This window comes from Leucopleurus acutus (assembly GCF_964270905.1).
Source record: "Leucopleurus acutus genome assembly, chromosome: 18".
Lineage (NCBI taxonomy): Eukaryota > Metazoa > Chordata > Mammalia > Artiodactyla > Delphinidae > Leucopleurus > Leucopleurus acutus.
In genome coordinates, this window is record NC_139160.1 from 12064950 (window position 1) to 12189569 (window position 124620).

The following is a 124620-nucleotide window of genomic DNA, read 5'->3' on the forward strand; positions in this document are numbered from 1 at the left end:
TTTTTCTTTACATCATTTTTCTAATGTTATACAGCATATGTATTTGTTTTTATTTGTCTTTTCTCCCCTCTCTAGAAGAGAAAATTTGTCTGTATTATCCACTACTACCACCTTGGCCTAGAAAAGTGCCTGGCTTCGTAGCAGGCACTAAAATATTTGAATGAATGAATGAAAGTCATTTCAGTAGCTGATTGGTGTATGCAGATTTGGGATTCTGGTCTTTCTGCCTCCAAGTCTACATCCTGTCCTTTATTTCATAATGCCACTCATTTCATCATGGAAAGAAAAAGAGAAGGTCTGGAGGAAAGGAAAAAATATTGCAGGCACCAAAATGACAAGCTTGGTATCTCAGAGTTGGAATAGTGTCCATTATGTTGGGGGGGGCACAGGAAAGATGGAAAGGTCGGTTTTAATCTCATCCCTTCCCCATTTAACGTGTGCAAGGCTCCTCTGCTTATCAAATTAAGTTCTCATTCCTCAGTGTGGCAGTAGGGCCCACATTATCTTGCCCTTATCTGGCTTTCTAGGTTCAGCTTTTAATCAAGTCAACTAGATTGAACTAGATCAAGTCAACAAGATTCCCGGATAGTGTCCTGGCATTCTCCCCAGTGTAAGATCCCCCCAAACAGACAGAGTAACCTCTTTCTTGAGACTATAGTGCTGAAGGGATGAACCACCTGAAGCCTGGAGAAGCCCTGAACTACCTTCAAAGGATAAGACAGCATTGGCCAGCTACCCCCTGTGAGCACAGTTCACTAATTTGGGAACTGCCCCAGATATTTCCTCTGATCCTCCCCATCTGCTAACTCATTTATCCCTTGGTCTTCTTTGGTTCCAATTTCAACCTAAAAACGTTCCCTGTTATCCCTGTATCAAAGAGGCTAGGACCCCTCCTGTTCACATGCCTCCTTTCTGATTCCGGGTCAGTTCTCCTAAGCTGAACATTCAGCTCTGGTGACTGCATGGTGTAAGGTTTAGCACACTCACCCCTGAACATTCTCCTTCATCCTGGCTTGGGGTCTCTCACACACTACCCTCCGACATGCACTTTCCTTTTGTGGTTAATTTGAGAAGACAACAGGAAAATTCCCAAGGCATTCCCAACTCCATCTCACATCTCTGCTTCAACAATTAGAATTCATTTTAAGTAGCGTGATAAGGCAGGGATTATTTTACTACACCTTGTATCCTAGTAGCCAGGACATAGAGGGTGATCAGTAAATATATGTTTTCCCAGTGAGTTAGGAACCATTGCCCTTAGGCAGTGATGAAGGTCAAAGAATAGTACCAACTTCTAATGATGCCCTGCAGCCGATTACACTAAGATGCGACAGTTTTCTCATCATCCAATATACCAATTCACTTTCAACAGGGTTTAGTTCTACTGAATTAAGATGAGGCAGATCCTCCTCATTTTAACCAAAAGTCTTTACTAGGAAATGTGGAGGTAAACCAAAGTGACTTTATAACTATGGATGAGGGAGGCTGTGTCACTCAAGGTCCAGAGCGAGGGTAGACACTGCCACGTTGATTAATTTTCTAGGCATCCTCCCAGGTAACCACACAACAGAACCATTAGAAGCAGCTCCCATGAAGTCATTGGTTACTACTGCTCTATTGCTTGAGGAGATCAGTAGTTACAAAGTCACTCATTCTCCTTTAGCCACAAAGACTGCTGACTTGAAGTCCTGTGGAATTTCTACATCACAAACAAGCCAGACAATCTTAAAGGAGAGAAGTCTGTGGTATGTGAAGGTGGGGATGAGGTGAAGGAGAAAAAATGATGTTCACACTTGCCTTGTAAATGCTTACATGTATACTAACATGATTTAAAGTCAGCTGGAGGAATTTTTATTTTTTTATTATGAAAGATTTCATACATACCCAAGAGTACATATATGAAAGATGTACAATATAAAGTATGAGTGTATATGTACCTATCACCCAGCCTAAGACACTATCAATAATTCTGAAATATTTTCCGCTCCCATTCCCAGTCTCCTTTCTCTTTCAAAGTATAAAGATTATTTATCCTTTTCTTTTAACTGCTGAACCTGAATGGATTGTATTGTGAGAGAGAATAAACCTCTGTGTGAAGCCTCTGAGGTCTGTTGTTTCTTACAGTTGTTTCTTATAGTCATAATGCAGATATTGATAACCTGAATTTAGGTGCTGCATTAACAAAATACTAAAACAAGTGGCATGGTGTTAACTTAGCAGGTCTGCAGTGGGAGGCAGGGACACAATGTGACAGTGGAAACCTGGAAGTCCCTATTATGTCACAGCAGAACAAGTGCTTAATAATAATAATGATGATGATGAAGATGATGTGTGCTTGATGTTACTGGCTGCCTTTGACAAGGCAGAAGAAAAAAATGAGCTTGGGATATAATCAGCCACTTTGTAAGGAAAAGGGAATAGAGAGAGTCTCAGGGAGAATCTAGAAATTTGGGGCATCAAAGGGCATAAGGGGCTGGAAAGGCCAACAACTCTGAGAGCCAAAAAGCAAGAGATAAGACCGAGAAGGGTTTTGAGCAACAAGAGGCCACTAAGACAGCCGGTGGCAAAGATCAGATTATGGGTGTTAACTTTACATCCTAATCTATTATTTCAAATAGCTGCAAGGCAGCTGCCATTAGGTAGAGAGAGAGGCCAAAGAAACAAATCATGCTCTAAAATTATCATTATTATACATGGAATTGACTACGATTTTGATGGAGCTATATTATCCAAGAAACCATAAACTTAGACTGAAAAGCTTTTGACTCCTTGAACTATGATGCCACCACCCATGGGAACCCAAGTTTGTTCTAACAGAAAATGAGCTCTAAAAGCTGTGCATCTCTAAATGAGGGTCTAACCTCCACTGCCTACTTCAAATATGAACCAGAAGACTGAAATGAAAGAAACTCCCAAGGAGTAGAGTTAGAGGTCATTAAGAAAAATGGAGAAGAACATTCCTACCAGGAAGCAGAATCAGGGCCTGATCAAGGAACCCACCCAATTCCCAGGGAAGAGGGCTTTCACCATGTCTGCCCAACAGGATTCCATAAATTCTATGGATCAGTGATGCTGTGCATGCTTCCTTTTCTGAGTGAAAGTGATTAAGGGTATCTTCCCCTCAGACATGGATTGATACATTACACGGTTTGGGCCCAGCCTCTGTTTGGCTTAGACTGTGCAGCATTTGTACAAGGCTTTAAAGAGCAGTATCCTAGAAACAAATTGATGAAAGAGCAAGAGATTCTGTTTAGTAAAAAAAAAAAAAAAAAAAATTATTCTGGTTATGTTCAGCAGACTGGAAAATACACTGAGTTAGAATCACTTTAAAAATATCAATTGAAATTCTAGATTCTGACTCAATGACGCAGGCAGGCCAGGGGCCATCACTATCAATGAATGGCTGAATTTATCTCTATGTAGTTGCAAAGAAAGATACCATTATCTACTGAAAACAATATCCAAAGACTTGTAAGTCTTACTAAAAATATTGTTTGATACTATATTAGTGAGCATAGGCTGCTTCAACAAGTAAAATCCAGATCTCAGTAACTTAACACACACACACACACACTCACTCACTCACAAAAAGGATTTACTTTTCACATACACCACGATCAAATGAGGGCTGGCCAGGTAAGAGAAATGGATTTGCTATATGTGATTTTAGTACTTATTTTTTATCACATTGAGATATCAGAATTGAAAACAAACTTATGGCTACCAGGGGGTAAGGGCGGAGAGGGATAAACTGGGAGTAGATTAGGATTGACATATACACACTACTGTATAAAAAATAGATAACTAAAAAGGACCTACTGTATAGCACAGGGAACTCTACTCAACACTCTGTAATGACCTATGTGGGAAAAGAATCTAAAAAAGAGTGTATATATGTGTATGTATAACTGATTCACTTTGCTGTACACCTGAAACTAACACAACGTTGTAAATTAACTGTACTCCAACAAAAATTTTAAAAAAATAAAGCAAATAAACTTTTTTTTAAAAAAAGATATCAGAATTGTTTCAAATAAAAGGGTTTTCCAGCCCCCTCCCCTTCCCTATCACATACACATAAAGGTACCTTTGAAATCAATTAGTTCTATCTTCATTCTACAGAGTAGAAACTTAAGACAGGAAAGTTAAGTAAACACCCCTAAGTTAATTAGCTTGTTAAAACATGTTCCCTTCTAGTACTCCACAAGTTTCCTCTCTCCCTCTCCACCTATCTCTGAATAACCACTTGGAGCCTACCTCATCTTCCCCTGTAGAGCTGGACAGGAAATTTGTGTAACAGAACACATTTTTGGCACTATCAGTAGACTGAAGCCCTCTTTTCGTAGCCTCTCCTATATTTTTAAATCGTTAAAATCATATTTTATGTGTGACATTGTACATTGTGTTAACATTCTAACATTAAGTCCTCCCACGATCCTATAAACTCTTTTGCAAACATCCATTTAAGTTAAACAAAATGTATTAAGTGCCTGTCCTATGCTAGGTACTAAACTAGCTGGTGACAAATGATGAATAAGAGTGTTCATTACATTAAACTGCTGGAGATAAATTACACTGAAGTACTTCAGAACACAAGAAATACATGAGAAGAAAGAATTTTAGTATAAGATAGCAAATGCTAACTGCTGCATAATATTTAACCATGTGGATGAATCACAGTCTGCTTAAGCATCTCCCTATAATTGTGCATCGAGAGAGTATCCATTTTGGGGTATTACAAATAATACTGATAAAGTGATTGTCCTTGTATGTTTTCTATATGCAGGATTTTTCATTAGAATAGATTACTAGAAGTACAAATATTAAGTCAACATATTAACATTAAGGCTATTCAAGAATATAATAAAATTGTCTTCCAAAAGAATTATATGAATTTGTACTCCCACCTGCAGTATATTAGAACTTCTTAACTTCAGATCTATTAGCACTGAAAATTATCTTTTTGAAAACCACTGTTTATTTTATAGGTGAAAAATGGTACCTAATTTCATTTTACATTTAACAAATGGACATTGATACTATTATACCTGATTTTGTTAGTTTTGGCTAGTGGTAAAGCAGCCCAGTTTTGAAAGTTCATATTTACAGCCTATACATACACAGCCCATATGATGCAACCAACATATATTTTAGGGAGTTATTTTTGGCTCTAGTTTCCCTATCGGATAAATGGGCAGGGAATCACAGTGTCTTAGCATCAGAAGGGATATTGGCAGTCATTGAATCCAACTTCCACCCACTGCAGGAGTCCTTTCTATAACATCCCTGACAAAGGGACACCTAGCCACTGCTTGAACAGTTCCAGTGATGATAATCTCACTGTTGGGTAGTTCTCTGGATGATAATACTCTCTCTGTAACTGAGATAGAAATATGAAATTGCTTTATAAAGTTAAAAGGATGCTCTAAAAATTCAAGATTTTTCTAATTCATAGGTCAGATTAATCTGATGTTAACTTGTTTTGAAAATAGTGCCCTACTGTCAAAATCATATGATCTTGGGCTTCCCTGGTGGCGCAGTGGTTGAGAGTCCGCCTGCCGATGCAGGGGACACGGGTTCGTGCCCCGGTCCAGGAGGATCCCACATGTGGTGCAGCGGCTGGGCCCGTGAGCCATGGCTGCTGAGCCTGCGCGTCCGGAGACTGTACTCCGCAACGGGAGAGGCCACAACAGTGAGAGGGCCGTGTACCGCAAAAAAAAAAAAAAAAAAAAAAAGATATGATCTTGCATTTAAATAGTGCTTTATTATTTTAAAGATACTTTCATACCTCAGTCACATTTAGTGATTTAATAGCAATTTTTAGTATTCTGGTATGCTTACCTCTCTTTAAATGCCAAAAATCCTAGCATCACTGTTGTCATAATTCTGTTTTTCTGGTATTAAAAAAATAAAAAATCTAAATTATTTACATCTTGAAATAACTATAATTCAATTACTCAATTTACTTTAAAAATTCACATATAATATGTGGTCTAGACAGGCTCCCACTTGGGCACACAGCAAAAAGAAACAAATTATTGCAAGAAATAATTCTTAGTCCAAAATAAAGTTTCTGGTCCAGTAGAATATGACTTTCAAAGTACTAAAATTGATATAAGTAACTCTGCACTGTAATCTCCAGCTATACATGATAAAACTAATGAAGATGATGAAAACTAGAAAAATTTTTTGAAACAAAAACTATATAGCTCTCTATAAATTAGAAAAAAAACCCTAATCCCATCAAAAGTCAAAAGGTGCTTTATAAATATCTCTACAAGGTTATTAAACAAGAAATGGGATTATTCAAAAGAAGTCAAGGAAATACTGGGAAGTAGCATATAAGCTTCATTGTTCTTTTGACTAGCGTAGTATCTGAAACAGCTTCTTAGGTGGAAAATTATGCTAATAATATACTCTTGACTCAACAATGGCACTAACGACAATGCATTTTGATGTTTAAGATCATATTTTCTAAGATCAAATAATATTCCATTAAAATTTATCTGCGGGCTTCCCTGGCGGCGCAGTGGTTGGGAGTCTGCCTGCCGATGCAGGGGACGTGGGTTTGTGCCCCGGTCCAGGAGGATCCCACGTGCCGCAGAGCAGCTGGGCCCGTGGGCCATGGCTGCTGGGCCTGCACGTCCGGAGCCTGTGCTCCGCGACGGGAGAGGCCACAGCGGTGAGAGGTCCACGTACCACAAAAAAAAAAAAAAAAAAAAAAAATTATCTTCTAGTTTATATTAAAAGGTTAACATATGTTTAACATTTTTTATAACAGCTTTATTGAGGTATAAATCATATAACATGCAATTAACCCATGTAAGGTGCTTTCCATGCTTTTTGGTTCATTCATGAAGTTGTACAACTATCACCATGATTAATTTTAGAACATTTTCATCACCCCCCCCAAGAAACCCTATACACATTAGCAGTCATTCTCCATCACCCACCCTTCCCCCAGCCCTGCCAGCCTTCAGCTACTACTATTAACCTATTTTCCGTCCATATGGATTTGTCTATTCTCGACATTTCATATAAATGGAATCATACAATATGTGATCTGTTGTGACTGGCTTCTTTCACTCAGGATAATGTTTTCAAGGTCCATCCATGTTGTAGCATATGTCAGTCCTTCATTCCTTTTTACTGCTGAATAATATTCCACTGTTTGGATATACCACAATTTGTTTACCCATTCATCGGTTGATGGACATTTGGGTTGTTTCCACTTTTTAGCTATTATGAATAATGTTGCTCTAAACATTTGTGCACACATTTTTATGTGCACATAAGTTTTCATTTGTTAGGGCTGTACACAGAGGAGTGGAATTGCTGGGTCACATGGTAACTCTATGTTTAACCTTTTGAGGAACCAACAGACTGTTTTCAGAGTGATGGTGCTATTTTACAGCCCCACCAGCAGTGTAAGAGGGTTCCAATTTCTCCACATCATCATTATTATTCATTAATATCTGTCTTTTTTATTATCACAACATCTGTTTTTATAAATGGTACTTTTTAATATTTTATAATAATTTAAACATTAAAATTGTTTTAATATATTAAATATTGTTTACTGATATTTTGCTTTATGAATTCTGAACTCTTCAGATACTGATATTAATATATATTTCAGTATTAAACAAAACAGAGACCCCAAACTATCATTTTTGCACTGATTATTTCAATAAATAATTGCAAGTCCTCATAAAGCTTTACATGACAAATTACCTTCAGAGCTTAGTATTAGGTACAGCTTTTTCTCCACTTGTATATTTCCTTATACAAAAAAATGAGAGCTGTGTAACTCACTCTTTCTTTGTGCTGATTACTAGAAAGCTTAAAGATAGAGCTTTTTCTTAGTTGGGAATCTTGCAAAACTTTAACTTTTATTTTTATCTTTTATCTTATGAGTCTTGTTTTTATATCTCTGTATTTAGTAAAAGGTAACACAATCCTTTTTAGAGAGAAAATAGGGTATAAAAAAGTAAACAAATACATATGTAGTATCTAGTAATTATTTAATAAAATGAGTCATGGTACCTGATATCTATAGTTAGCTTAAGAATGGGGGAGAGGGAGCTTCCCTGGTGGCGCAGTGGTTGAGAGTCCGCCTGCTGATGCAGGGGACACGGGTTCATGCCCTGGTCCGAGAAGATCCCACATGCCGCGGAGTGGCTGGGCCCGTGAGCCATGGCCGCTGAGCCTGCGTGTCCAAAGCCTGTGCTCCGCAACGGGAGAGGCCACAACAGTGAGAGGCCCGCGTACCGCAAAAAAAAAAAAAAAAAAAGAATGGGGGAGAGGGGCTTCCCCGGTGGTGCAGTAGGTAAGACTCCACGCCCCCAATGCAGGGGGCCTGGGTTCGATCCCTGGTTGGGAAACTAGATCCCGCATGCATGCTGCAACCAGGAAGTCCACATGCTGCAACTAAATATCCCGCACACCGCAACGAAGGTCCTGCATGCTGCAACTAAGACCTGGCGCAGCCAAACTAAATAAATAAGTAAATATTAAAAAAAAAAAAAATAGAAAGTTACTTTATATTTCTCTGCATTACTTTTTAAAGTCATATAAAAGAATTATTTGTCTATATGAAATTCATGCATTCTTCCTTAAAGAAAAAAAGTATCTATAAGTAGTTATAGAAATACATTTGGCATCCATTACTGGTGATACTGAATAGAATTTAGGTTTTTGGTGCCAGAAACTGTACTTACCTCTGAGTGATTTCTGTAAAGTTAAAAGTCCAATAATTTCACTTATTAAGTTAGGGGAAAAAATCATATGTACCTTCCAGACCTAGGTGACAGTAACAAAACAATCTAAACCAAATAGGAGAATTGAATAAAATTTTTAATACCTTATAAGAACACTTCTTAGGCTTCCCTGGTGGCGCAGTGGTTGAGAGTCCGCCTGCCGATGCAGGGGACACGGGTTCATGCCCCGGTCCGGGAAGATCCCACATGTCGCGGAGCGGCTGGGCCCGTGAGCCATGGCCAGTGAGCCTGAGCGTCCGGAGCCTGTGCTCTGCAACGGGAGAGGCCACAACAGTGAGAGGCCTGCGTACCGCAAAAAAAAAAAAAAAAGAACACTTCTTGTACCCTCATTCTATTTCCACTCTATACTTGAGTATCATGAACACTTGGCAAAGTTTGGTCAAAAGGGCCATCACTATAAATTAATAAACATGAAGTTTGGTCAAAAGGGCCATCACTATAAATTAATAAACATAAAGTTCGGTCCAAAGGGCCATCGCTATAAATTAATAAACATCACTAGGCCATCACTATAAATTAATAAACATCATAAAATGACTTAAATTACCATGTGCTAAGTGGCAGGACCTTGCAGTTGAGTAAGTATTAATTTTCCAGAATAGTAGGAAACCTTAGCAATTGTATAGTTTGCCTCAGTCATTTTACAGATGTGGGAAATGAAGATGAGGTGAAAGAACTTGCCCCAAATGTCCTAAGTTCACAGCAGGGTGGGAACTATACCCAAGCTGATTCCTGTTTCCACAATACCATGATAGTTCAAATCAAAGTTTAAAATGCATCTGATTTGCAGCTTTGTTTAAACCTTGAGTTTTAAAGAGCTGAACATGATATAGCGTAAAATAGCAAAAAGTTTTGATGAACGCATATTTTTAGCTAACAGCCAACTAGAATCCAAATGAAATAACAATGTTACTATCAGAGCAGATCATGGGCATATTATTAAAAGCAAGTGTAATGATGTCAACCTTAACGCTTTCTAGGATATTTTTAAAATCATAAGAATGCTATTAGATGGTATAGGGTCACTTGAAAAAATTACTTTCATACAGGCAAAGGAACAAACTTCTGGAAGAAGAGCTAAAGAGAAGTTCGATAGCTCTTTCTTATCTATTCCAATCCCTGAAAAGTGTGTGGAACACTAACTTCAGAAGTTGAAGATTACAGATGAAAAAAGGGAAGAAATAGTAAACCACACAGTTCTGGAACCACAGATTGAGTTTTGGAAGATGGTTTGATCTTAAAATCTTTTTTACTGGTCCTCTCATGGCATTCATTGTCTTCTGATTAACTGAATTACATCTTCCCCTGAAATAAAATAAGTGTTAATCGTGACTTTTCATTCGTCGTTGTGTACAACAAAACGACATTGTATGGCACGTGGGGAGGACTGTATGTTTCACCTAGCTGACCCAGCTCACAGTCCTTCATAAAGAAATTTCCCTATGCAGATTTTCTGCTTACTGTATAATCCTAAACAGCAATATGTTACACCATATCATCTTGTCAAGCTAGAGCGGCAACTAGCTCAACAGCAGATAATCCAAAGGCTTGGAAGCAGCCCAGGAGGCGGCCTAATGTGGAGAGCTTTGTCCAAAGAGGGATGAGATCCCCAAGAGGGATGATACTTGCCTCTGGAAACGTAAATTAAAGCTAGGAAAATACATAGAGAGAGGCCATGAAGTAGAGCAGGGACAAGGTGGAAATAAGGATCCATGAGTAAACCAAAGATATGTGACCTAAAATTACAATAAAATTGAAACTCTGATATATACCAAGGTCTATGATATAAAAGTGATATAGAAAATGAAGATAGCAGTTGGTAATGAGAAGAAAAATGAAGTGGAGAATAAACTAGGGGTCTATTATACTACAAATAGTAATAACACCATTTTTATAGCAGATAATCTGTGTCAGGGACTGTTCTAAATTTTATTTATTTATTTACTCGTATCAACTTCACAAAATCCCTATGGTGTAGACACTATCATTAGCCCTGTTAGATAGAAGAAAGAAACAAAGTTATATAGTTAGTAAGTAGATCTGTAATTTGAATTCAGGAAGTCAGAGTTCAAAGTCTGTGCCTTTAATTTCCATTCTATATGGCAAATCACTAAGGTGATGATCCATGAACATCTGCTAAGGTCTTTAAAGCTTCCCTGAATTCTAATTCTAATATCTGTGGGCCCAGTTATATTGGAATTCCTGTTCTTAGATTTCCATGGGATCACCTTTCCCTTACTGACTTATATATCTTTATAAAGCCAACTTCCCCATATGCTCACTTGATGTAGTAAGAGCCAGCTTCAATTCCCTGCAAGGTGCTTTAAAAAATATTTTTCTCAGTGAGTGATGTCAGCAAAAATGAGGGAATAGAGACCTCCAAAACTTATTTCCTCCATAAAAGCAATGAGAAAATCGGCAAAAATGGTCAGAAGCAACTTTTTCAGAAGTCTAAAAATTAACCAAAGGCTTGCAGCAATCCTGGAGAACTTAATACACACACACACACACACACACACACACACACACACACACACACACACACACACACAACTGAAACTCTGCAAGAACACTGAGCGTTGTAATATTTTAACTTGCCCTACCCTGCTTTCCTCAGCTCTGTGGTATTGCTGTGAAGAAATTGACAAACTAATCCTAAAATTCATATGGAAAATAAAGGGACTCCGAACAACCAAAACAATCTTGAAAAAGAAGAATAAATTTGAAGGACTCAGACTCACTGATTTCAAAACTTTCTGAAAAGCTAGAGTCATCAAGACAGCATGGTACTGGCATAAGGACAGACTTATAGACCAATGGAATAGAACTGAGAGTCTAGAAATAAACATATGTTTATGGTTAATTTTTTAAAAGGGTGCCAAGGCAATTCAACTGAGGAAGAATAGTCTTTTCAGCAAATGGTGTTAGGACAACTGAATAGACACATGCAAAAGACTGAAATTGGACCCTTATTTCACACCATATATAAAAATTAACTCAAAGTGGATCAAAAAGGAGCTGAAATTATCAAACTCTTGGAAGGAAACCTGTATAAATCCTTATGTTCTTGAATTAGGCAATGATTTCTTAGATATGATACCTAAAGCACAAGCAACCACTAAAGTGATCCTAGGAAGCCAATATCAATTGGACTTCATCAACATCAAAACTTTCAGTCTTCAAAGAACATCATCAAGAAAGAAAATAAACCCCAAAGTTGGAGAAATTATTTGCAAATCATATATCTGATAAGGTCTAGTAACCAGAATATATAAAGGACTCTTACAACACAACAAAATTAAGACAAACAACTTATCAGTAACTGAAAAATGCGCAAAGGACTTGAACAGATATTTCTCCAAAGATAATATACAAATGGCCAGCAAATGCATGGGCACTAAGTATCTAACGAGGGTCCCTGGAATACAAAACTTTACATGTTGTCACAACTCATTGCTGGAGGAACTAAGTCTGCTCCTATATGATTCCACTGGGGGACTTTTAGACGCTTGTGCCTGGTTTCCTCCAGACTTCACCTCATACACCCTTTTCCTTTGATGATTTTGCTTTGTACCCTTTTGCTGTAATAAATCTTGGCTGCGTGGGCACATAGATGCTGAGTCCTGTGAGTTGTTCTAGCGAATCATGCACGGGAGTGGTCTTGGGGCCCTCCCAACACAGAAGTATAGTAGTTTCCAGAGGGAAGTCCTTTTCCAGAATTTACTTTAATGTTTTAACTACACTGTATTTCCACTGATGAAAATGTACAAAGATAATGAATTATAATTTAAAGTATTTATGACTACTCAAGGAAGAATACTTATCAATCTAGCCAAATATCGAACAAAATGTTGCTTTCCCATGAATTTTCACCAAAGAAACTTGCTATATTGCATGCATCTAGAATGCCTGTATTTGAAAAGGATTCTGATCTATAGCTAATTTATATCTTCATTTACAATTTTTATATTGTTAAGTTATATATGAAAATCTTCCCTATGTGAGGTAAGGTTATAAAAGACAAGGATTGCCTGAGTAATTCTTCTGTACTTAGTACAGGACCAGGAAAATCCATGTGTAGATATAACCTCCTAAACTCATAAAGTATTCCTCTGTTCTTTATTCATTCTTAATTGTTTTTGTTCACATAGGGAAACACAGTTTATACTGTACTGGCATCTACATTTATTTCAGTGTCCATATTTCCTCACTACAAAGGTTAAGGCTGATAATTTAATTGGATTTATATCGTTGTTAATGGTGTATTTGTATGCTCTACTTGGGAACAGTATTATTCTAGCTTGGAAAACAAGATCTTATCATGTTTGAGGACGAAAAGCATTCCTGGAACCTACAAAATATATATAAATAGTGAATGGAGAGAACAAACTTCTTTAAGTTCTCTTATCATCTGCTATTTTACATTGTTGCTATAAAATCTGGACGTTCAACATACAATGGACACCTGTTTTGTGAGTACCATTCACACGTGAATATAATTAATTAGAAAGGAAATATATAGTTAGACTTAAGTTTTCACTAGATTCTCTTTCATTCTAGGCAGTTGATCCATCTGTTGCCTTTTATTTATTTATTTTTTAAAGGGATTAAAAAGAATTTAATTGAAGTATAGTCTACAAACACAAAAGTACACATATAATAAATGTATAGCTTGTTAAATTTTCATAAACTCAACACTTCCATGTAAGTAGCATCCAGATTAAGAAGTAGTACATTATCAATACCCCAGGGACGCCTTATTGTTTTTTTTTTAACATCTTTATTGGAGTATAATTGCTTTACAATGGTGTGTTAGCTTCTGCTGTATAACAAAGTGAATCAGCTCTACATATACATCTATCCCCATATCTCCTCCCTCTTGCGTCTCATCTGTTGCCTTTTAGAAACTTGGTAGGAGCCAGAGACCTGAAATACAAATAGTTGAGCATTTATCCTCTTATTTCATGATTGCTTTCAGAGATAAGAGGAATGGTCAATTCCCAATTAACTCTTTCCTAGCCAGGTCCTTTTGTAGCATGACTAAGAGAAGCTGAAGAATAATGGGAAATTCTGGGCTTCTCCTGTATTATCAGGCTTCTAAAGATTCTGGAAACCCCTCTATCTGAACCCCATAGTCCATGCAATTTTTTAAATAAATATAGAGTAAATTATGAAAATCATATCATCCATTTGGTAAAGACCATTAAAAGTTTTTACAGACACTAAATATAAATCATATATGTACTCTGCCGTTAGGGTTGATAAGACAGTAGGAGCTGTAGGTATCTTGAAATGGAAAGACAAGATCAGATTTTCATTTATTGTCTATTTTTAAATTCCTCCAGGATACAAAAGTGGACACACCTTGTGGGTGGTGTAAATATAATTTGCAATTCAGGAAAAATTGAGGCTGATGACCTTAGAGATGGTAACTGAAGCCATGAGTAAATGAGATCGTTTGTTAAGAGCACACAGAGAGGTAAGAGAGTCGGTGATATACACTTGGAAAAGCAACTTTTCAGGGATAGGAGAATCACTAAAGATAGGGCCACCATTTAAACAACAGGAAAACCCAGGAAAATATACTGGCATGGAAGTCAAGGGGGGTGGGTGATAGTTTTAAAAAGTGAGCACAGTTAGCAGTATGAAATGCCTCAGACATGTCTGCTACCAGGAGGCTTGATAAGGAGTCATTGTATTGTATTTGGCTATTAAGAGATAAACTGTGTCAGAACTCAGTGGTGGGGGCAGAAGGCAGCTGAAAGAGGTCGAGGAGTGAATAGCAAAGGCAGTGAGTGTATCCACTCTTTCATGAAGTTTAGCTGAGAAAAAGAAAGCTAAGGTAGTAGTTTTATGAGGATAGGGCAAAATAGAAGTTTGTTTTTGCTGTATTTTGGTGGAAGAGATGAGCATGCTGCAGACAAAGGACACACCACAGTCAGTGGAAGAGAGATTGGAAATATGAGAAAATAATTAGGAAATGAGTCCTAGAGGCAGCAGATAGACTTTGGAAGAAGTATGGGATCCTTTTACTTTAAGGCAGAAGGAGGAACGGGAAAGATGGATAAAGATGTGCATACATTTGAAGGCAAAAGGGAAGGCAGTTGGATTTCACACCTGAGGAACTCTTTGCTTTGTGAAGCAAAAATATTAACTAATTTTCTAAAAGTGACAACTTTGGACCAGAAGATGGAATTCATCCATTTATTCACTCAGCAGATGTTATTGAGCATCTTCTATGTGCCACCACTACATTAGGCACTGGGGTACAAGGACAAATTGTGGTTCTTACAATCTATTGGGGAAACAGCAAAATAAATAGATTGTACAATTAGCTGCCTTAGCAGAGGTTTGCATAGGTGCTTTGTAAGCATACAACAGATGCAACTAATTCTGGCTTTAGGGGGATCCACATGGAATAGTAGCCAATTAAGAACTAGGGAAAGGACATTCCAGACAGAGGGAGCAGCACAGGCGTCAAGGTATAAAGCAGATGATAGACACAGGGATCACATATATCATTGGTCTGGCTGCAGTACAGGGCGTAAGTAAGGACATAGCTGGAGAGGCAGGCACTGCGTGTCAGACAGGACCTTGTAAAACACACTGAGCAGCTTTGCTGAGATCCTTTGGACAATGCAAAGTCACTGAAATTTTATACACTGAAGTGTTCTTCACCTGTATTGCAGAATGATTGCTCAGAGAGCAGAGAAGAAAAATGAGTATGGTGAGGACAAGACTAACAGCTATGCTGTTGAGATTATATCTCAAGTCTACATTTAAACCTGGGAGCTCTATTTTCAAATGAACAATAACAAGATAGAGTTGTTGAAAAAGGCAACGAAACAGCTGGATAGTCTAGAACCTATGTCATGAGGAATGGCTAATGTAACTTAATATTTTAGCTTAGGGGGTAAAAAAAGCTATGAGAAGATGGAGAGCTGTTTTCAAATCTGAAAAGCTGTCGTATAGAAAGAGTGTAGACTTCCTCTTCAGAGGATGGAACTAAAAGCAATGGGTTTTAAGGAAGTCTCAAAGAAAAAGAAGAAGGAACAGAAGTTTCAAGGAAGAAAAATAAGGAGTTGATGCTTTAACAAGCCTAAAAATTAGAATTGCCTTACAATCAAACAGAGCTGCCTCAGGTGCCTTATCTGGAAACCAAAGCATTATATTCAACAACTCTCAGATGCATTGCTAGAATTCTCTGTTTGTGGGAATAGAAGTTAAGTTTATTGTGTGTTTCAACAAGTTCTAGTCAGTCTTTCTGCCTGACTGTGAAGTATACAGTGCACTGTACAGGCATACCTTGCTTTACTGCACCTTGCTTTATTGCACTTTGCAAATAAATCTGTAGAAATTTTTCTACAAATTCGAGGTTTTGTGGCAACCCAAAACTGAGCAAGTCTATCTGCACCATTTTTCCAATAGCACTTGCTCACTTCATGTCTCTGTGTCACATTTTGGTAATTCTTGAAAAATGTTTCAAACTTCTCCATTATTATTATTATATAATCTGAGAAAAGATTCCTTTCAAAATATTACTGCTCATTGACAATGCACCTGGTCACCTCAGAGCTCCAATGGAGATAGACAACAATTGGTTTTCGTGTCTAACACAACCCCCATTCTGCAGCCTATGGAGCAAGGAGTTATTTTGACTTTCAACTCTTACTACTTAAGAAATGCATTTCGTAAGGCTATGGGCTGCCATAGTGATTCCTTTCATGGATTTCGGCAAAGTAAATGGAAAACCTTCCGGAAAGGATTCACCATTTAGATACCATTAAGAACATTCATGATTCATGGGAAGAGGTCAAAATATCAACATTAAGAGGAGTTTGGAAGAAGCTAATTCCAATCCTCGTGCATGACTTTGACAGGTTCAAGACTTCAGTAAAGGAAGTAACTTCCATCTGATGGAAGTAATGAGAGAACTAGAATTAGAAATGGAGCCTGAACATGTGACTGAATTGCTACAATCTCATGATAAAACTTTCACGGATAAGGAGTTGCTTCATGTAGATGAGCAAAGAGAAGTGGTTTCTTGAGATAGCATCTACCCCTGATGAAGACTGCTGAAATGACAACAAAGGATTTAGAATAGTACATAGATTTAGTTGATAACAGTGTCAGGGACTGAGAGGATTGAGTCCAATTTTGAAAGAGGTTTTACTGTGGGTAAAATGCTATCAAACACCATTGCATTCCACGAGAAATCATTCGTGAAAGGCAGCGTCAATCCCTGTGGCAAACTTCACTGTGGTCGTATTTCAAGAAACTGTCACAGCCGCCCCACCTTCAGCACCCACCACCCTGATCAGTCAGCAGCCATCAACGTCGAGAACAGACCCTCCACCAGCAAAACGATTCTGACCTGCTGGAGGCTCAGATGACGGTTAGCATTTTTTTAGCAATAAAGTATTTTAAAATTAAGGTACGGATATTGTTTTTTAGACATAATGCTCTTGCACTACAGTATAGTGTAAACATAAATTTAATATGCACTGGAAACCAAAAAATTCCCGTGACTTGCTTTACTGTAATATTTGTTTTATAGTGGTGGTCTGGAATCAAACCTGCAATATCTCTGAGGTATGCCTGTATATCCTTTTTTTAATCTTTCATTTTAAAAAACTGAAATATAATTGATGTACAATATTCTGTAAGTTACAGGCATATAATATAGAGATTGACAATTTTTAAAGGTTATACTCCATTTATAGTTATTATAAAATATTGGCTATATTGCTTGTATATTCTTAAAAAGCAATGTCTTATACACGGTGTAACTTAGAAGAATCCTGATATGTGGAAACTCAGTTTCAGTCAAAACAGTGAAGCCAGCAGAAATATAAACAGCAGACTCAGCAAAAAGCTCTAGTTATCTACTAAAGAATCAATTATTTATGTATTCAGCATGGGAAGAACTGCAAATCATTCATTGACCTTTCCAGTCACCATAGTATCCACATGGTCAGAACCATTTTGACTATAAAGATTAACAATTCACTCTAGAGTGAAAATCCTTATTAACATTTACACAGGGAAACAGGATTAACATCTTCCTGGGAAGCTGTTAAAATAGGCTTTGATTGTATGTTCAGTGATCCTGTATAATCAAACTAGGAACTATTCCATCCAAATGATTTTTTCAGATAAACAAAGCTAAAGGAGGATGGCTAAGGCAAGTCCCTGTCGCAGAGAGAGGGGCTAGGAAGATCGGGAAAGAAACACAGGAAAATAATATTCACCATTTACTGGAATTTAGAACCAATTATGTGCCAAGCATTTCACTCAGCACTTTACTTACATTATCTCTCTAAACCCTCACAAATCCCCTGCAAGATAACTACAGTACCACTGCTTCCCTTCTACAGAGGAAGAAAGAAATTGAGGCCCCAAAAGATTGAACCACAGTTAGGCACAAATGTGGTATTCAAATCCAAATTTGCAGTGACTCCAGAGTCTGTGGTCTTTCATCGTATCACGGCCTCATAAGGGAGGTGGTATTTTGCTACACCTTGAAGGAGGCAGAACTAGAGTGTAAGAGAAACAATGTACTCCGAGTAGAGAACATGGTCTGAGGAAAGGAATGTGGGTGCCAGTGCTGCAGGGCTTCCAGCCAAGCACCCAGAACCATAAAGTTTGAAGTGATTGTCCATTTTCTGGATAAGAGACTACTGTGAGCGATGCTATTTTGTCTCAATTTCCTGCTTACCTTCATTGGCACTAGAAGTCCAAGCCTCCCTTTATCCCCTATTGCCCTGACTCTCATTCTCAAGTTGTTCTATGCATCCCCTTGTCGGCTCCAATCCCCAGTGCTAACTCCCTTCCTCTCAGTCCTTTCATTGAACCTCTGGAGACTCCAGATCAGTGATTAGCCAATTACCTTTATGGCAAAACCAGCCCTCAAGGTCCTCTACCTCCTCGCCTCATGTGGCTATGTCCTGACAACTCCAGCCCTCTTTCTGGCTCTTCTTCCCTTGACTATCGCTGTTGAAACTCTTCAGAGCTATATCTTAGACTATCTCTTCTTTTCACCCTGTGTATTCTCCCTGATGCATTTCATTCATTCACATGGTGTCATTTACCATCTCTGTGCTAATAAGTTCTAAATCCATATCTTCAATCCTGATCTTTTTTTTTTTTTTCTGAGATTCATATATCCAATTGCTCTTTGGACACTTCCATTTGGATAATGCACACTGAAAATTGAATTTATATCCTAAACTTAAAACATATACCAAAATAAAGTTAATAAACATTAGATATTTAAATGTCAAATATTAAGCCATGTAAGTACTAAAGAGACGTGATGAATGTTATGAAACACTGAGGTGAAGACAGTCTTTTAAACTATGACATAAGAAGCCATAAATAAAAGATAGGTCTGACAACATCAAAATAAACTCTATATACCAACATCATAAATAAAATGAAAAACCAAATGAAAAACTGGAAAATATGTGCAATGTCTTTCATAATTCACTGATCACTTTCCTGTCCTGTCATTTATAAGTATACACTTTCTAGCAATAGCAATGCTGGGTCTATCTTAGACTTCACCATGCATAACTATGAGGTAAAATGCCTTAAGTTTCATGACAGCAGAGGGATAACCACTTATTTGTTTGAATTCTAGCAATTACAAATCAAACTAAAAGAACAACTAAGGAAGCAAATATGCAAAATACGCTCTTAATATGGGAAACTTATATCTCATTTTTACCTTTTTATTAAAGTTATATGTTTTCCTTTTCACCCTCCATATACAGAAACTTGGTACCTTTGTTTCCCATAATTCCAACAGCTGTTTCCCTACCAAGCCAAACCAGTCAGAAACCTAGAAAAGTGAATAACATAATTTACAGTAAGAGGAAACTCTTAGAACTTGGAAGTAAAAAAAACAAAAGTTACCTGAGACCTTTCGGCAAGGTATGTACAGCGCTCACGGCTGGTCTTGTGGTAACCCTAGGTGAAAGATACAGAAGTAAAGAATCCAGCATCAGAGAAGATTTACAATACTAGCGAAACTACTGCTAAGTTAAGTTTATGTCGCTATGCTTTTTTAAAGTAATGTACAAAATAGTTTTGTAAGTATATTGTGAGAATTATATAGTAGGTTTGTAGATAACATACTAAAAATCATGGCAGTTCCAAAGGGACGTCTTAGTATAGAATAAAAACAAACCTTTGACTCTTGTTCCAGTCTCAGTGCAGTCTTTTACTTGATTTTCAAGACTCCTTTTTTCTTTCTCTAGTTGTTTAAGCAATGTATTTAAGGCTTCCTGAAAGTATAAACAGTAAATTTTTACATGTGCTCACATTCTAAATAACAATAAATATGACCACCAATTTCTTCATTGACAAATTCCCTCTCCTCTGTATCAGTCTGTGATTTCAGAAGTCTTTAATATGTACCTTTTCAGTAATAGTAATAATTACAATATTCATTGAACCCTAGCAATATGCCATGTGCTAAGTGCTTTCCATAGATTATTTCATTTAATTCTTATTATAGCCATGGAGATGGCTAATATATTTATTTCCATTTCATTGTTGAGAAAACTGCTAGAGGTTAAATAACTTGCCCAAAGGCACAGAACTAATAAATGGTAGAGCTTGAATTAGAATCCAGGTAATCTGACTCCGAAGACAACACACACTAACAATTATTGTATGTGTATTCATAAGATTGTTACCAGGGTAACAAAAGCAGAGTGTTAGAGCAGGCGATAAGGTTGATAATGAGGGGAATTGTGAAAATATTGTAGAGTAGGACAGTTCTGGAATCTAAGACATCAATCCATCACAAATACCCCTCATCACAAATAGCTGAAGCCGAGTAGAGAAGAAGGTCAGCCAAGTGCCGGAGCAATAATGCACTACACTGATTTGGTTTAAAATTTTAGTTCCTAAACTAATAACTGATCTTTTCCAGTAACTCCAATTATTTCCCATATTCTTACATATTAGATTTTAAAATCGCCAAGTCAAATTCTACACAACTCCTGTTGGTCATGATCTAGGTCACCGAATTTATTTAAAAGACACATTCAAATAAAAATGGAAGCTGCCGATTTAAATCTCCACAGAGCAAACTGCAAGCTATTTTAGAGCGCATACCCTTCTCCTGAAACACAGCTCATTCTTGAAAAAAATTTGCTTATTCTCTCTTAGATACTTGTTAATAACTATTAGAAGTGTAAAAATTGTATTAATAGGAATAATTAGGTCAGCTGAAACAGGACAATTTCTAGTCTCTAAAAATAACAGCAGTGATAAAACAAAAATCCTTTGGAAGTGACAATTCTCCACTATGCATATGTGCATCCCTGTTAAAACATGATCAGTGATCTTTCTCAGGCAGGCATTATTTGTCTTCAAAAATTATGCACTGGTGTCCTGAATGGTTTTCAATCCCCCTCCCCCAAATACAAACTTGCTCCAGAAGAAAATCAATGAAAGCCCTGTAAATACAAGAGGATAAGCCGACTGAGTTCGCTATAAAAATCAAACCCTTATGAAATAAACCAATGCTCAAGGATGACATTTTTTGAAGGGACAATCAGGGAGTGATGGATATAGTTCAAAATTTTGCTGCATAGACCCTTTCTCCAAGGATTCCAAGCTTAGCCTTCCATAGTAATATGCTTCACTTACATCATTTGTTAAATACATTTTTAGAGATGTACAATAGGATCTAATCATTTTTAATATTGAGTCAATGGGAAAATGCACTCCAAATTCTAAAAGGAATTAATTTACAAATAAACAACTGGAATAAAATTATTTTTATATTAATGAGATATGGTCCAAAACTGAAGGAGATATGGTCCAAAACTCTAGAAGCTCATACAAGATAGGAAAGACATAAATTCAAGAGCTGAAGCAAAGTATTTGAGCAATAAATAAGAGGCAAGGTAAGATCACTAGGGAAGGCCTTGGTTAGCGAAGGCTTGGTGTATGCCAGTTTCGGGAGTCTACACGCTGGGAGCTATTGAAAGTTATTAAAGAAGTGACATGATGAAAGCAGAGGTTTAGGAATATTAATCGAGTGGAAGTTTCTATGACAAAAGGATGATTTCTGTTACTTGTTGGTGTGGATTTGCAGTTTTAACCCTTGAGGTTTAAGCATTTTTAATATGCTTTCTCTGTGTTAGAATATATCTTGCTGCTATTCCCATGCAGACTGGATTCCTTGTCTTGTCTCCTAATTTTACAATTCATTTATTTATTAAAAAATTTTCATCAAGCACCTCCTGTGTGTCAGGCATTGTGGTAGGGATACCATAGTGAGAATTACAAACCTAGGCCCTATCGGCATGAAGCTCAGAGTCTAATAGGGTGCCTATTAAACCACCAACGTGGTTTACATTGGTGAATGTTACACGTAAGCTTGAGAAGAATCTGTATCCTGCTGTTGTTGGATGGAATATTCTATAACTGTCAATAGACTGAGTTGATTGATAGTGATGTTCAGCTCAGCTATATCTTCATTGATTTTTCTGCCTTCTTGATTTATCAGTTGCTGACAGGAGGTGTTACGTTTCCAACTTTAATAATGGATTTGCCTGTTCTTCCTCCAGTAATTCATCACATTTACCATATAAGTGTTCCTATCAGTTTGTTAAGCAGATCTCGGTGACTGTCTGGATTTGTCTATTCATACAGATTTGTGGGGGGGGAATTTTTCCTGCAAATTCAGATTTCTAAGGAGTCAAGAAGAGTCATTGATTTTCAGGTTATCCACCTTTTTCTGTTATGACATGATTGATGATTCCCAAGCACTATACATATTGGAGCCAAAACCAGAAGTCACAAACTTCTTGAACCTCTTTTCTAATTGGAATGGAAAGAGTGCATTCTCCAAATCAGTGGCTGCATACCCTTATGTTGAAGACTTGTTAGTCTGCTCTAGCAGTGATACCACATCTGGCAAAACAGTTGGTGCTACTAATTGGTTAAGTCTGCAGTAGCCTACAGTCTTTCTCCAAGATACACCTAGTTTATACAGGGGTCAGACTGGCAAATTAAACAGAGCTATGTTAGGCCCTCTTCCTTGGGATAACAAATTGTTCTTGTTTTACAATTTTGGCCCTGGGTGGGGAAGGCACAATTTCTCACATTTCCATTAGGTTTTCTGCACCATGATAGCTTTTACTTCAGAGATGAGGGCCCAATGGAGGGTTAACTTCAACTGCCAAGTATATCTACTTCAATTACTTAGGGACTGGAAAAATTATCACTGTGGGAGTAGGGGAGTCCGTGGGCACATTGGGTCCAGTGTGATTTGGACTTCTAGCACAGATTGCCATTCTGGGGATCAATGTCAACTCAGACCTCAAAATGTCTGGTTATTTCCTTTCCCACAGTGTACAGTCACCTGTAAAAGTGGTCAGAGGTCTGTTCAGGGGAAGACTGGAGATATTGTCATGATATGTACTTGGACTGATGTTGTGGGGTCCTTCCTTTTAGGAACCCAGCCACTTCTTTGGTCTATGATTTCTGGATCTGATTGGTTCAGGTCTGGGAAATGAGCAAACAACTATGTCTTCTATTGGGTTAACTGTCCTCAGCCTCTCCTCCTCCATTTTTAATTTTTTTTTAATTATAGCTGTTGAACAGCACCATCATGAATTGGTTTGGCAGCCAGGATTGGAGGTGGGGCAGCTCCTGAGGCTGGGGGGAACTGGTTGCCTTGCTGGAGAGAGGCCTGTCGAGCAGCTTCCAGGACAGTGAGTGCTCTAGCCCTTACTAGAGCTAGAGGTGGGCCACCTCTGCCCATCCAGAGGATCCAGGTGGAGTTGTAGAGCTGACATCATCACGAGCATCCATCCAGCTGTCCTGTCACAGTTTTAGGATCCCTGGTTATCCCCATCAGGGCCCTGCCCTTCACATAACAGGCCTGCTTGGACTGGGTATTCAAATGCCTCTGGAGCTCTGCAGCCCTCACAATCGGGTCTTCAGCCTCGCTGTTCTATTGTGGCTGCCCTTTCACTACTGGTACAGATGGCCTCTTTAGAAGCTACCACACAGGCTCTCTGCTTTTCACTCTTAGATATTAAGTGCTTGCTAACTATTCTCAGCCTCTCATTATCCTTATGAAGGATGACAATACAACTGGGCAATAATCCCATATTTTCCAAATGCCTGCATCATGGCTTCTTCCACAGTATTTCCCTACATGAGAACATTTTCCAAGGTCACCATCAGTGAAATCTTTAGCAAGTCAACAGCCACACTGAGCCAGGACCTACTGGTGCCACATCTACTAATCAGGACAGCCCCTACTGCCTGCTACATAGTGAGCCAGTGCCTAACCTCCTGTTTTCTCATATCACTCCCAGTACCTCTAGTTGTAGATGTGGTCTTCTGAGAAGCAGATGACAAGATGGGGTTAAATGTGAAAAGATTCTATTATTAGAAATGTCTGTGTGAAAGGAAACAGGGAAGGAACAGGAGAGGGCTGGGAAAGTAGTCAACTGTAATGCAAGTCTGACCCCCAGTGAAGGGGAGAGGGAGAGAAGGTCCTGGAAGTGGAAGCATCCCAGGCAGGCATGCAGCCTAAGAAAGGTCTGGCAAAGCCAGCAGGGAATCCTTAAGCCAAAGTCACTGACAGTGGGGTCCCATATTTCCTAGGAATAGGTCTGCCTTGGTATCCCCACTGCACCTGATCATGGGCCTGGAACAGCCTGTGGGAGGTGAGGTCTTGATGAAAAGCAGGGATGGATTTCGAGCCCAACACCAAGGGTCCTCAGTCAGTTAACCTTCCTGTCCTGGGAAGTCTGTGAGGTGCATTCTCTGAGTGGACAGACTGACTGCTTTTCGTAAGGGCATTTCAGTTTTTCAAATGAAGAATCCTCCAATCTCCTACTCTTTGAGGGTTAATCCTAGTTGCTGGTTTTCTGGGAGTAGGGCAAGTTGGAGAGAGCTGAGAGTTCCATTATCCAGATCACATATTTTCATTTAATTATATCATTTTAGACCTGTATCTCACTCTCACCCTCATCTGTGCCTGAAGGCTCAAAGTCCAAAGCTACTGCAGCTTATTTTTTTTCCAGAACATAGACGACTGACTCTAGGACAGTATCCTGGCACATGGGGTGGCAGAGGGGTCCCAGTAACTAACTGCTCCATGTACGTATATATGTTCAATTAATCTCTCAGTTTCCAGCTCCATCCTCACCTCCACCTTCTTCAGTACCTGGTGCTGCCAAGTTCTAAGGCACTAAGTGGGTCTGAAGAGTGACTGCTCTAATTTCACTGATATTCCTCTCGGCAGGCACTTTGCTGTTTCTTCCTCAACTCTAAGTCAATGACTATTCCTCCAACTGAGGGTCTTCCAAAATTTGTTAATACATTTGTCCAAACGCATAGAATGTACAACACCAAAAGTAAACCCTAGGGTAAACTATGGACTTCGGGTGATTATGATGGGTCAATTTAGGTTCATTTTGATGCGTGATGTTGATAAGGGGAACAGCCATGCATGTGTGGGGTAGAGGGTATACAGGAAATCTCCATACCTTCCTCCCAATTTTGTTGTGAACCTAAAACTGCTCTAAAAAATAAAGTGTCATGCAAGTAAATAATTTTAAAAATTGCCTAGGGAGAAAATGAGAACACATTTTGGATTTTGCAAAACTACATTAGTCATTAAGTACCTTGGACCATTAAAAGCAATACATTTGTGATTCCAATTATAAAATTATTATACACATCAGAAATCCTTTAAAAATTATAAAACCATACTATAATAACCTTAAGGTTCATTCTAGAGTTTGATTCTTTATTTTACTTACTTCAAAATAAACTAGTATTTAAAAATGATTTTATCATAGGCACATAGTCTCTCATCCCATCACTTCCAGTTCATTAGAAGACCCACAACTTAAAGTTCTTGGTCTTCCCAAGGAGTTAGTTTTATCTGATTATATAATCAGTCATCATGTACTAGAAAGCTGCCTAAAAAGATATCCTAAAGCTACAGCTAAATTGAAGACACCACTAGAAACTACCCAGCCCACTCCAAATCACGCACACACAAAATTAATTCTTACTATCATGGAAAAGCTGTTCTATTTTGTTTTTGAAACTAAACAGATCTTAGCATTCCAAACAGTATCATACTTCACCTATATTCATGTCTTAATTTGCTTGTAAAAAGTCACCTTTCAACAAAAGATTGAAACAACAGAGAAAGAATAAGAAATTTCAGGATACTATTCACATACCTGAAATCAAATATACTTAGATTTTTTTAAAGTCCCTTTCATCTATACCAAGTGGAAAAGAACCTCTATTAGCCACTTATTTTTTTTTTAAAACAATCGCAATTACTATACTGAGGAACACGTAAAAACTACAAGCTTAAAAAATCACTCTACTGAATGCTTACAAGAGAAAAACCTGAGAATACAATTAATCACAACTCCTAGATATGCTGTACCTCTTAGTGAAAGCAATTGCAACAATGAATGAGCACGGCGTTCTGCATGCTTAAATGACAAGCGCCCCCTGGTGGACAACATTGTTATTAGATTTATATATAAAATCTGTAACTTTTCTCTGATTTGAGGCTACTCGTGTCTCCAAATTAACCATTCTGATCTTTGAGGAGAACACGAATCTGGCGATGCCTATAACATAATACCTCATATTGATTCTACAGACTTAGTTTTTAGCTAATTGAACCTTTCTTTAAATGCCTTAAGCTTATATTTATGAGGATGTAGTAAGGATTTGAATTTCAGCAGATTGGCTTTCTAGCAATTGATTCTCTACAAATTGACCAAGAGTCCTGCAGAGAACATCTGAGGTGAGACTAAATATCTTCCCTCCCTTGTGCCTCCCTCCACCAGGCCGTCTTGTTGGCTTTAGGAGCGGGATCTCCTGTGCTCTAACCATCTGATTGACAGAGCATGTGTGCTGGTAAGAGGTTTCCTTGAAGGGTCCAAGTTGTCTGGATGTAGTGGAAAACAAAGGAGAGTACACTGATGGAAAAATTAGAAGCAGAGAGAAATAGGGGTGCTATGGTCTGAATGTTTGTGCCCCCCCCAAATTCACATATTAAAATCCCAACGCCTGATGTGATGGTATCATGGGAGATGCTTAGGTTATGAGGTTTGAGCCCTCATGAATAGGATTAATGTTCTTATAAAATAGATCCCCCAGAGCTCCCTTACCCTTTCCACCATGTGAAGACACAGCAAGAAGGCGTTGTCTATGAACCAGAAAGCGAGCCCTTACCAAGCACTGAATCTGCTGGTGTCTTAATCCCAGACTTCTCAGCCTCCAGAACTGTGACAAATAAATTTCTGTTGCTTATAAACCACCCAGTCTGTAGTATTTTTTTTTAACAGCCCAAACAGACTGAGATAAGGTGTCATTGATTTTGATTCCAGATGAGTCAAGGACCAAGACTCCCGCTGTCATAGAGTTGACCACAGGGAAATGGTGGAAGTTGGTGATAAAGACTTTATAGTAACTCTTGTCGCAAGACATGCTGTCTTGCACATCTTTCTCTGAGGGATATAAATTCCTTAAATTGGTTTGTTTCTTTTTCCCAGATTGTGCTCTGTAATAGAACCTATTGAAATGCCTGCTAAAAGACCAATGTTCAGGGCTTACCCTAGACCTACGAAATGAGGATCTCTGGGAGTAATGCCCAGAATGTATACTTTCAATAAATTATCCATGTGATTCTTATAGAGTTTGAAAATTAAAGAACCATTACTCGAAAGACTGACCAGCAGCTAAGGATGCAGCAGTGCTGGGCAGTAAAGGGAAGTTGGGAAGCAGAGGAGCCAACCCTCTTTCCTGTTTGTGGCACAGTATCAGAGGTACTAAGCTTGACTTGGCCTGAACAAGCTAATCTAGGAAACAAGACATGCACTGCCAAATGTAGTAGTGACAGTAAAGCACTGAAAGATTACTCAATTTATTGCTGGGGAACCCTCTGCAGGGCTGCACGGTGCGAGCCATCAAGCTCTGATAAAGAGCACAGTGCATCCTTAGCTCTGTAACCTAACTACCTAACTAGAGATTAATGAAGAGGCCTGGAGGGCCAAGGTCAGAACCTGAGAAATAGCTATTGCTCATCAGAGGTGAAACAGCCGGATTAGCCTTAACTTTTAGTTATTTGGTATGCTTAAAACAGATTCTAGCCTTCCAGAAAGGCTACAGATCTTTGCAGGACACACCTGGAAATTCCTGAAACATTAGGGAGGCTCTACATTCTTTTTCTGGTGGACACAAACAGAAGGGGCTAGAAAATGTACACCCAGCTAGCCCAAGAGAAGTAAAGGTTCTGTGCTTTTTATTAGAAGCTTTAACTCCCTGCAGAAGCCCCTGCTTTCTGGGCAGGTACAAAGAACCACAAAATTCTGCGAGAGCTTTAAGAAGGTACCAGAAGATTCACAACTGTGTAACAGCAGAGCTAAATAAGTCAAACAGATTGCACATCTCTGGGCCTTACCCTTGCCCTTATTCCTTCCAAATAGATTAAGGTTAATCTCACAACAGACTTGTTTTAATGAAATTTTACTTCTCCTTTATCAAGAGAAGGAAGGAAGAGGACTAACACGCTGCTCACTCTGTCAGCTTTTGGCTTGACATATCTCTAGTAGTCTGCATGACAACCTTGCAAGAGAGTTTAACTAACTCTATTTTACAGATGAGGAAATTAAGCCTCAGAGAGATGAACTAACTTCCTTAATGTCCCATAGTTTGAATTTGAACCAGAACAGTTTAATTCCAGAAGCCATGTTTCCATGGCTTACACTCACTCCATTTTCTCACCCCTACTTTCCTCTGCACCACTTTTTTCCCCCAATATCCTCTCTTCTGGTTAGCACTTGCTTACATCCTTCGCCTCTGAATAATTTGCCCAAACTATGGACCATGAGCTCTATCCTACCCTGCACCAGAAGTTTCCTGAAGAACATCCTTCTGCTGATCATTCATAAACCTTCTCCTCCCTTGGCTTCTGGGATGCCACTCTTGCCCACTTCTCCCCCTCATCCTTTTTCAATATTTTTCCTTCTCATTGATCTTCACTGAATTACCTTAAATGTTAGTATTTCCCAGGGTTCAATTCTCAATCCTATTTGTCAGACTATATATTTTTGCCTGAGCAATCTTTAAACTTTCATGACTTCAAGTGACACTGATGACTCCATGGCCTCTATTTCCAGAGAGACAACGTTCTGCAGTCTAAAACTATTTCCAGTTGCTGACTGACCACTGGTATCTGTGTAATACATACAAACCTAAGTCATTTCCTATTATCCCCACTAGTTCTGATTTCTAGAGCCCTGCTCATTTTAATCCACAAAGTTATTCAAGCTTAACCATCCTCAAATCCTCTCCCACTCTCACCCGAGTATCTAGATACTTATAAAATCCACATTCCTCAACATCTCTTCAATCTGTCACCTCTGCTCCATCCCCATATACTACTGTCCAAGCTGAAAAACACCTTCCCTTACTTAGATTATTACAAGAGCATCCTAACTGGTTTTCCTGCTTCAAGTCTCACCCATCCCTGGGGAATCCTGGGGGATGGGGTAGGAGATGACTTTAAAACTGTATACAAAATACTTCAGTAGCTTCCCATCACATATAAAAAGTTCACACTCCCTAACATGGATACAAAATCCTTTATTATGTAGTCCTTGTATGTATTTCCAAGCTCATCTCCCATCACCTCTCTTATTTATTCCTGACATACTGAGCTAACTGTAGACCTGGGGTGTCTTTAGATAGATCCATCCAGAGTGACGTTTTCTTTATTTGAATATGTGCATATCTCATGATCTAAAAACTCCGCTATAAGTGTGCTAGAGCAGCGGTTCTCAAACTTTTGTGTGTATTCGAGTTAGCTGGAGAACTAATAAAGACTGCAGAGGTAGCAAGCTGGATAAAGAATGGGGCTGAACTTTATATTTTTATGAAGTTCTCCAGTTGATTCTGTTACTATGGAAGTTTGAGGACCACTGCCCTAAAGCAAGAGCCAGCGAATTACAGCCTGGGCACCAAATCTGGCTGCCGCCTGTTTTTGTAAAGGAAGATGTGTTAGAACACAGCAGTGAAAATGTGTAGTTGCAAGGGAGATGGGGTGACCTATAAAGCTGAAAATATTTACTCTCTAGCCTTTGCAGAAAAGTTAGCAAAGTCCAGAGGAACACTCTGTACTCAGAGACATTTATAAGGATGTTCACCTTGGCAATGTTTGTCATAGTGAGATTTTGAAAAGTCGTCAATGTACTGAAATAGAGGAATACATAAATTAGGATATATACATCTAGTGGAATACTATACAGCAGATAAAATTTACTAGATCTGTATGTATTAACATGGATAGAATAAAAAAATTAGAAGAATGCCACATACAGCATGATTTTTTTATATGAATGTTTAGACACAATATATGTAGAAAGGTATTTTATTTTTTTGTGTGTGTGGTATGCGGGCCTCTCACTGTTGTGGCTTCTCCCGTTGCGGAGCACAGGCTCCAGACGCGCAGGCTCAGCGGCCATGGCTCACGGGTCCAGGTGCTCCGCGGCATGTGGGATCTTCCCGGACTGGGGCACGAACCTGCGTCCCCTGCATCGGCAAGAGGACTCTCAACCACTGCGCCACCAGGGAAGCCCTAGAAAGGTATTTTAAAATAAACTGGAATGGCATATACTAAATCCAAGATCATCTTGCCTCGACTCTATAAAGTATCTTCATTAAAAAAGCTGAGGTCAAAAAGTGACAAAAATCCAAAGATTTGCAAATACTACAATATATTTTTTGCCATATTGTCCTCTGTGGGTTTTGTTGTATTTAAAATTGAAACCAGAAATACCCTAAACTATTGAACTATAGGGGAAAGTAATTGAACATTAATAATCCAATGCAATGGAATATAATGTAGCCCTTAAAAATGTACATGAAGAAAACATAAGAAATAATTGATTTAATTGTCCATGGTGAACATACCAATAGAATACAAAATTGTCCATGAAGTAAGGTTACAATTACATTTTTTTTTTAAAGTGCAGTCCTTTTTTTTATTCCTTTTTTCCCCTTTTGGTTGTCTTATCTATTGAGTTGTTCCTTTTAATCAATATATATACATACCAAAAATTACTAAGAAGACAACAGTAGATGTGTTTAACTTAATACTTTTATTCTCTTTTATTTTCCAAATAATATTAAATAAATACATATTACCTTAAAATGAAATGTGGTGATAGAGCTTGTGCGTGGCAGATGGAACTGACTGCACATCCAATGTCCATCTTCCCCTTCGTCCTACTTTGCTCAGTTAAAACACCACAAATCTCAGCCTTCCTTGCAAACATGGGTGGCCAGGTGATAAAGTTCTAACCAATGAGATGTACAGGGAAACTGCTGGGTGCAGCTCGTTAAGAGGAAGCTGACTTGACTAGCTTTCACCTTTCCCTTTTCCCTTCTCCTACTTCTTTCCTTGAATGAGACTGTGAAGCAAGTGAGAAGCCATCTTGTGAGCATGGGGACAAAGCCACTCATTAAAGGACAGCAGAGTGGAAAGTCAGGGGGAGTCTGGATTCCTGAAGGCATTATAGAGCCACTGCACCAACCCTGGACTGCATACCTTCCACCTTTCCTGTTACATGAGGAAAAGCTCCAAAATACCTTACTTGTTTAAGCCTTTCTCCTATATGCAGCCAAACATAACCCTTAACTGAGACATCTTGCTAAAATTAAAGTTTAACAAATTATACCACTGTAAGGCACTTTAAAGTTTATCTAAGCATACTGCCTTCAGATGAGAAAAGCAATCTTCAGAAAGGTTGAAGGCTTGAAGCCCATCTGTATCCAAACAAGGACTAGAACCCCACTCTCACTTAAGTAAATACTTTTTTCTAAAATATTAAAATCAAGTCCACTTTAGTGGTCCAGGTTGAAAATAACTTATTGGACGTTTCATATTTCTTTTTCTAATGAGAACATTTAAAGAAATTAGACATGCACAGGTCAAAAACCAGTGCTCATCCTTCTGTTGCTCATAAGCAAAGCTGTACTTTGAAGTTACTCAAAATCAGTATTCAAACTAACTGACATCAGTTTCTTAAGTATGTGGGTTCAGGTTACTCCTAAAGACTAAGCAATCTACAACAAGGATAGAGAGTCAGTAAATTTACAAATAGCATTTGAAGTCATACTCTGTCCCACAAAACAACTAATTTAGGCCCTTTTCTCTGATTATCAACCTAACAGAAAACCAAAAATGTTTGTATTACACAAATGGTACATGTCTGAATCTCACAAATATTGTTTCTGATATAAAGAATAAGACTATTGCTTTTGCCCTCGGAAAAGAGAGATTTCTTTCCTATCCTGGATATAGGATTTTGGGATCCCCAATGCTTTTTGCTCAGTAGTTGGCTACTTCCATCACCAACTCCCTGGTTAGATTCCTAATCCCTGCTCTTCAGACAAACGGCCCCTGGATTCCACTGTGTAAGAAAACCCAGGTACTCAGGGCATCTGCCCAGAGAATAGAGAGGACCAGCTCCTTAAGAGCCTGAACTTTCCTTCTCTCTCCTTTCTGCTTAGTATGTGGCCCCACTCTTGGTTCTTCTAACATTTCTTTTGTTATTTACTGAAGAGAAATGTAATTTTCTGCCTCCAGATCTAAACCTCTTAGAGAAAGACATTTTCTTCAAGAATAACACAAATTCATCAAGGGAAATAAGTGTATTTTTGTGAACATGAATAAATTACAGAGTCTGAGGTAGCAATGAGAAAACTGATTAAATGCTTCTTAGATATGCTACAGAGTCTTCTCCCATGTCACACCAGCACTTGTTGCTACCCTCCAGGAGGCTAGATACCCTGTTTCTTGAGCTATGACTGGGGGTAGGCTGTCAAGAAGCAGGACGCCAGAATATATTATATTCTGTAGGTAGAACTTGATATTTTATATTCTGTAGGTAGTAATAAAATTCTACCTACAGTTAAGAAACACTAAGCTTAAAAGAGCCCTTGCAGCAATTTCTAAATACCACAAGATGGAGCTATGACTCCATGGCAGAGGAAAAAACTTCACCACTTTTCCAACAACAAAAAAACACACGTTATTTTCCTGACTTTCCAACACACAGACATAAGGGTATTTCTGGGTTGTAAATAACAGAGAGGTCTGCAAAAAAGTTAATTTCTCCCTCAATTCATTAACAAAAATACAAGATTTTTCTATGTCTTTCACTAAAGGTTTGCAGTTATTCAAAGAGCGCTCTCCATAAATGCCCAGGGCTTCTGTGAATACAGCAGGCAGCTTAGTGCTCTACCTACAGCTACTGAGAAACACATTATTTCTGATCAGCAGTATCAAAGGGCTGTTGGTATAGCAGAGTTAAATGGCAGAGGTTTAAGAGGGAGAGACTCTGACTCCACATTTCCAGACTGTGTGAAACTGAGGAAATCATTCAATCTCTTTAAGCTTAGAATCACATGTATTAAAATAACAATATAAAATTGTATGTCATGGGGTTTGTTGCAAGACTGAAATAATGTATATAAGTTAATTTGCATATTACATATGTTTAATTTAGGACAAGTTATTATAATTATTAGTGTAATATTAAGTCCTGCCAATTTGGCTGAGTATTGTATTTTCATTTTCATGCAAAGTACCCTTGGTTTATTTACGAGATTTCCATGTTTTTCTGAGTATTCTTGAAATAAAAATTCAGCAAGAGTTCAACATAAGTCATGCTTTGGGCCTCCTCTACATTAAAAAAAATATTAACAAATATTTGAATGAATGAAAAACAAACGAATACTCTTTGTAAAGTAGAAAACATAAATTCATTTATCGGAGATTTAAATTACCTCTCAAAAGACGAAAGATGTCACTAGGGCAACCAAAAGAAAAAGTAGGTGAAGCAGCCCAGTGCGGTTACAGGGTAATTTATGGGTTCTAGGAACTAGAATGGAACTGTTTTAGATGGGTATGAGAGAGGTATTTCTGAGTTAAACAGGCTCTTTCAGGTTGTAAGGAATAGACACTCAGGTTTCCCCCCAGTCTGACCACTGAGATCCTTTCACTTCCATTTTGTTTGTACCTGCAACAGAATCCCTGCCCAGCTTTTTACAGGAGAGACCAAGCTGAAGGCCTTGTTTATAGGATTCTTTACATCACAGGAAAGCTCCACTGAATAAGATATTTTATTTGGACCTTGTCACAGTCTTTAAACTTTTGTTTGAAATCTGTCTGGGGAAAAGTACACATAATTTCCTTCAATTATTCCTTTTGTTCCAACATCTTTTACTCACCACTGGCATCCATTCATAGACACGAATAGAAGACAGTCTGTCTACAATAAAGCAAATATGAGCAACTGATGTTTTATCAATTTTAACTCCACTTATAAAACATATATATAGGCGCTTCTGTACCTGAAGGATTTCCACAGATTTTTTCCATTTTCTCTTTGAGAGAAACAATCTGCTTTTCTAGTTGGTCATTCAATTCAAGTTGTGTCTCATAACGGGTTTTCCATTCACCACATGAGTGAAGAGGTGGGGATGGTCAAGCTCACCTCACTACCTCTCATTTATTCATTAAAACATTAATTAGGGCTTCCCTGGTGGCGCAGTGGTTGGGAGCCTGCCTGCCAATGCAGGGGACACGGGTTCGTACCCCAGTCCGGGAAGATCCCACATGCCGCGGAGCGGCTAGGCCTGTGAGCCATGGCCGCTGAGCCTGTGCGTCCGGAGCCTGTGCTCTGCAACCGGAGAGGCCACAACAGTGAGAGGCCCGCGTACCGCAAAAAAAAAAAAAAAAAAACATTAATTAGCTCAGTCCTACCCCATTACTATACTGGACTTTATTAGTAACACAGATGCACTGGAGGGAACTCATGTCTAAGCGTGCGTTCTCCGTTACACAGGATCTGTGCAGACACCAGACTCACCTATTCCCACCCAGCCGGCTGCACTGTCACTATTGTGATTCCTGGTCTTCTTACTCGCCACCCGCTTTTGTCTTTAGTTCCTTGTGTATCCTTATAAGGAATTCTATTAGCGGAAATATCAGGAACATATTTCTTTCCTTGGAACTTGAAATATCCATATATTACAGCCTAAGGAGTACTAGCCTCCCGTCCAATGTCATATTCATTTTTTTCCTTTGCAAAAGAATTCTGAAGTCTGTTCAACAACTACCAATTATGTGTTTGCTGTGTTAAAAGTACACAATACCTTACACATATAAACTAATTTAATCCTCATTTATAAAAACTTACCCATTTTACAGATGAGAAAAACAAGGTTCAGAGATGTCAAATAACAGTATTAAGATGACAAAGTAATAAATGGGAAACTGGGGTTTCAACCAATTTGTTCTGACTTGAAAGTGTGTCCTCTTAACCGCTATGCTATGGTAACACTCTTTACCTTCGGCTACCTATTCAGGTATCTTCTCTTATCCGTAAGCAGTTTTCTTTCACTAAATCCCTTTGGCTACTGAGGCCAAAACATTTGTCTTCTTGCTCTGGGAGGAGGAGGAGGATGCAGCCTAGAATTAAAACCTCCTTTTCGGCTCCAAGGCCCAAAGCTAATTTTTTTTTTTTTTTTGAGTCTTGAAAGTCACACTTTGTAGAGAGAAAAAATGGTGTTTCTAAACTTTAAATGCTCTTTGCATATATGGGGCAACTTCTGCTACATAATGGCTGATGGAGGAGTCTAAGCAGAAAGACTTACTAGCTCACACCACTGCCAACCTCCACAACCTTAACACAACCCTGCCCTCACTCTCATTTCTAATCAGATGTGGTCTACCAAAGAGAGGGGCAGGAATGCCCTTCCAAACCGAAGTCCAAAGTCATTAATCCAAATGCTTAACAAGTGGATGGAGACCCACAAAACTGGAGATTGATAAAATTTTTGCTTTCTTTTCACATACCAGCATTGCCCCCCCACCCACAAATTTGGTCAGCTTCCTGCTGTCAACTGTTTTCTTTTTCTGAAAAAGGACCACACTGAGTTTGACTTTCCCTGCCACACTTTGTTCTGTGATAAGCCAGAAGTACTGATTTCATACTGAGGTTTGTAATTTTTACAAAATTTTTGAGAAATAGTTTTTCATCTGTCTTTAAAATGCAGTAATGTTTAAATTATGCTTTCAAGTGGGAATAAGATTAGCAATTCAAAATAGCAAGTTTCTGGAATAATCTTGATACTAAGGAATGTTCAGAGCCATCTAAAACCAGCCCAGGTAAGAGATGTGGTGCTCTCATTAGATGGTCACAATAAATGTGACCCTAAAAAAGATGATCCTTGACCTTGAGCACCACAGCAGCCAACCTATCTTGGCCTAAGATGTACTTAATTATCAAAATACAGATTGTGAGGATAAAAATTTAGCAGAAACATTTGTGTCTCTTGGGAGAAAAAATACCCTGAGCAGTAACTCCATGAAACCACTGCTTTTGCAGTAATTCTAAAAACAAACAAAAAACAAGCACTGTACCTTTGAAGGGAAAAATTAAATTGCTTTGCAGTCTCAAAGAGGGATCTTGGCTAGAATCACTACAGTGAAAAACAAAATCAAACCAAAAATTGAAAAATCCTAGAAATATGCTTCATGGTCAAAATTGACCTTAAAAGAGGAAGTTCATAAAGCAAGAGAATATTAGGTGGAGGCTTATCTTTCAGATATGGACATTTTTTCCCAAAGAGAGAAAGCACGTTAACAAAAACAAAACAAACAAAGCCCAACTAAACAACAATGCCAAATAATTATTTTTAAATTGTTAAGAAGAACACAGTTGAACTGATTGAAACTTGACCCTACATGGACATTCATGTTTGTGTTGTTCACTATATTTATGATTACAGTGATGGAGTTATATTAACTTGAAAAGACTTTGTAAAATAAGAAAATGTTAACAAGGAAAGGAAAGAGCCTACTATGTGGCACTGTACGAGGCACTAGGGATTCAAAAATAAAATAGACACAATTCCTGCCGTCAATCAGCAGTAGGAGAAGTTGGGAGGGGTGGGGAGTACAGAAACATAACCAGAACATTTAAGAAATTTTTGGTTAATTGGTTGTAATGGTACACAAAGAAAGATATCCAATCTGGAAGGTGACAGAAGGGAATCAGAAATGGGGAGGTCAAGACTGAAGAGGGACAGAAAATGCTTCTTGGAGGGAATGACACCTGTTCTAAGCCAGAGAGGGTAAAAAAGAATATTCAAACAGCAAGAACTGCATGAACAAAAATGCCAACATGTACAAAAAGGGGGCACGGTGCAAAGACTATCTCTTTGAGTAAAGTTGCCCCCCAGCAAATTTTCAGAAGACTCCATGAGGAAAAACATCCCCAAAGTAGGACTAGTGGGTTTAAGCCATGTCTCCACCAGTTTATTTCTGTGATCCTGAGCAAGTTACATTTCCTGTGCCTCAATTTCTCAACTGTAAAATAAGGATAATTAAAGTTCCTACACTATAGGATATTGACAGGATTAATTAAAACATGTGAAGGCTTAAAGCAGTGCAGGGCACACAGAAATTGCTATAAAACTTAGTTGTTTTTGTTATTATCATTTTTATCATCATAAGAAATTTACTGCAAAAATTTTTCCCCAAAGGGTAGTACTACACTGCTATCAGTAATGTATAAAGTTCCTATTTCACTTATAAAAAAATCTCTACTTCTTTTATAGGCAACAAATTTCTTTGACTTAAAAACAAGTTGGATATTTTCCCATATTCACGAGTTGTCTATGTGTCCTACTCATATTTATCTACTGGGAACTTAGTGTTTTCTAACTGAATTGCAGAGGACATAGGTGTGGTGAAAATATAAACCTTTTGTCCATCATTTTGGCTACCAATGTCTTTCCCAGATTACTGTTTGACTTCTCATATTGGTCTTTTTTCCTTTAAATCAAGGGAAGCTATTTTCACAAGGGAAGTCAAACCTAAACATGTTTTCCTCAGTGATTTATTGCTCTTTAAGAAAGGCCTTCTTTATCCATAAACAAATATATATTCATCTATATTTTCTTGGTTCATTTAAAATATTTAAATCTTTAAATTTTAAATATTTAATAATTTTAAATATTAAATCCATCTGGAAGGTTTTATTTTAGAGTAATTTTTTATTTATTTGGCTGCCCCAGGTCATAGTTGCGGCATGCGAACTCTTAGCTGTGGCATGTGGGCTCTGGTTCCCTGACCAGGGATGGAACCCGGGCCCCATGCATTAGGAGCACAGAGTCTTAGCCACTGGACCACCAGGGAAGTCCCCCCAGAAGTTTTGAGAATTAAGTATACAGTGAAGATCTAAAGGGATTATTTTTCTAAATATTATACCAATTTTCCAAATGGAATTTATTGAATAATTCATCACTTTAAAAGAAGCTCATGTTTTTTTTCTTTTTTTTGGCAGTGCCATGCAGCATGCGGAATCCAAGTTCCCTGACCAGGGATCAAACCCATGCCCCCTGCATTGGAAGCACGGAGTCTCAACCACTGGATGGCCAAGGAAGTCCCTCTTTTAGCTCTTTTAAAGCTCTGTGTGGTGACACAGATTCCAATAAAACATTACTGGTAATTGGCTCTTTGGTTCCAGTTCTCTGCCCAGAAGCCCTTTCCCAAACTTGGGCAGGCAGGCTAAAGTTGTTCTTTCTTGATGGTGGGAAGGGGAAGACAGTAATTAGAAAGTGATAGCTTCATGAATTTTATGGAATGTTTGTGTCCCTCTAAAATTCATATGTTGAAGCCCTAACCCCATGTGACTTTAGTTGGAGGTGGGGTCTGTGAGAAAGTGATAAAAGTTAAATGAGATCATAAGGGTGGGGCCATAATCCAATAGGGCTGCTGCCCTTATAAAAAAAGGAAGAGGCACCATAGCTTGTTCTGCCTGCCATGTGAGAACACAATGAGAAGGTGGTCATCTGCAAGGCAGGAAATGGGTCCGCACTAGAGACCAAATCAGCTGGCACCTTGATCTTGGACTTCCAGGATCTAGAACTATAAGAAAATAAATTTCTGTTGTTTAAGCCACGCAGTCTTACAGTACTTTGTTATGACAGCCCAAGCAGACTAAAACAATGATCATTTGGTACTTTTCCTATTTCAATGTCTGGTGCAGTTTTTGTAATAATCTATTTCCCACAAGTCTCATAAATGAAAATGGTTTTCTCCTTTTTTTCATAGATAACTGAAAACAATTTTTTAATTAACTTAGTAACCTGGCCCTGAATTTCACACTAGTACAACATTTTAATAAATTAGAATCTCTTTCTGTTATGGACTGAACTGTGTCTGCTTCCTCCCCCCCAAATTCATACGTTGAAGTCCTACGCTCCCAGTACTCAGATGTGACTGTATTTAGAGATAGGACATTTAAAAAGCTCATTAAGGTTAAATGAGATCATATGCTTAGACCTAATCCAATATGACTGATTTCATTATAAGAAGAAATTAGGACACAAACAGGTACAGAGGGAAGACCATGTGAAGGCACAGAAAGAAAGCCCTCAGAAGAAACCAACCCTGTGAACATCACACCCTTGGACTTGCAGTCTCCAGAACTGTGAGAAAATAAGTTTCTGTGGTTCAACTCAGCCTGTCTGTGGTACATTGCTATGGAAGCTCTAGCAAACTAATATACTACCTATTTTGTTTTATTGATTTGTTTTCAGTTTTAATGACTTTAGCTTTATTATATATTGTAGGAGTCCCGTCAACTCCCCAAAATTTCTTTTCAGTTATCCCTGTCTATTTATTCATCTCATTAACTTTAGAGTCAGTTATTGAAGTTAAGAAAAAACAGCTCTGTGTTTTAATAAGAATTACATATCAATAAATTAATTTGAAAAGAATGAGCATATTTATAACACTCAATTCTCCTATATAGGAAAAGTCTACGTCCCCATTATAAAACCTTAATAATAAATTTCCCAATTTCATTTCACTTTAGGGTTTCTCTCCAGTATGAAATCCCTTATGTTGAACAAGGTGAGAATTCCGTTTTTTTTTTTTTAAACATCTTTATTGGAGTATAATTGCTTTACAGTGGTGTGTTAGTTTCTGTTTTATAACAAAGTGAATCACTTATACATACACATATATCCCCATATCTCTTCCTCCTTGTGTCTCCCTCCCTCCCACCCTCCCTATCCCACCCCTCTAGGTGGTCACAAAGCACTGAGCTGATCTCCCTGTGCTATGTGGCTGCTTCCCACTAGCTATCTATTTTACATTTGGTAGTGTATATATGTCCATCCAACTCTCTCACTTTGTCCCAGCTTACCTTTCCCCCCCCTGTATCCTCAAGTACATTCTCTTGTAGGTCTGTGTCTTTATTCCCATCTTGCTCCTAGGTTACTCATGACCATTTTTTTTTTTAGATTCCATATATATGTGTTAGCATACGGTACTGGTTTTTCTCTTTCTGACTTACTTCACTCTGTATGACAGACTCTAGGTCCATCCACCTCACTACAAATAACTCAATTTCATTTCTTTTTATGACTAAGAAATATTCCATTGCATATATGTGCCACATCTTCTTTATCCACTCATCTGTCGATGGACACTTAGGTTGCTTCCACATCCTGGCTATTGTAAATAGAGCTGCAGGGAACATTGTGGTACATGATTCTTTTTGAATTATGGATTTCTCAGGGTATATGCCCAGTAGTGGGATTGCTGGGTCGTATCGTAGTTCTATTTTTAGTATTTTAAGGAACCTCCATACTGTTCTCCATAGTGGCTGTATCAATTTACATTCCCACCAACAGTGCAAGAGGGTTCCCTTTTCTCCACACCCTCTCCAGCATTTATTGTTTGTAGATTTTTTGATGATGGACATTCTGACCGGTGTGAGATGATATGTCATTGTAGTTTTGATTTGCATTTCTCTAATGATTAATGATGGTGAGCATTCTTTCATGTGTTTGTTGGCAGTCTGTATATCTTCTTTGGAGAAATGTCTATTTAGGTCTTCTGCCCATTTTTGGATTGGGTTGTTTGTTTTTTTTTGATATTGAGCTGCATGAGCTGCTTGTAAATTTCGGAGATTAATCCTTTGTCAGTTGCTTCATTTGCAAATAATTTCTCCCATTCTGAGGGTTGTCTTTTCGTCTTGTTTATGGTTTCCTTTGCTGTGCAAAAGCTTTTAAGTTTAATTAGGTCCCATTTGTTTATTTTTGTTTTTATTTCTGTTTCTCTAGGAGATGGGTCACAAAGGATCTTGCTGTGATTTATGTCATAGAGTGCTCTGCCTATGTTTTCCTCTAAGAGTTTGATAGTGTCTGGCCTTACATTTAGGTCTTTAATCCATTTTGAGCTTATTTTTGTGTATGGTGTTAGGGAGTGTTCTAATTTCATTCTTTTACATGTAGTTGTCCAGTTTTCCCAGCACCACTTATTGAAGAGGCTGTCTTTTCTCCACTGTATATTCTTACCTACTTTATCAAAGATAAGGTGACCTTATGTGCATGGGTTTATCTCTGGGCTTTCTATCCTGTTCCATTGATCTATATTTCTGTTTCTGTGCCAGTACCATACTGTCTTGATTACTGTAGCTTTGTAGTATAGCCTGAAGTCAGGGAGCCTGATTCCTCCAGCTCCGTTTTTCCTTCTCCAGATTGCTTTGGCTATTCGGGGTCTTTTGTGTTTCCATATATATTGTGAAATTTTTTGTTCTAGTTCTGTGAAAAATGCCAGTGGTAGCTTGATAGGGATTGCACTGAGTCTGTAGATTGCTTTGGGTAGTACAGTCATTTTCACAGTGTTGATTCTCCCAATCCAAGAACATGGTATATCTCTCCATTTATTTGTATCATTAATTTATTTCATCAGTGTCTTATAATTTCCTGCATACAGGTCTTTTGTCTCCTTAGGTAGGTTTATTCCTAGGTATTTTATTTGTTTTGATGCAATGGTAAATGGGAGTGTTTCCTTAATTTCTCTTCCAGATTTTTCATTATTAGTGTATAAGAATGCAAAAGATTTCTGTGCATTAATTTTGTATACTGCTACTTTACCAAATTCATTGATTAGCTCTAGTAGTTTTCTGGTAGCATCTTTAGGATACTCTATGTATAGTATCATGTCATCTGCAAACAGTGACAGTTTACTTCTCCTTTTCCAATTTAGATTCCTTTTACTTCTTTTTCTTCTCTTATTGCTATGCCTAAAACTTCCAAAACTATGTTGAATAAGAGAGGTGAGAGTGGCCAACCTTGTCTTGTTCCTGATCTTAGTGGTCATGGTTTCAGTTTTTCACCATTGAGGACAATGTTGGCTGTGGGTTTTTCATATATGGCCTTTATTGTGTTGAGGTAAGTTCCCTCTATGCCTTCTTTCTGGAGGGTTTTTATCATAAATGGGTGTTGAATTTTGTCGAAAGCTTTCTCTGCATCTATTGAGATGATCATATGGTTTTTCTCCTTCAGTTTGTTAATATGGTATCACATTGATTGATTTGCATATATTGAAGAATCCTTGCATTCCTGGGATAAACCCCCCTTGATCATGGTGTATGATCCTTTTAATGTGCTGTTGGATTCTGTTTCCTAGTATTTTGTTGAGGATTTTTGCATCTATGTTCATCAGTGATATTGGCCTGTAGTTTTCTTTCTTTGTGACATCTTTGTCTGGTTTTGGTATCAGGGTGAAGGCGGCCTTGTAGAATGAGTTTGGGAGTGTTCCTCCCTCTGCTATATTTTGGAAGAGTTTGAGAAGGATAGCTGTTAGCTCTTCTCTAAATGTTTGATAGAATTCGCCTGTGAAGCACCATCTGGTCCTGGACTTTTGTTTGTTGGAAGATTTTTAATCAGTTTCAATTTCAGTGCTTGTGATTGGTCTGTTCATATTTTCTACTTCTTCCTGGTTCGGTCTCATAAGGTTGTGCAATTCTAAGAATTTGTCCATTTCTTCCAGGTTGTCCACTTTACAGGCATATAGTCACTTGTAGTAATCTCTCATGATCCTTTGTATTTCTGCAGTGTCAGTTGTTACTTCTCCTTTTTCATTTCTAATTCTACTGATTTGAGTCTTCTCCCTTTTTTTCTTGATGAGTCTGGCTAATGGTTTATCAATTTTGTTTATCTTCTCAAAGAACCAGCTTGTAGTTTTATTGATCTTTGCTGTCATGTCCTTCATTTCTTTTTCATTTATTTCTAATCTGATCTTTATGATTTCTTTCCTTCTGCTAATTTTGGAGGGTTTTTGTTCTTCTTTCTCTAATTGCTTTAGGTGTAAGGTTAGGTTGTTTATTTGAGATGTTTATTCTTTCTTAAGGTAGGATTGTATTGCTATAAACTTCTCTCTTAGAACTGCTTTTGCTGCATCCCATAGGTTTTGGGTCATTGTGTTTTCATTGTCATTTGTTTCTAGGTATTTTTTGATTTCCTCTTTGATTTCTTCAGTGATCTCTTGGTTATTTAGTAAAGTATTGTTTAGCCTCCATGTGTTTGTATTTTTTTACAGTCTTTTTCCTGTAATTGATATATAGTCTCATAGTGTTGTGGTTGGAAAAGATACTTCATATGATTTAAGTTTTCTTAAATTTACCAAGGCTTGATTTGTGACCCAAGATATGCTCTATCCTGGAGAATGTTCCATGAGCACTTGAGAAGAATGTGTATTTGGTTGTTTTTGGATGGAATGTCCTATAAATATCAATTAAGTCCATCTCGTTTAATGTATCATTTAAAGCTTGTGTTTCCTTATTTATTTTCATTTTGCATGATCTGTCCATTGGTGAAAATGGGTTGTTAAAGTCCCCTACTATGATTGTGTTACTGCCGATCTCCCCTTTTATGGCTGTTAGTATTTACCTTATGTATTGAGGTGCTCCTATGTTGGGTGCATAAATATTTACAATTGTTATATCTTCTTCTTGGACTGATGCCTTGATCATAATGTAGTGTCCTTCTTTGTCTCTTCTAATAGTCCTTGTTTTGAAGTCTATTGTGTCTGATATGAGAATTGCTACTCCAGCTTTCTTTTGATTTCCATGGAATATCTTTTTCCATCCCCTCACTTTCAGTCTGTATGTGTCCATAGGTCTGAAGTGGGTCTCTTGTAGACAGCATATATACGGGTCTTGTTTTTGTATCCATTCAGCCAGTCTTGTCTTTTGGCTGGAGCATTTAATCCATTTACATTTAAGGTAATTATCGATATGTATGTTCCTATTACCATTTTCTTAACTGTTTTGGGTTTGTTATTGTAGGTCTTTTCCTTCTCTTTTGTTTCCTGCCTAGAGAAGTTCCTTTAGCATTTGTTGTAAAATTGGTTTGGTAGTGCTGAATTCTCTTAGCTTCTGCTTGTCTGTAAAGGTTTTAATTTCTCCATCAAATCTGAATGAGATCCTTGCTGGGTAGAGTAATCTTGGTTGTAGGTTTTTCTCCTTCATCACTTTAAATATGTCCTGCCACTCCCTTCTGGCTTGCAGAGTTTCTGCTGAAAGATCAGCTCTTAACCTTATGGGGATTCCCTTGTGTGTTATTTGTCGTTTTTCCCTTGTTGCGTTTAATATTTTTTCTTTGTATTTAATTTTTGATAGTTTGATTAATGTGTCTTGGTGTGTTTCTCCTTGGATTTATCCTGTATGGGACTCTCTGTGCTTCCTGGGCTTGATTAACTATTTCCTTTCCCATATTAGGGAAGTTTTCAACTATAATCTCTTCAAATATTTTCTCAGTCCCTTTTTCTCTTCTTCTTCTGGGACCCCTATAATTTGACTGTTGGCACGTTTAATGTTGTCCCAGAGGTCTCTGAGACTGTCCTCAATTCTTTTCATTCTTTTTTCTTTATTGTGCTCTGCAGTAGTTATTTCCACTATTTTAACTTCCAGGTCACTTATCCATTCTTCTGCCTTATTCTGCTATTGATACCTTCCAGAGAATTTTTAATTTCATTTATTGTGTTGTTCATCACTGTGTTTGCTCTTTAGTTCTTCTAGGTACTTGTTAAATGTTTCTTGTATTTTCTCCATTCTATTTCCAAGATTTTGGATCATCTTTACTATCATTATTGTGAATTCTTTTTCAGGTAGACTGCCTATTTCCTCTTCATTTATTAGGTCTGGTGGGTTTTTACCTTGCTCCTTCATCTGCTGTGTGTTTTTCTGTCTTCTCATTTTGCTTAACTTACTGTGTTTGGGGTATCCTTTTCACAGGCTGCAGGTTTGTAGTTCCCATTGTTTTTGGTGTCTGCTCCAACTGGCTAAGGTTGGTTCAGTGGGTTGTGTAGGCTTCCTGGTGGAGGGGACTAGTGCCTGTGTTCTGGTGGATGAGGCTGGATCTTGTCTTTCTGGTGGGCAGGTCCACATCTGGTGGTGTGTTTTGGGGTGTCTGTGGCCTTATTATGATTTTAGGCAGCCTCTCTGCTAATGGGTAGGGTTGGGTTCCTTTCTTGCTGGTTGTTTGGCATAGGGTGTCCAGCACTGTAGCTTGCTGGTTGTTGAGTGGAGCTGAGTCTTGGCATTGAGATGGAGATCTCCGGGAGATTTTTGCTGGTTGGTATTACGTGAAGCTGGGAGGTCTCTTGTGGACCAATGTCCTGAACTTGGCTCTCCCACCTCAGAGGCAAACCCCTGACGCCTGGCTGGAGCACCAAGAGCCTGTCATCCACATGGCTCAGAATAAAAGGGATGAAGAAGAAAGAAAGAAAGAAAGAAGAAGATATAATTAAATTAAATTTAAAAGTTATTAAAATAAAAAATAATTATTAAAAAAAATTTAAAATAAAAAAAAAGAAAGAGCAGCCAAACCAAAAAACATATCCACCAATGATAACAAGTGCTAAAAACTATACTAAAAAAACAAAACAAAAAAAAACCCGGATAGACCAAACCCTAGGACAAATGGTAAAAGCAAAGCTATACAGACAAAATCACACACAGAAGTATACACATACACACTCACCAAAAGAGAAAAAGGGGAAAAAATATATATATTGTTGTTCCCAAAGTCCACATCCTCAATTTGGGATGATTCATTGTCTATTCAGGTATCCCACAGATGCAGCGTACATCAAGTTGATTGCGGACAAGGATGAGAATTCTTGCTGAATGGTTATTATTCCATTACAGTCATAGTCTTCTGCTATCTCTTCATATAAGTCCTGAATATTTCTTATCAAGGGTATTGTCAGACATTTTATGGTTCAGGCTGGAATTGTTGTGCAATCATTAAAAAAACCCCTATTTTCTAACTGGTTATTGCTAGTGTCTTGGGTTTTTTTAATAAAAATTTCTTTCACTTCTGTATCCAACCATTTTCTAATTTTTTAGTATATTATATATAATATATATATATAAACTAATATATAATATATTATATAATATACATATATAAGCTTATATAGTAGTTTTTCAGTTGATCCTCTGGAAAGTTCTGGATATCAAATTATAAAAGTTAAAAATTATAATAATTTTATATCTTCCTAATAGCTATAATGCTTATTTCTGTTTCATATTTTATTGCTTGACTGGACCCTTCAAAACAATATTAAATTTTAATGGTGGCTGGAGGCATCTTTGCTTTTTTCCAGGAATGATAATGCCTCTAATGTTTCATCATTAAGTGTTATTCCAGTTCAAGATAAATAGAAATATATTTTTTTAATAAGACAAATTGAATTTTATCAAAACCTTTTTTAGCATTTACTGAGACGAGTTTTAAAAAACTATTTGATCTACTAATACATTACTTAATAGCCAAAGAGTTTTTAACTAGAAACCAGCCTATAAATGAAGACTCAAAGGGAGCTTAAAGGAAAGGTCTGGGATGGAGATGTAAATCTGTATGTTATCAGTATACAGATGGCATTTCATACCATATGACCAGAGGGGATCTCCTAAGTAGTGGGTACATGTATCAAAGAAAAGTCAGAGGACTGAGCCCTGAAGCACTCCAAGTTTTTAGAACTCATGAAGATGAAGAGAAGTGAGGAGTGGCCAGTAGATATGAAGAAAACCAAGACAGTGTGGTGTCCCAGAAGCCAAGTGAGCAACGGGTTTCAATGATGAAGGTGATCAGTTCTGGCAGTGCTGCTAATGTCAAGATGAGTAGTGAGAGATGACACTGGATTTTGCAAATTGAAAGTCACTGGTGACCTTGATAAGAGCAGTTTCAGTTGATCAGAGGCAAAACTTCTGATTGGAGTGAGTCCAAGAGAGAATAAGACAATCATGCTTGTGCTGGGCAAATCCAGCCTAGATGAGCAATGTCCCAGAACCTCAGTAAATCAAGGCTCTCTTCTCCAGATGAAAAAACTTTAGAAGCAAACTTAAGAAACTTAAGTGGAAAGAAATAGAGGCTGAGTTTGGGATCTGACGGCAAAATGCCTGGATCCCAATTCCAGATCTATCCCTCCCCACCTCTATAGCCTTGAGAAAGACATTCAGAATCCCTGAATCTCAGTTTTTCATCTATAAAATGAGGTGATACTGTTTTCAAAGGGTAGTGGTGAGGTTTCAATTTTTTGAAATGCACTTAAACCCCTACACCAATACTGACTATTCTCACTTTTTTAGGTCTCCTGGACATTTTCTTTCCTGTTCTTTGTCTTGTGGCCAAGCTTTAAGATGGTAAAATTCAGATTTACTTAAAACATAAACCACTCGTTTTGAATATAGTTTCCTATGAATCCTAAAGGGCTTCAAAAGGCCACTATGCATATATGAAGCCCTTTGAAGTTTGTTCTGCTTGCTGCTTTGCCTAAAAATTAATCCTGTTACAAAACAGGTAGATTAAATATGAATAAACAGGTAAGAGTGCAAATAAAAAAAACGATTCTATTGAAATATTTTGCTGTACACAGAGCAGTGAAAGGTGAAAGGGGATAATGGTAGAAGGGGAAACATGGGGCCAAAGAAGGGTTGCTATCTGTTTTTTAGATAAAATAAACTCAGCATGTTTGTGTGCTGTTGGAGATGATTCAGTGGAGCAGGGAAAACAGTGCAGCAAAGAGAGAGGACAATCAATTGCTGGAGTGATATCCTGGAGGAGGTGAGAGTAATGGCCTCTGTTGTACAAGTGGAGAGATTGACATTAAATAAGAGTAACACAGAATATGCAGAGGAACAAGAGGGAAGTAAGGATGTGCAAAGATGCACGTATGTAGGTGGGTATCTTTCTTGGTAGAAACATGTGGAAATCCTCTTCTGATTGCTTCTTGGTTCTCCTTGAAAGAGGAAGGTAAGCTCATTCACTGAGAGTGAGAATGGAGAGAGGGGTAGCGAAATTTGAGTAGAGAGTGGAAAGTGTGAAAGAATTACCTAAACAGATGTATTCATGGTTATCACCTGTGCATTTATTTCTTTTATAATGTTAAACAATAATAAATTTATTTTAAAAACTCCTTTAATATTACCCCATTGCCTTCAGGATAAATACAAATTCATCAGAATCATATTAAAGACTATTCTTCGTCTTCTTCATAAACTTTTATCTCATCTCCTGTCACATTCTCGTTACAATCTATGTTCCACCCTTATCAGTTACTTAAGAGTTCTCCTCAAGAGGCATTATTATGTTTAATACTCCCTGTGGCAGACTATTTGCCAAAGATGACTGCAAGAATCCACCCCATTCCACATGTTCTTCTGCAATGTGACCTTGACAAGATTTTCTCCATTCCCTGAAATATGTGACTGGTTTTTGTTTGTTTGTTTGTTTGTTTGTTTTGCGGTACACGGGCCTCTCACTGTTGTGGCCCCTCCTGTTGTGGAGCACAGGTTCCGGACGCACAGGCCCAGCGGCCATGGCTCATGGGCCCAGCCGCTCCGTGGCACGTGGGATCTTCCTGGACCAGGACACGAACCCATGTCCCCTGCATCGGCAGGTGGACTCTCAACCACTGTGCCACCAGGGAAGCCCATCTGTGACTGTTTTGACCAACAGAATATAATGGAAATGACGCTGCCAGTTCTGGGAGTAGCCCTTAACTGGACTGGCAGTTTCTGTCACGGTGCCTTTTGGAATGCTTGCTCTTGGGATACAGCCTCTTGGAACCCAGGCACCATGCTGTGAGAAGCAAAAGCTACAAAGCCATGTGTAGGTACTTCTGATGGGTGGTCCCAGCTGGGCTCCCAGCCAATACCCAAGATGAGTTACCAGCCATGTGGGTGAGTCATCTTGAAATGTCCAGCCCAGCTGAACCTTCAGATGACTGAGCGCCAGACTACATCTGACTGCAATCACATGAGAGACCCCAATTAAGAACTTCCCAGATGAACCCAGTCAATCCACAGACTTGTGAGAGACAAATGTTATTTAGAACCCTAAACGATAGGCTGGTTGGCTATGCAGCAGTAGATAACCAGAACTACTGAGTGCCGATGTGGGGAGACAGCAGTTGTCATGGTAGTAGTGGTGGTGGGAGACAGGTGATTTAGGCTAAAATCATGGCTCTGCCACCCCCTGGCTCTGTGATCTTAGCAAGTTACTTAAATTCCTGAACTTCATTTTTCCATAAATGGGAATAATAATAACCACCTCACCTGACACAGTTCCTGGAGTTAGTTGATTCTGAAGAAGGGATAAAGGTTTCTGCCCTTCACCTTAGGTTTTAGCTTGGCCCACTGAGGAAAAACTTTCTCGCCTGCCATTTTACCTTATCTCTTTATACCCATATTCCAGCTCCTCCCCATGAGAACAGCTGTTGATAATACGACTTGCTGGGCTTACATTTTACTTGTGGGCATAGTTACTGCATTGTGTGTGTATCTGAGCATGACGTGTTTCGTCTGTAGTTAGATGGATGAGGAAATTCCAGCCAGCCTTGCCAGTGCAACTACTTGGTAAGTGTACTCACAGTCTGCCTCCACAGAGCCAGTTTATTAAGGATACAGACATGGAGACGTAGGAAGCTACTTCAGCCTTGGGACAAAGCAGTGTTCTCTAAGCAAGCTTTAACATAGCTTTGGGTATTATGAAAAGTAGCATTATATTTGTCATATGGCTACTAATCCATTTTGTTCATGGCTTCCCCAATAGAAGAAAAGTATGAATGGGTTTAAGAAGCAAAGCCCACCCCCATAACCCTAATAAACTCCTACTGTTCTTTAGTAGTCAGTTCAACACTGCCTCCTCTGCCCTCATGCAAGGTGTGTTGGGTTCTGCTTACCTGAGTTGCCATTTCTCCTCATGCAGAACTTATATTACTTCTGCTCATATTTTAGTTTGACACTTCCTCCCAATAGTCAGTGAAACTCTTTAGAAAAGGGAAAAGAAGGGTCTTCCATTCAAAGTGTTGACATGTGGCAGGATCTCAATCAATATTTGTGTAATAAATTAACATCTTACAGACATTATAAACTTTAAGGATATATGGATATGTTCCTGTGTGTAGGTGTGTGTGATGAGTGTGTGTGTGCAACACTCGCCTGCCCCTCCCCCATTCTTTCAACACAAACAAATAGCCAAAACCTAGATAGGGATTTTAAGGTTATATCCCAAATCTAGCAGTTAAGATATAAAGGTTACTAATTGAGTTATATAGAAAACGTGTGATATTTTATTACTAAGGAAATAATGTATTTATCTCACGTAACGAAGGTTTTGCTAATTGAAGAATGAACATTCTGAACTCGTAAGTAGACAAATAATTATAAAGTAACAGGTTTGACACTCTGAAATATGTTTTTAAAGCCTCTATATTAAATTATTATTAATGCTGCCAAAAAGCAATACGGAAATCTTGACACTATTATTCCAAATATGTAATTTAATGTACTATAGGTATCTTGGTAAAATGAACAATAGCTATACAGGAGTCATAAATAAAAATATTTACTTATATACCTTCATCGTCAGTATTGAGTTTGGCTTCCAGTTCCGCTATCTTGTGTCTTATTTCAAGCACTGAGCGTTGCACTGTATCCCTATTATTAAACACATTTTGTTAATTATGATTCAATTAAAAATAACATGAGAAAAATAATACACAGTAACCTACCACTACTTCAGGAACAACCTATTATGAAACATCACTTAGTGAAGGCCTGGTTGAGAATTAGTAATCAGGCGAACACAGGCTTCCGATTACCTGGGTCCAGAGGGACACCAAAATGCACTAAAGCTCAAAGGTCCCCATGTAACCACTTAAAACCCTTTATTCTTAAAGTTGGCCTCAAGAAGTCTGACAATTTTGGTTACCTGGTTTCTCAAAGCCCAGCAAAGGAGCTGCAAATTACTATAGACAGGAACAGCTAGGGCAACAGGTAACAACTGACAACCTGAAATAAAAAGGAAAAAAAAAGAAACACTAATAAAAAAAAAACCACATACACACACATAGCATTCCAGAGATTATCTATTTAGGACATCAGCAAGTGGCATAGTAGTTATCAAAATATGATGACAGAATCATTTATATTTCTGAATGCCTATTATGTTAAAGGCATTGTGCTAAGTACTGAAGATACTATGGTAAGTGAACAGAACAGTAATTGCAGCAGCTAACTTCCACTGAATGTTTATTACAAGCCAACGCTAAGTGCTTTACATACATTTCAGTCCTGGTACCAACCACATGACGTGTGAGATACTGATTTCTACGCCAGTCTTAGACTTGAGAAAACTGAGGCTTCAGAGGTTCATTAACTTGCGCAAGATCATGTACTTGCTGAGTAAGTGATAAGAGCTGGGATTTGAATTTGTGCAGGATTCCTCTAAAGGACTGGCTCCTACACTCTACTGCTTCAGGAAATACAGAACCTGTCCTCAGAGTGCTTACAGCTTAGTACCAGACCAAGAAATAACTGAGCAATTTAAAAAGTGTGGTTGGAGCTACGACAGAGGAAAGCACAGGAAGCTACAGGGTGACCCAAGAGAGCCTAGCCCTCCTGTGGCCTGCGGGTGGGGGTGGGGGTAGGGTATCTAAAAAGATACTTAAAATGTTCCAAAGACTTAGTAAGAAGTACTGATATTGAGTACTTTAAGAAGTATATATAGTAGGGGCTTCATTTTTACCAAGTGTCACCAATTCTTAAGCTCTTCTAAAGGGGTGAAAGAGAAGCATAACTATACGAAACCTTTGGAATTTGAAACAGAAACCCTGAACTTAGTGGAACATCACAAGCAAACACATGTTTCAGAATTATAGTCTGTGCACACAGTACACTCCACCGGACTCGCTCCTGAAGGCAGAACCTCAAAACCTGCCTATTTATAATACCAAACGCAAGAGCTAAATGAATCTCTCCTATAAAACACTGTTTTCAGATGTCACCAGTTCTGCCCGGGGATTAATGACACTGCAGGTGTCACCTCGGCCTCAGGGGCTTCGGCCTTGAGCCGCGGGGCTCACACAGGCGCAGGCCCTCGGCTTGGCGGCGCCGACGTGAACCCCACACACGGCGGGGCGCGCGCCGCCCTCCGACTCACTTCAGGTGCCTTTCTTCCAGTAACTCCAGTTTAAGGCGGTCGGTGTTCATATCGTCGAAGGTGTCGCCTCTTCCTTCCTCCACCGTGTCAGATCAGAGGCCACCCACGCCCTTCCCTCACACGGCTTAGAACGCGAGACCTGAGGGGACCCCCTGCAGCCGGGAGTGGTCAGGTTCTGTCAGCCGTAGTGGGGGCGAACTGCCTCACGATCGCTGCCTGGCGCCGTCCGGTGACGTCACAGGGCGGCGCCCGGGGGCGGGGCCAGGCTGGGATGCCCAGGGCCGCTCACAGAGAAAGAGGGCTCTGTGCTGGGAAGTTTGGAATTGAATTAACTAGAAAGTAATGTAGTATCACGTTAGACCGACAGACTAATGTCCAAAAGAACCACCCAAATTTGTGGGCAAGAGATGATGTGAAGCATTTTGAGGAATAAGTTCAATTAATAGTAATCGAGGGTTTATTTTATACAGAGTGATATGTAACAGATGCTAAGTACGTTCACTGCTTTCAGAGAACCTACGGTTTAACTGAAAAGTGAAGATCTCTTGCCAGTGTGTCAGTAGTCACGTGGTGTGGCAAATCTTGTACTCCCAACTTTTGTGCCCAGCCTGAGGCAAGCTGTGGGGAGCAAGGTGCTGGTCACCTCTTAGACACTCACCGGTGTCTATTCTGTCTTGGTGGCTCCCTTCCTTCGTCCTCAGCGCGCGTTCTTAATTCTCTGATTGGGGAGGTGGGGATGAGAGGGACCTGCGTGGCAGAGAGATAGTCATGCATTTTATATTCTCCCAAATCTTTCTGGTTCACACCTAAACCATAGCTTTTGAAATATCAAAAGCTAAGAACTGATGGTTTTGTTCTCTAGTTTCTCTGTAGAACCCCTGCTCCTTTAGGTCAGGAGGGTCAGGAATCCTCTCCACCTCTAATGCTGCTTCCAGGATCTCTACTCTTCCGTCCTCCTGTAAAAACTCACTCCTTATTTCATCTGGGTGTGACACCATCTACTTCTCCTTGCTTCACCCAGAGACTTAATAGTCACAACCTGTCTACTGACTTGGACAAAAAAAGTAGTTTTTCCACCATAGGTCTTGTCTACAACCTCGCCCTTCAATATGCAACTCTCATCACTTTATCTCCACTCCACATCCACAGCTATATGCTGAACCCTGTCATCAGTGTGGCTTTAGTTCAAAAGCCTTAAATTAAAAAACTGCTGTATACCAAAGCCCCTTTTTCTGCTCCCAGCTCAGTTACTCCCTAAATAGCAACGTTTTAACTAGAGACATTATCTGTGGGGCTTCTTGAACATGCAAATGCTGGGATCCTATCCCTTATCTCAGTAATCTTGCTTCTTGGTAGCACTCTAGCAAGTTGCTTTTCAGCTGGCTAACTGAATTTGAACAGAACAGATTGGGTGGGATGCCGGGGGAGAGAGAACACTTTCCCCCACCCACTAGTCATTTTTTCCTCCAATGAATAGCCTCCAGGTTGATCAAACTGTTTCTTCACATATGACAACTTTTTGCATAGAATACATTTAAAGACATTATTTTGGGTTCCTATCTTTCATCTGACCTGTGTTCTTAAAAAAAATTTTTTTTATTCATCTTTCTGGATCTTTAAAATATACTGTAAATAGAAAATGTGTCTTTGAAGAAAAGCTATTCAGAAATCAACAAAATATTCACTTTTAAGCAATTCTGTTGCTAAAGTAAACACAAAATAGCAAAATCCATTAGGAAGTCTGTTTAAAAATACCTAGTCTTAATTCTGGCAAGAACAGACCAGAGAACTAATTTATTTGAGCACAGTATTATAGACTTAACTGATATGTCTGGCTTTTCTTAGCTTACCCTACAATACCTATGAAGGCAGAGAAAAAGACTCACACTATCAGGTAGGTAGTGATGATCTATTTTGCTAATCTAGGGCTGATGATCTATTTTGCTAACATCTCAAGAAATTTTCTACCAACTATTAAGCCAATAGAATTATAACAAAAAATTAATTTGATAAGCAGCTGCAATCAGAGGAAATAAGACCATTTGTCTTTCCCCATCTACCTCTGTTTAAGAAAGACAAGATGCCCAGCCTAACAGGCCCTCCTTTTTGAAGCATGTATGTGACCTCTTCTTTCATACTGTTCCCTTACATCTTGGGAGGAAGGTTACTTCACCTCTCTATACCTCAGTGTCCTATTCTGTAAAATGAAGACTGTAATGGTATAACCTCATAAGAATATTGTGAGGTTAAAATGAGTTAGTCTGTGTAACAGCACTTAGAACATTTTAACACTACCTAAACATTAGCTATCATTATTTTTATAGCTAGTAGGTTCCTAGAGGCAACGCCAGAAAACTACCCAGTACAGCATAGGGGAATGACAGTCTGTAGAGGCAAAGTGAGGAAAAACCCTGGTAGCAGTAGATACTGAGAACTGTTTGTCAGACACTAGATCTGTTGCATCTCAAAAAGCCAAGAAAACCTAGGAGAAAGACCTCTAGAAAATAAAAACCAGGCTAAGAAGCTGTGATGGTTAATTTTATTGTCAGCTTAACTGGGCAACGGGGTGTCCAGACATTTGGCCACATATCATTCGGGGTGTGTCTGTGAGGGTGTTTCTGGGTGAGATTAACATTTCAGTCAGTAGACTGGGTAAAGCAGATTGCCCTCCTTAAAAGATGGGTGGACATCACCCAATCAGCTGAAGACCTGAATAAAACAAAAGGGCTGAATAAGAGGGAACTCTTCCCGTTTGACTGCTTTCATTGGTATATTGGTCTTTTCTGGCCTTCAGACTCAGACTGAAACATAAGCACTTTGGGGTCTCAGGCCTGCCTACCAGCTTTCAGACTGGAATATACATCATTGGTGCTCCTGATTCTCAGGCTTTCAGACCTGGACTGATACAGCACATCAACTCTCCTGGGTACCCAGCTCACTGACTGCAGATCTGGGGCTTCTCAGCCTCCATAATTGCACGAGCCAATTCCTTATAATACATATTGGTTCTGTTTCTCTGGAGAACTGGAATATGGAAGCTATACTTACCAAAATTTTGTCTAGCTGTTGATCTGAAAAAGCAACCCACAAACAAGTGAACAGAGTAGAATGAAGTGAAATGGACAACTAGGTTCCCGTTGACAAGTCCAATTTTGCTGACCTCTGCTCTAAGGTAATTTTTTAAACTTTAGGCTCCACTATGTGTCATTCCATTTCTTAAACTTAAATAAGGCAGAGACCGACTGGAAGCTATTTACCAATTCAATTTTATTTCCATTTTAACTAGTACATTATCCTTGGCCCTAGGGAAAGGCTCCACCAATTCTGTGTCCCTGAAAAACCCATGAATACATTTGAGGCCAAGTAAATCAGACAGTTTATTCACAAAGTGCATTCTTTATATAGTTTCAAATAAAGCATAATAAACTAAATAGCAATTGGAGTTTCAGAAATATTAAAATGGACTATACTAAGAAAACCAATACCAATCTTTTAAAATCATTAAATAAAAATAAAATGCCACTAGCTATTTTACTTACATATTTGTAGCTTATAGGTCTGTGAATATCCTCTCTTCTGCCAAAGTAGACACTGTTATGCCTAGCCACCATGGATTAAAGCCTAAAATCTTCACATTCTTTACCTTAATTATGAGTAAAACCTTTCTAATAATTTAATTTATTGGCTTTTTAATATATAAAATTCCAATGACTGAATCCCAAAATAAAAATTATTTATCATACATAAACTCAACTGTTTATATTTTAGTTTTTACTAAATTTCAGCCTTTTGGCAAAACTTACAGAAGTAGACACGGTAAAGTGATGACATTTTTGTCCAATTAAGCTGATAATAATCACTCTGAATTTTGATACAATACCAACCATACCCCCAAATTTCCCAGGCTTCTAACAGATCAATAACAGGCTAAATCTAGAAGACTTAAAAATCTATTTGTATTCATTTAAAATCAGAAAGACCATTCCATTTCCTAACAAAGAGATAAGCTACCAAATGATTTTATAGAACCTCATTTTATTTTTCATGATTAGTCTACTCCTTGTTTTGAAAAAGTCTTTTAAATGTTATACAAGAATTCTTTTCATTTAGGGTTACAGTTTTTGTTTAGCTTACACACTGAAAATTCTCACAAGCACCTAAAAAAAAAATCCACAATTAGTGCAAAAAGAGGAAACAATGTTTAAAGCATTCATTCCCAGTACAAACATAACTAAGGTTACTAAATGCCAAATTTTAGGTAAATATATAATTTCCTACTTTGCTTTCTGAAAGACAGCAAATACAAAAATAGTTTAACGTTAGGTTTAATGAGATTTATAGCACATCTATTATTAGTCTTATTTTAACTGCAAAAATATTTTAGCCACATTTAGAAAAAAATCAACTCACAGAGAATGTAACTGTATTTCTGAAGGCCAGATGCAAGAATACTGATTCTTTTCCTTAGAAGTAGAATACATGACATAAAGCTTATGAAATAGTCACTTTGTAGGAATGAATACATTTTAAAAATCCTGGTTAATCTGTAGGGAATTCCACATTTGCCATTTAACAAAATTGCATCCATCTGTAAGGCTTTGGTATAGACAATTCATAGCACTTCCATCATTTATCTTTCTTCTTTGCCCCGTCCTTCTCTAGTGCCTCTCTCTGTTCATCTTTCGCCTCTTTCATGTTTACACTTGCTCCTCCTCCTTGATTTTCCCCCTTAGAATTATCAACAATTTTATAGTCCTCAAGCAGCGTGTGTCCCGTTTGTTTTGCAGTTTTCTTCACCATTGCTTTGATGCCAACGTTGTCAATATTATAGGCAGTTACACCAACATTGATGGCAGAATCTACTGCATTGTGTGTAGCTTCTCCTGCGGTATGCCCGTATCTTTAAAAGAAAGATTAGAGAAAATACAATGAAATTACAAATATAAATTAAGATCTTCTGAATTAGTATTAAATAGGTCACATGATTAGCATGTTATCCGAAAGCAAAATCAGAAGTTAGGTTTCAATTTAATTAATAACTTAAAACACAGTAAAGAATAAAATCACACTGTGCCAAGGCTGTTATTTTCTCCTTTAGCAAAAACACTGTGAAAATAAACTGAGGCTGAGATTAATGTAATAAAGACTGTTTATGCTGAAGAATAAAATGTAAATTATAATAAAGGTTGTTAATCAGTCAATATTTCCTTTTTTATCTTCTTCTGAAAATATAAGAGAATTCTAACTGAAACAACTATAGGTCACTATAAATGGTATGAGTTCTACCTTAACTAGACTTTGGTTAAGTCTTTCAAACTACTGGAATCTGAGTTTGTCTCTAAGCAGAGATTCTACAACACTCTTCCTCACTCCACTCCACCCCACTGCAGACTCACTGGCCTTCTTGCTGTTCTTTGAACCCACCAAGCACACATGCGCTGCCCTATGACTTTCGTACTGGCTGGTATCTGCCTAGACTACTCTCACCCCAGGTATGCATGTGGCTAACTGCCTCACCTTCTTCAAGTCAGCTATTATCCTCTCAGTATTTAACCTATTTTAATTGCCTTATCTCACATGTCCTACCCCACTGCCAATCAATCCCCCCCTTAAACTTCTCTTTCTTCTATAACTTAGTCTGCTACATACTATAGAACTTTTTTACACCCATTGTTTTTGTTTTGCTTATTGTTCATCTCACTAGAATATTTTTTGTTTGGCTTATTGTTTGTCTCACTAGAATATAAACCCCATTAGAGAAAGATCTCTTTACTTTGTTCATTAATGTATCTTAAGTACTTAGAACAGTGCCTGACATCTAATATTTGTTGAATGAATTAAATGAGGAAGTCCTGCCCTATCCATCTAAGAGTTTCTTGAGTTCATATGTATAGCAAAGGGCTTGGGAAATTACAAAGAATTACACAAAAGTAGCTATTCCTGACCGTAATCAATACCGCTGATGGTGTTTAATACCATTTCCATAAGAAAATAATACAACTTGAGGTCTTAAGCAAGGACACTAAAACTTATCCTACTTCTTGTTTTACTCTTTACCTTTTTTTTAAGTACCAGGCTTTTAAAGCTTTTCTTGTCCATACACTTCCCCAAGTAGAGGATTGCTTAAACAACATACAAGAACAAAGAGGCAAAATTTTACAATTTTCTCCAGGACACACTGAAGTTTCCTAGATGCATTGAGACCCAATATCTGGACATTTTTTCTAACACCGGATCTGTCCTCTGAATTAACAAGTACTCTATTACTATTAGCCTGGCCTAAAACAGTGGCTTGTGAGCCTATTGGCTTATTGATGCTTGTCTTTTTTTTCAACTTCAGTGTAGAAATATGAAATAATCTTATTATGCTTCTGAATGATATCTCATTCTGTCCTTTGCCTAATGTTAATCAGAGCCAGGGCACAGCAGAGCCTACAATCTGTCAAACCTTATGTCTATACCACTCTTGATTGGGGCTATTTCAACAGTTACCCAACAGAAAAGCTTCTGACTGCTTTCTGCCTGTCCGGTTGCTTTGCAACCCCCACAGCACTCCATAGGATTGCTGATGTTGCAGAAGACATTGGGCCTTCTCAGTCAACCAAGTCAACCAAGCCCCAGTCACAAAAGCTATTGTCAGGTGGAATGCTCAGGCTCAATGAGGAGAAAGGGGCGGCAGCAGTTTCAGCAATGGAAGTGTGCCCGTAACTCCTGGTTGAGCAGGTTTCTCTCAGGGCTTCTCTCTCCAGGCCTGTGTTAGCTACAATGAAGTGACAACGATAACTTAAGAATGTGGCCGTATTAGTGTTTTCGAGCACAGTAAATCCTCCAGACTCATAAACTTCCACTTCTGAGTATTTTGCATGTTCCCTATTCTACTGATGCAGTTTGATACCTCAAATTCCACTTATGATATTTCTATATGCAATACAATTCTAAAGACTACATTTAAAAAAAAAATAATATACTGAAAAAGAAGTCTGTGTTGGTCCCCTGATGATTTTTCTTGTTCTTCCATGCTGTCTCCACCTTAGCAGCAACTCCTGTTAATCTGGAGGGAAGTACCAAACTGGGAGCCAGAAAACTAGATTCTAATACCGACCATGCCAACAACCAGCTGCATGACCCTGGTGAAGTCTCAGCCTCTTTGCATCTCATCAATTTCCTCTCCTTTATCTTATAAAATGAGATGTATATGTTAAAGCACTTTGAAAATTCCATAGTACTAAACATACAGTTATCTTCAAAGACCCTATACAATAGTTTTTCAGCAGTTGTGTTTATTTTTTAAGTATATCCTCACTTATTACCTCTGCTTCCCAATATGCCCTAAAACCAGGATTCCTGGCAGGCACCTACTCTCTTCTCTTGCTTGATAAATAACTGTTCAGTTCTTTTCTTTATTCAGATTCAAACTACACAGTTAAAGACTCCTAGAAAGCCTATCTCTAGCAAACATTTAAAAAAAATAAAGCTTAATTTTTATTCTTACTTTTTAAAAAGTTAACTATAATTAGAGCTTATTAAATTACATTTTATATACTGAGTAACACTACCAATTGAAGAATAAAAATGAATATAAAGAATGCTCTAAATAAGTCAATGGGATTCAATTTTCAATTTGAGTAAGACTTTTCTGAAATTTCTCCAGTGCATTCAGTAATGTATAGCAAAACAGCATACTGGCAGTGATTCCAGATTTCACTAATTATAGCAAAATTTCAGTCACAACTTTCTAATAAATCTGCCTAAAATTCAATTTACATGCAACCTTCAAAACTATTCTTAGAAATATTAACCTTAAATATTTAAAATAGACATAGCTTCTTATTAGTCTATCCATCAAAGGCAGATGGGTTTTGAAGGACCTTGCAGGTGAAGCTAAGGAGTTTAAACTTTATCTTGAAATCAATGGGAATGGCATGACCAAATTTATGTTTTAGAAAGATCTAATACAGGTTGCACTGTGAACTGTAAGGGTTTAAGACTGAGGAACAAGTTAGGAAACAAGTTGTGAGCTGGATGAAAAACGAAGAAAATCTATTCTAAGGTAGTGCTGATGAGGCTGAAGCAAAAGGGATGAATATATAGAACAACAAGACCCAGGGACTGAATGGCTGTAGTGGTATGTAGTTGGGATGTATGAGCCTGAAGATTAAAAGTTAAGAGGAAACATAGATTTGAGAGTTGCTGAAATACAGGTGGTAACTGTAGCCACAGATATAGATGATATCCACAAAGAGCAGAAAAGGGAGTATAGAGTAACTCCTTAGACAGAACCAATATTGAATGAATGGGTGTGGAAGACAACCACGCTAAGAAGTATCTAATAAGACAAAACTGAAAGATGAGAAATGACAATACTGTTAGGAGATTTGTAGACAGCTGACCCACCAATCTCACTAAGCATTAGATCTTGGAGAAAGATCAGTCAGGAGGAAAGGCTACAGTAAGCATGTGAATAGATTTTATCCACAAAAAATTGTGGAAAATATCTAAGATGTAAAGAAGACATGTCTTTCAAATCTACAGGTAACACAAAATGGAAGGCTAATATGACATACATCAAAATCTGAAGCGAAAATTATAGATTTAATGATGGGTCAAAATCAACAAAGTGCAATTAAGCAAGAATAAATGTAAACTTTTTATTTAGGTACAAATATCAGTTGTCCAAAAATAAGACAAAGGTCCAGATTTTAAATAAAAGTTTCATTTTTTTAAAAACCCAAGTTTGGACAGAGGTCCTGAACCAATATGGCAGAGTAGAAGGACATGCTCTCACTCCCTCTTGTGAGAACACCAGAATTACAACTAGCTGCTGGACAATCATCAACAGGAAGACACTGGAACTCACCAAAAAAGATACCTCACATCCAAAGACAAAGGAGAAGCCACAATGATATGGTAGGGGGGGGCGCAATCACAGCAAAATCAAATCCCATAACTGCTGGGTGGGTGACTCACAGACTGGAGAACAATTATACCACAGAAGTCCACCCACTGGAGTGAAGGTTCTGAGCCCCACGTCAGGTTCCCAACCTGGGGGTCCGACTATGGGAGGAGGAATTCCTAGAGAATCAGACTTTGAAGGCTAGTGGGATTTGATTGCAGGACTTCGACCGGACTGGGGGAAACAGAGACTCCACCCTTGGAGGGCACACACAAAGTAGTGTGCGTGTCGGGACACAGGGGAAGGAGCAGTGACCTCAGGGGAGACTGAACCAGACCTACCTGCTAGTGTTGGAGGGTCTCCTGCAGAGGCGGGGGCTGGCTCTGTTTCACTGTGGGGACAAGGACACTGGCAGCAGAAGTTATGGGAAGTACTCCTTGGCGTGAGCCCTCCCAGAGTATGCCATTAGCCTCACCAAAGAGCCCAGGTATGTTCCAGTGCTGGGTTGCCTCAGGCCAAACAACCAACAGGGAGGGAATCCAGCCCCACACATCAGCAGTCAAGCAGATTAAAGTTTTACTGAGCTCTGCCCACCAGAACAACAGTCAGCTCTACCCACCACCAGTCCCTCCCATCAGGAAACTTGCACAAGCCCCTTAGATAGCCTCATCCACCAGAGGGCAGACAGGAGAAACCAGAAGAACTACAATCCTGCAGCCTGTGGAACAAAAACCACATTCACAGAAAGACAGACAAGATGAAAAGGCAGAGGGCTATGTACCAGATGAAGGAACAAGATAAAACCCCAGAAAAAAAACTAAATGAAGTGGAGATAGGCAACCTTCCAAAAAAAGAACTCAGAACATTGATAGTGAAGATGATCCAGGACCTCGGAAAAAGAATGGAGGCAAAGATTGAGAAGATGTAAGAAATGTTTAACAAAGACCTAGAAGAATTAAAGAACAAACAAACAGAGATGAACAATACAATAACTGAAACAAAAAACTAGACTAGAAGGAATCAATAGCAGAATAACTGAGGCAGAAGAACGGATAAGTGACCTGGAAGACAGAATGATGGAATTCACTGCTGCGGAACAGAATAAAGAAAAAAGAATGAAAAGAAATGAAGACAGCCGAAGAGACCTCTGGGACAACATTAAACACAACAACATTCGCATTATAGGGGTCCCAGAAGGAGAAGAGAGAAAGGACCCAAGAAAATATTTGAAGAGATTATAGTCGAAAACTTCCCTAACATGGGAAAGGAAATAGCCACCCAAGTGCAGGAAACACAGAGTCCCATACAGGACAAACCCAAGGAGAAACATGCCGAGACACATAGCAATCAAATTGGCAAAAATTAAAGACAAAGAAAAATTATTGAAAGCAGCAAGGGAAAAATGACAAATAATATACAAAGGAACTCCCATAAGGTTAACAGCTGATTTCTCAGCAGAAACTCTATAAGCCAGAAGGGAGTGGCATGATATAAATAAACTGATGAAAGGGAAGAACCTACAACCAAGATTACTCTACCCAGCAAGGATCTCATTCAGATTTGATGGAGAAATCAAAAGCTTTACAGAAAAGAAAAGCTAAGAGGATTCAGCACCACCAAACCAGCTCTACAACAAATGCTAAAGGAACTTCTCTAAGTGGGAAACACAAGAGAAGAAAAGGACCTACAAAAACAAACCCAAAACAATTAATAAAATGGTCATAGGAACATACATATTGATATTACCTAAACATGAATGGATTAAATGCTCCAACCAAAAGACACAGGCTTGCTGAATGGATACAAAAACAAGACCCAGGGGAAGCTTCCCTGGTGGCGCAGTGGTTGAGAGTCCGCCTGCCAATGCAGGAGACACGGGTTTGTGCCCCAGTCCGGGAAGATCCCACATGCCACGGAGCGGCTAGGCCCATAAGCCACGGCCGCTGAGCCTGTGCGTCCGGAGCCTGTGCGCAATGGGAGAGGCCACAACAGTGAGAGGCCTGCGTACTGCAAAAAAAACAACAACAAAAAAACGAAGACCCATATACATGCTGTCTACAAGAGACCCACTTCAGACCTAGGGAAACATACAGACTGAAAGTGAGGGGATGGAAAAAGATATTCCATGCAAATGGAAATCAAAAGAAAGCTGGAGTAGCAATACTCATATCAGATGAAATAGACTTTAAAATAAAGAATGTTACAAGAGACAAGGAGGGACACTACATAATGACCAAGGGATCAATCCAAGAAGAAGATATAACAATTATAAATAGATATGCACCCAACATAGGAGCACCTCAATACATAAGGCAACTGCTAACAGCTATAAAAGAGGCAATCGACAGTGACACAATAGTGGGAGACTTTAACACCTCAGTTACACCAATGGACAGATAATCCAAAATGAAAATAAATAAGGAAACAGAAGCTTTAAATGACACAACAGACGAGATAGATTTAATTCGTATTTATAGGACATTCCATCCAGAAACAGCAGATTACACTTTCTTCTCAAGGGTGCATGGTGAATATTCTCCAGGATAGATCACACCTTGGGTCACAAATCAAGCCTCAGTAAATTTAAGAAAACTGAAATTATATCAAGCATCTTTTCTGACCACAACACTATGAGATTAGAAATGAATTACAGGGAAAAAAAACATAAAAAACACAAACACATGAAGGCTAAACAATACATTGCTAAATAACCAAGAGATCATAGAAGAAATCAAAGAGGAAATCAAAAAATACCTAGAGACAAATGACAATGAAAACATGATGATCCAAAACCTACAGGATGCAGCAAAAGCAGTTCTAAGAGAGAAGTTTATAGCTATACAAGCCTACTTCAAGAAACAAGAAAAATCTCAAATAAACCACCTAAAGGAACTAGAGGAAGAAGAACAAACAAAACCCAAAGATAGAAGAAGGAAAGAAATCATAAAGATCAGAGCAGAAATAAATGAAATAGAAACAAAGAAAACAAGAGCAAAGATCAGTAACACTAAAAGCTGGTTCTTTGAGAAGATAACAAAATTGGCAAACCATTAGCCAGACTCATCAAGAAAAAGAGGGAGAGGACTCAAATCAATAAAATTAGAAATGAAAAAGGAGAAGACAAAACAGACACTGCAGAAATACAAAGCATCCTAAGAGACTACTACAAGGAACTCTATGCCAATAAAATGGACAACCTGGAAGAAATGGACAAATTCTTAGAAAGGTATAACCTTCTAAGACTGAACCAGGAAGAAACAGAAAATATGAACAGACCAATCACAAGTAATGAAATAGAAACTGTGATTAAAAATCTTCCAACAAACAAAAGTCCAGGACCAGATGGCTTCACAGGTGAATTCTATCAAACATTCAGAGAAGAGCTAACACCCATCGTTCTCAAACTCTTCCAAAAAATTGCAGAGGAAGGAACACTCCCTAACTCATTCTATGAGGCCACCATCACCCTGATACCAAAAGCAGCCAAAGATACTACAAAAAAAGAAAATTACAGACCAATATCACTGATGAATATAGATGCAAAAATCCTCAACAAAATACTAGCAAACAGAATCCAACAACATATTAAAAGGATCATACACCATGATCAAGCGGGATTTATCCCAGGGATGCAAGGATTCTTCAATATATGCAAATCAATCAATGTGATATACCATATTAACAAATTGAAGAATAAAAACCATATGATCACCTCAACAGATGTAGAAAAAACTTTTGACAAAATTCAACACCCATTTATGATAAAAACTCTCCAGAAAGTGGGCATAGAGGGAAGCTACCTCACCATAATAAAGGCCATATACGACAAACACACAGCAAACATCATTCTCAATGGTAAAAAACTGAAAGCATTTCTTCTAAGATCAGGAACAAGACAAGGATGCCCACTCTCACCACTCTTATTCAACATAGTTTTGGAAGTTTTAGCCACAGCAATCAGAGAAGAAAAGGAAATAAAAGGAATCCAAACTGGAAAAGAAGAAGTAAAACTGTCACTGTTTGCAGATGACATGATACTATACATAGAGAATCCTAAACATGCCACCAGAAAACTATTAGAGCTAATCAATGAATCTGGTAAAGTTGCAGGATACAAAATTAATGCACAGAAATCTCTTGCATTCCTATACACTAATGATGAAAAATCTGAAAGAGAAATTAAGGAAACACTCCCATTTACCACTGCAACAAAAAGAATAAAATACCTAGGAATAAACCGACCTAAGGAGACAAAAGACCTGTATGCAGAAAACTGTAAGACACTGATGAAAGAAATTAAAGATGATAAAAACAGAGGGAGAGATATACCATGTTCTTGTATTGGAAGAATCAATATTGTGAAAATGACTGTACTACCCAAAGCAATCTACAGATTCCATGATATCCCTATCAAACTATCACTGGCATTTTTCACAAAACTAGAACAAAAAATCTTAAAATTTGTATGGAGACATAAAAGACCCCGAATAGACAAAGCAGTTTTGAGGGAAAAAAACGGAGCTGGAGAAATCAGACTCCCTGACTTCAGACTATACTACAAACCTACAGTATCAAGACAATATGGTATGGCACAAAAACAGAAATACAGATCAATGGAACAGGATAGAAAGCCCAGAGATAAACTCATGCACCTATGGTCAACTAACCTATGACAAAGGAGGCAAGGATATACAATGGAGAAGAGACAGTCTCTTCACTAAGTGGTGCTGGAAAAACTGGATAGCTACATGTAAAAGAATGAAATTAGAACACTCCCTAACACCAGACATAAAAATAAACTCAAAATGGATTAAAGACCTAATAAAGACCAGACACTATAAAACTCTTAGAGGAAAACATAGGAAGAACACTCTTTGACATAAATCACAGCAAGATCTTTTTTGATCCACCTCCTAGAGTAATGGAATAAAAACAAAATTAACAAATGGGACCTAATGAAACTTCAAAGCCTTTTCACAGCAAAGGAAACCATAAACAACACGAAAAGACAACCCTCAGAATGGGAGAAAATATTTGCAAACAAGTCAACGGACAAAGGATTAATCTCCAAAATATATAAACAGCTCAAGCAGCTCAATATCTAAAAAAACAAACAACCCAATCCAAAACTAGGCAGAAGACCTAAATAGACATTTCTGCAAAGAAGACATACAGATGCCCAAGAAGCACATGAAAGCTGCTCAACATCACTAATTATTAGAGAAATGCAAATCAAAACTACAATGAGGTATCACCTCACACAAGTCAGAATGGGCATCATCAGAAAATCTACAAACAACAAATGCTGGAGAGGGTGTGGAGAAAAGGGAACCCTCTTGCACTGTTGGTGGGAATATAAATTGATACAGCCACTATGGAGAACAGTATGGAGGTTCCTTAAAAAACTAAAAATAGAATTACCATATGACCCAGAAATCCCACTACTGGGAATATACCCAGAGAAAACCATAATTCAAAAAGACACATGCACCCCAATGTTCACTGCAGCACTATTTACAATAGCCAGGTCATGGAAGCAACCTAAATGTCCACAGACAGATGAATGGATAAAGAAAATGTGGTAAATATATACAATGGAATATTACTCAGCCATAAAAAGGAACAAAATTGGGTCATTCTTTGAGACGTGGATGGATCTAGAGACTGTCATACAGAGCGAAGTAAGTCAGAAAGAGAAAAACAAATATTGTATATTAACGCATATATGTGGAACCTAGAAAAATGGTACAGATGAACCGGTTTACAGGGCAGAAATTGAGACACAGATGTAGAGAACAAACGTATGGACACCAAGGGGGGAAAGCCGCAGGTGGGTGGTGGTGGTGGGGGTGGTGTGATGAATTGGGCGATTGGGATTGACATGTATACACTAATATGTATAAAATGGATAACTAATAAGAACCTGCTGTATAAAAATAAATAAAATAAAAGTGAAAAAAAAACACCCCATGTTTGATATGGGCCAATAAAGTAACAGCTACTATAAAGATATACTCTTTGTTTTCTGTGCCACGTTTATCACACGCTAAATATGACCAAAACAAGAGAGGCAACCCTACTGTATTTAATCTGGTCACAAGACCTTTGGAATATTAGATTCAATTCTGGGTTCCATATTTTGAGAACAACACTGATGAAGGAAGGATCTGGAATTCAAACTATATATGGAATTGTTAAACTGGGAGTATTTAGTAAAGAAAAAATAAGTTAAGATATAATGATTGTGTTTAAATATTTGTATAGTTACCATATTGAAAAGAGAAGACTGATCCTATATAACTCCTGAGTAGATGTTATATAGAATTCATTTTGGGTAATATGACATCTGCCAAAGGAGATACCCTCAAATGGATTTGAATTTGCCCCTTCACCCAGTGCAAATTTAAGGGGAATTTTAATTAAAATTCATTAAATAAACCAATAAAATACTATACCTTATAAGAGTAAATTCTTATAGGAAAATATTTTTACTAAGCTTATTCTTCACAAATGTGTTCTAAGATAAAATATTACTGAGGGGAAACGAAAAATGCACCTAACTTGCTGAAGTTATATTATTTTCCTCTAAACAATTTAAAGTGGAAAAAAAGGAGCTTAAAGGTGAACTTTAGAAGCTACGTAGAAGAGTGATGAATTATTTAATAGATACTATACTGCAATTAAATATAGCAGGTTTAAAGTTACTTAATTGCTTTTCATTGTTCCTGTAGCTCTTCATGTTCCTAAATCTAAAATAGGACAAAAGTATTAATGTAACCGAAAAAATAAAGTCTTAATAAATATTTCTTATACATTTACCTTAAAAATTTAGGAGAGTAATTAATTATATAGATCTTTAGGTAAATCATTCATAATCAATGAACACAGTCCTGAATCATAATCAAAACCATAAAAGGCATGGAGAATATACTTCTCTAATACAAACTGCCTTTAAATAGCCTAGATTAAAAAAATAATCCTCTGCATTGGCTTATACTACCAGAAATCAGATAAAGAAATTTATATAATACTGTGTTGGCCAAAAAGTTCGTTTGAGTTTTTCCATAAAATGTTACATGACTACTTGGGGAAATAATTTCTCACAGACAATAAGAATACACATTTTCCAAAAATAATAAGTTTTCTTTACTATACAACCATCAGTTGGATGAGAGCAGAAAAGCACAAATGCTCACTCTATCAGATAATTTTCACAGTGTAAATAAATGTAAACTCATAAATGTAAATTTATGTAAATTATTGAGAACTAAATTAAATGAAAGAACAACTAGCTTTTCCAATTCTTGAGTGATAAATATCACTGAGTTATTACTGGTTTAATACTTGTAGTTTCTTCCCCTAAAAAGCAATTTCTACTCCTGAGCCAGATTATTCATAAGTGAGAAAACAGTATTACTTGGACAAAACCTGTTATTCCCCACTGTCCCTCCCATCTTTCCAAGTTTTCTAATTAAGTTACTGCTAAGACTAAAGTACCCTTATAACTGGAAATACAAACCTACTTAACTAAATTCTCACCTGCTTTTTTTCACTCCATGAATCTTTGGAGGAAAGGATAAAACTAGCAATGTACACCATAACAGAAATAAATTAGCTCAGAACCACTGTTAAAATACCCTATTTATCATATTAAGTTCTCCTCACTAAGGACAAGAAATACAAAATCTACACCAAAACCTGTACTTCCTCATTATGTGAATCTCAAACCTTTTAACAGGGCTCCACTTAATTGTACTTAGGTAAGCATTTTTTTTTTTCATTAAAGTAGGAAATGGGCAAACCCAATAAAGCACTTCCTACTTAATCATATGACTGCCTATTTATCTGTGCTAACATATGATAATCTGAAAATAACCCACTTTTGGTCTAAAAGACACTCTGACTTTCTCCTACTCTTGCAACAAAAGAAGAAACCATTTTCCTAATTATGACTTGTCCATCAAAGTAACCTGAAAGGCATAACAAAAAGGGTGTTAGAGGTCAATGCCACAAGTAGCAGGAAGTGAGCTGGGAGACTTGAGTTTTACATCTCCACCAAAATTTCAGATCTACTCTGCATTTTCTTTTCCAAATCCTTTGGTAAAATCGGCACTCCAAGATGATATGGCTGTGTTGCTTTGATTCTAAGGTATGCATGCCCCAGACTGAGCAGATAAAATCAACTCAGGCTGGAAATTAAGTTAGTATTTCCTAAACCAAAGGTAATTTATTGTGGTGGGAGGGAGTCTAAACACATGCTAGGTAGTGTTAGAAAATAACTCTAGATACTAAACTCGCACAGATATCCCATTAAGGGCAGTGTTGGCCCAGCACTGTTCTCTGATACTGCATGACAGGGGGACCTGGCTTACATCCTAGCTCTACCACTTACTAGGGGGGTACAATTCTTAACAAGTATTTAAGGCTCAAAAGCATTTGGTTTCTTCATCTGTAAAATGGAGATAATAGTGTTAAAGATTAAATAATACACGTAGAAAGCACTGAACACAATGTCTGATATATAAGTATTAACTCAAATGCTGTCAGTGAGTAAATAATTAACACAAATAACCAAGAGTTGAGAACACCATTATTTTTTTTCTTCGAAATAAAATTAAATATTAAGATCTAAACTAATTCAAAGCTAAGAAAGCAACTCAGGTCCTTCATACTAAATTTAAGTTTAGCCCTCTAGTACTTATAAAGACAGAATAAAGAGCTAAAATCAGAAAATCCTGTTCTTAAGTCTTATCTTTAATACCACTTATCGGATAAGCTTGAATAAATCATTCATTTCTATGTTTGTCTATTTCTTAATGGTAGGTCTTCTCATACCATCTGTCTATTCCAATACAGATGCACAGTGGTAGATTCATAAGGTGTGAAAATTTAACATTCTTTGTATATAGAAGTGGCTAGTATTAACAAAGTATAACAGTTTAATTATAATTCAAGTTTTCCCCATCAAAACTATAGGCAAACATCACCCATCAAGAACATGCAGTTAATAAGGCATACAGAAATTCCAGGCATTAAAAAAAAAACTTAAACCTATTCTTTCCATTAATGATGAACAAGTATTTATAATAGCAATATAAAGGCAAAGTCATAGTAATACTATTAATTTGCTAAAACTTTATTTTTCTCCCTACTTAAAAATAGCAAGTGAAAAAAACTGTTTTATCAGATACTTAATAAAAATAACTACACAATCATTTTAACTGTCCTAGAGTTTTACAAATGCTACAAGAGATTTCATTAAAATGATAAAATTCAACTTACTTGTATCTGACAGTTTGTACAGTTTCTACTGAAACATTATTAACAATGCATTTAGCTGCACATTCCAATCCTTGCCAGACAGTTGAAAATCCTGCAAATACATTTAAAAGTAAGTAAAACCAGCCCTCAGCAAAAAGATCTTCCTAAAGTTTTAGACCTTTATGTTACCTTGAACACTGCTTGCTGCTACAACCATAGCACCATCCAGGGTAGACTTCCCATTTTTGTCTTTTTTAAGAGATTCTGGAACAAGTTTGCTTCCATGCTTCTTGACATGTGGAGCTAATTCCTTTCCAACACAATTTGCTACAGTACAAACTCCGTCAACTAATATAACCATAAAAAAACAAAAACAAAAAAACTTAGCAAAAAATGTATTCTTCCCTTGATTTTATCACTCTCACTTAGCAAAAGTCTTCCATGAGCATCTAAAGTTGTTTTACTGTATAATGTTACCATTCCTATTTAAAAAAGAATGAAAACAGGGCTGGTTACTTTTTAAACAAAGGCTATTGCTTAGTTTAAGGATGTGTTTGCAGAGATTATTGACTCTTAAATATAATGTTCTTCTTGGCAATTTGCTTAGAAGAGAACCATCCACCTTTTCTATCTGCAATGCAAGACTGGTAGGTCCAACTTTCATGTTTTCCAGCTAAGCGTATTCATACTTTTTCTCCCTATCAGCAAATACTCACTGAAATAGTAATAAAGTATTTAAGTCTATGTAAAAGTAAACAAACCAAAAATCTGACTCCAAAGAATACCAAATACCAAAAAGATAATCTTACTAAATTTTATGACAATCCTCTAAGGAGCTATCTGACCATCTTAAAATACCAAACTTTAGAGCTGTGATCCTCAAAGGAGAGGGGTTTAGAGGCATATTACTAGGGAAGGCTGACACCAGAATCACTAAGTCAGCTTTATTCAAGACAATACATCCCTCACTCTTGACTCTCAACTGCTTATGCAGTGAGTTGTCCTTAAAAGAATGTGTCATATTCAAGGATAGCAAATACATTCCTTTTCAAATGCACACACACTCCCCTCTCCAACACAACAAAACCACCCCTAACCAGTGTTTCTCAGACTTTAATATGCAAATAAGAATCACCTAGAGATCTTATAAAAATGGAGATATTGAATCAGTAGGTGTGTCAAGTGCCTGAAATATTTCTAAGGCTCTCAGGTTGATGTTGCTGGATTACTGATTCTACCCTGAGTAGAAAGGCAAAACTGCTTTGTCCTAATTCTTTACTCTTAAATTTAAAACATCTAAATGAGATTTAGATTAACCTGGACTAAGAGATTATTTTTATTTAACTGAAAAAAAGTAAAGGAATCTAAAGTTACTTTACCCAGGAACTGACTGACTTTCGCTGCTCCTCCGGTAGCCTGTTTTGCTATATAAAGTCCCTTGGTCACAGTTGGACTAACTTCCACTGGTTTTTCTTCTGGTTGAATCCGTTCTCGGAGTTTAGAAGCGCCTTTCTGGATGGCTTTGCCAGTAAACTCAGCACCTTTGACCAAACCCCAACTCACCCAGGAAGCACCTTTTTAAAGGAAATTTTTGAATTGCACAAAATTAGGACCGATTATACCTTTGAGCCCTTTAACAAATAACTGATCAACAGGAAAAAAAAAACCAAGGAGTTGAATATTCAAATCCCAAACATGCCATAAATTTTCAAGCCAACTTTGTACTTGTAGTGTTCTGCCTGTAATATATATCTTTTCTAAGTAAATTTGTCTTTCAATACTTAGGTCATATATCACTCAACAACAGTTCTGTATTACTCTATGCTGTCACTACAACTTGTAGGCATCTCTATATATTACTTACCACAGTATACTACTGTTAGGGACCAATTTGGGGTCTTGGTGCCATTACGATGGTATTTGGCTAGAAGACCCAGTATCCTTGTTCTTTTTGCCTTAGTCCAGGCACCACTTTTCCCCCACAAAGCCTTGAAGCTGACAGATACACCAACAACCTGTATCTCAAACACCAAGGCAGAACTTTTGCTTGTTTGCTTTGGGCTAAAGACATAAGGCAGGGGGTTCTGCTCCTTCCTCAATCCCAAATCCCCTGATCTCAGCACCTTTTAATTTGCACTTTAAACCGAACGACAAAGACATGAGAACTCCCAAAAAATTCAGGAGAAGAAAAACTCTAAAAGAAAAGAAGATTGAGCTATTTCTAGCTATTTCTCATGAGACTAGGCCCTAGCCTTTTGCTTTGCTCATGCTTCTTGCAGCAAGAATGAAAGAAGCAGAGATTGTCAGAGAGAAAGCAGGGTGACAGAGACTTCTCTAGTGAAAAGAAAACGCCTTGAGCTAGACAGCATGTGGGAAGAGGAGAAGTGGGAAGGAGATGGGAGAACCAAGAAAACAAACACAAGGGGAACAGTTTTCCCTAAGAGGGGGGAGGAAAGTGTTACCCTCCCCTGGGGAGAGTTACAATTTTAAATATCTCCTTTTTGGCTATACCCTGAAACAATGAGCTTTTAAAAATACTTAAGTATGTTTTCCAAGATCTGTGCCATGGTTTTTACATAATTACTTCAGCCCATTAGTAAGCAGGCATCCAATGATGTGAAAATCATACCCATTTAAAAATGTGAATGAAAAGTACCAAGTAGTAACTGACTGGAAAAATTGATGTGTTTCTCTTCCTGTTTCAGACAACATGTCCACCTCCGGCTCCAACCCTATCCCCACTGTCCTACCCTTGGCAGAGGATCAGGGCTCAAACCCAGGCAAACAGGTTCCAGCCAGGAGTTCACACAACAATAAAGGGACTGAAGATGTCTAGTCAAGAAAAAAATTATATGTTTTTAGAGTTAACTGATAGATTGAAAAGTATTAGGTGAAAAACAGCTGAACTTGAAGTTAAGGAAAACTAATAAATCATAAAATGACAATGAACAAAGGAGAGCTCAAGTAGACTATAATCCTACAAAGAAACTATATCAAACAAGGGGGATGGAGTCCATCGATGACTTTCAGAAAAATAAGTGGAAGTGAGATAAATGAAAAGTCACAGGACTAATAAAGAGAAAAACTAGATGTTAATTATAAACAAGATATCACCATGGAAGAGATAATTAAAACTGTAGAGGCTGCAATAGAAGATACAGAAATACAGTATTTCATTGGTAGCTATTAAGATCTTTTAAATGGCATGTGTAATGCCAGATATAGATTTATTCTACCCATGTCTGCATCCTACACACCCAGTTAATGCTGAGAGATAGCAGGCAATGAATGAATGTTGAATAAATGAGAGGTTGGCAGATGACATAAAATGACCTAATTCAAACCTAACCCAATGGGGGCTCTATTCAGCCTACTGCCACCAAGCTTCTACCTCCTCCCAAATTAGCTTATTAGACTCTACTCCATCTAAAGTGTTTGGCAGCTGCCTTCTTAAAGTGTAATGTAAGTCTAAGCTTCTCACACCAATTTTCTACATGTGTAAATTTTAAGCATTGTTTTTTCACCTCTTACATTCATAAAGTATAAGACTATAGCTTTTACTGATCTTTACTCATCATTGGGCTAAGGTGAATGAGCTCAATTTAGATCCCTGGTTACTCATCTTTGTACAGAACCTACATGAGTCAGGTAGAAATAGTTTCTTGACAGATCAGATAATTTTTTCTGGAGTAAATTTTGCATATTTCTTACACCTTTCTCTGTAACTCGTACCTTAAGTATTCAGTGAGCTAGTTGTTTTTCATGCTATTAAAAAGTATATAAGGAGACAGGTATTCTGATTGGCAGTTAAATAGTTTTAATGTCATTATTAGGGCTATTGCTAAAACTCTAGTCCTGAGGATACAGGATGAAAAGGAAGAGAGTTACAAGCCTGAAGACTAAAGTCCCAAGTAGTAAAGAAGGTCTCTAAGTGTTACTAGAAGGTAGTTTTGGCTCATTTTCAAATGATGCACTGCTATCAGTTCTTTTGAAATCTATGAAGAGATCTCTCCTCAGCATTAGCTGGCTCTCAGGATGATCTACTCCTTCGAATAGAACCAGTGTGTGGAATCTGTATGGTACCTAGGAGTCCTAAGATTTTGTGGCCCATGGTATTTTCCAAAGATGGTCAAAAACAGTATCTCCTGTTCCACATGTTCTTTCAACATGACCTTGACATTCTTCCCATTGAGAAGTGGGGTCTATGTCACATTCCCTTGAATCTGGGCAGGCTTGTTACTTGCTTATAACTAATGATGCTGGAAATTTCCAAGAGTATGTCAGAAATGGTAATGCAGCTTCTGCCTATTTGGTGGACCATTCACACTTGAACCCTGAGCTACTACGCAGATGCCAGATGAGCTTAAGGCTGCCCTGCTGTGAGGAAGTCAAGAGGCATGGAGAGGTCATGTGTAGGCAGTCCTAGATCTTGAGCTCTCCTAACCCAGATGCCAACTTCAGTGTGACTGAAGGAGCCTTCAAATGATTCTAGCCCCCAGCTACTGAGTCACTAGTCGGCCTTTGAGTCTTCCTAGCTGAGGCCCTGACATTATGAAGCAGATACAAGCCATCCCTGATATGACCTTTTGGAATACCTGGCCCACAGAATTCCTAAGCGTAAACAAATTGTTGTTTCACATCATTAAGTTTGGCATGGTTTGTTACACATGGATACTATACAGTCTTATAGCAGTATAAACTCAAAAACTTAATTACCTTTGAATTTAGTTATCTACATATGTGTGGATAAGGGCTAATTTTCTGAACACTGACCTAATTAACAACTTAGCAGCCTGTAAAGTTTAGGGTGCAAGGTAGTAAGAGTGAAGGTTTTTCTTTACAACTTTTGTTTTTTTGATGTGCACCATTTTTAAAGTCTTTATTGAATTTGTTACAATATTGCTTCTGTTTTACATTTTTATTTTTTTGGCCGGGAGCCATGTGGGATCTTTGCTCTCCAACCAGGGATTGAACTTGCACCCCATGCATTGGAAGGCAAAGTCTTAACCACTGGACCACCAGGGAAGTCCCTTTACAACTTCTTTAAAAATCTCTTTCAAGGATAAATTTTAACTGTTACACATATATTTGAAAATTTGGCTTTATCTTTTCTACTTGTCTCAAGCAGCTCTTTGACATTGGGCAAAATATTTTGTTTGCTCCTAGCTACTTAATCATTTTTCACTTATTTTAGTTTGTTGGTTTTTCATGTTAAAGACTTCCTCTGCTTTAGACACCTCCATTATTTTAATGAGTTTAAACCTATAAACCAGAGATGGAAACCTATATTGATAGTCTATTAAATAACCAGTCAAGATCCCCTTACTGGGTCATGAATTTGACTTACTGAATAATAATGACTGGCAATGTTTTTTAAAAAACAAAATATAAGGTCTCAATCTGAGAGCTACTGCAGTTAAACTGTTAACCAATTAAAGTACAAACACATGTGTCAGTAATAATTATTTTGTTTTTAAAATAAATGATCTGAAGCCCTTTCTATCCATAATTAAACAGTAGGGTCTACTTCCCAAACAGCTAGGCTATAATTCTCAGGTCTCCTCATGCCTGTATTGCCATAAAGTTAGGCGAGTGCTACTTTGCTTCCAAAGACGGATGAATGTCATTTTTTTGGTGGAGAAGGAGGAAGGAGAGGGGAGAAAAAAAGATTAAGGGGGAATTTCAAAGGGGAAAGGAAAATAACTAATTTTATGTTCAGAGCTATTCTGAAAGTTTGGAGATTCTTGAAGCTTTCCACTACCAATTTTCCCAAGAGTAAAACAGAGAATAATATATCAAGAAGAACTTATACCAATATGACAATACGTGACATTAAAAGAGACTAGTTCCTTCTATTTTTAAATATTTATAAACTGATCATTTAAAACCAAAACATAAAATAGTATCTTTCCAAGTATTCTCTAATGGGATTCAAAGGTTTCACATTATGCAGGCAAAAAAGTTAACATTACTATAATACCTGACAAAATGTTTTGAGCCACTTTCTCACTCCATTCAGGTAATTCCTTTGCTTTTTCTTCTGAAACTGGCTCATAAGGTACAATGTGACTCAGATTAACTTCTTCACTTGAAGTACCTTTGGTCTAAACAGTAAAAATATTTCAAAATGTGAAATAAATACTAAGAGGAGGAAAAATCATAAGCATTTTGTAATAAAATATTAAGCCAACAAATACTAATTAATGAAAATATTTCCAGGCAACCTAGTTATAAGTACATTTTATTACATAAAGTGCAATACCATAACCACCGTGAAGGTGAAAACTGTTCTGGTCTTATGTTAGGTACCAATGGTAAGTAAGATTTAAATACCAACATACCTCCAATACAGCATTTATCAAATTATATTTAAATTGATTAATTTTTTTCTTTCTTTGACCACTCTGAGTTCCTTCATAGAGCTATCACCCCCTAGATATTGGTATGTATGCATACAGTACTCAGTAAGGTTAAAAGATTTCTGTTAAATGACTCAGTCAGTAAGGAAGAATGTATCCAAATAAACTGGTTTTGACAGAAATCAAGTAAAAGTAAATAAAAGTATATAAACACAGAATCTACCATTCCATTTGAATGGAAATGGGAAACAGAAATACTTGTACTTTGCTAATTTAACAGCTAGGGCCAACATTCAAAATCTCAAAGCTAAATTTGTTTTCATTCTAAAAACTTAGGAGTAGGCTAACTCAGACCTCATTATAATTTGCAACTTGTATCTTTGACAATGTGCCAATGTCCCTAATATATAAAGAGCTCCTAGAAATTGTGAAGAAAAGGACTAACAACCCAGTAATAAAAATGGACAAAGAACATAACTAGACATCACACAGAAAACAAAATTCAAGTTACCCTTATGCATTTGCTCAACTCACTCATAATAAAATCGATGCAAATTAATATATTCCAATATATTTCTCTCATCATCGGATTGCCAAAAAATAGACCACCCACTCTGTTGAGCAGGCTGTGGGGAGACAGGTATGCTCCAACAGCTACTGGTGCAGTGCTGAATAGTATACTCCTTAGGGAGAGCAATGTAGCAAAATCTATCAGAATTACAAATGCATTTACCTGTTGACACAGTAACCCCATCTCTAAGAATTTATTTGATGAATTACCTGCAGATGTATGAATCAATGGCTCTACAAAGTCATTCATTGAAGCACTGCTTGTAATACCAAACAATCACACCAAACACCCCTCAATAAGAGACTGATTAAAGAAACTATGATATATTCATACAATGAAATATAAGGTAAAAAAGACTGAGGAAGTTCTCTATTTACCCCAGACTTTATTATCAAAAAAAAATATATATAGGACACTCTATATGATGTTCCCTTATGTATAAGAAAGGGAGAGAAATAATTACAGATTTTGTTTGCTTTTATCTGCCTCAAAAAACCCAGGAAAGAAACACAAGATCCTAATAAAAGTAATTACCGACAGTGGCAGGAGGAATGGTGTAGACAGGGACAAAGGTGGGAGTAAAGGTTTCCAAAAGTATATATATATTTTAATATAATTGGATTTTTTTTAAACCAAGGAATTAAATTTTTAAAAATGAAGTTCTAACTTCCATTTTGGACTCCCAATGTCCTCATAAAGCTGGTCTAAGATGCTCAACATAACCCACAGTGACGGTTGGCAAGTAAAAGTAGAATATTCATGTGATATTCATTAATTCCAAAGACAATTACTGAGCACTTATAATATGGAATACAACAAAGAACAGTACGAAACTGTTTACAATTCAATACTCACACAGCGTTACTTTCTTTCACCATAGGTTTGCTTATTTCACCTTCGGGACTCATCTTAGCCATAGTGCCTTCCAGGAGGAGCCTCCTTAACTGCTTCCCACACCACTCATCTATGTGGAAGGTATAACCTAGCGTTCTAGACGACTTATGTACTTTCATCTAATGATCACATTGGGTAGAAATTATCTCTTTGCTAATCTGTCCTCCCCACTAGATGGGAAATATTTTGAGATGAGAAATTAAAAAATTTTCCCACTATGCTCATCTTTCTAGCACTCAATAAATATTTCTTAAACTCTAATCCAAATTTACCATTTGGAACATATCACAAAATCTAAGAAATGAAAGAAGAAACTACTAAGTGTATTTTTTTAAAAGCCCATTTTCTCTGTTCTGTTGACTATTAATGAAGAAATAAGGAACTGAATACAAATGGTAGTGTAAGGAAATGCATACCTAGCCCCAAGATCTTGGTGTATATAGGAAGGTGGAGAATAACACAAAACAAAAAAGCATACACGTCATTAACGTAATTATAAAAATCTTTCAAATAGTTGCAAAAAACTATCCCCCCAAACATAGATTACCTTTTAAAACAGTTTAAATAACAAATACTTGGAAAGGGAGATATTAAAGCTGATTATAATTATTTTACCAGTGATAACTTTGTGAATCTGCAAGTTGCTCTGCTTCAGTAAATGGGGATCTTATAAATAATTTAAACTGGTGAAAGCTACCATTAGAATAGAACACACACTCATACCTTGTTGATCTTTCACTTACTCTACTAACCTTTCTCCCCCGTTTTCCCTTATGACGCACATCCTTACTGCCTGGGTCCAACTGTCTCACATCAGTGCCACTGGCTTCCTTCAATTGGTTAGAGGGGTATCTTGATCTTCCAGGGATTTGGAATTCATTTTCTCCTTCTGCCCGGTCCCAGTTGGCCTAGGGAGTAAAGGCCTAAGCTTAGCTCAAATTCAAATTTCCTCTAAGCTACAGTACACCATGCTCCAATAATATACCTATTCAAATGACAGTGTTTTACAACTACTTTTACTAGTTTTTCTCTATACTTTTATCTCATCACCAAACCTCAAACGTTTGAGTTCTTTGGCTCACAGGATATGGCCTAAAGCAAATTTCAAAAAAACAAAGTACAAGAGATAAACTTATAGCAGTAGTTGGTACAAGTGATCGTTAAATCAGATGCAGCTACATTTGAATTTAGTTAAACAATTATAAGTTTTAGAAAACACATACAAGACTAAATGAGTTTAAAGGCAATTAACAATTGGGAGATTGGGATTGACATATATATACTAATATGTATAAAATGGATAACTAATAAGAACCTAATGTATAAAAAAGTAAATTAAATTCAAAATTTCAAAAATAAATAAATAAAGGCAATTAACAAACCTCATGTCCAGTTTAACTACTCTGCACTGTTGGAAGGCTGATTTTGTTTTTCCATTTTTGCACTCAACACTAAAGATAATCTGCTTGCGTACACTTTGCTGAATGAATGCTTAAGAGTAAAGGCAAATCAAAAGTATAGCTAGTAACTAGCTTTTGTTTACTGTTGGAGTTCTAGGACAATACAGAAAACTAAAAATAACATTCAACCAAAAAAATAAAACTGAACAGAGGAAGTAAATATATAACCTAAAGGTCAGTTTAATTTCTTTCCTAGAGTCCAGTAATACAGGCCAAATGAATGTAGGGGTAAAGGGAGAAACAGCTCCATAAAAGGTCTGGAATACTTAAGGAATGTCACTTCATTCAGCTAGTAAACAGCAAAGCTTATTAGACTTAAACCCATATCCATTTGACCATGTTGCTGCTTTTGTAAACTCCTCTCCTAAGCACATCGAGGCTACACAGACTTCTGTATGGGGGTCATGGGTTTTGTTAACGCAGCTTAAATATCTAGTATTTAAGAACATGTTGATCACCAGGTCATTCTCATATATAGTTCTTACAACGTAATGCTGAGATGACTCTCCGACCTTTCACTTAGCTGGTGATCTGCTCCCACCACCTCTGATCTTAAATTTTTAATACAGGTATGGATTAAAAGTGTATTCTATTTCCTCAGAAAAAAGGAACCAATCTTTCATGACTGAACTCAAAGGAAACTATTTTGTGAAATCCTCCCAGACCTCCTTTCACTTTTATTTCCATCACCTCTCATACTGTACTGTGGTTATTCAACAGACCGTAAGGTGCTCAAGAATAAGAGCTGTTATATATGTATCTTTATAGCCTCCTCTGTTCTTTCTTCCCACCCCATCATTTAACATAGAACCAGGTTAAATAATGAATTCTAAGTATCTGCTGACTGAAAGAGAAAATAAAAGATTACACTACCATGCTGTCAATTTCCTTCAACCTCAGATAACTGTCAGTATTCACAATCAAACATATTTTCCCCCTCTTGTCCTACATTAGGATGGGCAAGAACACTTAAAGAAAATATCTCCATTATACTCTATTTCAACTCCCTATAACAGATCAGCATGTGGGCAGAGGAAATGGGCTAAATAAGGCAAGTTCACAGGATGACCAACCGTATTTTAAATCACATTTTATTTTGCCTTTGTTCATCATGAGAACAAAGACAATTCCCTCAAACAAAACCTGTTCCTCAAGTCATACCCCTAAAATGTCCAATATTACCCAGATACTAATGCTGAAATTACCGTCACTTCACCATTTAGTCCCATTGGCCCACTTTCCCAACTGAGAAGTAAGACAGTGTTCATAACAAAAGCAAATATTCACAGAACATTACTACTTGCTAGCACTGATGTAAGTGTCTTAATGTATTAACTTTTAATCTTCATCACAGCCCAATGAAGTGGATGTTACCATTATCCTGACTTCATGATAAAGAAACTAAACTATAGAGAAGATCAACAGCTTGAGTTAAACAGCTATTAAGCGGAAGAGTTCAAATTCAAACAGAGGCAATCTGACTCCAGAGACCACAATCTTAATCACTATTTACAGCCAATTCCCAACTTGTATTTGTGAATACGCAAGCAAATTATATACTTTCAGTTTCCTAACTCTGATCACATTAGAGCTTATTACAGTTTCTTTAAAAGCAGAAGTGCTTACGTTACAGTAGGTTTACATCCTGAAGGTGATCGCACAAGTTACCTGGAGCCGAAGGTCAGACATTTGTCTTAATAGATCCTCAAAGAGTTCTCTGTCATCTTCTGGTAATTCAGAAGACAAGACGACCCCCACAAAGCATCCTGATGCTTGTAACATTGTATCAGGAAACATGTAGGCTCCTATAGTACATTTAAGAACTGGAGATCTATCAGGAACTAGAGGATACAACCAGTCACAAACCTGAAAAGGTTAATTTAAAACAAATCAATTAATAGAACTACGTTTTCACTGAGGTTTTAAATATTGTTATATTAGCAAACACACATTTTAAAGTTTGAAATGCATTTTACAAGGCTTTCTAGAACCATTAGCATCGACAAACCCCCAATAAAAATCAGCCATTTGCTAGTCTGATCTCCCTGCAAAACACTCACAGGAACTGTGCTAAAAATGTTATTGCTCCACTAATTATACAGTCTTAAAACTGGTGCCCTTAAACAGCCCACTGTTAACCAATAATGAGTCTAGCTTTAAATAAATGGTCAAAGTAAATTAAGATTTTTTTATTATTCAAATTAGACATCCCTTTGTGGAAAAAAATAAAATCAAACTGTTTCCAAGTACTCCAAATGTATTTACTGATTTAATCATCTTGGTTAGTGTTGTCATTTTAACTACAAGAAAACTGAGGCACAGAGAGGTTAAGTTGCTCAGAGTCAACAACCAAAAAGTGGGGCTAGGGTTTAAGCACATGCTCTCTGCCATGGGAGAAACTAAACAATTATTTTAATTAGAAACCCAGCATTCAAAATGTTGAATTTTCTTTTAACTAAACCCAATCTGATCTGACAGAGCAAGAAGATTAAGTTACATTTATGGGTTCACTATCTATTGTGAAGTTAAATCAAAATGGCACAAAGCTGCCCTGCAACGTCATCTGGTGACGTCAGATTATCACAATAAGACTTAATTAAGCTCACCTTCTAGAGATCTAAATTCAGAAGAAACTAAGTTTAAATCAGAATACCCAAATTATTTATTTCCATTATTCTTTGAGTGACCAGAATATAACTTCACCCCTCACCCAGGACACTCTCTTCCTAATATTAAGAAACTTGGGAGAACAATAGATTATCAAAATACTGTGCAATAAACATGAGTCAATGGGATTAAATATTTCATATAAACGATGGAAAATCCTGGTATACTATCATCATCTCTGACCAACAGAATACGAATGTGCAGGGATCAAGCACTCAAGTCTGACTTTTTCCTAGAAAGTGCTTAACAAACATTTTCAAATTCTTTTTTTTTTAATGGATTCTCTCTTTTTTTAGTCATCTCAAAAGCCACTCTACACCTTTTATAAAAGTCAAACTTCAGACAAGTTACAATAAAACTGATTACTGTATTTTCCAAAGTATGATATATAACCATCTGTGGTATACAAAATGACTTCAAGTAATGTACAAACTAAAGTTGAGTAGCAACATATTTTAAAATGTATTAGGGAAAAATACGGTATCTTTCCCTCAATTTCACAGTTGTTATTGTTTAGGAAAAAATTAACAAATGAGACATTTAAATAAAAATATGAATAACAAGCGTTGGATTTAACAAAAAAAAATCATAATGGTTATACTTAAATGACTAAAGATTGGGAAAGGTTTCTTTTACTATGCCATGATTTCTCTAAGATTAACTACAATTCTGGTCACCTTGACTGAAATGGAGTATCCTCAAATCTTCTCAAATAAAACTTTATAGACCTTTCTCAGGGTAGATTATTACAGATTGGTGAGCTCATCCACCATAGGCTGACTTCTCCCAGTTTCACTTTCAGAGGGCAATCTCATGTCCAAGTTCCCTATGAACTGACTATAAATTTAACAGGTTTAAAAAGTATATTAAAACTAAAGTCAAGAGAAAAATAGTTTTTAGAAGCCACAGAATTCTAGTCTGCCTATTTAAAACCAAATTAATTTCTAATTTCCTAAATAAAGCAATAGTGATTTTTTTGCAGCATAAAAAATTACATCTAGGGCTTCCCTGGTGGTGCAGTGGTTGAGAGTCCGCCTGCCGATGCAGGGCACACGGGTTCGTGCCCCGGTCTGGGAAGATCCCATATGCCGCGGAGCGGCTGGGCCGGTGAGCCATGGCCGCTGAGCCTGCCCGTCCGGAGCCTGTGCTCCGCAACCGGAGAGGCCACAACAGTGAAAGGTCCGCGTACCGCAAACAAAAACAAAAACAAAAAACAACAACAACAAAAAAATTACATCTAACTTCTAATACTTAGCTGTTTCAATGTTTGTTTTTTAGAACAAAAAAATTCAGTAAACACCTGGTTACTCTCTTTAAGGACACTGCTACAAATATCCGAATACATGTAAATGAGAGCCCCTTAAAAAGACTCAAACTTTGGGTACAATTTTACGTTTTATTTAGGACTCAAAATAGGAGATGTTAGAAAGGTTAAAAACAAAATTAAAAGAAGAATAAATTTTTACTAGAGAACAAGTCATTTTAATGGTTGAGCTCATGAGCTCATTCTACATGTAGTAGAATGTTTCTGATGTTCATTCCCCGCACCTCCAGTAGCCCAGGCCCCAAAGGTTTTTTAAATTCCACTTTTACTCTATTACCAGATCAGCAGAAAGTATTATATCTTTTATCAGCCCCCTCCCAATGCCAGTCAAAAAGCCTACTCTTTTTAACCTCAAGGCTTCTTTTTTAAAATAACTTATGGGATTCACACTATTCTTCCTGTCCATTAATGAAGTTTTCCTTTCAACAATGCCCCAAAATATCTCCTTCATACATCCCTAGTAAGTCTCCAACTATCTTTAAACAACCTTCAAGTTGACTCCATGTATAAGCTGCGTAAGAACTGAAAATAGAATATACCAAGAGAGAAAATAAATCTGGATAACTAGTACTGTAACTAAACCACATCATCTGAACTCTGGATAAAAGCACCAGCCTTGCTCAAATAGTCATCTCCCTTACATGCAAACCCTTTTGTTATACCCAATGTATACTGAGTCCTTATTTCTAGAACCCCATCTCCCTGTGCCAATGTCCACTCTTTTAAAAACAGATTGATATTGGACCATCACCTTCAGAATACCTTACAAATTCCACAAGTTTCCTAACAACAACTTTTACTTAGCACCAGTCTTTGTTCTTGGACCAAGGGCATCCTGGTAAATTTATGTGCTTGGAAAGTTAGAACTGCATCTTAGATGATCGTCACAGTCTCTACTTGTAGACCAGGGTTTCTCAACCTTGGCATGACTGAAATATTCAGTTAATTTTTTTATTGATGAGAGCGATCCTGTTTAGATGTTTAGCAGTACACCTGGCCTCTACCCACCATATATGCCAGTAGCAATAGCACACTCCCCAGTCCCAGTTGTGACGACCAAAAATGTCCCCAACTACTGCCGAAATATCCCATGATGGGGTGACTGGGGGTGGCGGGTATTCCTACTAGTTGAGAACCATTATTCCAGACACTGGATCTAGCCCAGTTCAGCCCCTCAGCTGGGGCTTGACATGTATAGAAATTTACAGTTATACATTCACACATGAGTTACATAAATCCCTTTTGAAATCAAAGTTATTACGTTTCTTCTTCAGATAAAAAATTACAAGTTAAGGATGAATATTCTGATTTCCCTCAGGTCCTGTATTCACAAATTCAGTACTAAAACAAGAGTTTACATCTAAAGAAAAGGAAAAAGAAAGGCTACCAAACACAAACATAGATGCTCAAGGCTCATAAATTTCATGAAATATATTTAAAAAGGAACTAGAATTTATAATAATCTTTTTGCACTTACTGTCTTGGACACATTATAAATATTTACAAATAAAAATAATATATTCTACACATATTTCAAATTATGTTTACATTTTTCTTTGGCTTACCTGAAGAAACCCAGGAGGACGGTTTAGAACTGTATCAAGAGAATTATCCAAGAACCTCACGATTCGAAGGTACCCAGGATATGAAGGTGCACTAACCTCCCCTGCAGGATTTACAAAAAAAATCTGTACTCCATTTGGTATCAAAATCAACTCATCTGCATCTAGCCCTAAGGTCTCAAGAGGAGGTGGCTGAGAATGATTCCTATAAAAGTTTTCCCCAACTGATGAGAACTCCCCAGATTCTGTTCCATAGGATACAGTGTAGTGACCCTCAGCAGCCTGAGGAGTATAAGCAGGAGGTGCTTCTGATGGATGACTTTGAGATGGTGAGGAAAAAGTACTAGGTGTAGAAACTGATTCTGTACTTGTAGTTGAAGTGTTTCCATTTACTTCATTGTGCCGAGGAAGTGAATTACAGGACTGAGGCTCCAGTGACTTTTCGGACATATCTTTAGGCGGAAATTCTGGATATAACTTGGGCACCTCCTGAAGATCATTCCGTAGAGAAGTGGCAAGACCCTTCTCTAGAATTTCCAACCTGGTACGTACATTCTGTAGTGTTTCTTTCATTTTCTGTTGCATCTGTCTAGCAGATTCCCACCCAGGACCTATGTGTTCGGGATCTGCTGATGAAATGCTGATTCCTCTGAGCAAGTGCCCTATTCCTTGCTTATAGTAGTTCTTTGCTTCTTCTTTCTGACCTAATTCATCTGTATTCAGTCCTTTATTAACAAATAAAAAGGCTTTCTTGTATGCTTCCTTGATGATCTTAATTTCAGCAGGTTCTCCGTCTTGTGGCTCTTGTTCCATTTCTGCAAAACAGGAAATACATCTTTAATTACCTCATTTAGCTCTTTGTTTACTTATTATCAGTTTCTCCTGCCCGAATATATTTCAGAGGATTGGAGCCTTGCTTGTCTGTCCTGTTCACTGATGTATTCCCTAAGCCTATTATTAGATCTGACAATAGAGAAAGCACTCAATATGTATTTGTTGAATGGATAAATAAATAATACTCTTGGTCCTAAATATCTTTTTTTTTAACATCTTTATTGGAGTATAACTGTTTTACAATGGTGTGTTAGTTTCTGATAAATATCTTTTTAATTAAAAAACATAAGAGAATAAGCCAGAACACATCTGTTGAATAATTTTCTTGTTCTAGTTTCTTACAAGAAAATAAAAGTTCCCTGTACCTTTAAGGTCAGAACAAAAAAGTCTTACTCTAAAATTCATTATAATTCCAGATTATAGTAGCTAATTAAAAATGAGGTTGAATCGTACATTGGAGAGGACAGAAATGAGAAAAAAAAATGAAGCTTTAAAGTACCCAACTTCCACTTAAAGGCGGCAGGTTACTCACATGCAGTTAGCCCTGTTCCCTCCCAAAACTCCATTAAAATGACTTACAAGGTTATGAAAAAAGCATAACCATTCTTTTCAATGAGAAAAAGGCATGAACAGGTACTTCACAAAAGAGGATATTTAAATGACATGTGAAAAGGTGTTCAACACATGATTCCCTCAGGGAAATGAAACTAAAATCCATAATATGACTACAGCTGACCCTTGAACAGTAGGGGATCCACTTATACAAGGATTTTTTCAGTAAATACAGTACTGTATTTTCATTTTACAGCTCTTTAAATTACCTAAGTATGGGGGAAAGTGTGTTTGATTAGAGATCACATTACATGGAATCAAAAGAACTGGGGTCTGCGTCCTGCTTCTATCCAAACTGTTTCAGCTTCCTGCCCTTGGATGAGTCATGTATCGATTCCTTTGTGTTTGAGGCAGAGACAGCAGCAGAGGGACTGCTGATCGTGTGGGGACTGGTGCCCCTTATCCCCTGTTGTTCAAGGGTCAGCTATATATACTTATCAGGAAGCTGCAACTGAAGACTGACGAGCGTTAGAGAAGATGGCAGCTGCAACTCTCATATACTTTGCTGGTGGAAGTGAAAAATGCTACAGCCACTATGGAAATTTGGCATTTCTACCAAAGCTACATTTCCCCACTCTATGACCCAGCAATTCCGTTTAGAGGTATATAACCAAGAGAAATGAATGAATATACACACCAAAAACATGTACAATCATATTCACAGCAGCTTTATTCACAAAAGCCAAAAAATCGAAACAACCCAAATGCCCACCCACAGGAGAAGGGATAAATAGTGGCATATTTATATTATGCGGTAATACGTAGGATTTTTTTTTAAATTGATGCCTGTAACACTGATGAATCTCACCAACTGCACAAAAGAAGCCACATACAAAAGACTTCATATTGAGACTACTATACTATACTATATGATTTTACAGGTAAAGTTGAGGAACAAGCAAAACTAGTCTATTATGATAGAAACAAAAATAATGATTACAGGTGTTGGTATAGACTTGGAAGGGACACGAGGGGACCTTACAGCATATGAAAATGCTCTCTATCTTGATCTGAGTGATTACATGGGTGTATACATACATAAAAAAATCTGTAAATCTAAGATTAGTGCACTATATTGCAACTTATTATATTCTTTTATAAAACAAATAACAATGCCGTAACTCACAAAGAGGGAGGATGAAGAGTCAACAGGGCTTTGTTTCTGAAAAAGCAGGAAGACAAGTAGTAACTCACAAAACAGATCTGAGAAAGCTGAAGCATACACTGTCAATCGGGAAACCAGAGAAACAGCCCCATTTATATCTCATCACAGAACCTCCGAAAGGCACAGGAACTGATGGGATTCAATCTTCCTCTGGAAGAGGGAGTAGAGGTAGAGCTGAAAAAAGGACTGATTCAAAGCTAATTTACAAAGTAGACCTTTACATCTCTCCTATATCAAGCACCCCAAAACACTATTTCTCTTCAGCCCTGAAAGAAGACTGGATATTTTAATTCAAAAGAGCATAAAATAAAATGTCTCAGGACAGGAACTATCAGACATGATTAAGGGTAAGTATCAAAAGCAGGACGATGAAAAATTAGATACTGAATACTGAGACCTTCAACCTTTTCTCCCCAACTTGGGTCTTAGAGTTCAGGCAGATAGGTACCACTCCAGAAAAAAGATTATAGTGTCTTCTCTGAGAAATCTGACCACCACCAAGAGGAAAAACCTAAAGAAAGTGACACTGAGAGTTCCCCCAGGAACTGTCCAAGCAACTAACTCTTCAGAGAAGCCATGGTTGATAGGCTCTACCCCAGAGTCTCCAATTAACATTTTAGTGCCCCAATCTTATACATAAGCAGAGAGCTAAGAATCAGAAAACTGGTGAGGAAAACATCTAATATGAAAGAAAAGAAAAATAAGAACAATGCAATTTGGTTGAAATGGATAATATGCAGGGAGAAGAACACTTCCAAAAACCTTTGTATCAACATAAAGAAAAAGAAAATACTGCATCCATGAAATAAAAACAGGATATACACATACAAAAAAGGACAAAGAACTAAAGGAGCTTTTAAAAATTGTATACAAAATAGCTGGAAAGAAAAACTCAGTAGAGGGATGAGAATATAAGGTTAAAAAATTATAGAAAATTTCTGCAAAGCAGAGCAAAAAGACAGATGAAAAATAGGAAAGAACAGACAAGAAAATTAGAGAGAACTCAGTCTAGAAGGTCTGACATCTGAATAACAAAATTTCCAGAAATAGAGAATAGATAAAAAAAAATATCAGGGATAGAAGAGCTGAAGAAACAATTCAAGGAATTTCCCAGAACTGGAAAGCACAAAATCCCAGATTAAAAAGACCCATGAACAAAGGATGAAAAAAACCCCACAACCATGAAATTTCAGAACATTAGGCTCAAAGGTACCATCTTAAAAGGGCTTATCCATAAAAATAAATAAATAAATAGAGAAATAAGATTGCTAAGGAACTTCTTAAACCCAACAGAAGTTAGAAGAAAATAGTATAATTAATTCATGACTCTGAGTGAAAATAACTTCCAAACCCAGCCAAGTGATTGCTCAGATATTACGCCTTCTTTTTCTTGGATTCTCTGTTTGATGAAAGGAATCACAAGTCTGATGACAGCAGTTCACAGATGACAATTACGCAACCAGTTCTTACTGGAGTAGAAGACAGAACTCCAGAGATGTCTTCAAGCAACTAAAATTGATAGAATACCTAATGTGTTCTTAAGTTTTGAGAAGAGATCTATTAGGCTGGCCAAAAATGCCTCTGGTTTTTAAGTAAAAATAAAACACACATTTTTCATTTTCACCAAGAACTTTATTGAACAACATATTCACCCTTTTGTTCCACTACCTTCTGCCATTTTTCAGGCAACTTCGTAATTACATCTTCCCAAAACTTTTTATCCTTTTGAGCAAAGAACTGTTCCAGGTGTCTTTTACAGTCTTTCAGGGAACTGAAGTTTTTTCCATTATGAGATAAAGACAGAAATGAATGGAAATCCGAAGGTGCAACGTCTGGTGAATATGGTAGATGAATCAGAACTTCCCAGCCAAGCTGTGACAGTTTTTGCCTGGTCATCAAAGAAACATGTGGTCTTGTGTTATCCTGATAGAAGATTATGTGTTTTCTGTTGACTAATGCTGGACACTTTTCTTTGAGTGCTGCTTTCAGTTGGTCTAATTAGGAGCGGTACTTGTTGGAATTAATCATTTGGTTTTCCAGAAGGAGCTCATAATAGAGGGCTCCCTTCCAATCCCACCATATACACAACATCACCTTCTTTGGGTGAAGACCAGCCTTTGGTGTGGGTGGTGGTGGTTCGTTTTGTCTGCCCCATGATCTCTTCCTTTCCACATTATTGTACAGTATCCGCTTTTCATCACCTGTCACAATTTGTTTTTTAAAAAGGAATGTTTTCATTACGTTTAAGTAGAGAATCTCATGCGGAAATACGATCAAGAAGGTTTTTTTCGCTTAACTTATGTGGAACCCAAACATCAAAATGATGCACGTAACCAAGCTGGTGCAAATGATTTTCAATGCTTGATTTGGATATTTTGAGTATGTCAGCTATCTCCTGCGTGGTATAACGTTGATTGTTCTCCATTAATGTCTCGATTTGATCGTTATGAACTTCAACTGGTCTACCCAACTGTGGAGCGTTGTCCAGCGAGAAATCTCCAGCACGAAACTTCGCAAACCACTGTTGACACGTTCGATCAGTCACAGCACCTTCTCCATACACTGCACAAATCTTTTTGTGTGTTTCCATTGCGTTTTTACCTTTCTTAAAATAATAACCATAATATGCCAAAAATGTTGCTTTTTTTCTCCCATCTTCAATATTAAAATTCACCAATTTTGATAAGTCTTTTTTAAAATGCACGCTGATATGACAGCTGTCACATACAATCTAACAAAATTGTTTTGAATGAAGTTAAAGACAACTAAGTGCTACTAGAGCCATCTTACTGAAAAAACCAAACTAACCTTTTGGCCAACCCAATAAATAACTGTGGGAGGACTCAGGGTTTAATCAGTGATAAGTACATGGTAAACTAAGGAAATAAAAATCAAGACAATTATTAACTCCAGGGAAAACAAGATGCTGAGCTAGAAAGAAAAGTAATCATGTACAGCATGTTTCAGTTTTGATTAATGTCATAATAATGTAAATAATGAATCTTGATACAAGCAAAATTATAATACAACCATATTGAGAAGATGGGAAGATGGATGGATAGAAAGTTTCTGTGCCTGTGGTACAGGATGGAAGACCTGACATTTCATCTTTCCTACTAGGAAATTAATGGACAATGCCTAAAACTGAAAAATAAAATAAAGTAGCAATATAAGCATCCTGTTTACAGATTTAGACAGAAAGACCAAAAGAATTGGTAAGAAAATTGAAACATGCTACCTTTGGGAGTAAGGGATGAGGCTGGGAGGGTGGGACCTCTGATTTTCACTGCAAGTCTTGTAAAAATATCTAATTCTTAATAATATGTACAGGATAAAAAATTAATTACTAATTTTTAAAAAGTAAACTGAAGATTTAGAGCAGATTGTCTAACAGAATTATAATGTTAACTGCATATGTAATTTAAAATATTCTAATAGCCACATTTAAAAAGTAAAAAGAAATCTCAGTGATGCTATTTATTTATCCAAATACAGCCAAAATATTATTCCAACATATACCCAATATGCAAATTAATGAGATAGTTTACCTTATTTTTTGACATTAAGTCTTTGAAACTTAGTGTGTATTTTATGCTTGAAGCAGATCTCAATTCCAGGTACCTTCATCTCAAGCGCTCAATACCCACATGTGCCTACTGTGGATACTGCAGTTTTAGAGACTGTCTTCCTGTGATCTCATTAAAAATTATAATAACAGAATAAGGCTGTTTTTGCAACAATTTACATTATAAAGGCATCACCAAAACTGGCCTAACCATACTTTCTAACCTGAAAAAGAAACAAACCATTGGTTAGCTTTATCATGCAGTGACTTCATAGTAGTCGAGAGAATATATATATACAGTCTCCAATTTAGAAAACATCATATACAATTGACCATAATCAGACCTCACTTGCCCTACCTTGAATCCCCTATCAAAATCAAATTTCCTTTCCCTGGAATTCCGTCTTTAGAATAGAATGTCAGTAGATCTTCCCTTAGAAACCAGGGGACAGGAATTCTGCACTCCACGTCCCTTAGGGTACAAGGAGGCTCAGAGTTCAGAAAGCAAGACAGCAGAGGTTAAACAGGCTTTTGTGAGCTGATCTGGGAATTTAACCAGCATTTTTAAGTTTGTCAAATTGACTTGAATAGGGTCTTGAACAACACTGTGACCTGGCACCCACTTTTTTGCTACTTGCTACAGGATACCACTACCACCAATGCACAATTTACGGAGCATTTAATGTGTGCTGGAGACTATGCTAGATGTTTATCTCATTTAATCCTTACAAACAACTCCTGAGGCATTGTTACTATCACTAGTACTTTGCAGAGGGAAAAAAATTGAGGTTTGAAGACAGTAACTGCCTTAGATCACATGTTACTGAAAGACCTTGGAGCTAATAATTATATTCACATTTTTAAAGGGTTATAAAAACAAGGATATGCAACAGAGATCATACGTGTCCTACAAACCTAAAATATTTTACTATCTACTGTCTGGCACTTTCCAAAAATGTTTACTAACCCACTGCCCTAGGTTATAGAGTTAAATAGTCTGATTCCAAAACTAATCCTCTAAACCAGGGCTTCTCAACCTCGGTTTGATTGACATTTTGGGCTGGAAAATTCTTTGTTATGGGAAGCTGTCCTGATCACTGTAGGATGTTTAATCACACTCTGATCTCTATCTACTAGCTGCCAGAAGCAGCACACCCTCCACCCGCCATGTGACAGATCAAAAATGTGTCCAGACATTGCCAAATGTACCCTGGCAGCAAAATCATCCCCTGTTGATAACCACTGCTCAAATGGTCTTTAAATTAGGGAATGTGTACCCCTAGGGCACGTGAAGATTTGTCAAGGAACATGTTGCAACAACATATATAATCCTAAGAAAAAGGCTTCCAGATCCCTGTACTTCCATTTAGTACTCCTCACTAAAACTGACCTCCCTGGGAATATGCCTGCAGTTCAGCTATCATACTGTTGTTTTTCCTCTTCCAAGCTCCTTTCAATCTTCCCACTTTACAAAACTTTACCAAAAATACCTCTCACTCATTCCTATTTTTACTATGGTGTATTCCCCAGAATGGAAAGGCATGGTACTATGAAACAGCCCAAAAAAGTAAGAGGTGTCAATTTCAACTGAGGCACCACTCCAACTATCAATCTCGTTAAGATATAAATTTCCACTAAACTTCCATTTTTCATATTTATTCTTTGTCAAAATCCATCAGGTATTACACTGTTCTGACCAACTATTACTACTTGTAATAATTCACTCCAGAAGAAAAATAACTCCTAGAGTTACAGTTAAAGGAAATTTTTAAAACGTAATTTCAACTTACACAAATATTTTCATTAAAGACATGTATGACAGAATAAAAAGCTGTTAGGCATAAATAAATTACATTAAGATAATATCCAGTGGGGGTGGGTAAAAATCAAAGTACAATTTCACGAAAAAGGAACTGTGTAAAATACCACGTATTGGGCTTCCCTGGTGGCGCAGTGGTTGAGAGTCCACCTGCCGATGCAGGGGACACGGGTTCGTTCCCCGGTCTGGGAAGATTCCACATGCCGCGGAGCGGCTGGGCCCGTGAGCCATGGCCGCTGAGCCTGCGCGCCCGGAGCCTGTGCTCCGCAACGGGAGAGGCCACAGCAGTGAGAGGCCCGCGTACAGGGAAAAAAAAAAACAAAAAAAAAACCATGTATTTTTAAAACTGATGGTGATGGCTATAAAAGTGCAATATGATACTCCTTGAGATACAGTTGAGTGATGTATCAATTTTATATTAAAATGTCAGTATCTATACCACGTGGGAAACTGCATCCTTTCCAACTACCTGAAAGTATGATGTAAAACATAAAACAACCTATCGTGTGCAAGGGGGATAGTTTTACAAAAATTATTTTGGGGGTTCGCAAGCAAATTAAAAACACTGTTCTAAAGCCACTCACTATTATATTGCAAACACAAAATACACATGGTCTGTGGCGCTTAGAAGCACCGTAATTCACTACCTCTTATTAAGCTCTTTGGATGTGCTTGGCACTGTTCTACGCTCCATTTACTCCTCATATCCTTGGAGGTTTGATCTGATTTAGAAAATCTTTTACAAATATTGAGCAGCTTGCTCAAGAACTAGTAAATGAACTAGTAAATGGAAGAGACAGATTCAAAGAGACAGGCTCAATAGATATTTGTCAAGAAAATGAAATGAAATGTCTGATTCCAAAGCTAAACCTCCTGCTATGCTTACAAGTTAGCAGAGTCAGGGAGGTGTGAAAGGTCCTTGGAGTGTTTCATGGTAGACTTAGGTCTTAAGCCTTAAAAAACCAGATAACATTTAAAGGCAGAAAGAAGGCACAATAAAGGAACCCTATGTAGAAGCAATATGACCTTGCATATATCTTTATTTCAAAGCTTATTTCACATAGTGTGCTGAAAGATTTCCTAAATAATGTGTCACTGAAGGAAATGGGAGAGCTATTCAAAGGGAAGGCAGGCATGTGTGTGCACACCCGTGTGTGCATGGGGGTGGGGGTGTGTGATTCCATGGGTCAGCTGCTGCTGAACAGCCTTCCTTGCTGGGCATCTCTACTCTGAAGAGAAAAAAATTTAGCAGGGAGAAGAGCCTGTGTATCTTTCCCGTGAAATGCAGTTGGGAATCTCAACACAGAAAGAAAAAAGTCTGTACTAAAATATTATATTTTTATTTTGTCGTTGTTCTGGGATTTGCTTTATTATCACTAGCCTCTGAGAAAATGCATTTCACTGGAATAGGACTATACGATGGTGACTTTAGAAAAAAACAATGTCTATCATATCCTTAACCATAGTTAAGTGTTTATCAAGTGTCTTGAAAAGATAAAAGCTATTATTACATGATTTGACGCTTGAATTTTGAAAGTTGGGGACAGAAAAAGTCTTTGAAATGTCAATCTGAAGTATTAAATAAAACAGTACCTACACCACTATAACCATCTTCAATCACAACCAAAAGCTGTCTCCAAATACCAATGCACATTTAAGTTATTTTTTAAACGTTCTAATAAAAGAAGTAAAATATATTTGTTTCAAATATAACCGTGTGTGCGCGCGCGCTTTAAAAAAAATACTGAGGAGCAAAGGTTAAATTCTGAACCAAATCCTTGGACTTAGTTCAATCCCATAAACACTGAAAGTAATAACAATCATGTTAACGGTCAACATCACTAGTAGTCTTTAATAATACAGCTACTCATCTCCCTAGAAGGAGCATCAGAAGTTGCTCTAATGCCCGCCCATCTGGCCCTTTACAAAACAAAACAAAAAAAAAAGGAGTGGGAATTTCTTCCAAAGACCTGTCTGTAACTGCCTCCTGTAGCATCCCACCCTACTCTGGCTTGCTAGAGGAACTACACACAATGACGTTTCAGAAAGCCCCACAGGTTAAGAGACGACACACATAAAAGCTTCCTATTTCAAACACGTTTCATATAAAGTCACCAAATGAGGTCCTTTAATGTGAACGAGAGCGAATAAAAAAATAGTTCCATTTATAATGGGGGGGCTTTCTTATATTACCTTTTTTTGACTTGCTTTTGGAAATTTCAAAGAAAACTGCTGAATCCCTATATATTTAAGGCAACGTAATTTCACAGGCAACAACAATCTTGAAGGCAAATCCGTTAAATTACAATACACTAAGGCAAATCTCGAGCATTCTCAAGAGTCAGAGTAAAGCAATTCATTACAATTAGAGACTGCAGAACTGTGCCAGGCCTACGGGAACGCAATAATGCCGTGTCACGAACCTGCGCATTCCAAGAGAAACTTCTTCCAGACACAGAAATGAAGTCGGAGGGACCTGCTGCAGTGCTCAATCCCTAATAAACACGAACAATCGTATTCGAAGGAGTAAAATCGCGAGCTATCCGTTCCTAATGTTGACCTTTGTGGAAAGAAAGACTATCGAACTTTCACGAAGCTGTAAGCGCTGGGTGAGGGTGGATAATCGATTCTCAGAGCCAACATAAACACCGGGGGTGGGGCAGCAAAAACTGATCAATAGAGATGCGTCGGGAGGGCTGCGACCGAAGCGAGAAAGGCGGCGCTCTGCGACAAAACAGTAAATAGAGGAGAGGAAATAGGGAGCGCGAAGGTTCCATAAACCTATGCGATGGGGGCTAAGAACAACTTCTCAGACTATTCTCTCCCAAAACTGCTCCCTTCCCGTAAAGTTTCATCTCCCAGACTTGGATTGGGGGCCGCGGCCTTCTCGCCCGGCCAGCCCGCGGACTCGGGACGCTCGCACAAACCCGCCCGCCTTGGGGGCCCGCGCAGGGGCGACTCCCTCTCGCCGGCCGCAGCCCCACCTGTGCCTTCCAGACCTCGGGCGCTTCGGCACCGGCCGAAGAGCTCCCCGGCCGCAGCCCAGCGCCCGCTCCCTCAGACGCGGCGCAGCCGCCGCCGAGCGCTCAGCCGGGACCAGCCCGCCGTTCCGCGGTTCCCTGCGCCCCGCACACTGGCGCCCGCACGCCGGAACTGACAAAGCCTCGGGAGCCGCGCGCCACGTCACGCTGCCGCGCCGCCCGGCCCGCCAGCCCGGCTCCCGCGTGACCCGAGCGCGAGCGCGCAGCCCGCGCAACTCGGCTTTCACGGGAGGCCCACTCGGGCTTTTGCCCGGGGGACTCGTCCCCGCCTGCCCAGCCTAAATTCTGTCCACTCTGACCTTCTCAGTGGTCTCTGGGGAGACGTCAGTCCACTTCGAACCCCTGAGTCCCGTAAAACTCTAGGGCGAGAAAAGGCTGGAGGGCGGAAGGCCCGGAGAGAACCACTTGAGCCAGCGGCTCAGCGCGGACCCCCAACCATGGTCTCCCGGCCACGTCGACGGCCCCGCGCTTGCGCAGTCTCTTGCTCTCCGCGGACCCCAGGCGGCTGGGGGGAGTGGGCGAGAGCGGTGGGCCGTGAGCGCTCTGACGGCTAGGGGGAGCCGTGTGCGCCGGAAGTCTGTAGCAGCACGGCAAAAAATGTTAAATTCCTGATTCCTAAGGTTAAATAGCAAGTGTGCCGATACCATTTATGATTATGGAAAGCTAACAGGGGAAGATCAGAGTAAACATACTCTACTTTTCTTCAGAAGTTCTTTAAAATTAGTAAGATAGCATAGCTGTGTGGACAGGGAATGCTACCTGCTTTTCCGGTCCTACAAGGATCAAGCCAAAGCAACAGCCCCTGCCCCCGCCCATAAGCCCTGAGGGGAGTTTAGGATGGAGAAAAATCGAAAGCGGTCTATGCTTTGGATACTGGCCCTAGATAGTAAAGATGCATATCTATGGAATTATGAGCCCAGACTCTTGCATCTTCCCATATAGAGAGAAGCACTAAGATCATGAACTTTAGACGTCTGTTCTTTGTGATTAGCGGTAATCTTTTGATGTTCTATCACATTTTTAAAGCAAAAAAAAAAAAAAAAAAAAAAAAAACAAAACCAAAACCAGAAAGCCCCACAGAACTCCTACATATCCTGGTTCCTCCCTTATCTCTTCAGAGCAGTTCCTCAGAGTTATCTGAGAGGCTGTGTCCCAGGCAACTGTCCTTAGTAAGAGCCCTGAATAAAACTTAATCTTGAAACTTTTAGGTTGTATGTTTTTCTTCAGTCAAAAGATGTCAGATTTTATACTCTTGAATAGACCTGCCTTAAAAAACTATATACATATGTATACATACATATATATAATGTGCCCTGAGCTCTTAAGACTAAGTGACTTTTTTAAGGATGGCAGAGACTTAATTCCAGATGAATTGTTACTCCCCTCAATCAAAATTAATTAATGATGGGGAATATTGGATGACTACTGGAGGGGAGGCTTTTAAATTTAAAATCTGGTAGTGCCACTTGGTAGTTCTCTGGAGTCTCAGAAAGATAACAGCCAGCCATCCCAAAGAGAAAAACCTCTAAGGGTTGTATACATTAACACAGTGGTTTTAGATGATTTTGCTCTTACACACCTTAAAAAGAATTCTGAAAAACTGTGACTCTGTACCTTCTCCCTCATTTTTAGATGGAGCATCAAAATTTTTCATCTCACTTAGAGAGTTGCAAGGGATGCAAATTGTTTTATTGTAAATTGACATTCTAAAATGAAACAGTTACGTAACTTTGAATTGTAGCCAGTGGAACCTAAATACCAGATAATTTTATATCCATCATCAGTTTTTAAAACTATATTAACAAGCTTTTCTTTAATAGGAGGAAATTTTACATCATTCCTTTTCTTCTTAAACTCATATCTCCATATCACTTGATGAAATTTTATCCCAATATTTATTTATTCTGGTTAGATATGGCCCCCCAAAATATAATCAATAAAAGAAAAAAAAATGGTAAATTGTACATCATCAGAATTAAAACCATTTGCTCTTCAAAAGACACCATCAAGAAATTGAAAATACAACCTATAAACTATGAGAATATATTTTCAAATCATCATATTTTACATGTATTTCAAACATACAAAGAACACTTATAACCTAATAATTAACAAGATAAGTAATATAATTTTAAGTGGGCAAAAGATTTGAATAGGCAATTCTCTGAAGACATACAAATATCCAGAAAGCACATGAAAAGATTCTCAGTGTCATTAGTCTTTAGGGAAATGCAAATCAAAAACACAGTGAGATGTCATTACTTACCCACTAGAATGTTTGTAATAAACAAGATAGATACTAACTGGTGTTGTACAAAGATGTGGAGAAATTCAAACCCTCATGCATTACTGGTAGCAATGTAAAATGATGCAGTCACTTTTTGATAAACAATTTGTTTCTTGAAAAGTTATACATAGACTTGCTATATGACCTAGCAACTCCTCTCATAGGTGGGACTGTGTAGACATATGTTTTCATTTTACTTGGTTCAAAACATCAAGTGATGATGCTGTTATAAAACTCTTTTCACTCCTATTTATTTAGTTTGTTTAGGTGGATAGAGTTTCTCAGTTTTCACATCTATAAATATTAAAATTGAAATAGAATGGATGCTGAATTCTGTCTTGTTCTGGAAATAGAGTACATATAATACAAACAATAATACAAATACTTGTATACACAAAGTGCACGAGTGTACTTGATAGAGATGTTCATAGCAACATCATTTAAAACAGGCAAAAAGTGAAAATAATCCAAATATCAATCAACCAATGAAAGGATCTTTGAAAATGTGGTATGTCCATACAATGGAATATTGCTCTATCCCCAAAATGAATGAAATAGTGATATATACCACAACATGGATGAACCTCAAAAACACTATGCTCGGTGAAAGAAGCCAGACAAAGACATATATTTCTGTTTCAATGATTTTTTTTTTAAAGAGACAGAAAGTAGATTATTGGTTGCCTAGGTCTGGAGTTAGTAATGGAATCGACTGTAAATGGGCACAAGGTTTTCTTTTTAGGGTGATGAAAATGTTCTAAAATTAGATTGTGATGATGGTTGTACAGCTCTGTAAGTATAATAAAATTCATTGAATTGCACACTTAAAATGAGTGAATTTTATGATATATAAATTATATTTTAAACAGTTTAAAAAATATCTCCTGCATTGACTATGATAATTATTTATATTATATGTATTCTACATTTGGATAAATATTTATTGAAGAAAGAGTATATATTTATTGGAAATATATCTTGATGAGGTGAAAGCAACTCTTTTTCTCAATTCATCTATTTGCAGATGATTACCATTTATTTCTAGAATGGGACAGAATTCAGCATCAATTCTATTCTACTTTTAATATTTAAAAATGTAAAGCCTGAGGAACTCTGTCCACATTAAAAAAAAAAACAGAAGTAACAGAAGGAATTTTATAAGTGCATTGTCACTCAATTCTTCGAACTACTTCCAAATCATATGCCCTGAATCACTTTACAATATATCATTCAAATTTGTTTTTTAATCCAATAGATCCTTCTTCCATTCTTTTTTAAATTAAAGAATTGGAAATCACTTGATTGCAAAAATATCTGTCACCAAGTGGGTATAGTTATTTACTTCCTCAGTTTCTGGGAAGAACACCAAAAAGACTTTACTAAGATTGACCATCTGGTACCACTGAGGCCCCAGCATCCTTAGTGGTGCCACACTCAAGGTAGTGACTGCATCCCGCTAGTGGTGGCTGGGCACAAGAAGGGAGCCTCCACCTCTCTGCCACACACCCAGAACTTAGCTTCAGCAATAGGTCACTGGAGGCAGGAGGAGATATGCTGGTGCCCTGCCCCTCCCAGGCAAACAGCCCTCCCACTGCTAGCTGTGGCACAAGGGAGCCCTGTACTCTGTGCTGTACCAGTCTGGAGAGGAGTTTCTGCCTCGCTGAGCTGGGAGGGTAGAGGGAGGGAATGGCTCCTGATAATACCACAGACTCTCACTGTTCTTATGGAGTTTCAGATCTTTTGAGGAGTGGTCTGCAGAGCGCGTCATGCTGTTATGCCAGAATTGGAATTCTCAATAAGCTGTTTTAATCGTCTTACTGAAAATGCACAAAAATCTAAAATCATGTTGAAGTTTTCATCTCTGTGTTTTATCCTCTATAACTTGATTAATTTGGCACCCCCTGGAAAACATTACCCCTGTATTTTAAATGATCACCATAATGTGTGTCACTTGGTTAATTGTCAGGCTCCTTTACTTGCGTAGGCTCCTTCCAAGGCAGCCCTTGAAATGTGCTCACTTATATGTTTCACTAAAACTCACAGAAAGAAAAAAGATTTTATCAACAATCAGTTAAGACTGCTGACTCTTTCACTTGAATTCCCTTCCTGTCCTTGGTGTTGACATGGCTGTAGCACTTCTGGGATGTGGGTAAGGAGAAGTTGAGTTGGTTGTACATATAATTATGAGATATGTTTATAGTCAATTCTGTGTATGATTAAGTTATCGCTAGCCATCCTGTTGTAGTACTGACTTCCAGGAAAATTCCTGCTCTGCTGGCTTACCTGTTGCCCTAACATAAAGATGCCAGCTCAGGGTCATATTGCTCTGTGAATGTATCCTACAGCGCACTGCATCAAAAGACAGGTGGAGGAGAAACAACGTTTGAAATACATGGGGCCAGAAGCTAATCTATTTAAAATTATTCCAGTCATCAGACTTATAAAAGTATAAGCAAATAATTTCGGTCTCATCAATGACTAGTCAGAAACCTATATTAGTAGCTCTTATAAACTTGACAACTGTAAAAAATTATGACAGTATCAATATTGAATTGTGAAGATGAAATAAACTTTCCTTTACTATATTTTTAAAACTTATCCTAATAAACCATGCCCGAGGAAAAAAATGAATTCTCTATTTTTTTTATGGAACGTATTACAAAATCATTTTCATATGAAGAAGTAATGAGTATAGAGCCAAGAAAAGAAAAAAAGAATCACGAGATATGTTAAATACTTAATAAAAGATTTATATTATTTTTCCGGATTTTGTGATGTCTGGACAATTTGTCAGCTTTTTCGAATTTGTAATTTTGGTGTAAAATTTGTAATTTTGGTGATTTATTTTTCATATTCTTAATAAATACTCACTTTTGTTCCTAATTTTGTTTTTTCTTACAGAAGTCCACCCAAATTATAAAAACAGCAAACATCACATAACTGGATCTTCCCCTGCTCCTAAGGCTGAAGAGGTACTTGAGATTAGCAGAAAATAATTGTTTTTATTTTATTATATCTTGCTGAGATAAAAATAAAAAGGGTCAGAGAGTCAAAACAGACTGATGAGAATCAGAGCTTTTATCTAGTATTAAACTTTACTATTATAATAATTTAAAAGAATACAAGTGACTATGAGACACAAGCAAATAATGGAGATTTCCGAAACCACCAACCCAGTCCCCCGGGTTTTCCCACATCACCTAGGAACACACCCCGGGGTCCAGATCTACCCTTTGAGATCACCAAGTAAGGTATGCCAGGTATCACATAAAGGGAACTATTTCCGTTGTGAACTATCTCCAGTTTATACTTAGATAATTATATGGCTGACACTGACATTGCCCAGTGGGCCATTCCATGGACAGCCATAAATTCCAGGTTTACTTACCTTAAACCATCTGCACGTACCATTTCATAGACGGGACTTTCCACTGTCTTTGCACCACTGTATACCTTGGCCTAATTAGCATGTTTGCATGATTTGATTTGGTCATTTTCACCTGGGCATCCAAAGTTAGCAACAATTGGTTGTAGACCAGCTGCTAATACATAGCTTCCAATTGATTTCCCCTGTCTTTTGTTCTCACCAGATGCTTCTCAAAAGTCATGCATTCTCAGGGGATTTCCCTGGTGGTGCAGTGGTTAAGACTGCATGTTCCTGATGCAGGGGGCCTGGGTTGGATTCCTGGTCAGGGAACTAGATCCCACATGCACGCTACAGCCGAGCGTTCTCATGCCGCAACTAACAGTTTGCATGCCGCAACTAAGGAGCCCACCTGTCACAACTAAGACCCAGCACAACCAAAATAAATAAATAAATGTTAAAAAAAAAAAAGTCATTCATTCTCTAACAATAGTGAAGAATTGGAAGAGGCAGGTGAGGTCTTTAAATGAAACTACCATTTTTTTCACACACTCTACACTATACCTGATTTAATAACATCCCCCCCGCACCCGCCAAATACTCCTCCTTTTCTAAGGCCTTTACCTGAAATATGGATGTCTAAGACAGGGAAAGATGGGAAGCCCTAAGGTTGGTTTAGGATGGTTTAAAGGCGATTTCTCCTCAAAGAGTATTTTGACTTGTCCTTTTATTTGGCATTCTTGAGATTTTTACACCCTGGGCAATGCCAGAATAAGATTTGGGGAGGTGAGAGCTGTGTGTTTTTTTATGCAAAGTAGGAGGAGTTTGTTTTGTTTTGTTGAGAAGTTCTAATATGAAAGTTTGATATGAAAGTAGGAAAAGAGATGTTAGGAAATAACACATAAGAAATTAAAATCTGGAAATTGATTATCTGGAGACTCCTTTATCCTTGTAAAGTCTTTGTGTGCCTCGAGTGGTGTGCCTGCCCCACTTTAAAGATATTGATACATATCATGTACTTGTAGCTGAGTGCCTAGGACCACTAGTTCTGGAATCCATTGTGTTTTGTTTTTGTTTAATTTTGGCTAGAAATTTTGGAAAAAGCCTCAGTATGTCTTGCTTACATGGTCCAGAAGAAGACAAATATGCGAATGACGCTGAACTGAACTAAATTAGGGAAAGCAAAGGCTCAGAAACAGGGTGTCCTTAAGACTGTAACCCCTTGGGAATGTCTGGACATTTGGATGAGAGCATCAGATTCTCTACAAGAGGTGGAGATGGAGACTCAAAGAAAATGGCAATGCCCTTCAGTCAAAGACTAGCAAGAATACACCTGAAATCTGAACTTCTGTTTCAACACTGCTTGACTTTTTGTAGGAGAAACCTGTAAGTGGAATGTGAAAGAACCCCTTGATAAAACAGCAAAGCAGTTTCATTTTCTGCATTATTAAAATGGTGATTATATTTACGTATCCCATGTATACTTGTAAAGGTTTTCCAAGTTCTGTGTAATTAGGGATTACAAGCATCAAGGGAAGAGAATATCTTTAGTGCTGGTTGGCTAGTTAGACGTGGCTCCCTTCCCCTTCTTGAGTATATCACCTATGGGGAAGCTAAGAAGAAAAATATGTGATGAATTGCTGGTAAAAACCACTGAACACCAGGAATTCATTGTTGGACAGCCTCGATTGTCTTGGGGGGATTCCCCTTCCAGAACAGCTAATTCTTTTCTGGCATATTCAGGCAATTTGGATAGAAAGATCTAGGTCCAGAAATTCCATTCTCAGCACTCTCCGTACTTGGGGCTGACGCATCCCAGCCTGATGGTCCCCAAAACTGATGTTACAGCAGATGACACAATACTTGACACAGATCTGAATGCATCAGTTCATAGAGAGTTCAGAAGCAGAGATGCTATTCATGGGGAAAAAAAAGAAAAGTCTACTATTTTATGAAACTTTGCAAAAATACACCAAGGGTTACATTTTACAGTTAAAAATTTCAAACAATTCTCTCCAGAAATTCTTTCTTTGTTGTTCGGTCATATTTATTTCCTGAACAGTCTGTGTTTCTTAGTCTTTTTTGCATGTTTGGATTGCTAACTGATGATGTTGCTTTAAAAATAAAGTCTCTTTTCCTAAAGTAATACAAACTTTAAGCAATATTATTTTCCTAATAGAGCTGCAAATACTTGGTGCCATAACTAATATATGAAGATGAGAAATCTAATAAATTTGAATTTATTTTTTTCTAGAGTCCCAGTTTGTCTGGAACACTTAAGTATTGTTATTACCAACAAAAAAAGTTATTGGCTATTAAAAAAATCACATTCAGGACAGAAGTAGATCTTGAGAATGCCTATTTCTTTTAAAAGAGCCAGTTCTGCCATCCAAAAAATTTATTTATTTTAATTTACATATAGACAAGTCCCGTGGTGTCAGAACACAGCATAACTAAGCATCACTGAACTTTATTTAGTCGCAAGGCTTGATTGTAACAGTGGGGTGCTTCTTATGCAGTTCTGAAGTGACAGAAATTAAAATGCTAACAAAATCAAGTTTAAAACAGCCCACAGAAAACTGTGTATATATTAAGCCTACTCTCAGAGTCTCTAAATTACTCCATCAGAGTAAGTTAAGTAAGGACTTTTGGAATTTGTTTAATTCTTTTAGATAAAAACAGTTTGTATTAAATTTTTTGAAAAAATAAATTTGGGGCGATAGTTATAAATAGCATTTTTGTGAAGTCCAACTCTGTGGAAGGTCCTCTGCTGGCCATTTTATTTCAACCCCACCTCCCCAACAATGAATCAACAAGGAGGCAATTGTCAGATGAAGAAATGAAAGCTCAGAAGGTTTATGTAATGTATTCTAAACCACACAGCAAGTATCTGACAAAGTCAAGATTCCCAAAGATTTTCAGAATTATTTTGTTGAAATTAACATTTTGCTGAATAACTACTACTGTATGTCCAGTATGAGTAGTTTCCATGTAATATCTTTGAATTCCTCCAAAAGCCATATGGAATGAGGTTTATTTACAATCAGTAACATGATCAAAATCTCATGGCTAGTAAGTGGTAGAGCTATAATTTTTTTTTTCTTTCTTTTTTTTTTTTTGCAGTACGCGGGCCTCTCACTGTTGTGGCCTCTCCCGTTGTGGAGCACAGGCTCAGCGGCCATGGCTTACGGGTCCAGCCGCTCTGCAGCATGTGGGATCTTCCCGGACCGGGGCACGAACCCGCGTCCCCTGCATCGGCAGGTGGACTCTCAACCACTGCGCCACCAGAGAAGCCTTAGACCTATAATTTAAACTGGAATCTTTGACTTTAAAACGTCAGCATTTCCTACTATAACACAGCGTCCTGTTGGTTATCTAGTTCTCAAGAGGTGACATCCTTTGGAAGAATCTGAAACATCCTACTAAAGAAAATTTTACCAAGACTAGAAATTTGGTGGTTTCTTCGATTTAGTTCCAAAAATAAACATATACTTGAATCATGAACTCTCAAAAAGGCTCATGTTAGAATCCTTACCACTATTACCTACTACCTACATAAACTTGGGCAATTTACCCACAAAGCTTCAGTCCTCACCTTTATATAATTGGGATAACAATAACTACTTTGGAGGACTGTGCTAGCCATTAAATAACATAATGTACGCAACACTCTGTACCCTACAAAGAGGCAGCAGTTTGGAGTGGTTAAGAGCAGAGACCCTAAAACCAGCTGCCTGAGTTCAAGTTCTGAGTCTGTCATGTCGGCTCTGTGATCTTAGGCAAATTTACTTTACCCATCTGTATCACCATTTCCTCACTGGTAAAACGAGGTAATGATAATAACTGCTTCATGGGTTAGTATGTGTAAAGTGCTTAGGAAAAATTGTTCCATTAAATTAAATGTGCCTGGCATACTGTAAGCACTATTTAAGACGCTGTTAAATTTTAAAAATACTTTGAACATAGTAGATGCTGAATATGTAGGTGCACAGTAGCTACTTTGCAGTTACTTGGGTGATTTGGATATTATATATATATATAAAATATTATAATGGGACTTCCCTGATGGTCCAGTGGTTAAGAATCTGCCTTCTAATGCAGGGGACTAGGGTTCGATCCTTGCTCGGGGAACTAAGATCCCACATGCTGCAGGGCAACTAAGCCCGTGTGCCACAACTACTGAGCATGTGCAGCTAGAGAGAGAAGCCCGCACACCGCAATGAAAGATCCTGCACGCCACGACAAAGATCCCGCGTGCCCCAACTGAGACCCAATGCAGCCAAAAATAAATAAATAAATAAATATTAGAAAAAACAAATTTTAAAATGTTACAATATATAATACATATTATAAAATTACATATATATTATAATATTACATATATTATATATTTAATATATATATTAAACTGGAATTAACATTTTTGATCTTTGGAGAAGACTCCTTTATTGCTATTAAAGGAACATGTAAAACTAAACCAGCAGCCCCAGAATGATTAGTCTTGTAGCTACCTTAATAAGTTCACTGGAGTTGGGGAGTGGGGAAGTGAGGTGGAGAGGAAGGGGTTAAGCATATTTTTCAGATTTGGGGGTTAAGCTACTGATTGTGCCTCTAAGTGCTATTTACTGAGATGGGAGACACTGGAGAAGGACTGCACACAAGAGAACGAACAACTGTTTAGTGTCTCCCAGGTTCCGAGCATTGTGCTAGGCACTTTGTATACATATTGCATCATTTCACTCTCAGCATCACCCTATGGGTATTACTCTCTCCATTTTATAGATCTGTGAAAATCTTTGAAGAAGTGAGTTGTGCCATATAGGCAAGTGAATCAACTTGTCAAATAAAAGAGTTTTTTACGTGAAGTGGTAAGAATCCCCCACCCCACCCCCCAACCTCCTCCCCTGCCCTTAAGTTCTGAAATTTACATTTATATTTATTTTGTTGTGTTGGAATAGTCACTGCTGAAACCCAAAGAGACCCTTTCCTATTATCCCTGTAGTCCTTTATTTAATACCTCCATAGACAAAGAAACTTTTGAGATGTGATGCAGGCTATAAAACTTCAGTAATAACTTGGAAATCTGTAGTTAGATTACTCTGCCCAGAAATGTCATGGGAGTTGCTGTATTTCTCTAATACTTGCTTTAGGCACAGACATACTAACATGGAGCTAAAATTCACCGTGTAATAATATTGCACATTCACTTAGTAATGTTACCTGTATCAATTTCAACATTAATATAATGTAATTGGTTGCAGCTGAAAGCAAATCAAAGTATATGTTTCTACTCCAATCTTCTGAATAATGCATGCCATCTGCATTACCTCAAACATTTGGGAACAAAATGCATTAAAGTAAGCAGAACCTCAAATGGTCAAAAGAATTTGTCTTTCTAAGGGTGATACTTCTTAACTTTCTAACAAAAAAGACATCCTGAATCAGAACCCTTGATGTTTTCAAACAAAAGCACCACTAGAGGAAATTGTCCTTCGTTTTAAAAATTTACTATAGTGCAAATATTAGGTAGAACCACACGAAGCACTGATACAAGCACTTTCATATGGTTCCACCTAATAGATCATAAAGAGTATAGTTCATAAATCTCAGGGAACATTAACTACCATAGTTATTTTTTAAATCCTTGCATCCTTCAAAAGTCCTCTTTCATTCTGATGGAAAACCAAAACTGAAAGCTTTCTAAACTTTACTAAGTATTTATTGCTACTAATTACTTTTTAAATTATATTACAATATTCTTATAATCAAGCTATACTGATTACAATAGATATATTTACAATCAATATATTTGTTCTTTGATTTTAAGATCAATTCTTGATATCATGAATATCAATAATAACTATATTTTATGCTGTGTGATGCTCCACGGTGTCAGCATGCTTGGGCAGATATCACCTTGTGCGGTCCCTACGACCCTTCATTTTAGGTGGCTGTTATTATCACTCCAGCCCTCACAGCAGACGTGTGGCAAATACTACCCACATCTTATGGAAGAGGAAACAGAGGCTCAGTGAGGTGACCTGCCATGAAGGGGCTTGGCTAACCCAGATCTCAGGAGTCATAGCTCCTGAGTGCAATATATTTGCTACTTCTCTGGTAAACAACCTGTCCAGCAGTGACTCAGTTATTGGGGGAAAAAAATGGATTCCAACACCACAGTCTGAAGGAGGCACTGCTGTCAGACAGGACACATCCCAGGATGTAGAATCCCTGACTCCTCTCTCCCCTCTGGGCTCTTTCTGTGCTCCAGCCCCCTTCAGGCAGCTTCCCCACCAAAGTCAAGAGGAAGCTCATGGCCATGGCCAGGTGGAAGCTGCAGGGGCCATAGGGGGAGCCCTTCCCTTGCCCACAGGGGTTGCCTGGTGCCTGACAAAGCTCCAGAGCCTGCTGCCTCGCAGCTGCTAACCCAAAATCAGCAGCAGGAAAGCAGACGATAATGTGGAAGAGGAAGACTTTTTTTGAAAATGTGATTTTGTTCCTGGGGAATTTAAAAATTAATTTTATTCCCGCTGCTCTTTTTGTGTATGGGAGGTTATTTTCCCATGTGCTGGCACGAAGTGACCTCTTTATTAATTTTCTGTTGATGATTATGAAGGTGGTAGAAGGGCAGGATTGGCTGGACCAGGGCTCTGCATTCTTCAATGTGCATACACGTCCTCTGAAGGCTTTAAAAAACAGATTCAGATTCCATAGGTCTGGGGTGGGGCCTGAGATTCTGCATTTCTGGCAAGCCCCCAGGGAATGCCAGTGGTTCTGGTCCACAGACCACATTTTGAGTAGCACGGCACTAAATCACTTCAAACGATCCTTATATCCTGAAGGATCTATGAGAATAGGCTACATCTAAAGATTATTAATGATTTTTATGTTTTCTGGAAGCAACAACAACCAAAAAGAAAAACTAGCTGATTTTACTTTTCCTTTGTTAATTTTTCTATGGAAGTGTCTGAATGCAATAGAATTCTTTTTCCTAGTGTCTGGGAATAAACCAGGTGTTGGGTCGAACAGGTGTTTCTCTCTTAGATACCCAGAGCCACAGAGAAATGCAGGGGCTACTTCCTCTTGTTTCACCCCCTCCTAGAATTTTCCCTTCTAGTCTTCTCTGCCTCTGCCTGATTCTTTTCTTTGTTCCTGTAAAGATTTAGGGTTGTTATTGGCTGGAGACCGACTGTAGCAGGAATGTCACAGTTGTTTTAGCTTGTGCAGTTGGTTGCATTCTTTTGAAATTAGCCTGAAATTAGATCGCTGCTCAAGAGAAGCATGAAATATCAGCACACAATATCTTACTCCAAGTTATCCAGCAACTTTGGATCAGCCCTGTCTAAATGGGCATGTCCAAGGCTATCCACAGTGATTCTGCTGCAGCCTCGTTTTTAAAAAATAAAAAAACTTTTTTATTTTGAAATAAAGACAAAGATGCAAAAATACTGGTTTGTGGACTCTTCACCCAGCTTTCCCCCAAAATAACATCTTACATAACCATAGTACTTTATCAAAAATGAAATATATACCAGTACAGTACTATGAACTCAACTACAGACCTTACTTGGATTTCACCAGTTTTTACATGCACTCTTATGGGGGGAGGGGCAGTGTACAGTACTATGAAATTATATAGATTCATGTAACCACCATCACAATCTGACTCATTGTTAAATATTGGTATCCCCCAGAATTTTGTTCCGAGCCCTTTCCAGTTTTCATTTTTCACATGCTCCCTGGACCTTCTTATCCATAATTGTGACGTTAACTGTCTTTTGTATTTGGATAATTTTCAAATTGATAACCCTAACCTCTCTCTTGAGCTCTCTACCTAACCATTTCATGGCCTACTTCTGGACTCTCACTCAATATTTTATCTGCACTTTAAACTTCACCATATCCAAAACTGAACCAGTATTCCTTCATTTTAAAATGAAATAGTCCCTATATGGGCAGATAGCACCCTGTAGCCCAAGCCAGAATACCCAGGGATCAGGCTAGATGCACCCATCACCCATGTTCCACCTCCACATAATAAAAGCAGTTGACACTCCTATGGCAGGTACCAACCAAAACTGATGAGCTTATTTCATCCTGAGAGCGATCCTAAGCCTTGTCGGAAATGGCTCCAAGCTTCCTGAGGCCTGAAACTTGTACGGTTTTAGGGGTTCTTGTAAAGTAAAAGGACAAAAAAGTGTAAGCGTCAAGAAACCCTGCAATATGGTACAACATGGATGAACCCTGAAGAAAGACATTATTATGCTAAGTGGAATGAGCCAGTCACAGAAGGACAAATACTGCATGATTCCACTGATATGAGATATCTGAGATAGTCAAACTCATAGAATCAGAGAGTAGAATGACGGTTACAAGGGGCTGGCAGGAGGCGGAAATGGGGAGGTGCTAATCAACAGGTATAAAGTTTCAATTATGCAAGATGAGTAAATTCTAAAGATCTGCTGTAGAACATTGTGCCTATATGGTTAACAGTACTGTATTGTACACTTAAAATTTTGTTAAGAGGATAGATCTCATGTTAAGTGTTCTTACCACAAGAAAATGAAATTTAAAAAAAAGAAAGAAAATTACAAATACCAAAATTAGTACTTACAAAGTAAATACTTGGACTGGTGCAAGTGAGGGGTCCTGAAACCTGACCTTCATTAGTTGTTTCATGATGAATCCCCCTTTGAGGCAGTTGCTATTATTATTTGCACTTTACAGACAAAAGCTGAGGCACAGAAAGGCTGCACACTTAACTTGACCAGGGTCCTCATGTCGTGGGAAGTCTCATCACCTCTTGGCCTCCTACGTGATCTCCCAGCCACTAACCAAGCCCCTTCAGTGCATTTTCCATGCTGACCCTAAGTGGACCTGTGCATGGTCCAGGTCTCTCTCCTGACTGGAAGCTGTACCTAGTTCCCTATTACCTTTAGGCTTAGTGCTAAACTCTTCTGGGCTGTCTTGCACTTGATGTTTTGTGATGCTGAACTGATAGTGACTCGCTCCATACTCCAAGCTTCCGACTCCTTTCCACTTGCCCTTCCCTCTCCCATGCCCTCTACTATCTATCAATGCTCTTTATCATTTTTTCCAAAGTAGAAATAATAGCATTATTAGTTATTTTTAGCCTATAGGAGTAATACATAGTTTAAAAAAATTTTAAATTATACAGTACAGGGACTTCCCTGGTGGCACAGTGGTTAAGAATCCTCCTGCCAATGCAGGGGACATGGGTTTGAGCCCTGGTCCGGGAAGATCCCACATGCCACGGAGCAACTAAGCCCGAGCGCCACAATTACTGAGCCTGCACTCTAGAGCCCATGAGCCACAACTACTGAGCCCTCGTGTCACCACTACTGAAGCCCACGCCTAGAGCCCGTGCTCCGCAACAAGAGAAGCCACTGCGATGAGAAGCCCGCTCACCATGACAAAGAGTAGCCCCCACTCACCACAACTAGAGAAAGCCCATGCGCAGCTATGAAGATCCAACGCAGGCAAAAAAAAAAAAAAAAAAAAAAAAAAATTTTTAAATTAAAAAAATTTAACGAAATCTAAAAAAATAAATAAAATTATACAGTACAAAAAAAGCACAAGGAATTAAATAAAAGCCACCAGACCATAACTGCATTATCTGAGAACAACCACTATAAACAAGTATAGTGTATACACTTTTCATATTTCCTACACGTTAGTGTGTGAGTGTGTGTGTGTGTGTGTGTACGTGTGTGCACTAGTCTATAAAACTGGGATATGTTACTGTGGTATTATTATTCTTTTCTATTTTTATCAATCTGCCAGACTCTCCCCCCAAATGTTTTTGTTGTTGTTTTAATGGACATCTCATTAATCACTAAGAAAGCCAAGCATCTCTTCACGTGTTTCTTCTCCTGAGAATTGCCTGTTAATATCTACCTACTTTTTATCTCTGCAGCACCAGAATCTAGTACAATGCCTGCAACAGAATAGGTGGTTGATGAATATTTGTGGAATGAATGAGTGCACTAAAGACACATCACCTTGCTTTTGAGTGCCCATTGTGTGGGGGGTAAGGTCTCATCCTCTGATTTCCTTACTCCTTGCACAGAACCAACAGCCAAATCCTGTGAATTCTACCTTTGAAATGTCTTTAAACCTCCCACAACTGCTGCCCTAGTTCAGACTGTTGTCATTTCTTACCAGGATTTTTGCAATAGCCTCCTCTCTCCAGTCTCTCTAACCTAATTCTTTCTCTACCTATGACCAGAGTTTTCTAAAACGCAATTTGTTCATTTCACTCTCCTGCTTAAAACCTTTAATATTGCCTGGAGAATAAATCTAAACTCTTGACAAAGACACCCAAGACCTTCCATAAAATGTGGTCTGACTTTCCAACTCATCCTCAGCCCTCTTCCTTCCCTCTTTTTACATCTGTGCTCCAGCCACACCACACTTTCAGCTGTTCTGGAACAGACTCTGCATTCCACAATTCTATGCTTCTTAGATCTATTTCAAATGCCACAAGTACCATGGAAGCTCATCCTATCACTTCAACAAATTTATCACACTACTATCACAGCCATCAGGACTACCACCACCACTAACACCCTTGTCTTATGCCCCACCCTGGAAGCCTCTATACTTCTTCATTATTTCAAAGATAATTTTATATTTCTCTTCTCGATCCAACTTCCTGTCTGCATAGGAATTCTGGATCAGCAATTTTAAAGCATCAGTCAAATATCTGAGTATCTGTTACATGTAAAGTACTGACGCCATTTATGATATGCAACACAGTTTCCAGCTGAAATTTTGAATGCAGCTGAGTTCTGAAAATATATTATTTATAAAAGGCTGAAAACTTACATGCACTTTTTTTGCTGTTTTAAAATAGTGTAATTTGAGTTCCTCTTAGATCATGGGATCTGAGAGCAAAGGGGGAGTTAGATGTCAGTGTTTGCTCAGCCTTGTTAGCTAAACAGGCAAAGGAGAAGCTTCTGGTTCCCTGGTGACATCTTCTGACTCACAGTGTGATGGTATAGTCATTAGGTGTAGCGGTCTATTCCAATTAAATATATACTAAAGAATTTTTGGTCCAAACACAATAGACACAAATATAAAAATTATTTTAAGATTAACAAAAATACATTCTCTGAATAAGCATGAATAATCATATGCCTCTGCAAATTTACAGTGCATAAATTGTTAGTGCATTCCCTATTCTTGTTGCAACATGGTTTAAGTTTAAACATCATAAACAAGAAAAAGATTCAATATATTATACATATATTACTATTCATAAACCCTAACCACTAGTCAATGACTGTGGCTGTAAAACTTTAAGGCTTATTGCTTTTCTTTCAAGGAAATGACCAGTCAAGGATATTTTAAACATGTCAACAGAAAGTATTCTTTCTTTTATCCCTTTCTTTCTCCAACTTGCATTGTACTGACATGCATCAGGAACTACATTAGCTGCTGAGGATACAGGAATAAACAACACAGACATATCCCCTGCCCTCACTGGGCTTATATGAGCTTCCAAATAAACAAAAACCAATCTGGAAATCAAAGAGGAAGAAGGGCCATCAGAAAAAGGAACAGAGAGAATTTCAGCATTCAGATCATGTTTATCAATCCCTGCCTGAAACAGAATGCTACCAAGCAAGGGCTCGTGTGCCCACGGTGCAGAAAGCCAAACTCTGACAGTGGGTGTTTGCAGCAAAGTAAGGGCTTATTTGCAGGGTGTCAAGCAAGGAGAACAGGCAACTCATGTTCAAAACACCCAAGCTCCCCTATGGCTTTCAGGCAAGGGTTTTTAAAGACAGTGAAAGGGAAGAGGGTTGTAGGATGTGTGACCAGCTCATGGACCCTCTTCTGATTGGTTGGTAACAGGGTCATGTTTCCAGAATCTTGATCATCAACCTTCTGGTTCCAACCAGTCTGGGGTCTACAGGCTTGTGATCAGCATGTAGTCACCATCCTCCACCTGGATGGGGGTCTTAGTTTCTCCAGAACAACTCAAAGTATGCATCAATTGTTATCTATATTCCTTTAGGACAAACTAGGACGTCTTGTGACTCTTTTTCTAGTCATTAACGGTGTGAGTCTGCTCTTTGGAACTAGGGGAAGGCCTAGGAAACTAAAGCCTTTTTTCTACAAACAGGAAACGGGGGACATGGAGAAGCTTTTGTACTGGGAAAGCCCCAGAGGGTCCTGCTTGGTTTCAATCCCCCCTGCCCCCATCCTTTGATACTTCAGTCCTGAGGGGAACAAGGGCAGGACAAGAAAAAGAATACAGTTTTGGATTAAGAGGTTACTCATAAACTCAGTTTTAGGAGGACTCAGTTTCAAGAAAATTACTTCCCCACAATCTCCATGATTCCCAGCCAAGATATTTTTATTTGTCCTTACTTTAAAAAATTTGCCCACAGGAAGTTATTTTTAATGTCATTTATATGGCTTTCCTAATAGATTTGCAAACCAAAGTGTTAGAACTTAAAACATCTTGTCAGGGGTCTTCTCTGGTGGCGCAGTGGTTGAGAGTCCGCCTGCTGATGCAGGGGACACGGGTTCGTGCCCCGGTCCGGGAAGATCCCACATGCCGTGGAGCAGCTGGGCCCGTGAGCCATGGCCGCAACATCTTGTCAAGATAATCAGTTGGTTACTATGTGTCACATGTAATATTTAGAGAAGTCCAAGCTATTAATATATTAAAGATATTTGTTTTATATTTTCTAATCAGTTATTACTGAAGCTAACATATAAAATCTTGATATATTGCACTGTAAGTTTTTTGAGCACAAGTATAATGATTAAAAAAATAAATTGTAGTACAGTGGAGAAAGGACAGCCTCTTCAATAAGTGGTGCTGGGAAAACTGGACAGGTACATGTAGAAGTGTGAGATTAGATCACTCCCTAACACCATACACAAAAATAAGTTCAAAATGGATTAAAGACCTAAATGTAAAGCCAGACACTACCAAACTCTTAGAGGAAAACATAGGCAGAACACTCTATGATATAAATCACAGCAAGATCCTTTTGACCCACCTCCTAGAGAAATGGAAATAAAAACAAAAATAAACAAATGGGACCTAATGAAACTTCAAACCTTTTGCACAGCAAAGTAAACCATAAACAAGACCAAAAGACAACCCTCAGAATGGGAGAAAATATTTGCAAATGAAGCAACTGACAAAGGATTAATCTCCAAAATTTACAAGCAGCTCATGCAGCTCAATAACAAAAAAACAAACAACCCAATCCAAAAATGGGCAGAAGACCTAAATAGACATTTCTCCAAAGAAGATATACAGGTTGCCAACAAACACATGAAAGAATGCTCAACATCATTAACCATTAGAGAAATGCAAATCAAAACTACAATGAGATATCATCTCACACCAGTCAGAATGGCCATCATCAAAAAATCTAGAAACAGTAAATGCGGGAGAGGGTGTGGAGAAAAGGGAATTCTCTTGCACTGCTGGTGGGAATGTGAATTGGTACAGCCACTATGGAGAACAGTATGGAGGGTCCTTAAAAAACTACAAATAGAACTACCATATGACCCAGCAATCCCACTCCTGGGCATATACACTGAGAAAACCATAATTCAAAAAGAGTCAGGTACCAAAATGTTCATTGCAGCTCTATTTACAATAGCCAGGAGATGGAAACAACCTAAGTGTCCATCATCGGATGAATGGATAAAGAAGATGTGGCATATATATACAATGGAATATTACTCAGCCATAAAAAGAAACGAAATTGAGCTATTTGTAATGAGGTGGATGGACCTAGAGTCTGTCATACAGAGTGAAGTAAGTCAGAAAGAGAAAGACAAATACCGTATGCTAACATATATACATGGAATTTAAGAAAAAAAAATGTCATGAAGAACCTAAGGGTAAGACAGGAATAAAGACACAGACCTACTAGAGAATGGACTTGAGGATATGGGGAGGGGGAAGGGTAAGCTGTGACACAGTGAGAGAGTGGCATGGACATATATACACCACCAAATGTAAAATAGATAGCTAGTGGGAAGCAGCCGCATAGCACAGGGAGATCAGCTCCTAGGTGCTTTGTGACCACCTAGAGGGGTGGGATAGGGAGGGTGGGAGGGAGGGAGATGCAAGAGGGAAGAGATATGGGAACATATGTATATGTATAACTGATTCACTTTGTTATAAAGCAGAAACTAACACACCATTGTAAAGCAATTATACTCCAATAAAGATGTAAAAAAATATAAATAAATTGCAGATTTTTAAATTTAAATAGTTGTATTTTTTTCTAAATTAAATCAGCTATTGATTTGCTTCCAAAGTCATTTGCCTCCCATCTTTTTTTTCTCCCAACGATCAACATCTTGTCTACTTCACTGTTTATTAAGACTTTAAATAGCAAGAGGCCCAGGCAGAATGAAAAAAAAAATTATATTAATTCATTTAGTCACTTGAAAGCTATCATAGAAGTTGTAGTAGGAAAAATAACACAATTATCAGGAGTGCTGCAATGGACAGTTTATCTGACACTTGAGTTTTATACTCCTCAGTATAATAGGTATTGAGCTTTCATACTATTAGCAGACGCCTTATATGTTATATGATGGCATATAACATAATTTGTCTCCAAATGTTATTGTGATCTCACCATTGCTTTTTTTGTTAGCTCTGAGTTTTCATTTTCAATTGGAACCATAACTCATCCCAATTGTGAAGATTGCCTGGACTCTGGCTTGGAACATTTCCAAACCCAAGGTACCTTCCTCCCTGAAAATGTGGAAGATCTCTTCACCCAGATGCAGAGACACATAAGGATCTGGTTTGTCATGCTTTACTTCAGGGTGATCCTAACATGACTTTATGTACTCTTATTATCTTTACTCCTAAAGGTAAAAAACAAAGGATTCAACTCTTAGGAACTATCCCTCTCATCTGACAAATGGGAAAATTTCTGTATGCTTTCCACTGCCAAGTTACCTCATTCCTCTCTCACATTCACTCAGTAATTCACCAAATATTCATGGATCCCTTATTCTGTGCAAGGTAGTGAACTCATCACTGTAGGAAGGACTGAGACATGGGTCCAGGTCTGACTCTCCATCCCCTTGGTTTGTGAAGATGTTGAGGTCTGGTAGCGGACGGGACAGATACCCAGCCCTTAAAAACAAAGTCCCCCCTTAAATACCTTATGAAAGAAGGAGGGATATCATGCATAAATAAAATAATAATGGTTAATAATTATAATAAAGTTTATTCCTTTACTCACTCAAGAGCAATCCTCTCTGGGCAAGTTCCTTGAGATTTCCTTCCGGATTTGAAGCGTGCATTTACAGAAGGGAGGTGAGGGCTGTTGCTGGTGCTCTGCCTGTCATGGAGGAGGGAAGAAGCAGGGAGTGAAAAGGCTCTTCCATTCCCTTGGCAAAGGCAGCGCTGCAACTGGGGCCACGGTCTGCTCTGCTGATCGATGGCCTCCCGAGAGAGCATGTGTTCCTCTGAAGATCTCAGTCTTAGCCACCAGCCTCTGGCAGCAGCCAGGAGATGGGGAAGACAGTTAAATGAACCACTTAATTTCATAGAATGAGGGTAAATATTTTATTTTTCTTCCAAATCAAGAATGTCTACTCAATTTAAACTTTTACCTGCCGTCTCTCTTCCTCAGAACCTGGATTGTGAATTTCTGTTTAACAAGTGTGTCAGAAACTCCTTACCCCATCAGGTTCCTCAGCTGTAAAATGAGAAGGTAACAGATGTTCCTAAGGTTCTTTCCAACTAAAAATAAATATGATTTTTAAATCAATAGAACTTCAAGGGACTCACAATTGACTGTTAAGAAAATGAATATAAAAAAAGCAGTTTGCATATTTTCCTATTGACCTTTTTTCTATCATTTTAAGGTTACTTATTGTTATTTTTATTATTTTTTATTTTTTAATTTTTTTTGCGGTACGTGGGCCTCTCACTGCCGTGGCCTCTCCCGTTGCGGAGCACAGGCTCCAGACGCGCAGGCTCAGCGGCCATGGCTCACAGGCCCAGCCGCTCCGCGGCATGTGGGATCTTCGCGGACCGGGGCACGAACCCGTGTCCCCTGCATCAGCAGGCAGACTCTCAACCACTGCGCCACCAGGGAAGCCCTGTTATTTATTGATCCCACTTTTTAGTTTATTACTCCCGCCACTGGCACCCCTGGATTAAAACAAGCAAAAATTTAGAGGTTAATATCCTCTTCTAAAGTTTAAACACACACACACACACACACACACACACACACACACACAAAACTATGGGTGATACAATATGGAAATGAAAGCCCTACCAAAACGTAACTCCAATGTTTCTCAAACTTTAGCAAGTATTAGAATCATCTACCTAGGTAGGTAAAGCAGAGCCCTAGAATGAATGTTTCTAAGAAGTTCCAGGTGATACTGATGCTACTGGTCTGGGACCACAATTTGAGAACCACTGCTGTTTAGCACAATTCCCTTGGAGACACAGCCCCAGTGTCTGTTCTCTTCAAATCTCTTAAAGTCATGATGTATCTCAGGCAATCGTTTCTCCCTCTATTTGTCAATTGTCAGTGAGTCCTGAGGATGATGGTGGGTTTTTTTTTTTTTTTCATGTCAAAGCACTTTCCATCTATTCCTAATCGATTGTGGGCTGATTTCTCTGTTCCCTTGAGTATTTCCTTGAAAGGATTTCAAGTCACTGTAAAGCTTGCATTTTAATATCTAGCATGAAACTTTCCCTTTGTTTTTTTTTTTTTTTGCAGCAGATTAAGAACTGCCACTAGCAAGCATATCCATTTTTAATCCCTCAGCCATCGTGGTCCAAAGCTTTTAACTCCTGTGCTTCCCAGAACAGGAAATAAATGGAAGGATGAGAGGCCACTCAAACCAGGGTAGTGAGGCAGAGTGTTTGTAGTGCATTTAGCTCATGTTCCTAGAGGTACAGTGTCTCTTGTATCAAGTTTCCACCTTTGCTTTAAGCAGGATAGGAGCCCAAGATTGTAGAAGGAAGGATTCTGTTTAAAAAATTTATTTTGTGGTATTTGGGTAGATAGTCCTTACTAACATAGAAGCAGTTTTATACCTACAGGACTAACTAAAGGAAAAGCTCTTCAATTAATCCTTCTTTGTAATGAATGTTCTCAGTCCCTGTCTTCTAAGAGGGATCTAGAGAATAAATTACCCTGGGATGTGGTATAGCACAGAAGGAGGAAGAAAGGGTGCTTATTTGCATGAAATAAAACCCATAATTTTTTTAAAAAGTACTTAGATGACTTAATTTCTTAAAAAGCTGATACTGTATGCTAGAGATATGGGTACATATCCTATTCTCTTTTCATCTGCCAATATAAGGAATCAAGGCTGATGTCTTGTTAGAGTGCAAGCATTTCAACAAAACGAAACAAGACAATTCTAGGGGCTTATTCAGCAGCCCTCTTTCAAGATGATAAAGCAAGGTCCACTCCTCTGTTATATGCCCCTTTCCCCACTTCCCTTCCTGCCCATAAGAGGGTCTTGGCAGGAAGAGGAGTGACTCAGGAGGAGGCCAATGGGAACAGAGAGAGCAGAGGGCTGCTGGTGCTGATTGCATGGGCTGGGATGATTTCACCCTAGTTCTAAAAAGAGCCAAGCTTTATTTGCAAACAAGCTTGGTGAAGCCAGCCGCTCATCATAGGCTTTCCAAGTTCAGGCCACCCAGTGGGTCTCCCAGGCACTAAAACATTTCTCTCCCATTCATGGTTGTCAATGACATATTTAAAAACCTGCATGTATGTTCGCAGTACGTGGTGGTGGTGGTGGTGGTGGTGGTGTGTCCGGGTAAGGGTGACTATGCTTCAGGATTCACTATCTTCTGTTGCCCTCTATCTTAGGCTTCCAAAATTCTTTTCCTCTAATGCTTCTGATTAGAACTTTCTGTCAAATTTAATCTATTCAACAGAACTTCAAGACTCCCTTTAAAATGACTTAAATATGTCAAATAATTGTTTTTTAAAGCCACTCACTTCATTTCACATTTCCAGAAACATTTATCGTACCTTACTAAAGAGATTCCAATGTCACACAAAACTTATTCAACACATTGCCTTGGCTCTAGTGGCTGTGTTGTGAATTATTGCTGTGGTCATAAGGTATAGTATGTCTCCATGACTTTTATCAGTATAGATTGACCAAAACATTAATTTTTCTACATTCCTTATATTTTATTTTATTCTTTAATTAGAATGAGGTACTAGAGTGGGCACTCCTTTTGTAAGTGTGAATATCCTCATTTCTATTGCCATTTATAATGCAAAGATAGATGTTTCCTATTTATTTACTCCGGCCAGGGGCATTATTTATTTATAGAGCTGATAATGTTACATGACTCTTGTGAACTGATCTGTATCAGGGTTTTGCTGTTGTTCTAAATTTTGCTTTCCATTTAATTGCAACCTTGAGCTAATACAGATGTCGTTTGCTTTTAGCTTTTCATTAGGTATTCAGGTCAAGAAGATAACAGATCTCCTGTTTGTTTGAACCCTGTGTGAAAGCAGAACTCCTCTGAGGAGTCTCTAAGAATTGTATCTCTTCGAGGCTGAAGCTGCTGTTCTCATCAGTTTGATTTGATTTTTTGATCTAGATTTGATTTTTTTGCGATTTGTGATGTAGTTGTGTACACATACTGAGGAGTTGCTGAGACAGTGAACATAAAGGGTTGGCCTCTACGATATGACTACCAGAGGGCCAGGAAGGGGGCTGGGGAGAGAACAGCTGTCAAGGGCTTGTTTTGCCTTTGCTGCTCGCGAAAAACTATAGCCTTCTCTTGTTGCCTCCCTTCTCCCCAAAGATTCTGTGAGTCTCATCACCGGTAGTTGTGGCACATGGGCTCGGCAGCTGTGGTGCATGGGGTTAATTATAACCAATTAAATGGTTATAATTGTCTCTTTAAATGGTTATAATTGTATGTATTAAAACATCATTTAATTTTTTTATCAATCATTATTGCATGAGCCAGAATCATGCTTGAGCCCATAACAGCCTGACCATCAGGCTCCCTCTCTTTTAATCTGGCTTCATCTAAGTGCCTGAAATGGTACCTTGCCTAATACTTGCACCCTCCAATTATGTCCCTAACTTTTCCTCTGCTTGTGATTGGGGGATTGTATATCATGCTCTATTCTCTCCCTCTGGCTTAGCTCTCCTTCCTATAGGGGCTCAACTTTTCTGCCCTGTTTGTTAACCGTCAACAGTGAGGGCTGACAGAACAGATGAGAGTGCAACACACATCCTCTGCCTCATTACTATCCCCAGATCCCAGCACACATTTGTTACATCTGTGAAGTCTGGCTGGGGCGGTTCTTGAAATAGCATTCTCTTTTTTTTCAATAGATTGAGACTTTTATAGAAATATTGATACTTAAAATTTAGAAGGAAGTTATATATTTACCATATTCTTCATCTCTTAAAAATCTCAACTCATTTATGATAAAGAACATTACATGACATATATTGGTTGGAAATAACTATATCCCCATTGTGGTGACACACCTCTACTGCAAGGAAACTGCTGGATCCAGATACTCTCCTCTTTCCCCTCCTAGACCATTGAGTCTGCAATGCAGTCTGAAAAAGAACTGGCTATTATGAAACATACCAAGCCACAATGTGACTCTTCATTACTAAAGAACAACAAATTATTATATGCTCAGCTGGAGAAGGCATTGCTTTGAGAGGAAAATCTTTTGATAATAAAAGTATTCGTGACTTGATAATATATCCTGACAACTCAAAAATGTTTTTAGAGTGATTGTGACTCCACAAGGAGTAAATAAGCTTGGTGCCATTTGGACATGTCATTAGTTATTAGAAAACTATTCAAGGAAGCAACCCCTTTCGTATTCATGCACCCATGCACTCATGCATGCGTTCCACAAACACTACTGAGTGTCTACCACCAGTCAAGCACTGTTCTAGGACCTATGGGTATAGTGACAAACATATGAGGGTAAGTATGAGGTTCTCTTCCTTTCCTTTCTATTCTTGGAATTTATATTTGATTTTCATTTGAGTTCTTTTTGACCCCAGGCTCTCCAAAATCTTTAATTTTCTGGAAGTTGTTTGAGGATGGCCACCAAGGCCAGACACAATGGAACCTCCTCCACCCTCAGTCCAAACAGCCCTATTTCTCTTTCTTAGGAGGTTTCTCTGACTCCTGAGACAACTTCCCACATCCATCCTGAACAATGTCCATAGGTAAAGTCTTGTGAAAAAAAATCACCTTCTTTAAACTGTAACACAAAGTTGTCTGCCCCCTAAAATAGAATTGGCTGCTCTTTTCACTTTCTGAAACTCTATCAGGAAACCCAAGTAATCACTGGAATTCTGAAATTTGAATATATTCAAATTTAATATTTAATTTAATATTTTTAACTTTGGCTTATGTGACTCATAAAGCATTAGAGATATTAGCTTTACAATCTTCCATGCAGAAAAAAGTTCAATTTTCTTCTGGTCTCAGCTGTATAAATCGGAAATTGGCTGAAGGGATTTTAGCAAAAGGCAAATCTATCATTATCACATTAGGATGTATTAGAGGCAAAAATGGGACCATTAGTAAGAAACTACAACATAGACTATATTTTGGCTGTTTATACTTTCGGTGAAACTGTGTAAAACAAGATAATCCCTCCTGGAAATAAGATTTTAGAGAACCAGGATAATTTCAGGATCTATCGAGTCCATCCCACTTGAGGTCTTTTAAAAAATAATTTTTATGAAATTCAATCATCATTAATACAGGAATGCTAATTTGTCAAGGAGTAATTAAAAATTTGTCCAAGCCCAAAGAGATTGCCTATTCAGTAACTGAAAACTGAGAAATTTCCCTTTGTGGCTATGAATTTGGAAAGAAAATTTCTAAACCATTTAGTTTGCAAAGACGTCTTGCATTCTCTTCAGGAAAAGACTGGGACTTGATATAAGGTCTACCTGATGATGTAAAAACTTTGAGATTTTTCAGCAAGACGACAATAGTACAAGCTCCATAAAGCGCTGAGTAGCAGGCATACCAATCCTACCCTGGAACTGAAAACACCAGACAGGAAGATTACCTAAGTATATTCGTTATCTTGTTGCTACTATAACAACAAATTACCACAAATTGTGTGGCTTGAAATAGCACACATTTATCCTCTCACAGTTCTGGAGCTCAAAAGCCCCAAATGAGGCTTACAGGGCTCAAATCAAGGTGTCCACAGGGTTCCTTCCGGATCCTCCAGGGGAAAATCCATTCCTTGCCTCTCCAGCTTTTAGAGGCTCCCCACATTCCTTGGTTCATAACCATTTCCTCCCAGTCACTCCAGTCTCTTACAACCCTCACCATCTTCTGATCTCTCTTGTAAGGGCCCCTGTGATTCCATCAGGCCCACCCAGATAATCCAGGATAATCTCTCCATCTCAAGATCTTTACCTTAATCACATCCATGAAGTCCCTTTTACCATGTAAGGTCCCTTTGACTATTCACAGGTTCCAGGGATTAGGGTGTGGACATCTTTGGTGCATCACAATTTGGCCTACCACAACCTCAGGTCAGTTGTTTAACTTCTGCAAACCTCTCAAGTGGAGAAAAAGATGAAATAAAGAAGATATTGGGTTGGCCAAAAAGTTCATTCGGGTCTTCCATAACATAAGATGTATTGGCCAGTCCAGTATTTTGTAAACTCTAGAAGGATGATACCCATGTTAGTAGTTAATGCCATTTCTGCTCTGTAGATCTCTGAAAATCTCACCCTAATCAGAAGAGCTGCATTACTCTTTAGTTTTTTCAACTTTACTGAGGTATAATTGACAATAAATTATACATATTTAAAATGTACAACATGATTATTTGACATACATATACTTTGTGAAATGATTACCACAATCAGGTTAATTTACACATCTATTTCCTCATATAGCTACATTTTTTCCTTTCTTTCTTTCTTTTTTTCTTTTTGGTGAGAATGCTTAAGGTATATTCTCTTAGCAAAGTTCAAAACACAGTATCATTAATTATTGTCACATGTTGTACATTCAATCCCCAGAGCTCATTCACTTTGTAACTGAAGGCTTGTACCTTTGACCAGCATTTCCCCATCTCCCCAACTCCTCAGCAACTAGTAACCACCATCCTACTGTCTGTTTCTGTGAGTTCGACTTTGTTTTTTTTAAGATTCCACATATAAGTGAGGTCATATGGTATTTGTCTTTCTCTGCCTGGCTAGTTTCACTTAGCCTAATGCCCTCTAGATTCATTCATGTTGTTGCAAAGGGCAGGTATTGCTTGTACAGCAACTCCTTCTCAGCTGCAGAGTCTCCTGACACTCTTATCAGTTATAACCAAGGGAGTGAGTTGGGGTGGGTGTGGGCCTGTGCTTGATCTTAAAAAGATAAGCTAGCATCTCACTGCCCAGAATGACAGGACAAGCTGCACAGAGAAGGAGGCTTGAAGTTGAATGGAATTGCACACCACTTGCTCTTATTATCATCTTCTGCTTGTCTACAACTAAGCCCTGTCCTATGGGGAGTCAAGGTATCAGGGGTAAGAAATCACTACGATTATAAGATGTGGTTGGAGCAGGAAAAATATCCTTTCACTTCTACTTAAACCACAACATGTTTAGATATCCCAGAAGAAATTTTGTTCTCACCTTTACAATATGCCAACTGTTCTAAAATCAGTAGCACTTGGCCCAGTTTGGAAATACGAGGGTGGATGTAACAGAATGGGACAAAAGGAC

The 124620-nt window shown here is 38.1% G+C and overlaps 2 protein-coding genes across 5 annotated transcripts; both read right to left on the reverse strand.

Annotated features, from left to right (window-relative positions):
- Positions 1-9883: 9883 nt before the first annotated feature.
- Positions 9884-52326, reverse strand: CCDC169 (coiled-coil domain containing 169; the record flags this gene model as incomplete). Its single annotated transcript, XM_082859784.1, is given in 10 exon segments — positions 9884-10085; positions 13313-13353; positions 13671-13706; positions 19698-19751; positions 19972-19995; positions 20000-20068; positions 34095-34135; positions 34218-34328; positions 50601-50680; positions 52185-52326. Coding segments are annotated over 10 exon segments (708 nt in total). The 5' UTR covers positions 52235-52326.
- Positions 52327-55434: 3108 nt separating this feature from the next.
- SPART (spartin) lies at positions 55435-96772 on the reverse strand. 4 transcript variants are annotated; one of them, XM_082859408.1, is made up of 9 exons: positions 96511-96772; positions 85179-85990; positions 81291-81488; positions 78915-79070; positions 76319-76442; positions 71718-71912; positions 70528-70686; positions 70360-70450; positions 55435-57084 (listed from the first exon to the last, which is right to left on the reverse strand). In XM_082859408.1, the coding sequence occupies exons 2-9, from the start codon at positions 85986-85988 to the stop codon at positions 56811-56813; spliced, it is 2007 nt and encodes a 668-aa protein (XP_082715534.1). In that variant the 5' UTR covers positions 85989-85990; positions 96511-96772; the 3' UTR covers positions 55435-56810. The 4 variants fall into 4 exon arrangements, with proteins under 4 accessions (XP_082715534.1, XP_082715533.1, XP_082715536.1 ...); XM_082859407.1 differs by lacking the exon at positions 96511-96772 and adding an exon at positions 96155-96309; XM_082859410.1 differs by lacking the exon at positions 96511-96772 and adding an exon at positions 95594-95740.
- Positions 96773-124620: the final 27848 nt, after the last annotated feature.

What these genes read in the sequence shown, in the direction of transcription:
- SPART (XM_082859408.1), bottom strand. Translation starts at nt 85,988, where the DNA reads ATGGAACAAGAGCCACAAGACGGAGAACCTGCTGAAATTAAGATCATC. An exon ending in AGGGAAAACGGGGGAGAAAG is followed by an intron (nt 76,443 to 78,914) that starts GTTAGTAGAGTA and finishes TTTACTGTTTAG; the next exon opens with ACCAAAGGTACTTCAAGTGA. An exon ending in AGCAGCAAGCAGTGTTCAAG is followed by an intron (nt 70,451 to 70,527) that starts GTAACATAAAGG and finishes ATGTATTTGCAG; the next exon opens with GATTTTCAACTGTCTGGCAA.